This window comes from Hermetia illucens, chromosome 1, assembly GCF_905115235.1.
Source record: "Hermetia illucens chromosome 1, iHerIll2.2.curated.20191125, whole genome shotgun sequence".
Lineage (NCBI taxonomy): Eukaryota > Metazoa > Arthropoda > Insecta > Diptera > Stratiomyidae > Hermetia > Hermetia illucens.
In genome coordinates, this window is record NC_051849.1 from 91751405 (window position 1) to 91895583 (window position 144179).

Consider the following 144179-nt stretch of genomic DNA (forward strand, 5'->3'; position numbering starts at 1 on the left):
GACGAAACCGCAGTCTAACATGCAAAAATTTTTGAATTTTCTGATATTTTTTTTTATTATTAATTCTTTTTTATCCCGGAAGCAATGCTTCTTACCTCCCGCTGTGGTAATTAAAACCATATCTTTTAGTTCAAAATCAGTCAAATTACATTGAACATTCTTGCTGTTTTACACAAAACCTTAACAATGAGACCAGCTTTGCAAACTACTAGTGGGGATCTTTCACTGCATGCAAGGCGATTCATAATTCCTAAATTCGTATCAATAGGAGCAACCGTTTCCAAGAAAAGGGGGGTAAAGACGGACAGCCAGGTAGACGTACGAACAGACAGAAAGACAGACAAAGAGGCAGTAAACCGATTTTAACAAGGTTTTGTTTCACACAAAACTTGTGCAAGATGAGCGTGCGAAAGCCTACCAAAAATACTCTACTGACAAAAGTCATGGAGAAAAGGCGACGGCGCTGGGCGAAAGAAAAGCGAAACTGGGTCCGGACGGCTGGAAAGGAGTATTTTTTCTGATGATGATAAGACGGGAAGTCCCTCAAGATCAGACAGTCACGGCAGACTATTATAAATTTCTTTTGACCACCAAGTTGCGCCAAGTGAAAACGGCTGGAAAGGAACGTCAATGAAATTTTACTGCATCATGGGGAGACCCCATTTCTCTAATATTGTAGACTAAAGAAGACAGGATTCAAGTTGCAAAACCGGAAGCTCGGCGCTTCAGGTATGAAAGGTTTTGTTTGTTTCTTCTGTGAGTATATTTGTGTGCAGAACTATCTCACTTGTACGCAGCCCAATATATATGTATGCATTTAGCATGTCAGACTACTCACTTTAGTGTGATATTCAGTTGCAGTAAATTTAAATGGTAAAGTCAATTTTGAACTACTGTAACTTTGTTAGTAATGATATAATTTTGATCAAACTTGGGGACAACATGCTCTATATTATTTTCTATACTACTACTTTTATAACTTTAGGATAAACTTAAGGGGGGTATTTACTCAATTTCCCCAAAAATATAATATACTATTTTTAACTTAATTTTAGCAGATATCGATTTGGAGAGTATTTTGGGGCGTGGATACCATAGAGAGGCAGCTTTATGATTTTTTTGGTTGGGTAGTTTCTGAGAATGGACCCACTAAAAAAATCATCAATTTCCACCCCTCCCACTCCCCGCCTTTCTAACAAATGTCAAAACTAAGATCAGCTTCGAAAAGTACTATATTCGGTGAAAAAAATTTACCCACTCCTTTTGCATGTATCTGGACCCCCTTTAAGTTCAACGTAAAAGGATATCACTCACTCAATGTCTGGGCATTCACAGTTCCTATTGTCTCACCAAATTTCGTGTCAATCGGTATAGCCGTTTCTGAGAAAAGTGCGCGGCAGACAGACAGACATTGAACCGATTTTAATAAGGTTTTGTTTTACAAACAAAACCTTAAAAAGGTACTTTAGACATCATGGATGGCGGCAACACCCTTTATGTACCTAGCACATTCAGTGTGAGCTAAGCCGATAAAACTCGCTTATGAACGTTTTACTCCAAATTTTTTAGTATTTAAAACTTCAACGCGTTTTCGAAGTCGGTGCCCCTCATAACTCCAAAACTACTGCACCTATCCTTTTTGAATTGTGAACGCTATTTCTGTAATTAGTTTACAACATAACTCTGCAGATTTTTTTTTTCAAAATTGATATTATTTTTTATTTCGTGATAATAAATAAGCCGATTTTTTGCGCGTTTTTGCGAAAAGCGAAAAATTGAATTTTCGGAAAATCCTCCCGCGCGTTATCTAGGGAAAGCGTTAATCAAACGAAAGAAGTTTGATTTTTTGATTTGAGAGGATCTAGCAATCCTACTTTTTCTGAAATGCTTCCGAATAATTGCTGTCATGCCTTATTTCTTAATATTTCTTCATGAAAATTTTACATAATATTCTTCGAATGCCATACCTTAATGTACCATCGGTTTTAAGAAATAGATTTTAACTTTAACTTAAATTCCAATACACCTAAAAGAATATAACCACGTAGGATGTCAAATGATAGGTCTCGAGATATGATTTCCAAAGAAGATATTAGTTTTAACATTGGTCACTAATAGAAGAAATGCAGGAGTCCGAAAAAGGCCCCATACTTCAAGGACCCGTTCTCAGAAATTACACAACCGAAACATCTGGAAAAAATTATGGTGATCTATGCACATGGAATCTGAGCTCCAAAATTTTCTCCGTTACGATATCTGCTCCGATAAAGTTAATAATAGTAAATTATAATTTTTTGAAAATTAACTACAAACCCTCTTTGAGTTCATCCTAGATCCATAAAATTTTGCAGTATTATAGTTTTTAATAGGAAGCAGCATTCTAATTTAGTGTAAATCCTACCATGAATAACGTTATGATAGGTCAAAGTTACCTCTGTCACCTCAAATTATTATTCTCTAAGATAAAATGTCAGTACCACATGGAATTGAATGTGGTGTACCCAACGTATATACCATTTATTGTAATTTTCAAGGTTTTGCTGAAAACAAAACAACAAAAATCGGTTTGCTGCCTGTTTGTCCATCTGTGTGTCTGTTCGGTAGGAAGGTTGGAATTATAAATCGCCACGAATACGGTTAATTTCATTGCTGCACGTTGAATTTGAGGGGAGGGGCTAATGTTTTTAATTTTTTTTTGCATTTTCTGTATTTGGTTTGATGAATGAAGAACTTTTCAAGTATATTGTGTGAAAATTTAAGATGATTCGGAGCAAAACTAAGGAAGATACAGCGGATTGAGCAACCCGTCATATATGACTCAACGCGGACTCGCGGTTTGAATGGCAAAAGGCTGCAGCTGCTATTGCATTGGATTCCTTCGAACATACGTATAGTGCTCTTCCCAAGGATATTTTGATCTGAGCAAAGATGCCCTCCTGAAGCGATGTATCGCAGGTTTTGAACAGAACAACAAAGAGAGAACCAACTTATTTGGAAAATCTCAAATTGCAGCTTATGTGGCCGCCCGTGCCTTGAATGAAAGTTCTCATACTCTACTAACCTTCATGAAAAGTGTGAGAATCAGTAGTGGACTAGGCGAACATAAATGGGCACGAAAAGCCGAGCGGAGCGGGGAGGTAAAAAGCAGATTAAAGAAGGCAGGATTCGACGTAGACGGGAGCAAAAAGATGCTTTCGACATGATGGATGATAGCAACATCCCTTATGGACCAAGCATCGATAATTCAAATGTGAGTACCATATGGATTTGTGTACCTAAATATTTTTACATAAATATTCAGCAAAACCTTTTATACATGAAGTGTCGGGCTTGCGATTTCCCCATCGTAGCAGATAATATTTTCAAGCAACATGTATCTACGATTCTTTTTCCGTTGTATGAAGAAAAATGCAAAAAATATTTTCGGCGTTGGGTGAACATAAGAGTAAGAATTTGGAAATACGAGAAAAAAACTTTTAGCTACTTACAAAGGGTCCATCTATGCAGACACAAAACCTTGAATACCTGCGCCCTTTAGCTTGCGACTTCCCGACTTGGTCTTCAGGTAGGCTCGGAATAACTGCTTGACACTTCTGAAATCTGACATCTACCAAGACACCAACTATAAATTAATAATAATAATACCAACATCTCAGAGCCAATCCGTACTCATCTTCCAAGGGGATTCATTAAGGTCCCTTTGGTTTTGTATGGCACTGAACATCCTTCTGTGGCTACTGAATGATGCAAAAGGGCATGGTTTTCCAATGTAACATGGCCTACAGGCTAAGTGCGAGCTGAAACACTTTATGTATATCGAGCTGTATGCTGATACTGGAGACTACCTTAGAAATCTGTTGTGAATAGTAAGCATGTTTAGCTGTAATATTCGGATGGAATTTGGGTTAGACAAGTTTAGAGTTCAAGCCATGCGCAAAGGTCATCACGAGCCGCATGCCACACATAGAATTGGTAACCTCCACATCCAAGCTATGACCGAGAGAGACTTTTCCAAGTACCTGGGAAATCTGCAAGGAACTCATGCTCGAGTTGGTGATCTCAAGGATGCTCTGTTGTCCGTATTCCTGCGACGTGTAAAGCCGGTACTGAAATCGCATCTCTCGAGGAAGAATAAAATAAACACATTAAATGTATTCGCTATTCCTCCATTGGTTTATGCATTTGGAATATGGTCGTAGACGAAAATCGGTCTGGAAAACGTCCAGCGGCGGATACGGACTACTATTTCCCAATTTCGAACGCATCATCCAAACTCTGCCGTAAAGCGGAAGAACCTGCCTCGGGACATCGAAGGTAGGGGCGTGGTTGACGTGTCGGCACAACATCACCGCCAAGTCGACCCGCTACGCGCTTATTTTTATAAGAAAGAGCAGGCGAGCCTCTTGGAATTATCGACACTCTCTCATTAACCCAGCATTGGCCATCACCACTAGCGCGACGTCATCTTTTAAGTAGGTAGGATCGTCCGAGCCTAAATGCTTCACACTTAGTACTAGTATTAGGTAAAATTCGGCATCTGCCGAGATTGTAACAACTTGGAAATAATCAATTTGGAATTCAGGTTCTTTCCTTGGTGCCTCATCTCCGGCGAAATGAATCCGGTTTCCACTGTATGAGTGCTTTATATTAACAATCGGTAAAAGATGATAGTAATCGTTTCAACATAAGTCTCCGTCAGCTTCAATTTGGTATATATTTTGCTAACTCTTTTGACGCACTTACCGTTACGTTGCATATAAATTTAACTTTACTATGATTAATATTAAATAAAACTCGGCGTATATAAGTTCATTTTCTAAATGGTCATTTATTTCATAATTATTTACTCTTTAGAATAATAATTATCAATATTATTGTTTTGCATTACTACTTGTACTAATGAATATATTCAAGTACATACTGTATCCTTATAATTACTATATTGTATAAGTTACACTGTTATTATCTCTCTTCTGTTTCATCATTAATATAAATAAATGATTTAAATTCAATAAACTTATAGGAAACAAGCGCCTCCAAAACAGTGAATCTGCGTAAGGTCTTCACAAGTAAAATATAATACATATGTATCAACAAAGTTGTAATTCAAACGGAACAACTTCATTCTTCATTGTTTTCGTTTTAATTTTAATTCAAAGTGATTTCCATTGACATTCCTAGCATTCTTTTGCCTAGTTGGGACTACATAATCAGAATAAAGCCGTTCATTTGATGTAAACATATCCACATCTACACAAGCCTAAATAATTTTTCTTACTCTCGCATGGTTTATATCTAGAGGATGCTAAAATTTATATTGTTTTTTTTAAATACCGTTCCTTATAAATGTTTAACATAAATATTTATAGGTAATTATATCTATAACTGTCTAATTTTCCTAAGTTTAATAGCATCGTATATGAATATATGCTTATCGGTTATATTTACATGAAAATTTCAACTAATTCCAAGGAGAAATTCCACCAAAAAAGCTAATTTGGAAAATAAGTTGGGTATATGCCGTTAAACAATCTATCAAAAATGAAAGGGGCAAGCAGACTTTACACTTTACCTAGCAATCTACATAATTTGAAACGAAATGGAGTAATTACTAAAGACTTATATAAACGTTTAAGTATGTTTCACATATTATATTGCAACTATAAAGTTTTCCGTATCAATAATATTCATATCCCTTCGTTATTGAAATCCCTTTTCTTATTTTAAATTTTGGTTGCCATTTCCATACTAAGGGTGCCAGATGTGTGTTCGTATTATTTCTAAATGAGTACGAAAGAGTTTATAAACGTTGGTCTATATCACCTAGTTATTGATATAATCTTTATATCGTCAGAATAATTACAAAGACCTATAGCTTTCTAACCATCGTAACTATAACGTAAGTATACATCTGCATCTGCAGAATTGGCGCAAGCTAGACTATGCTAGGTCAATTTTCGGGACCCCATACCTAATGATTTCAATTTTCTGGCCGTATCTGCTTCGAGTGGACAATGATCCGCCTAACGCAATGCAGAGTGCGAAATTAAGACAAGAAAACTCGTCTCCCTTCTGGAAAGTGAGTGACACCTTTATACTTTTGTTGACAAAAAGCGGCGGGGCTAAGAAGACTAATAGCAGGAAGGATTATAATGCAACCGGCTCAACCAAGGGCGAATAGATAAGAGTTGGTGCAGTTGTGTCATAACGTTATAAATTGGTTTATAGTCATATCAAAGGCTTCAAACGATCTCAATATAGAAACAACAAGCAACTTATTAAACCGAATACAAACACGTGCTCGGCACTTTACGCTCGACTCTTTGAATGTTCAATCGATTATGGAAATCCAGTGCAATCAAGTTAGGCCCGTCTACGCCTATATTAACGATTTCGATGTAATCATCTTAAACATCGAATAATTTAATAATCAATGTCTGCAGAGGCAATGGAACACCTCCTTAAATTCAACTTTCTTCTGCCGGCAGGAAGAGCGACCCTGACAAGCTGCATTAGGGGTTGACTTTCAATATCATTTCGACACTAGACTTATAGCCAGTAGATATGCATACTCTATTCGTGTAGAAATCACAGCCTAAAGTCAAACAACTTTAGCTCCCTTGGAAGTTGGCGCAGTGGGGGTGGTAGGCGAGAAAGTTACTCAAGGCTCTTTTCCTGTAATCTTCCTTGGCAGCGGATAGCTCCCCCGAATCACAACAGTTTCAATTTTACATCTGGCTGTTACTTTAAATATTTTATCAGGCCATCAGGCCTTCGATGAATTTTTTATTCCTACATTTTTCTTAACACCAAATCGTTTTTTTTCGGTCTTTGAACAAAGCAGATACGGCAGAGCAGATAGGAAGGTGTCATTATTGAGATGTGAAGCTGCAAAGCAATAACATCACATCACGGGAGTAGATAGAAAGAAGGAAGCTTTAGACACCGATTTTGTGATTTTCACATTTTCTAGAATTCTAGTGGGAATACGTTGCTTTTTCAGGCGGTTTTCCCATTTGTTTGGTCCACTGAACAAAAAGTCTTACGAAAGTGAGCCAGTGCAAGGGAGAGGAAGAATAGGCAAACGGGCCATAGACAATATGTGTCCAAAGAAAAGGAAGAGAGACATGAGGACCAGTTTGAAAGGGGTAAAGGGTACACCTGCTGTACATCAATGGAGAATGCCAAACTGGAGAGGCAGAATCGATTCAATTTGCATTTATCGATTGATGTCCCGCCTTGATGTACATTACCTTCGCAATCCTTCCACTCCTGCACAAACAAGTGTCAACTTCTAGAAGAATGTTCACGAGAAACAGCAGAAAGTGGGTAGGCGTCATATTTCATAAAACAAAGAATGCTATCAACGGGATTTTAGACTACACTGGAAGCCCAGATTAGATTCAGAACTAACTCAATTCATTCTCAATGAATGTCAAACCGTGAAATGAAATTTTGCATATCCACCTGTCCCGAGGGGATTTCTGTACGACAAAGGATTAGTTAGCCTCTTGCATACGCTTCGGATTACTATTAACAACTTATAAACTAGTTTGGCTTAGACTTAGAGGAAGGTATAAAGAGATTACTGGGCACATAACAGAGAGTAGTGTTTGTTTGTGTTGACGCAATAGTTCGAATCAACAATACTGCAATCCTTGCCTGAGAACGGGGGAGTATTTAAATTTTCGACAGCACGAAATTAATCCAGTGATTATGTTGTCGTTGCGCTGATTACCGGTGCACTGGTGGTGGTGCTGACCACTGATGCACTGGTGGTGGTTGAGGCCACCGATGTCTGGGAAATAGATGTTACCGTCGAAGAAGCTGTTGTTGACGCGGTTGTCGACAGTCCAGACGACGGAGAAGTCAAAGGTGATATGAAAGACATTGAGGAAGTGGTTGAAGGTGACGTTGTTGAGGGTACATTTTTCGCTATAGTCGAACGTTCCCCCGCAGCAGCAGCCGCTCTCATGTTTAAACTGGCAGCGACCTGTTCAATGTTGAAATTCTTTTTGGATGTGAGAAGCTTAGAAGCATCGGACGAGGCGCTAGAAGTTGTGGAAACCGCAGGACTAGAACTTTTTGCCAAGGAACTCGTGAAGGTTGATGGTGAAACCGTGGCGCTCGTTGAAGGTGAAGCTGGCTGAGGTTTCGTTTCAAAGTTCGAGGACAGTCCCGTCGGTTTGGGTTCGTTCAAGCCCGCAGAAATTCCACTTGTTAGCGTATTAGAAGTTGACGTAGTTGTTTTAGAAGTCGTTGTCGATGTTTTCGATATGCTCGTCAACATAGGAACTTGTTGATTTCGTAATGTCAGAGCCGAAGGATTGGGGATGTTGCGAACAGATGCATTTTGTTGGCGAACCGCGATGGCTGGCTGCCTGACTTTACTTATCTCATTTAGCTTCGGCACAGCCAGAGTAGACAGAGGTTTCTGATTTTTAATCGCAATTTTTTCACGCGAAGTTGCTGATTCTGAAAGCATTTTCAAATTTTGTAGGTTTGTGCTGTTAAGTCCTATAGCGGGTATTGGCGACATTATGCTGGTGTGCGTATCATTCGAGGATGCCTCAGATTTGGCACTCGCCTGTGTAGTTGAAGAAGATGTCGTAACTGAAACTGTAGACAAAATGGTCGTTGAATTGGGAATTGTGCTAGTGGGAGTTGTAGATGTTGGAGAAATCTGCGCCATTTGCTGCTTTATCTTGTTCAAAGCGGCTTCAATGTTGTTCGCGGCTGAATTTTGTGCAACCGATGACTGGCTTTGATTGGGTGAGATTGGAGTTAGTGGTGGCGAGTTTTTATCATGCGAAGGGCTGCGAGATGACTTTCCGGAGAGATCTAATACCCCAGTTGTATCACAAACGCTTGTCACTTTCGAGCTGGTCACTTTTTTGGATGTCTCCTGATCAACGTCGATTACTTTTTGCTCTAATTTGCTGACTCCATTGACAGAGGTTTTAGATGCAGTTGACTCCATTGCTGGCTTTGTAATGTTATTGATTGAGAGTAAGGCCTGTTGTTGTATTGGCGCCGAAACTGTAGTCACCGTTGATTTCAGTGGGTTTATCTGATTTGTCGAACGCTTAATCTTCACCAGCGGAATTGTGGGAGGCAGCGGTCGTGTAGTTTTGGGCGGAGTAGGTTTAATTGTGTTGTTGTTAGTGACTGTCGGTTTCTGTTGATCAATTGGAGGAATGTTTGACTGAATTCGAACAATTTCGAGAGCAGGCTTCTGCTGCTGAGCGGAGTGTGAGAGAGGAGGTGTTAGCTGCTGCGGAGTAATTGTCAAACCTGTTGACGATTGCACTATGCTTCCTGCACTAGTGTCCGGCATTTTCGTAACACTGATAGAAGAAGGAGGTAATGTTATGAGAGTCGGTTTCTTCGCTTGAATTTCATGAGTGTAAGTATTAGCCATTGGTGAAGTATAGTAAGGTGGCTGCTGGGGCTTCTGTGTAGGATTTGTAACCACGGCAATTGATGAATTTCGTGGTTGAGCTTTAATACCGTTGCCCGTAGGTGTAGTCGCGGCTGCTGCAGGGCTATTCGAAAGCTTATTCAACGGAGGAGTGTACGGTGTCTTTCTGATGAATTTTTCCTGGTCTACCTTTTGTTGCTTTGCCATGGACGAAGGGTTTCCATCTAAACTCGCAGACCTTTTCAATTGCAGTTGTCGATTAGCAGCGCTTGCTATTGTGCAAATCGGTGAAAGTTTCGGTGAATTAGGCGAGTTTGGTTTTCGTGGTGCGTTCGGAACAGCAAAAGGTGTTGTCGTTCGCGCAACAGGAGTGAGTCTATTGCCACTTAGGTTGGTGTTCTCGCTTACTGGTAAGCTTGAGCGTGATTGGTGCATGACTGAATTTTTCACCGTCCCTAATGGTTGCAATGCCATAGGAGCTGTTTTAAATAAGCTTGGCGGTAATGGAGGAGAGGCATGTAGTTTTGTGTCTTGAATGCTTTGTATTTTAGTTAATTGCAGTTTCGGAGTTAGAACTGATGTAACTGGAGCTGGTGTTGAATTCGTAACCGTTGACGACCTCGGTGAAGCTGGCTTTGAAATTGGAATTGTTACTGTTGGCGTGACCGACTTTTGTGTCGATGATTTTTGTGCGACTGCCTCTTTAGCTGTCTTTCCATCTTTTGTCGGCTGCACGTCGGGAATTGTTTTGATAGCGCTTGCAATGTTCTTTGACCCGTTTGAAGGCGTTTTGAGGGTGATGGGTATGTTTACCATAGGCTTAGAGTTGGTTGGTGGTTTCTGCAATTCTTTATTCATTGCATTACTGATCGTAGATGAACTAGTCGCTGAACTGGATGCTTCTGTGACAACTGGAGAGGTAATTACAACCTCATCACTACTAGAACTGGCTTTTCTCTCGGCCCTATAAGATTTTGGATTACCAGTTATTTTAACTTTCAATTTTAGGCTTTCTTCCGCAGCAGGAGAAGATATCTCAGCATGAAGTCTCCTTTTCTTGCTACTCGATTCTTTCGATTCTTTGGAATGTTTTGCCTTTTTGCGCTTCTTGTGGCTTGATATTGGAGCATCTGTATTGAATACAAATCCAGATTCTGCAGCAGATGGCGGAGATGATGCCGAGGAAGATGACACTGACGAGCTTGGCGAATTACCTGGACCAATTTTCAACTTAATGTCCTTTTTCTCTTCGCTGGGCTGATTGATTGGTTTTAAACCAATGTGCTTTGCATAAGTAGTTAAGTCCACATGTTCTACAGGACGATCGTCGGAACTCAACTTTCGTACTTTTGCAGTAGGTGAAGTTTTAGCAACAGTTATTTTCAGCTTGGGTAGCAGAGACTCATCAAGGCTTGTGCTCTGCTTCAGTTGGACAGTATGGCTGTTCTTCTTGCTCGCTGATTTCAGTTGCGCCAGCGATAGATTTTCTGAACTATCGTCTGAGGAGTTCGAAGATCTATGACCACTTTGCGGAATACTGACAAAAATGTCACATTTCGGCGTAGCTGCCTTTGAAGTTTCCTTCGGAGTCGATTTAGATTTGTGTTGTTTCGTAGTAGTCGTATTCGTACCGGTAGTATAATCGTTCATGTAACGTACATCGTTACTTCTCAAACTTTTGAAATCACTCGATGGTGTTGCTTCAGGTGTCTTTGGAGACGAACTTCGCTTGGGTTTATTTTTCCCAGATTTGACTTTGATGTCCGTTTTTCGGGCAATAATAGTCACTTTGACAGATTCCTTCGGTGGTTCAGCTTGTAAATGTTTTTCTTTTTCCTTCTTGTGTTTACTCGAGACACTGTTGTTATTGTTGTTGTTATGGTTAAGATTCTGCAATTCGTCATTGATTTTTGGCTTCAAAATAGTGTATGTAGTTCTTGAATTCTTGTAAGAATTATCATCGTCATCCTCATCATCATAGTCTTTTACTGGCTTAGTTTTCTCATTTTTGACATTGATAAGAGTTGAAATTGAAGATCCAGTTTGCTTTTTTGAGTGTTCTTTTGACGTACCGTTTGATGAATGTTCTTTGAAACGTACCGTTTTATTATGGCTTGTCTGTTCCTTACTTTTTATTAAATGCTTAGCCTCTATGTTTTCTTCTATTATAGCTACAACACTATCTGTATTAATTGTTACCTGTTCCGCCTTATTGCACAGATTATGAACTAATATTCGATAGAAAAGTCGCATCGGACTGTCCTGTAAGAGAGAAACAATACATTAGATGGAAGAAATTCTGACATAATATGAAGATAGACAGATTCTGCACTATTGATTGATATGTTTAAAACAAGCTTAATTATACATGTTAGAGAAGACCGAAACTGCAGGAAGATGAAGACTTTATGAAGACTTGATAAAGACGCTGTCGATACAACCATTCCCTAATAAAACTATCGCTTACTTCTAGAGCCTTATTTTCTCCATTAAAACTAACATTAGGTTACCACGAATAAAATAATATTGCAATATATTCATTCATATTATTGATTCATTAACATAGATAACTAAGACTTCCGGAAAGTCATATATGCAAAAGAGTTCAAATATCTGTCCTTTCAATGAAAAAAAGCTCAGGGCCTATCATATGTCATATAGTCTAAGAGCCGCATTTACCGAGAAGGGCCATTTGGTATACTAGAAAGTGCTATTCCTACAGTAACTGTTATCCATGAAGATCGAAGATGGGCCGGGTGACAAAGTATTTTCAGCATTTCGTTTGGCCAATTGCAATGAGTTTTTTATGCAATGGAAACAGCTGCTGTTGCGAGATTTTTGTTCGGAGTGTGTGGAGGCCGATTCGCCGAAAGCACAATTTAAGTTGTTTCTTTGTTCTTGGTTCAGGATTGCGATATTGAATGAAATGGCGTAACGGTTTCGAATTGATTTGGTCATTGAAGAATTTGAGGGAATCGAGCTTGGGAGGCGATAGGGTGTTTTCCTTATTTTTGGTTCTTTTGATTTGGCATCGTGTTATTTATAGTTTGGACCACAAATCAAAAGCTTAGTGTTAGTGAAATTTAAGTGAGTTTCGTTTCCCAGTATGAACTCGGAGAGCGTGTTTTGATAGAATTGAATCTGCGGTCAGCCCCAAGTTCAGTAGCCTGCTCCAGAGTTAGGGGGCCAAGGCATTATCGTCAGACTATTCGAGGTGATTAGCCCGTCGTCGGCCTGCAAATAGGATATGTGCACGGTTTCATTATTCTCTCTAGCTTTCGTATTTATTTATCCGATTGAAGTTGTTACATTCTCGGAACGGGTAAAGGACCGTAAGACCGAGGTGTGTCTTCTTCCACCGATATCTGCTTTACACATTTGGAATGGAGCAAACTTCATATAAACAACGTAGATAGATGACATAAAATTACGTGTAGTTTAAAGGGGGCTCCCTATACATGCAAATAGGGATATAAAATGTTTTTTCATCGAATATAGTCTATATAGTCTATGTGAGATATCAAATGAAAAGTCTGGATGATCTTCGAAACAAACTATTTTTTCAAAGTTCGCGAATAAAGAAGCAAACTATGCACACTTAAAAGAGACAGGACCCATTTTCGGAAACAACTCAAAGCAAAAATTTGAAAAAGATCAGGGTGATGCACCTATACGAAATCTAGGCCTCAAAGTGTGTCCCATTCCGATATCTACTCAAAAGAACTTAATAATGGTATGATACCAACTTTTTGAAGTTTCGTGGAAAATCCATCTTAAGTTCGTTCCAGGAGTACCAACCAAACCAACAGCATAGATGACAGTATCGCACATACCCATGTCAAGTTTGATGGAAATCCGCCTATTAGTATTAAAGTTATAGCAGTTCAAGCTTATAAATTTCGTGCGAATTTACTGCATCCTAAGCCATGCAAATAAGATGCTGACGTCATAATTAACGAGAATAATTGACATTCGAGTGAAATATTTAAATTCCATTCACAAAGAATCCACTTTTCCCTGGCTCTCTTTTGTATCTGTTGTAGGTTGTCTTCCTCACATTTGTTAATATAATAATATTGAACTACTAGTGTGAAGCGTATGAGGTTGACTATTATCAATACAGTGCTTTCCAGATCAAATTATTTGTGTAAATGGCTTTTTGAAAAGTAGAGGACAATCGAATTTTTAACTATCTACACTCGAAACTGTCATGTACTCATCATTCCTGACATAGAGAAACACGAAACCTTTTATACCTGAAACGTCTAGCTTTCGGTTCCCGATTTGTTTTCATCTATATTTCTTTTTCTCGTCATAATTTTTTTTGTTGCATCTATTTTTATTTTGTTGTTTTGTTGTTGGCGCAACAATCCATATTGGATCAGGGCCTTGAAGTGTGTCAGAGCACTTCATTTGATTTGTTATCTAGCATTGATTTACATTACCTACGCCAATGAATCAAAGCTAATTCTTTAATTTGAAGATTCCTCCTCTATTTTTATGTCCTGACGACCCCAATAAAAGGTAAGAATCCCAGAGGATGCGCCTCTTGAAGACCTGGGGCAAGGGGAAAAATGATTGAAAATGCAATTCGTCGACGATCTTCCATCTCAATCCCGGCTCTCGGGTCTCGAGTTTTATGGTTTTATGTAGGATGGAGTCGGTATTTTTTTTATTTATAGTTTCAACTTCACGTTCCCTCTAGGTTATCGCGATATCCCCTTTTTAAGGTTTTGTGTAAACACAAAACCTTATTAAAATCGGTTTACTGTCTGTCTGTCTGTCTGTCTGTCCGTCACACGCATTTTTCTCGGAGACTGTTATAGCGATTGACACCAAATTTGGTAGAAAGGTGGGAACTGTGAACGCTCACGCATACAGTGAATTACATCCTTTTACGTCGAATTTAAGGGGGGGTCCCCATACATGCAAAAGGAGGGTGTAAAATTTTTTTTCATCAAATATAGTCATGTGGGGTATCAAATTAAAGGTCTCGATTAGTACTTTTCAAAGCCGATCTTGGTTTTGACATTCGTTGGAAGGGTGGGGAGCGCGGGGGGTTGAAAGTGATCACTTCTTTAAGGGGGCCATTCTCAGAAACTACCAAACCGAAAAATCTGAAAAAAATCAGGAGGCTGCCACTATATGGTGCCTGGGCTCCGAAATACCTTCCATGCCGATATCTATTTAAATAAAGTTAATAATAGTATATTACTACAATTTTTTGTAATTGGTTAGAAACCCCCCTTAAGTTCATCCTAGAACAATGAAATTTTGCAGTGATATAGGTTAGAATATAGAGCATGATCTTACCAAGTTTGGTAGAAATCGCACTATTACTAACAAAGTTACAATACCTCAAATTTGGTGCTTCTTTGAAAATTGAAGACTATGAATGTTAATATCTCCCGAAAGTGGATACTCTCACATAATATATGAATATATTACGTGTTACGTACTAAGAAATACACAAAACCTTTCGTACCTGAAGCGTCCAGCTTCCGGTTTCCCGACTTGTTTCTGCTATTTCCGGTTCTGATGCCGTCGTTGAAATTACATGTGAAGTTTCACATAATGACCCGAAATGCTTAAAAGGCCCTCTATATTTCGCAGCACGTCTCGACGCCAAACTTTGGTGGACCTCCAGTATTTGCGGGCGGACAATTTTTGAGACAACTCCTTTAGGTCTAATCAGCCTAACCAGGATTGTTTTTTTACCATCGCTCAAGCCCCTTGTACGCAGAGTGGTAGTTAGCTGGTGAAAGGTTCCGTTGCGGTTCTCCGTTTCGGGCTGATTCAAGTTAAATCGCATTCGAGGAGGGCAATCAGACTCGAGTCTGCAAGGACTTATTTGAAGTGGCTTCGGCCACGAAGCCTCACCGGAGGTTATCTGGTACCATGGGAACCGGGACGGCCTTCTGAGAGCATCTGCTCCAGGAGAATTCCTGGAAGATGTGTTCTCGACCCGGTTATTTGCGGTTGGCCCCCTAGTAGGAATTTCATGGTGGTTGTGGTTATTCCTACATCGTGGAGTTGCGCTGTACAACCCCGGTGCCGTACCCCTTAGTTGCGGCAGAGGTGTTAGATAGGCCTCACATCCACTGATATGAATGCTGAGCCTGTACTCAGTATAAACCAGTACCGCTGTGCTTGCATGGCGGGGGTCTGATTGTGGTCCCAAAATCAATCCGTGTCCGAAGAGGACCGTGGGATTATGCCTACACGGCAGGTACTCACATTAAACCCCCAGGACTTTTATCGCTCAAGCCCCGTCTTTGCAGAAGTAAAATGAAACTATCTTCGGGTGCGAAGTTTATTTCAAACAACATTATAATTAAAATTTGAATAGAAACTATTCAAACTGTCAGCTCCAGGTGGTTACCTACCCATGGTACGACTGATTGAGTGTACAACTACTCAATCAGCCAGCACATGACTTCCAGTTAGTCGGCTTATGTAATTCATAAAAGACAACATGACTACAAATTATTTAAGTGATTTTATTCGCAGTATTACGGAGAGGCAGTCCCTCAACAAGTTTACTCGTAGTGCTGAACGAATCAAGCAGTTCGAATATTTTCCTGATTTAAAGTTTGTTTTATTACTAAGAATCAATTTGACAGTTTCATAGAAAACAAAAAATTAGCTTTAGATATTTTTTCTTCAAATTTATACATTTAACTCAATTTTCCATAGTCCATTGTGGCTACGATTTAGTCAATCAAATACCTTTTTTGTAAGCGACATTTCAGAGCAAAGTAGCTTAGCATATTTGTGCAAAAAAGTATCCATATCTTATTTGCGAAACGTACATATTTCAAAAATGAAAAAAAAGGCGTTTGTATTCTCGATCGAACTCACATACCGGAGCGACTAAAATAATTTACCACCGCCTTAACTATCTGTGTCTACAGAACTATAAGACATAATCCAGCATTGGCATTAGAATATCGTTCGCCATATGACATTATGCAAATGTTATGAATCAAGATTCAACTAAGAAGCTAAAACTACAATCATTATGCAATCGCACGATGCTCAATCTTTCTTAACAGTTTCGCCGGTCCATTAGCGATTCAGTCCAGATAGCAGTCACATTAGCATCTGAAACTTCATAAAGCCATTTCCCCCTTCTCGGCATGTGGATACTGGCGACCGATTATGTCATTTGAATATTTCAAATAAGCAACGGCACTAAACTCTGATATAACTCTTCTCGTCTTTAACTATAAATGGAACAATCAGTTGTGACTGTAAACATCGTGAAAAGGAGAATAGGTTAAATAATTTCGACGATTTTCAAATGAGGCATTAAGATGATTGTTCGTACGTAGCCCAACTATGGACCTAACTCCCACACCACTACAGCTCTTCCTGGCAAACGAGCGCGGGACATGGTGCTCTTGAACCTATCGAAATCCAAATGACAGTCGTTAATTCTATTCTATTCGTTATTACTTGGCATTCAATTATTCAGAATGTTGTGCATTGAGTGGGAAAGACTGTAACGAGGGTTTTTGTTGAAGTGAAGACGATGGTAATGATGACCGATGAGTAGACAAAACGATTCATTTTTTTGCATAAAAAGGAGCAGAAACCTAGAAATATGAAGCAAAGCAAAAGTATTATTGATCTAAGCAACCTGATAGGCTCCCGTGTTTTGCGTAGTTCAAATTGTTTACGAGGCAGTTGTAAGTTATGATGGCGACTAAAGAGCCTGAACTTGGCATTAGTTGTGCTGTAGAAGTCTTGGTAGCAATTTAGAAAATTTAGTTATCAAATTTAATATACAGTTCTCGCTGTCTCAGTTATCTACATAAATGTATGATATATGCACCATTTTGAATTGAAAATGTCAGTAATCTTGACTTTCGATTAATTTTAATTTGCTTCGGGAATTTTCTACAAATTCTCTTTATTCAAGTCAAACTGCGACAGCTATTCAGAAAACGGTTCTCCCCCTGATTTTGATGTTTTTCATTTTTTTGATTTTATGCAGATCATTGTCCTGATAAAGTGAACCTTTTCAAAAACTCCTTTTGATAAGGTTATTAGTGTTCTCCTTGTGTGAGTTTAATGCGGAATTTCATTAACACTCGCTTAATTCAGGTTCAGAAGACCTTCCAATCCAAAAGAGCACCGAAAAGGTTAACCTTGGGGGATTGAATGAAAGAAGTAATCTGAAATAGTGTGGCTAATATCCTCAACTCATGCAAGAAAGCGGCCCTCAAGGAACTAAGGAAAACACAAAAATCATCAAGAGCTGGCAAACTACCACATCTAGATTTAAAAATGATTAGCAGAGAAAAAGCTCCTTTAATATTTATTCATAACGAAAAATTTCGGAAAGTTCGAACCATTTCCACCTACAAAAAATGGTGCTTCTTCATCCAATGATCTACACAGTTCTCTCAATACCCCTCAGAGCATATATATTTATAAAGAATATATCGTCGACACCAAAATTCAAGAACGACTTCGAAAAATCGGTCATCGCGGAAGCCTTATGAAGAAAAAAGCGAAACCCCAAAAAGTCCGGGCTCTGACATCCCTCGTCAAACACATCGAAACGAAGAAAAGAATAGAGAAACTGACTCAACGGCTTCGTCAAAACTCAAAACACTGACGAAAGGGTTGAAAACGGACATCGTGTCATTGAGAAGTTTACATAAAACGAAGGCCAACATAGTACAAACTAAAAAACGGGTTTCGGTACTTTGAGGAGACCACACGGGAAAAGCGTAAACGATCAGGAAAACTTAAAGAAAGAGCACATTTCTAAAGTGGATGGATAATGATATAGGAAGGATATAGCATTACATGACACAACGTTTGCAGCAATAGTAGGATGTGGCTGGAAACAGATTGAATCATGACACGGGTAATAGTCAAGCGAAGCTACTCAAAGATGTGATAAATGAAACACCTGGCAATAATCACTTGGCAGCTACCTAACATACAAGATAAAAATGCGCGTCAAGTATTCCCCGAACTCCGATTTCTTGATTTCCCTTGTTTACCTATCTGAAACTGATATTTTCTATGGAAGGCTGCCTAATACGTGCATCCTATTGGTTATAGATAATCACTCCTTTTCCTTACAGGTCCAGTCACTAAAGCTAAGCAAGTCGGGAAACCGGAAGCTGGGCGCTTCAGGTATGAAAGGTTTTGTTTGCTTCTTCTGTGAGTATATTTGAGTGTAACACTATTGTACGTAGCCCGTTAAGAATATGCATTTAGCATGTCAGATTTAGTACTTCGGGTTGCAAATTTATACGGTAAAGACAACTTGGAGCTACTGTAACTTTGTTACTAATAGTATGATTTTGATTAAACTTGGAGATAATATGCTTCATATTATATTTTATACTACTACCACTTTTTATAACTGTGAGATAAACTTAAGGGGGGTTTTACTCAATTTTCGCAAAAATATGGTAATATACTATTATTAACTTAATTTGAACAGATATCGATATGGAGAGTATTTTGAGGCCTGGGCACCGTATAGAGGCAGCTTCATGATTTTTTTCAGATTTTTCGGTTGGGTAGTTTCTGAGAATGGGTCCGTTAAAGAAATCATCATTTTCAACCCCTCCCACTCCCCGCCTTTTTAGCAAATCTCAAAACTAAGACCGGCTTCGAAAAGTACTAATCGAGACCTTTCATTTGATACCCCACATGACTATATTTGGTGAAAAATTGTACACCCCCCTTTTACATGTATACATGTGCAAACAAAACCTTAAAAATCATAGATTAACAATAATAATATTTGGCGCGACAATCCAAACCAAATCAGGGCATTGAAGTGTGTTAGAGCAGTTCATTCAAGACCGTGACGGTACACTGCAAGATTACAGTACCTTACAGGAGGCAATGTTGTCAGCATTGCGCTCCATGAGATTATTATCCGCATCTTTCACATGAGGTCCTTCAATTCTAGTTATAATGCATTCCAGGGAAACTGATATATTCTATGAAAAAAATGCACAGCTCGTTCAATCTTAGCGTTTTTTCTCAAATTGCCTGATCATACTCAAAACCTTGTCCAAGAAAATGAACAAACACCTCTATCAGCAGAAAAAAGAAAGCTGCTTATAATAGCAATAATCAAAAGAAAGATAATAATTACAACAACAACGAAGTAAAACATGTATGAGTGTTTCCGGGCACGCGGTTCCGTTTGCAAGTAGCTGGTAGATGATGATCTATATGGATTTCAAGTGTCACTTAAATGCACTACTGAAATTATGTCTTGTGGTATAGTAAACTCAGACGAAAAAACCAAATTTGACCTACTGTCACTCTGCCATTAATAATAAGACTTCCCCCAAACTTTCCAGTATTATGTTTGATGTTATGATGTAGATTCCCAGTCAATTTGAAACATTTATTAATGTACTATTATTAGCTTTATTTGAACAAATATTAGAATAGGATGTACTTTGAGGCCTATATTTTATTTATGAGAATTAACTATAAACGATATCAACTAAAATCTGGACAATATTAATTTGAAGATGGCTTAATGGTTAAAGCATTAAGCTGTTCGAACCGAATCGGTTCGTAGGTAGGAAAACCCCGGACGAGCGCACGTTCCTAGTGTACTATAATAGAATAGAAATAAAGTATTCTAATACGCTTTGACGGCGCGATGGTTAAGTGGGTAGAGCGTTAGCCTCCCAATATTTGGGTTCGAATCGCAGTCATGTGAGTCTGTGTTCGTCTTGTATCTGTATCGCTGCTGTGAGCTTATCATTTGCACAGGAAACAGGAAACACTAAACTAATACGCTTGGAAGAGCAAATAATGGAACATATAACAATAATAAATTTACGAAAAGAGAGGAGGAAGAATATCCGGGCCCTTTTGAAATTACAAAATTATTTCAAATTAACCCTTCGGAGTTTCAAGAAATCGATTTTTTTGTACTACATGCTTCGAATCTTGAAATACACTTTCCTTTGTAGGTAAATGAAACCTGAAAGATAGCCACTGCGGGGCTTTTTAAGCGCATTAGCGGTACATTCACACTCCGTCCTTTCAGTTCCAATTCCAAATCTAAATCTTTCCTAGAAAGATTAACCCTCAAATTATCATCAAGCCATAAACAAATCCCAGACGAAAGAGAAAGAGTTTAACTACTTAAACCTTAAATTTCTCCAATCACGTTTACACTGTTAATTATCCTTACACGGGATTTATCTTTTTAATTTTATAGTAGAGCTTCTACCAGCAATATTTTTCATAGTATCTGATCGATTTTTTTAAGACCATTTGGATTTTTTACAAGTTTGAAAATTTGAAAAATGTGATTCTGAAAAAACATAGCTAACGTAAAACTAATTAAAAACACAGGGACTAACGGTTTCGTCCAGGACAGAAGCAACTCATCAGACGCTGCCTCACCATTGCCCTGGGAGCAGTGTGACCGAAAGTGTCAACAGGTGGAAATCACAAAAACCGCCAATAGTTTGAACCTAAGCTAGACTAAAGCTAGATTATTGTTTGGGATATGAGGGATCCTAAGTCACATCCACTTCATGTTGGACCGGACCACCGTATCGGACCGGAGAGCAACTTACTCCCCCGCTTTTTGGTCCACCGACCCCTTGTTTGGGACATTCAGCATTCAAAAACAGTGACCAACGATTTCGTCCAAGGCAGAAAAAACTTATCATGACCATGATCCAGGATTTATTCTTGCCTGAATTTGAACTGGAAGACGTCTGGTTTTAGCAAGAATTATCATGGACTTTTTGAAAGCAAACTTTCCCGGACACCTTATCTCTTTAAAGGAAATTTGAACTGGCCAGTGCGCTCTCCTGGTTTGAGCTTTGCGATTTCTTTCTATGAAGATACCTCAAATCTAAAGTTTAAAATGACCTCTCTATTGGCAATCTAGGTATCTGTTGCGCTACATTCTGCGCATATATGTACATTTCCCTTAGAAAAGGACAAACCTATAGTCATAGGGAACAGCACATTGAACTGAATTTTTCTTAAAAGTAGTTGCGGACACTAATGATTAGCTTTAATATTCTCACATTCATTGCATTAAATTCAACACCATGGAAAGCGAGAGCTTACCATAATTCAACGGAAATCATTTTGAGAAAAAATGACCTAACTACTTCCAGTGGTCCCAGCAATATGCTCAAACAATAGAAATCTTCTGGCGTCGACCGGCAGATAACTCTTAAAATTTCACGTAAATTGTATTTGGTTCCGATTACACTCCAGAATAGACAGGCAAAAAATATAAATTATTGCAGTTTTCCGAGCATTTCAACTTTTAGGCGGCATGAAACTTCAACTTAAAATTAGAAAGTGAACGGATGGAATTTAATACCCTATAATATCTTTTATTGCTTTTCATGTGAATTTTCGTCTATTTTTAGCTTTCCTTACATAATTCAGCACTTTATGCCAATGATCATGGCAATGTTTGCGTAGGAGTGGAGACTTGGAAATTGAAGCGATTTGAAGTCATGGCGGAATTGAAGCTTTTCTGATGTAGTTAACAAGACAACACTTACCCTTTTCCATGAATAGCAATATCCAATATCCATTAAGCTAAAATCATCTGGCAATATCTCGTCATCGTAGATAATTTCAATATCAACGCGTAGGTTTTCCATGTCAATATTGAATTTGGACGATATGAGCCTTTGCAAATGATGCACTGTCACTGCTGCCGGGCATTGAAGGTACCGTACTGGCGGTATTTGGTCCTTCCTGAAACTCGCTAGCGAATCAGGATGGTATTCCAGAGAAAGACTGTTAGAGAGGGGGGAAAGAATAGGATTTCAAAAATTTAAATGCGTCATGAATTTTTGGCTATTTTAAATGCGAAAAGTACCAAGAATTATTTATTTCAACTGATGTTATAGATTGGTAATAAAGAATGTTCAGAACCTACCTAATTGGTTCGACTGGAGAAAAGAAATCTTCCTCTGAATCTTGGTTCACAGCCTCATCTTTGCCATCGGAAGAACCCCATTGTAATTGGCGTTCAATTTCATTATGATATAGTCCAGGGACAAGTTTATATACAAGTGTCTTAAGTTGTTCGTCAAGCCTGGGAAAATCAGAAAGGGAAAATATTGGAGCATTACATTTCGCGGGTCCCTTTCAATGAAATTTATGCTGTATGTCATTCAAATATTGCGAATTTTTTCAGCACTTTGGAAAATTAAGCTTACCTGAGGTTCGATAAACTCAGAGGTTTTCCACATTTTGACTTTGGACAATGCTTTGAAGTTTTGCAGTGTCGTAAAATGCATGAACGGCAAACTGTAAATGAAAAATGAAAATGCGATTATATAGTTTATCATTTTCCTTAATATCTAAATGGTGAATTGCGGTAGCCGCCGATCTATCTATATGTATAATCATAATGCAGTTGCGAGAAATGTTTATCGTCCAAAATGACTATAAAATCTATAACTGTCAATTTCAATCCAAGTTTAATATATCATTCAATTTTATTAATGCCGAATGGCATACAAACGCCTACGGCAATGATAGTGGAAGAGATCAAATCAATTGACCTTGTCGTGGCGCTTTGACTGCTTAAACTCGAAACCTATCTTCAAAATCAATACAAAGACGTTACTAAGAGTTCCGTGATTGTTCCGACATGTCGTGCATAAATTCTACACCTTCAAAATCGAGTCCTATTGTCTCTAGAGTGAAACGACAGCGAGGAGTAGGTTCCACTATTGTTTACATGCATACATACGTACGTGATACGTGAAAACACACAGGCACACATTGTCCAAATTCAGAATAATCATTATCACGAAGATAAATGCCAACTACATCAGCAAAAAAGCTAATCCGACTAAAGTCAAAGACGTAGCAGTGAGCTCCTAACAAGATAGAAGATAAATCTTGATGAAATGTCTAGAATAACATAATCGGCAAGAGAATGTAGTGAACATTTGCTCTGGGAGTCTAGGTACGTTTCGGGGAAAAGAATCCAAGCGAAAGAAGGCATTAGCATTAAATTAGCAAAGAATGGCAAATAGGCGAATAAATGTTTGGCAGAGCATGAAGTGGCCGAAACCAGAATAGAAATAAAAAGAGAAATCTCAGATTCGCTCATGGGAATTATAGTGAAATTCAAATAGCATGGTGGGAACATAAAAAATGGAAATGTTGCAAATTTTGCTTTATTTTAAACAATATCTTGTCTTCGATACCAGTTTTCTGTTTGATAATAAAGATTAAACTTTATGTTACATAATAGATAGCACAGTTTTGTTAGAAAAAAATATACATGCATACTCGTATGCATATTATGTATGGAGAACAGGTTGCCAACCTTTATCTAAAACCTTAGAAGTATTTGGTATGCAGGATTTTATCATTATGTAAGAATTTTTGAGCACAGTTTTCTAGTCTACATCTAGCCAGTAATGCATTTACTTTTAAGCATAGATGCAAGGTATGCCACATAACTATATTCGAAGCACAAACAAATATTCAATATTCGTCCCCATGTTTGAACCCTGGTTTCGTTCAAGGACGTTAGTTTTTAACTTTGAACTTGTTGCACTTCTGTAGGTTCCTCATTTGCAAAGCGTTAATTGTGTTGATAATTAAGCAAAGTGTGTTCCCACCAACAATGTGGAAACTATCGGACAATTCATAAAGTCTGATAAATAAACACAGTTTTCTCCTTCCTATGCAGAACATCATCATCAACGGCGCAACAACCGGTATCCGGTCTAGGCCTGCCTTAATAAGGAACTCCAGACATCCCGGTTTTGCGCCGAGGTCCACCAATTCGATATCCCTAAAAGCTGTCTGGTGTCCTGGCCCACGCCATCGCTCCATCTTAGGCAGGGTTTGCCTCGTCTTCTTTTCCTACCATAGATATTGCCCTTATAGACTTTCCGGGTGGGATCATCTTCATCCATACGGATTAAGTGACCCGCCCACCGTAACCTATTGAGCCGGATTTTATCCACAACCGTACGGTCATGATATCGCTCATAGATTTCGTCATTGTGTAGGCTACGGAATCGTCCATCCTCATGTAGGGGGCCAAAAATTCTTCGGAGGATTCTTCTCTCGAACGCGGCCAAGAGTTCGCAATTTTTCTTGCTAAGAACCCAAGTTTCCGAGGAATACATGAGGACTGGCAAGATCATAGTCTTGTACAGAAAGAGCTTTGACTCTATGGTGAGACGTTTCAAGCGGAACAGTCTTTGTAAGCTGAAATAGGCTCTGTTGGCTGACAACAACCGTGCGCGGATTTCATCATCGTAGTTGTTATCGGTTTCGACCCTAGATAGGAGAAATTGTCAACGGCCTCAAAGTTGTATTCTCCTATCCTTATTCTTGTTCGTGTTTGTGTTTGACCAGTGCGGTTTGATGTTATGCAGAACAGCAGAAATTTAAAAGTAATGCCGAAAATTACATTAATCTTAGGAATGCTACACAACACAAACGCAAATAAGTTCGTTTTATACTTTATCTTATCTTGAAAAAAAGCTGCAGCAAGCCCGTTAGCAAGATTCAGACATGCCCATGTGAATTGTTCTACTTTACTAAAATTACAGTTCATTACTATTATATAAATGGCCTTCTCTGGTATTTCAACGCATCTCCAATTTTTCCTTTTTACGCTGCATTGTAGTTAGAATGTCTACATCACATACAGGAAGCGGAAATTTCAGCGGAAGGTGCGGATAAGCTGATAATCTCAATAAGACCCACACTGGACGCAGCAAACTCTTCGGTTATTGGCGGTTTTTCAGCACAAATATGAAGGTTAATCAAATTAGCTTGCAGCGTGCAAAAGCCTCTTCTTTTCTACTATTGTTCTAATGTCTAATGCCAGAACTACCCTTACCTCTTTCTAGTACAAGAGCCACGGGTTCGATTAAACAAATTCTGTGGTGTTGGACGGACTAGTAAAGGATCTAGGATTTTCTACGATGAGTAGGCTTGACGAGAAGGAGTGGAAGGAAGGAGGGTAGATTCCCCCCGCCCATAGTTTTTTAAAAGGCCGAATATAAAAATGCGTGCTTATGTCCTCACATCCGTGCCCAAGACCTAGCAGTATGCATTTTACTATACAATACAAACGGTAAGAGTTTAAAGGTCATAGTGTCCTCTGTGAACCTATCCTTCCTAATTTAGTTGGCTCCTCTGGCGATAAAAAATCAATTGGAAACACTGAGTCGCACACTTTTACAGTGCTTTCAAGAGGCTTGTCTTATTACCTGAGGCAAACGCGGTAAGACGATTGCTTCCAAATTGTGCCTGTAAAATCAATAAGAATAAAGTCGGGTTAATACGTGGTGAATATAAGAGGCTCGAAAGTAATTCGAATTAGAGCGAAAGAGACGAGGGACAAATTTAGCGGTGTCTGCAAACATTTCAATACGATAATGTTCTAACCGGAATTAGAACAGTTCGAGAGCAATGGTTACCAGTAAGAAAACTTCAAAATAACTGGCAAGGATAGCATGAATCCAACAATACTAAAAGCGGCAATAGAGCACCTAGAATGACTTCTAGCTCTAGGCTACACACCCACTTCTTGGCAGAAAGTTAGGACAGTCTTCTTACCGAAGCCTGGGAAAGATGACTATTCTAACCCAAGAAACTTCATATATGTAGATCAGATTAACATTCTTGCTGAGATTGGAAAGATTGATTGAGCTTCGCATTCGCGAGAAGACGCTAAGGTCACGTGGAAAGTCTTGTGAGTCCTTGGTTTTCAAGACAGAGATCGGAACTCTAAAAGGTGCATATGCGATAAAGAATTCGTGCAGAAATGAAAGGGATTTTGACGATATAGCTCTTTAAAAACTTTGCGATGCCAGCAGAGAACATGATGCCGATGATACTCGAATTATTTATGTAACTCTGTGATACGCTAACACAGAGATTGCTGTGTGCTGAAGTAGATGCTGATCACCACATTGCGATGAATGAGCAACGAAAGGGTGGTGCTGAGGTATGCGATAGCCACTTCTGCGGAGTATGTTGATCCCAGTCACTACTAATTGCACTGCAACATCTGCCAATCCACAATCAAGTTTATTCGAATGATTTGGTTGTGCTAGCTCTTGGTTGAAATCTCGGTATAGAAATGCAGGCACGGGTTTCAGTAAGTCCAAATAAAATCGCGATATTATTTACAAAAGGACCAAACTGAATGATATTTGACTTCCAGAGATGAGAAGAATAACTTTTCAACTCCGAAAAAATAAAATATCTGGGGGTTGTTTCAATAAGAAGCTTCTTTGGAATAAACATGTAGAAGCAAAGATGAAACGAGCTTATACAGCCTATGGACTGAGCAAATGAATATTTACCTCGTCATGGAGACCGAAGCGCCATGTAGTATTGTGAATACGTTACTAGCATTAGGCCGATATTCGTTTATGCATCCATAGTGTGGCGGGTTAAGGTGAAACAAAAGCTACCTCGACTACAAAGAACTGAGGCTGGGGATAACCGATGCCGCGGCCCTAAAAGTTCTGAAAGTTAAATTCAAGTCTAAGAGGAACTGAACGTTGACACATTCTGCCACTCTTATGGTTGAGTTCCAAATCGTTTAAAAAATGTTCGAGATGTCGAGGAAAAGTTCGAGATTTACTTTCTCTATAAGTTCTACGAATCTTGTAAGTTGGACCTGACACATTTGTGCTTCCACAATAACAGTTTACAAAAGCCCTCTGCCAGGAATGTATAAGAAAGCGTCCGATTTTGATGACTGTGTTTGTTTCTTTCATATTTTCGGATTGAAGCGTTACGCCTCTCGAAGTCTTTAGACAATTTGAAAACTGAATAGCTCTTACGACCCTTTCAGAGCTATTCCCTTTTATAGTTAACAATCAAGTACGAGTTGCCTTTTGAAGTTTTCTCTTTAGCTAGATGCATAAATGCGAGGGGCTGCTTGGGGTCGGACTTTTCTCGGAGGATGAATGAATGAAAAGGGGCATTAATAGAGGAGCCCAAACAATTTTTACCCCTCACCCAATTTCCCTGTATAATTTTCATCAGGGTTCAGTTTTTTCTTCATGTCCCTGATCGTGGTTAATTACCAATATTAGGGCTGCAAAAGTAGCATTGCAACAAAATAGTCGTTTTGTAATTTTCTGGATGTTCTGAATATAGTAGCTTCTATCCTCATAGAACACAGTTTTTTTTGTAATCTTTTCCTAGTGATCCAAAAACTGCGGAAAAATTCACCTACTACTTCAATATTCGTTGAAGTATAAATCCAATTTGTGTTCGTCAGACGACATTAAATACGTCCGGCGTCTGCTAGAACGTTATAATCGACACCTCGGACCGGTAAAAGTTTTAATTTTACTGTTGTTGTCTCCTTTCTCCATACTCGCTTCGCGTAAACCGCATTAAGGGGCCAATTTCTGAATTGGTTGGACACTTTCGTTACCACGATTTCTTCCCATTTATAAAGGATTTGCATTGGTGTGAGTTGATGTATATACTTTCATGCCATTCAAAAAATGAAATTTTCGTAAGCCGAGATCTGGCTAAATTTACCTGACACCATACATATTAGCCAATAACCACTTCAAAATGCAAACCCGGATAAAAAACCAAATCTAAATATAGATCAGGTCCCATCTAGAGTAATACGCTTAACTTAACTTTCTTCCAATATTTTGATAACATTTGAGAAGAAAAAACCTGCCGAAATCATCTTTTCCTCCTCCACCTAGGATTCTGTCGTTCGTTTTGTTACCCTCACTCCCTTTCACCATCTGTGGAGGCTTTAATCTTCCTATGCTCTCCTGGCCTACTACTCCCGGTCTTCCTTCCCTCCTTAATAACTCCACCCACCCCTTTATCCTTTTTCATGAACATCTGAGTCGCCCTCCAATTTAACATTTCTAGAAACCACTTAGATCGCACTTTTAATTTTGTCCTCGCTAACCTTCCTGTGCGTTACCTTTCCCAGTCTGCTGTCTTATGTGGCCCTGATGCCAATCATCCTGCTCTCCAGTTTGATGTCCAGATATCTCGACTCTACTCCAATTTATATTTCGTAAGGCGCACTTCGAGTCTGAACTTAACCCTGACCTCAATCAACTGAGTTCCCCTCCTCCCTCCATTAAGGTGTGACCAAGAACTCAAAACTTTCTATACCACTCTATCTGATCTTCCTCCCTGTTACGTCCCTTCCTCTCCTAAGTGCTTGCGCTCTTATCCGATCTGATTCATCACTGAAGTCCAGAAAAAAATCGTTAGAAACATATTGCGCGCAGAAAATTCAAACCTTTCTGGTCTCTCATTCGCAACTCCCGCAGTTCCGTCCATTAAATTCTCTGGCTCCTCATCCTGGCGATCGTACTTTTGCCGAGCATTACCAATTCACCCCTCCCCTCATGTTCCAAATGTTGGAAAGATATATCAACGACTGGTTGTCCACCACGTAATAAATGCGCAACACGGCTTTGTTTAGCTTAGGCCCGCTGCCCCCAACCTGCTCAACCTTGCCAACTTTATTACTATATGTCTAAAGCCCCTAAGTCACAAAATACTTTGGTCCAAACTCTGGTCTCTAAGGGTTCTCATACCACTTCTTTCATGGCTTGTCTCTCACTTTTCGAATCGATCCTGCCGCGTCTCCTCCGGCGTCCCACAGGGATCTATTGTGGCTACTGTATTTTTTTATTAATGACCTTCCCCCTTCCTCCCTTGTCCCTACGTGCTCTACGCCAACGACCCTAAGCGGTTTTCTGCTATATCGACGCCTATGAACTGTGTTTCCCTTGAATCAACCACTATGGTTCGTTGGTGCTCTCCTAATGGTTTGATGCTAAACTTTAACGCTACTCGCCTCATCATACCACAACTTCACTCAAGACCTCGGAGCCACTTTCAACAATAAGCTTCGCTTCGACACCCATTGCCTCGAAGCCACCAATCGAGAAGCAAAATCGTCAGGCTTTATATTTCACGCCTTCTCTGATTTTGACTCCATCCAACCCTTTTTAGCTTCCTTCAATTCCCTCGTGAGGTGTACCCTCGAGTGTTGCTTCACGATCTGTTCACGTTTCCATAACTGTGATTGCTCTTGAAAAGGTGCAGCATAAATTCACTCGTTCCCACTTTTTTAAGAAAAACTTCCCTCGTGTGGACTATCTCTCCCGCCTCCACTTTCTTAACCTACGTTTCCTACCACAGCATAGACTCTATCTGGATTGATACACAATTTTTTAAAACTTCCTCCATCCTACGTCTTATAATACACGGAACGCAGACATTTGCAACGTGCCCTTCATGGAGCTTGAAGCCTACTCTCTTTCCCCGATTCCTAGACTTTATCAAAGTTATAACGCACAACAGCTTGGTCCTTTAAATTCCTCTTCTTTAAGTAGTTTTGAGCATAGGTTAAGATTCTTGCTTTCTCCTCCTCCTGAGGGCAATAGGGTGTTCGTTAATAAATAAATAAATAATGGATCAGCCTTTCGTCGTCGCATAAAACAGCGTTTTACGGTTGTAGTCTATGGTGGAGATGTTGGATAAAACTTATGCAGCTACTTCTTTACCTGGATAGGTATGTCGTTGTTATAGAGGTATAACAGTGATGGGAAAAGTTATATCGATGTCTATAAAGAGATTGATTTAATTCTTAGCAGTGTTGATCTCAGTGGGGCCACATATTTTTGGGCAGACCTAAGATTTAATTTAATAGTAGGAAATTCTGCCAGAAGAAAAACCTGCCTAGCGGAGGGTTATTTAGCAATCATCATTATCCACACTCAACACTCATATGTTTGCCAAAAAAATCGATAATAGAGATGCATTATTTGATAGAATAGAACATCTTACGTTGACGCGAGGATCACTACCAATTCAAATCGTTTCGCCGTCATTCTTTCAAATAGGTGCGAACTGATGCCACTTCACTTGAAGGATCGATAATTGAACAGGGTTCAGAAATGTCTGGCCACCTCATTAATCCCTGTACTGTGATGGTACCAATGCAATAGCGACATCGAAGGGGAATAATTGGAGAGAAAGATAAACAATGAAAGTCTGGCTCTGGAATCAAGTTGCCATCTCGAAAAGGTGATTTAAGTCTCAGTGTTTTGCCAGCTACTGGTTAGTTATTTGCTCAAACCCATACGTATTCCCTAATTGTGTATGCTGGGACTTCTTAGTGAAAATTATCACCGATGACACCACCGAAATACTTAACTTTGGAATGACGACGTCTTCATTACGGTGCGTGAGCAGAAGTTCTTCGTAGATAAAATGCTATCCAACTTTTGAAATTTATAGGCATGAGGACCACTGCTCAAGGGAAATGATTATTACTGAAAACAAGGGCGACAGGGGAGAGTCTATGGTCTCAAGCATTGGTTGCAGCAATTGTTTCCAAATTAAATTGTATTTTATTGATCTTTCTATTCAAGGTTATTAATAAAATCATGCCTTTAGAGCGTTTAAGTAAAGTTGTTGAAAGGAAACAGTGAAAGAGGGTTTAATTAATAAATAAATAAAAATACCTAAGAGAGTAAGTATAAATATAACGATTTTGGATTTCTTGCCTCATCCAAACCTAAGCACTGAGGAAGACAACAAATAGTCACCTTATTTGCAAAAAGTAAATTTCTAGTAAAGCTAGAAATGGAAACGGTTTTTGATTTTATATTTATGAAAATTATGTTTTTTTCTTTTTAAGTTCCTAACCCCAATTGCGTGAGTGGCTTCAAAAAGGCCCAAATTTCTGATAACGTTGGATGAGTTCAGGTAAGTTTTTACAAAGCGATAGAGTTGATTAATAAATTTTTGCAACAGAAAACTGGAAACTATGTCACTGTCTTTTTATGTTGTTCGCTTATAAATTGCTAATGAAAATTCATTTCGATGCACAAAGGAGTGGCATCATAAGCTAACTTGCACGTTAAGGCAAGAACAAGGAGTTCAAATCGATACATTATTAGAGAATCCGACAAAAGGTCGCTCTATTGCCTCGATTCCTAATTATCAGAAAATTAACAAGCAAATAGTCTTGAAATAGCAAATGAGATAATTCGGATGTTTGTTAGCTACTTATAGGTACTTACACCAATGTCCGCAGTGGTCACTAGTAGTTGCGTTAATCAAATAGCCACTGCACAAGGAGCACGAGATCAGATCGTTGAATTCCTTGACTTTAAGTCGGCGTCTTATCGTTGCTGGCCTTGTTGTCATCGCGGTTGCTCTGCTGTTGTTGCTCGCGACAATTCCTCTTGTCGGCGTATTTGTTGCTGTTCCAACGGACGCGACTGTTGTTATAGATGTTGTTGCTGAGGCAGAAGTTACCACCATGGGTTCCGCTGTAGCCGGGCTGGTCGCTGTTGTAGCGTTTGCAACTGCTACAACATCGGAAGCCGCGGTAGCAGCTAATGTTATCATGGTGGCGGAGCCTCTTCTACTGCTTGCCTCCTGGTTTTTCTGATGATGCCTACCAGAACCAGTTGCTGATGCTGAAGCTGGGACCGTTCCTTGCGCTGCTGTTGATAGCACGCTACTTAACGACATGGCCCGTGAACCGGGCTGCAGATACCAGATAGGTAATCAGCATAAATTACCTGTAAAACAGGGAAAGAACAAAATGAAATAGCAGAATATAAAGATTTAGGGGAGTTTGCAGTTTCATAATACAATGTATGCTTATTAAACAATTTGGCTGGATCGAAAAATTAAATAGCACATGAGACTAGGCACTAAATGTCCAATCAAAGCCGATGAAGTACCTGTGCGTAGTGTACATATATCAATTCCAAAACTGAATCTAAGTCAGATTTTTTTAAGAAATAGTCATAGGAAATATTAAGGGACAAATATGTCTCGTCTCCTCTACAATAAATGGTTACAACATCAAATCAGGATTGGTATCTACAAATGGGGATTTTTGCTTTGCTGACTGCATTAAGTACGTACAAGTACGCGAACATCATACTCGAAGCCTGGGTAGACTTTTTGTGCCTTTGTGTCTTTCGGCACTCAACTTCTTTGGTCGTCAATGAGACTTGCGGATACTATGCTTGATCTCTTTGGCTGACTCAAAATATCTGAAGCCAAGTTGCCAAGGTGAGTGATTTATGAGTGAAACGTTTAATTATTGCGACAGTTGAGATGAATTCGATTCAAGATTTACAAGCAGATCGCTGTTGATAGCAATTTGCACTTTCCGCGGTTTCTCGGGACCAGTTTTCGCTTACAAGCTTTTTTGCTCTGGTGGCAGAGTTTGCGTTTGAATCGCTGATAAGACGGAAAATTATTGTAGTAGTAATTTGAATTAATTACTTTATTTGCATGTTATTACGCTTATCATGTACATCGAAACCATTACTAGATGCTTGTCGTATACTAGCCAGTGGCGAGAATTTTTCTAGATAATTTGTCTGGAATCGGAGCGTGAAGAATATACGATCTTCAAGGTCAGATATTAGATGGTATCTTCCGATATTTTGATGATCAAATATTAACATATAACAAATATTGAATAATTCACACCCTGGTAATTGAAACTGGTGCCTGGTACCCATGATTTCTTCCGGAGTAACTTATTCCAAAGCCTTCAAATCTACATAATGCTCAAACAGACTAGCATTTCTTCGGCAGCTTCTCTTCCTGAGTATATTCGGCTCTGATTTCCACAATTTACCTTTAAAAATGTTTAACCTTTCAAACTGATAAATTTTAATTGTTTTATCAATTCACTAATTCACAATTTAATTCGAATATTTCCTTTCTAATAGTGACTGCAGTAAAGTTATTTTCATAAATTTATAAACAGAACTCATACAAACATTATAAATTGTGCTAAACTGTCACTGACATCATATTAGGGCTTCCAGAGTTGCAAGAAAATAGAATTCGTAAGCAAAGTAACTTCTATGTTTCCCCAGGGTATGGCCTATTTGATATAAGAACAGTTCAGACGAATAATCAAGAGGGACTTAATAGTTGACAATCTGTTCAAATAATCAATATTTACATTTCCCTTCGATTAAGTGTATATTGGTATTGATATCTGAAGCAGTTACCCTGCTAACTGCTCTTTCGAGCCCTTGAAACTCTTTTTAAAGCATCTTTGTCGAACTTTTATTTCTTATGATACTATTTGTTGGCAATACAAGTATAATCAACTGAAGGCTAGCTAAACTGAAAATATGAAATTATATGCACAAACATATCCCTATATGTAGTGTATTTACATGTTCTCACTAAGTATTGTCTAACAGTGAACGGTAGCAAGGTAAAATGAGGTCTTTGGCTTAGCTCGACGACCGAAGTGATGTCCGCTCTTAACCCCAATTTGCTAAATGATTTGTCCTCGAACCTCACCCGTGCGTTTCAATTTGACGGCATTTGCGAGCGGAGATCTCCTCAATGGTTCAACATTTGATATCGGTTCCATAAGCAAAAGCTGCATAAACCACAAGTTCACTTTGACCATAACGTCAAACGTGTACGTACACTTGTAAAGAAAAGCTTGGGTCCAGCAAAACATGTGTACATATGTATATACGTATAATATGACGACTGCGCGTGTGAATTCTAACAAAAACTAAGTCTTGAAATTTTGCACAGCAATAGCCTCGAAAGCAACGTAGCCGCAAATAGAAGATAAAAAAATCTCTAAGCAGAGCAACGAGGAAATCATCTCCACGTTACTCAGTACATCTGCATATCCAAAAAAAGTTTAAATTGTCGAAATGTTATTGAGCATCTAGTTCCGTAAAAAGGTGGACAAGATGTATTTCCACGCATTATCAACAACGAATTTGACTGATGATAAACAATTGATTCGGCGATCATGTATTCATCATAATATGATACGAACACATATATAACTACTACATATAAGCATATTTTGCTATACGTATAGCGCTAGCCACAAAATATCTATATGCAAATTTAGATAGATAAAGCAGGCGTCAGAGAAAACGCGTGCCGGCAGCAAAACGCGAAACATTTTTGGCGCCCGATGGACTGCATGCAAAATTGAAAAAATGGGCAACGCAAAAAGCCCACAAGGAAATTTGGCAATGTTTTAAGCAACAGAGAGCTGCGAGCGCTCACATCTTTTATGGACCCATAATTAATTAAGATTGTGAAAAATCCCGACACAACAAACATGAATTTTCTTAGGAAGTTTATCATAACAGCCAAATGCATGTATTCAAAACATAAAAGTATTCCAAAGACACCAATTATTTATTTAAAAAAATTTACCCCGGAAGGCATATTTCAAATCATAGTAGTAGTAGGGGAACTATTTTGGACTTTTTAATAAAAACTGAACTGCACACCCGGAAACCGAAATGATCATATCGAATGCTGTAATTTAGATTAGTTCCAAAGTTTCTCTGGGATTTGAAACTTTACTCAACAAATTTTCTTCTTGGAACTCCTTTGCGGAAACTGCGGAAATGTTTCCTTCACACCGTGCTCATACTCAAATAAGTCGGGAAACCAGAAGCTAGACGCTTGAGGTATGAAAGGTTTTGTGTATTTCTTTTATAAAGAGATTTGAGTGTGCATTTGTCCCATTAGTATGTAGCACGTAATATATGCATATATTTTGTGAAAATATCCACTTTCAAATGGTATTGACATTCATAGTCTTGAATTTGCAGAGAAGCGACAGCTTTACCTTAGTATAACTAATAGTGCGATTTTCATGCTGTAGCCTATTTTCCTGCAAAATTTCGTGATTCTAGGGTGAACTTAAGGGGGGTCTTCCCATCAATTACTGAAAATTATAGTAATGTATTATTATTAACTTCATTTGAACAGGTATCGGTATGGAGGGTATTTCGGAGTCTAGGCACCATACAGTGGCAGCCCCCTGATTTTTTTGATTTTTCGGTTGACTAGTTTCTGAGAATGGGTTCGTTAAAAAAATGATCCCTTTCAACCCCTCGCACTCCCCACCTTTCCAACAAATGTCAAAACTAAGGCCGGCTTCGAAAAGTACTAACCGAGACCTTTAATTTGATACCCCACATGACTATATTTGATGAAAAAAAGTCTACACCCCCTTTTGAATGTATGGAGACCCCCCTCCCTTAAATTCGACATAAAAAGATGTAACTCACTATATGCGTGAGCGTTCACAGTTCCCACCTTTCTACCAAATTCGGTATCAATGCTACAACCGTCTCCAAGAAAAATGCGTCTGACGAACAGACAGTCAACCGATTTTAATAAGGTTTTGTGTTTACACAAAACCTTAAAAATTGAATGGGTGATAAAACTCATCGCCCAGTGTATGCACAATAGTATTCTATTTGAATTCTATTGAATAATTGAATTGATGCCATCCCTAGAAATAAGAATTTTTGTATGATAGGAGGACTGCGGTTAAAAGGTTTACCGCAAATGTTTGTTACAATTTTTTGTATAATTTCGATATTGTATGACGAAAAAAGTGGATACTAAATTAAAATAAGTCGAAAATGGGAAGCTCAACATTTCAGGTTGCAAAGTTTTATTTATTTCTTGTGTGGGCATATTTCAATGCAGAACTATCCCATTTGTACGTAACCTGTATATTTAGCATGTCAGACTACTCACTTTTGTGTGAAATTGATATTTATGATAATTTTCAGAATTTTCGATTGGTTTTTTCTGAAAATGGTTCTGTTAAGAAATTGTCACTTTCCAGCCCTTGTACTCCCCGCCTTTAGAACAATTTCGGAAAGTACTAATCAAGATTTTTCATTTGATACCCAACATGACTATATTCGTTGAAGGAAAATGTGCATCTCCCTTTAAGGGGGTCATCCCGTGTGAAGGCCGTTTTTTTCGTTTTTAAGAATTTTTTTGTGAAGAACTGGATAAAGATACAAATTCGAATTTTTCATTATTATTTCATTATTAATATCTTGAGCATGCGTAATGATTTATACACCCATCGCCAAAAAAAGGTGTTTTTCTACTGCCACGCTAGAGCGCGCTGTGATCATCTTAAAGAAAGTAACCAGCATTTTAACGTGCAGACTTAACTACAGTCCGCAAACCAGGATTATTAAAAATATCAAAAGCTAAATTTTTGGCGCCGTGTTAAAATCTTTTTTTATGAATTTTGGTGTTTTTTTAAGGTTTCTTTAATGAATAAAAGAAAAACTACTGAATGAATCGCAATTATCCTAGTTTGCGGATCGTAGGAATATGCTCTGAATAAGTCATGAAAATTTCAGAAAATTTGGTTGGATAGGCTTTGGGCTCTGGTGGCAGCAGATTTTCAATATGCAGTTTCGAGGAAAACGCATTTACCAAGTAGAATGTGATTTTTAGCCATAAAATCTTCAGTGACTATTAATCTGCTATACCTAATCCATAAACCTTAGATTTCTTCAAAAAGCACATGTACAGCCTTCGTTTCAATTTTTGTTCTTTTAACGAAGTCATCGGATCGACATAGATCTGGCAGGTGACTTATTACGTGTTTAACCCTATAATTTCCAAACGACTCCGAATATCAAAAAATCACTTTGCCCATATATTCTACGCTATATCTGGATACAATTGATGCCAAAAAAAATCGATCCCGCGGATCCGACACACGGGATGACCCCCTTAAACTCAATGTAGAAAAACGCAACTCACTGCATGAGGGGGCGTTCACAGTTTCCACCTTCCCACCAAATTTTCTGTCAATCGGTACAATCATTTTTGAGAAAAGTGCGTGTGATATTTAGACAGGCAGACAAAGAAACCGACAGGCAGGCAGAAATACAGACATTGAATCGATTTTAATAAGGTTTTATTTTCAAACCAAATCATAAAAATATCCCGTATATACTTTCTGATTATACACACAAAAGAACAAAACTGGTTGACCAGAAAGACAAGAGGCGCATAGGCGTGAAAACGGCTTTATTAGCACATGGACCAAAAGTTCGAAGAGCGATATCGGTGAAGAGAAAGGCAGGGAAGAGGCGAAAACCATTTACTAAGAAAAACCAAAAAAGATGGAGATGGATGGAAGTTGCTGCTTGAAGAAAGGAAGTCAGAGATATTATGTGTAACAGTGGTCTGATGGCCCCCTGTATATAATAAGGTACCAACTTGAATAAAGTGATCCATGGCCCATCTTTCTGTTTTTTTTATTGCAGAGAATGAAGAGCAAAACGGATTAACCTTTTCAAATAGGTCGTCTTTCTGACTGCCTATGCGATGAAACATGCATACTCCTAGTGTTGAAAATTTTCTTCACTTTTATTATTATTCGAAAAAACACCGAACGCGTCTTCGTCATTTGCCAAACGGATTTGGCGGAAGTAAGGCATTTTAAAATTGCGAATACAGGTAACTGAATAGTATAATAAAACCAAGTTTTATTTCCAAAATTTAGATACAAGAAAATGGGTCGTAGGAAATGTCAAAATAGTGAAGAAATTACAACTATTAGAATTCTTAAGGGGTTAGACCACTGTAGAAATTTAAAACCAGTTGGAATGCCAGAAACTAGACGTTTTAGGCAGAAAGATTTCATGTTCTTTTTGTATGAAAAACTTTGTATGCATATTTTTCCATTCGTACAAAGCTAAAAATTGGGAATATTCCTTTGTACATTTCTAAACTCCAAATTATGTATATGTGCATATTAAAAACATCAATATTGCGCCCATCCTAAACAAACAAACATTGCCTATTAGCACATACTGATACATTGCAATTAATCGAAAATATCTGCAAATTTCCGTTTTCCTCAGTACACAAATATATATGTACGTAAATTAAACACCGCTGGTATTAGCGTAGATACATATCCATCTACCCGCAAACTTCACTACTAAATACATATATATATGTCTGTCTCGAGTAGTTTGTGCCGATGCACAAAGAACTAAAAAATAAAAGCAATTAAAATAAGTTCACTTTATATGATGATGACGTCACACACTTCTTATGTTGGATTTATGGGCAATCGTCCATAAAAGCTAACGCAAAATTATGCCACTTGTATAGAAAGGAACGCGCAGACCATTTTCTCATTTTTCGAATAAATCGGATGTGACGGACAAACAGACACAAAACCATAAAATTCGTCCCTTTTGATTGTTTTTTGAAAAAATGACCTAATAATTCTTCAACTAAAAAGTTCAGTTCAATTACATATTTAATGACATTTCAGATATGTCAAAATTCACTGTCCTGTATCAATTGTTTTTTTCATAAACTCAACCATTTGTAATATTATTTTAACCAAAAAAATACTATACGATGGGATTAAACGTCCTATGTTGAGTTTTCTTCCTTTATCCCTGAGCACTATATTTTTAACTTTGTTTTGACTGTTGAATAAAGAGAGCTGGACGCTGAGCTGAGCAAAGGGGCTTTAGGAAGCTCTGTGGTTAGAGGATCAAAAGGGAAGGGATAATATCTACCATGTGAAGATCCAAGAGAAGAATTACCCATTACATTTATGGAACTCTCTCCCTCTATTTCAAATAAACTCTGACAATGTTTGCATGTATTTAAAATCAATATTAATATTATTTTCTTGTACCTTCAGTTAGAAATAGAAACTATAGCTTAACGTTATCTGAAAGGTAGAATACCCGGGATTCTGCTGGAAATATCCCAGAGAGATGGGAGAAGCAAGATAGCAAAAAAAAAACATTCGCTAGTGGTGGTTTTAAAATTTACCATTCCGGAAAATTTGTTGTTTTGCGTGAAAGCTACATTTGCCAAACTCGATATAAAAGTAAAGGGCATTACCCACCCACTTAATCGTAAAAGATTTCCAGGGGATAAAGAATGCCCGAATATTGAATACTGAAGAGAAAGGCACGGTACAAATAGAGGGTCAAAATGCAACTTTAACCTGCCGCACTATATATACTGGCTATTCATTTTTAAAATCGAATATGACTTTCATATTCTTCCCACAATTTTTTTGAATGTAATACATTCAAAAAAATTGTGATAGCTGATACATGTGAAGAGATATATTTTTTTATTTTAGCTAGTACTTTTCGGTTGCTTTTGGCACTAACTAGGATATATAGTAGCGGGGGATCGAAATGAAATGAAAAGTTCTGTCGGTTTTTTCTTTAAATTTGAAGCTTTATTGTGAAAAATTGGTTATACATTCATTGTTCAAAGTATTGCCCATCGCTAGCCACAACTTTCTTCCATCTTTCAGACAATTCATAGATACCATCGCGCCAAAAATTGGCCTGCTTGGCCGCTATCCACTCATCGAGCCATTTTTTTAGTTCGTCGTAATTGGAGAAGTGCTGGTCAGCCAAGCCATGCTGCATCGACCGGAACAAATGGTAATCAGAAGGAGCAATGTCTGGAGAGTACAGCGGGTGGGGTAGGACTTCCCATTTCAACGTTTCTAGATATGTTTTACGGGCTGTGCAACATGTGGACGAGCATTGTCATGTTGCAAAATAACTTTATCATGCCTTTGCTGGTATTGCGGCCGTTTTTTCTTGAGTTCGCGGCTCAAACGCATCATTTGACGTCGGTAGAGTTTGCCCGTGACCGTTTTGTTCGGTTTGAGCAGCTCATAGTATACCACACCCAGCTGGTCCCACCATATACACAGTATGATCTTCTCACCATGAATATTCGCTTTGGCCGTCGATGATGAGGCATGGCCGGGGTATCCCCATGTTGCCCGACGCTTGGGATTATCGTAATGGATCCACTTTTCATCGCCAGTAACTATTCGATGCAGAAAACCCTTCCTTTCTCGTCGTTGGAGCAGATGTTCGCACGTGAAAAAACGGCGTTCGACGTCTCTTGGCTTCAGTTCATATGGAACCCAATTTCCGACCTTTCGGATCATTCCCGTTGCTTTTAAACGGTTGGAAATGGCTTGCTGAGTGACTCCAAGTGTTTTTCCAAGTTCTTCTTCCGTTTGCGATGGATCTTGGTCGAGCAATGCCTCTAATTCTTCATCTTCAAAAATTGTTCTCCGTCCGGCGCGCTCTTCATCTTCCAAGTCAAAATTGCCACTTTTAAACCGTCCAAACCACCTCTGACACGTTCGTTCAGATAGAGCATGGTCACCAAAAACTTCCACCAAAATGCGATGACTTTCAGTTACTTTTTTCTTCATATTGAAATAATGAAGTAGAACTCCCCGCAAAAACACATTATTTGGTACAAAATTGGCCATTTTCGTTGATGAAAAAAGTATTGTTGTTTACACTTCAATTAAATAATTTATACTGACGTTTGTGCCTATTGACAGTAGCTTTCCGATGAATGTTTGGAAATGTGGATCAATGGAATAAAAAACAAGCTACGCCATCTATTGTGAAAACCGACAGAACTTATTTGTAGGCCAAATAATAAAATATATAAATATCAATAACAAAGTCTTTCGTTTTCTTTCTTTCTTAAATACCCCTGCACTCTTTGAAATCCCCAAATGGTCAGAATGCTACTTGTAAATATTAGAGTCCACGATTAAATTTATTATATTAGGCTCCTCGCTTCGAACCAAAGATTTATTTTTTCCATTGCATGTAGCATATTGGAATACTACCTAATTGCATTCAGCTTAAATTTCCAACTGGAGAGCTCCCACACATTTTTTGGCAAACCTGAATTTGATTTTACAATTTTTTCGCACTAATATAATCTTCACAGTAAGAACCACATCTGTTGCTGATACTTAGCTTTGGCATACTTGGGGAAACGGGCAATGAAGTTGATGGACAACAACAAGATGTAGTCATATGCGAATTATTAAATGTATGCATGTACTCAGATAAATCGACATGTCGCTCAACTAAATGTGTATTTGGCGATGCGTGATATTCCGATTCCAATATTTATTTTCAGTTTTTTTTCCAATTCTATCACCATTTACAAAAAGAGTTCCTTATAGAAAAGAATTTGAGTTCTTTTCTAGCATTCACGAAGTGCTCCTTTTGCAGTGACTTTTTGGCCGCCTGTTTGTTTATCGCGTAATTTTTTACCAATCGATGTATTTAGAATATATAAGAAAAGGTATGCCAAACCTTTCTCGTTTTGTAGATTGGTTTGATTGAGAATTTCTTTAGGACTTCGCTCTCCAATATGCGCAAATGGAACAAAAGATCTTCTTCGTTGTCCCTAATATGACGCACTAGCTGGTCGGGATATGAGTGCGCTGAACTAGGCAAGTTGCACTACGCGGAAACTGACTAATGGCGAGCTTGGATGAACTAAGATAATTGACATTGTCTAGTGCTATCTATAGGCATATTTGTATAAACTTAAGCAGTTAGCATTGTCCAGTATTTAGATGAATTCAAATGGAGTCCAATTGAGAAAGCTATGCTTATCAGTCTGTGAATTATTTCATATTAACTTGTTCAGCTTTAGATGATGAATTGTTCACTCTCTTAAAACTTCTTATTGGCAAACAAGTGTTGGATCCAAGCCATCTCCGAAGATCATCAAGAGCCAAACGCCAGAAGTAGCGCTGATAAACCCCACATCTAGCTAGGAATTTTACAAGAAACCCATACAGCAGGACATCCTTCGAAACACCAATTCGAAGTCGGTTCACTACGCGATCATTTTAATAGCAAAGAGCAGACTAGTCTTTTGCGTTCAGCTGTTTAATAGGCTGATTATCTTGAAAGATCGATCTTTCAATCCTCTAAGTGGTGTGAAATGGAACCAGGAGCGGATCGATGAGAAAAAGTGGAATTGTTTCTGGTAGCCGTTCATCGATCCCCATTTGTCGGATACTGTATACTCGGAGTCTCTTTGTTGTGACGGGAGGAGGGAGTTACGTGCCCGATCCAAGACGACGCCACCTTGTTCATCTGATTCTAACTGTACACTAAAGGGGACAAAAACTCTACTTTAGAGGGTGGTATAGGATATGTAGCGGCCCTGACAATGTGAAACTATTATTTTAGGAAGGTCAATACGAGCGAATAGCCGAGTGGTTAGAGCACAAGGCTATCATACGGAAGGTCGCGGTTCAAATCTCACTGGTGGCAGTAGAATTTGAATCGTGATTTGACGTCGGATACCAGTCGACTCAGCTGTGAATGAGTACCTGAGTCAAATCAGGGTAATAATCTCGGGCGAGCGCAATGCTGACCACATTGCCTCCTACAGTGTACTGGAGTGTACCGTTAAAGTCTTGAATGAAGTGCTCTAACACACTTCAAGGCCCTGATCCAATTGGATTGTTGCGCCAACGATTATTATTATTATTAATACGAGCGAATGTCAAGCCTAGCGAAAAACGTATCATCCTAATCCGACAATCCAAAAGCAAGGTTTGGGATAAGAATTGACTTTCCAAAAGTTTACAGTAGGAGATCGAAGCGTTCCAAAACGGTACGGAAGTATTATAAAATGTAACCGAGGAATGGATATGGTATTAATGAACTATCAGAAGGTGTGAAGAATAGAACCAAACCTTTTTCGAAAAATTAACTGTGGATATTGAGGAACAAAATTTTAAAGGAATAACAAAATGTACAGCATTCGGCTATGTTAGACGTCATCTTGCTTGAGACAATGCGTGAAAATTTGATTGGGATCTATTTCAACAGGAATATGAAGGAGAAAAATTCTAGTTCGTTCGCATATTGCAGAGAGGGTATATAAGAAAAACAAGTCGGGAAGCCAGAAGTTGGACGCGTCATGTGTAAATCGTTTTGTGTATTTCTTTGTACCTAGCTCGTAATATACAGGGTGCGGCAGCATAACTTCCTTTTTTCAAAACTCAATAAAAACTATTGTATGCATCGGAAAATATTTATTTATTTTTTATAATGTAGGTACATGTCTATGTTTTTATTTACATTGTTTTGAAGATCAAATCTGTTAGGTGATGTCCCCCATTCTCCATACATTGCGTAAACCGATTTCTGGCGTTTGTCATGACTCTTGTTAGCATAGTAAGTGTTATGTTGCCAATTTCTTCTTGGATGTTGGTCTTCAAATCTTGTAGGGTTCTTGGACGGTTCACATAAACACGGGATTTCAAAAAACCCCATAGAAAAAAATCACAAGAGGACAGATCGGGAGAGCGTGCCGGCCATTCCAAATCGCCTCTAATTGAGATAAGGCGCTCTGGAAAGTGTTCCCTCAAAACAGTCATCGATGCTCTTGAAGTGTGTGCTGTTGCACCGTCTTGTTGGAACCAAGTGTCCCCAAATCCAAATTTTCTAGTCGTGGGGAAAAAAAAATTCTGTAGCATGTTTACATACCGGTCCGAATTCACTGTCACTGTAACCTCATTTTCCTCAAAAAACCAGGGACCAATAATTCCAGCTGAGGAAATTGCACACCACACTGTGACTTCGGGTGAATGCAAAGGCTTTTCATGCAATTCTCGAGGGTTGGTGTCAGCCCAGTAGCGCATGTTTTGTTTGTTAACCGACCCATACAAATGAAAATGGGCTTCATCGCTAAAAAAAACAATAGCACCCTCAGGAACGACATCAAGAAGAAGCTCACACGCGTTCATCCGAGAATTGAAGTCACGTTCTGAAAGTTCCTGCACTATCGCCATCTTATAGGGATGAAAATGAAGATCATCACGAAGAATTCTTCTCACAGAACGATCGGATCGGATGAACATATGGAAAGTACAAAGGAGGCCTTTTGTTTGACACCCCATTTGTCCAAATTCGCTGAAAAATTCGACTTTACCTGAGATAGCATAAACGAAATGGTTTGTTTTAAGGAGTTTTGTTCAACTCTATGAAACCTGTTCATTTTTGATAGTTTTTTCTTCCATATTCATACCATGACCGTTTCTGTGATTCAATTTGAATATTTGTAAAATGCTTTATAGACGAACTAGTTTCAAGTTTTCAAATTTGATGGTTAATCAGTTCCAAGGAGAACAAGAACGAAATTTTATAGCCAAGTTTGTTTACCTTAGTAACAAAGCCAATAGTAACGTTAAATATGTAATATCTTGTTCACGAAATAATGATATGGGCTCATCAACTCTCAAATGCAGAGATCTTTGTAGAGCATTCTCCCATCGCGGTCACCAGCGGCTAATTAAAACCACTATATACAGTATTTGACTTGACGTTCTAATTGCCTTTAACTATGTCCATTTTAAATGATTTTGCCGGAATAAGCATCAATTGAGAACAATAGTATACAACTTTACATAGGTCCACAGACAGTCATTGACTTGGCATAAGCACTCAATTGTCATTAAAATATTTCACAGCATACCTACTATCGTGTCTCTACTTTGAAGCTGCGTTAACCTTAAAATGTCACTTCTCAATAATTTACAGTGCTTGCACACACAAATGATCCACCACAAAAGGTAGAGGCCATGAACATAAACTGCTCCAAGATAGTTTCTACAAGCATCGACACGGGCGGGAAACTCTGCCTTTGTTGGGTTGGTGACGGAAAGAAGGCCAACATGAAAGTTGTAGCCACATTTGCTATTCATTGCATTCGAGTAACAAACAAAAATTCTCTGACACTCTCCTTTGGCTCTCATCGTAACTCTAGAAAAATTTGATAAGAAAATTTTATCTACTGGCGAAAGTAGATAGACATTTGAATGCAGCATCCTTAATTAGGACCTATAGAGAGTAGATTAAACGCCACACAGATCTTTTCAAAGGAATTTTAAAAAACGGGCGCTGTTTCTTCACCTTCGATTTCAATTCTGTGAGTATCAAATTAATAAGTGAATGTGAATTTCTAGATCAATATCAATGCGCCAACATTCACTCACGATCTCTGAGTTTTTGTAAGATAAATGCAGCTCTAGACGTTGTTCGTTGCTGCTTCCATTACTGCTTCCCTCTATTTCCGAAAATCCATAGCATCGAAATCATGTACCATACGTTGTCGGAATCACTCAAGCGTTTCTGCACGCTTGAAATTTCTCAAGACATCGCACCGAACTTCTCCAGCAGATCTACAGCCTCAATATAAAGACAATAAGTAAAGCAAAAATGAAACGGTGAAATAAATCGTTAAAGAAAATAACGATAACCTCAGGTATAGAGACAATGGGATACGATAGTGCTCACTGCACCAATATGATGATAGTCTGAAACAAGCAGCCCCAAGACTCGAGATTCAAACGTGGAAAGATGAAGATTGAAGAGAAATATCTTCACATTTGAAAAGTAGATAAAAGACGAAGTAGAGACGCATAGAAAGTCTGCACTATCTGAACTCACTAGTAGCCTCCGCTTTTGAGTCTACTCGTTGAAAGGCAATTCTTCATTCTTTCGTATCTTCAGTATCTAAGAGGATGCAAAGAAAAGCGCCACGCTAATGTGTTGTTTGAAAACAACTGTGGGAAGAGAAAAACGCTGAGACCGCGGAAGGAAAAAAGATGCCATGTCATTTAGCGGTCAACCGAAGAAGTGAAGAAAGACAAGTAGACAGAGAAGATATTACTGATAAGGTCATACTGAGTGCCGTCCGAGAAGAGTTTCTTTGGTATTGGCAAAATGTGAATCATGAACGTTACACTGCTTCAATGGCCTGTGCGGTTTACATTTTGAAAAACAATATGGAAACGTTAAATCACTAGACTTAGAAACTGACCTGCACTTTCCCTTAAATGAACGGATGAGATTAATACAACAATTTATATTAATACCCTAAAAACGTTTCATGTGACGCTTAACAAAAGCCTTGCGGAGTTTAGAGGCAATCGCATGCCAATAAGTGAATAGTCCACGTCATACTAAACCAATATATAGTAATTCATTCCAATATCAGCTGCACGCTCGATTGATTTTAGCTAAGCAATCAAAACAAGGGTCCAGTTCTATCCTAAACACACTGGGCATACACTAAGTAAGATATGCACGTACATATCCATAATGAGTAACTAACACATGATATTAATTAATGTGAGATTCAATCTAACTATTAATCTTCTTTAGATTCCCGTCAGCGAACACCATCTCCGGTAGCAATAGTCTGAGAAAGGCTGGAAAAATAATGGCTTAAGGCACTTGTAATGCATCAGATAAAATCTCCCGCTCAACTTTTTGTGGCAGGGCCAAAAGGCAACAGGATTGTGTAATCAGTATCAGTGGTAGGACGCTTTTGATCCGAGCTCGTGTAGATTAAAAGTTGTAAATGTTGATTAAACGGATTTCTTCGTAGAGGAATAATATTTAAAATGATCAACATGATGTGTTTGCCGTTTTTTGAATTTTCAATATACATAGAAATTATATTGAGTGTGCCATATATGTACACTCTAATGAAATCTGCTACCTTTGCAATAGTCACATGAAGATGCGTACTGATAAGCTCATTTAAAGTTAACGATTAACAAGCATATATTATATTATTACCCAAATTATAATTAAATTTCGGAAGACTCATTTTAGAAAGTGGACTGGAAACACAATCGCCATATCGTGAGCCTTGGAGAACATTTTACCGAGACAGTGGATCGCACTTATGTATTTGACCCTAACTTTGTAACAAAATTTTAACGTGCAGCACCACGTACTTCCAAAAGTTTTAATCTTTTTTTAACCGAATTTTCAGATTTGAGCTTAAATGTTAGTCTTCTGTTTACTCTAAATTACGCATCGTTTCTGATTCCGAGTAATATGTGTGTATGCATATTAAATGGAAATATAACACTAAATTACCAGTTTCGAGTTTACAATAGACTAGAAGGTAGCAACATAAATCGAATTTGAAAGGAAATAAAACAGATAAGGAACTTGATTAGATCACGTACTAAAAAACTGGATTTAGAAATATCGAAGGCATCGAAGAATTAACCAAAAAACTAGTTGGAGGGAATCAATCACTCATTGCAGAAAGGCAAAAAACTCAACGTCACTATGAAACTTTGGTTTTGAAAAGCATTTGCTGCTGAATTTTACGAATTTGGTGTATAATTAGACCAAACATAAAATATGGTTGCCGTACCCTCATGTGGAGGGGGAGCGTGGGTTCTATTGCATAGCATAACCCGCACAGCAGTCATCAATGTATGATCTATCGACTGCCACTTTCAACGTCTTCTCATCATATATATATATATATCAACATAGAGAAAAAATTGGCGGAGATTGGTATTAAAATAGTTGCATTTCCAGATTTGGATAAAACAGTAAAAGCAGATTCAGTTTGTTATAATAATATATCGAGCAACATAAAGTCCGTTGCATCATCGACATTTTTTTTTATCGAGGACTTCGATGTTCTGCCCGACAGTTTGCTTCCTTTTTCAAGTACAGAGCCATTTGGCTCGGCGAGAGAGCAAACTCAATCGAAGTATTCCAGACAACTTTCGACAAAACTCAGACGACTTATGATGAAGAAAGGCAAACTTAAAAGTTCTAATTAAAGACTTGAGTGAATAAATGTGTTATGCAAAAAAATTTAAATTTAAAACAGAAAAATTGAAATCGATTTGTTTTTATCCAGATTTTTTTCATTTTCTGTGTCTAGTTTGAAAGATTTTATTACTACTAAGATATTGTCAGCAATATTACATGTAATTGAATGCACATTTTCCTTCTACTAAACTAAGTAGAGATGCGCAAAATACCACCTTAGCAGGTGGTGGCCGTGCCACACTAGCTATGAAACTGTTATAGAAGTTGCGGCTTTAGAGGCTATGTATACGTTGTAAAGTAAATAACAACTAGCGAAAAAAAGTCGTTTGATTATTTACATTATAATTCAATCGCTATAAGCACGGCAGGAATACACTTAGCTGGACCTAGAAGTAAACACCGGCTCTGCCCTACATGGAACTTTTCATTGGCATTTGAGAGAAACAACTTTCAAAAATCAGAACTTCATTTTTAAACTGTCGCCGTCTTCTGCTGGAATCTTCTTTTCGAATGAGTTTTGTTCTGATGACAAAGGCGCTTGTATCAATTACAGGCAGTAATCCCTTTACCCAGCCAGGCTAGTACGAAGCCAGAAATTATTTCCACTGTTCGTTCACATTGCCATGCCAATGAGATGATTATTCTACAACTACGAAGCTACCATGTCGCTAATGTGCATAATAATTGTTTCTTCGTACCAGTTTTTTGAGAATTAAGGAACAATCAAGCCATTTCTGAACTTCATTAACTGGTAAGTGCTCATAGAAGAGGGTGTAACTAAAAAATCATCAACGGCTACTGGCGGCAAAACCGCGTTGAACCTAACTACTTAAGAAAAGCATACCTCCAACAAAGGAACACTTCTTTGCACACGATGGTGCTTTTAAAATTGGGGTTAATTAACCAAAACACTATGTTAAAAAGCATAGAAAATCTGTAACCCCTATCATATCGCCCCCTCCGCGCACAACAAATGTTGCCCCAAAAAAATTGTTGTAGAGTATATTTATATTCATTTCTTTGACACATACTCTAATAAAAGCTACAAAGTTTCCTTTGCACAGAAGCAGTCTTTATAATGACTCAATAATTAACGAGTCCATAAAATCCGTTACTACCTAATAAGAATGCACCCAGCCCTTCCGTGGTGGTACACAAAGGAGAAACTAAGATGCATCTAATCGTATCAATTCAATGTGAATATTTACCCACACTCACAGGCATAGAACTAAATTCAGAAGATTTTTAGTATCTGGAATAGTTTTAACAGATGGTTCGGCCTTAATGCAATTCAGAGCAGTTTAACGACCTCAGGTTGGAAACTTGGCAAACTCAGCGAATGTTGCGCCATGTGCACACTTTCAACCAAAATTCCGTTAATCGTTTTTACTTTTCCAGCTAATTCGTTGTATGATAGTAAAATTATTAAAATCTGAATTGGCAAACTATTGAAAAGCCACGAGACTCGAATTGATAGTTTTCTAGACCGTTAGAAAACTTGATTTCTAGATTTGAGCGCATTCAGATGCATTCCCAAGCATGTACGAATCTACATTTTTCGTTAAGATCACTAAACATCTCAAGTCAATGCAGTTTGTCTATTGCTTAGAATTATGGCTTGAGATTGAATGCAACCCACAGTCGTAGCTACCAATTTAATGCCATTACGCCCGTAGTTTCTGTTGGCAAGAACATCGGGCTTCTTGCGAACACTTCGAAGCCTCTGCACCGTGGGCTCGGATTTGAGAAGCAGTTATAAATAAATGAAAACGACGATACGCTCCTCTGGTTCCCTTAATGATTTTCCCTTCTTTTCTGCTTTCCATGTGATCGCCGAGTTCGCCTCTACTCCATGCTCCTCCAGTCACAGTTGATTCCAACGCAATGTTTTTTCGTCGTGGGAAAGAAGAGGAAAATTACACCTATGAGTGTTTTGCTTTTTGATTGCACACGTAAACGCAAACGTATCGTGCAAGATACCGCCAGCAGAAAAGGCAAAGGCATTAGGTAAAAGCAAAATAGAAAAATAAAACGGAAAGCAACTAATGCGGCAACGACGACGCTAAGAATAAAAACAGCATCAAGTCTGCCAAAGAAATGGAGAAAAGATTTGTGTGGAGTTCAAGAGGTTTGCGATTCGAATCTGAAATGCGAACATTTGTTCGTTAGGAAAGAATTATTCGTTTTGTATGACGATGAGCTTAGATGACGACCATGATGATGATGAAGATGATTCGGGATTTCTGTTTCCCCCTGTCATTGAAATAAATGGCAATGTTGGCATGGAATTTGAAACCAAGGCATTAGCAAATGCAATTTCTTTTTATCTAGAAGAGATCATAATTGGGAAATGGTTGTTTACCTTTACCAAAGATATTGTTGACATCTGTTGTTGGCGCAATGCTGCCCGATTAATTTTCCAATCGTTCTTATATTATCTATAACAACATATAGTACTTCATTCGATTGACGGATTCATAAGGAACCGTAGCAATTAGAGTGAGTCGATATCATGGTGGTAAATAAGTGCCCGAGATACTTCTTTTGATATCATCCTGCTTAATATGTTTGCCCTAACTTAGTAATTTTAGAGGAAACTTCTCTTGAGGATCTTGAAGTCTCCTTGTAAACATTTCTCTCAAATATCCCTACAGGAGTGAATTTAAATTGGACTATCTTGGAGGCCATCGTACTGGCCCATAACGGCCTATCAATCGTTCATCGTATTCTCCGTTAAGAAATTATAGGGAAATACCCCATCCTGATGAAGCCACATCCTATTCTTTCTGCTAAGTGGCACACTTTCTAATAAATCGTGCAGGACCTCCAGCAAAAAGAGATTTATACCCTTCACCTGTCAATCCGTTTGGAAGAATAAAAGGACTTGTAAGTTGGTCTCCAATAATTTCTGCTCTGCTTTTAAATTCAATCAGTCTCGATAATATTCTTGACGAATCAATACACATCTAACTGCTGTGACAATAAAAAGTCCGTTTATGTGTGCAGTTTTAGTGAAGTTAGGATTTTTCTTAATTCGCCCTTGCACCCAAACGCAATGTACTCCACATTGACTTGAAAAGGTATGAATAAACTTCTTAGGTTTTATTGTTGAAATTGCTTCCGAGTTATGCTTGCCTCAGGTTACGATGACTTTAGTAAGTTACAGTAACACTTAGAATAATAATAATCGTTGGCACAACAATCCATATTGTGTTAGAGCACTTCATTCAAGACCGTAACTGTACACTACAGTATACTGTAGGAGGCAATGTGGTCAGTATTGCGCTCGCCCAAGATTATTACCCTGATTCACAGCTGAGTCTACTGGTATCCGACGTCAAATCACAATACAAATTCCACTGTCACCAGTGAGATTTGAACCGCGACCTTCCGTACGGCAACCTTATGCTCTAACCACTCAGCTACCCGCACACTTAGAATGGTAGCCTAATTATTATAACTGGTAATTTTTGTCTACTAACTTTTTCAGCTGCTAACCCCGAACCCCTGGTGACTAAAACACATGTGGATCATCCAAAATTTGATCCGTTTTTACCTACTTTAGGCCTAAGTTCCTCGTTTTGTTCGAAAATTAATACATAGTGTACGATAAAATTCAACTTACTTTATTTATACAAATTGACATTTATATTTCAGAGTAGCTAACTAACTTCCGCGTTTTTGCGATTTTAGTGTTTTAAAGACGATTTTTGAAATTTTTTGTTTGCAAAACAAAACCTTATTAAAGTCGATTCAATGTCTGTCTGTCTATCTGTCTGTCATACGCACTTTTCCCAGAAACGTTTTCACCGAATACAGCCATTAGTAGCCAGTCTTAATTTTGACATTCTTCGGAAAGGGGAGTCGAAAGTGATGACTTCTTCAACGGACCCACTCTAAAAAACTAGCCAACCGAAAAATCTGAAAAAAATCGTAAAGCTGCCTATACACAGTGTCCAGGCCCCAAAATACTCTCCATAAGGATATGAGCTCAAATTAAGTTAATAATAATATATTATATTACCAAGTTTTTCGGAGAAAATTTACTAGAAACCCCCCTTATGTTTATCCTAGGATTATAACAGCAATATAGATTATAGTATGAAGCATGCTATCTCCAATTTTTATCTAAATCGTACTATTACTGATAAAGTTACAGTAGCTCAAAGTTGTCTTTACCGCGTAAATTTGCTGCAACCCGAAGTACTAAATATCAATATCACACTAAAGTGTAGTAGTTTATAGTTTGACACGATAAAATCCATATACATTACGGGCTACGTGCAAATGGGATAGTTCTGGACTCAAATATACTCACATAAAGAACAAACAAAACCTTTTATACCTGAAGCGCTGAGGTTCCGGTTTCCCCGACTTGTTGTAAATTGAAATGACTAAGTTACCTAAAGGGTTAAGAAATCGAAAAAAAAATCACTTCATATTTGTCGTTTAGAATTACATAGAGAATCACCTAACATACCGCTTCTCTGGTTGTTTTGAAACACCCTGTGTACACTGCGAGCTTATAATGGTAGAAATTTTAATAGTGGATAATAACACTTGTTTGAGCAAAATTGGTCCATGGGCACTCTATATTTTACCGTTACAGAGTTATAGCGTTTTTCACAATTAGCGTGAAAAATGTTGACCTTACCAAAAAATCCCAATTTCCCACTCCCTGAATCATTCAATCTCAGATTTCATACCATTTTCGGAAACTATATAAAATTAAAATTTAAACTGCGATGGAAAATTAATACGAGATTTTTTTCGGAAGGTCAAGCTTTTCGACACTATTCGCGAAGAACCTATAACTCTGTAACGGTAAAAGATAGAACATCCATTCCCTGGACCAATTTTCCTCATACATGGTACTATCCACCATTAAAATTTGTACCACCATCATAGGGTCACCGTTTATATAAATGAGACCATCGTATATCCAAGAAATTTTACATAAATGATGAACAAAACCTTTCATACCTAAAAAGCTGGGCTTCTTGTTTCCCGGCTTGCTTTAATTTTCAATCGGATTTATACATGATAGTTAACATATTCCCGAAATTTCTCTGATTTCAGATGTCAGAAAATAATTTTTAAAATTATTTCAAATCCGACTTCCCAAAACACCATTTAATCGGCACAGGCAAGGTGACGTCACATTGACAAAGTTCTCACTCGCTGGTATCAAACAATCGGTTTTATTGCAAAAAAATAACTAACCGACCTCAGTTGAGTGTAACATGAAAAAGTAGAACAAGCTGAGAAAGGCAAATCATTATTTCTACAAAGTAGGTCCGACGACTCAAATAGGTAACCGATAGTAGACCTCTAGAACTTCCAATTATCAACGCTGCCAACTGTCTTATCGTTAGGCCGACAAATATTCCAACATATAAGAACCACCCACATGGGGCGCATATTTGGGATTGTTGAATTTTATTTGTAGATAAATTGCACGTTACCTTTGTATTTACACAATTTTGAAGCGAACATTTTTTTACGAACCTGACTAAAATGCAAACAAATTGAAGAAAAAGATTTACTGCGAAACTCTTCTTGCTACCCTTGAAAAGCTATGTACGTAATTAAAAATAGATATATGGTTACATTGAAATGATCGTTACAACAGAATGATCTTGTATATCCCAGGAATGTATGTACAACGAGCTTATTTGATTCAAAGTTTGCATCTTTTTTCTTTCATTGGAAGACGTACGTCAAAACATTACCCAGGATGCTTAATGTTTTTGAGATTTTACGCATGGCCGGATAATTGTAAATAAGTTTAAAGTACATACAGTTTGCCCGGTCTATCACCAGCCAGCAAGAGTTTATAATATGATCGATGGGACTTATGAACTAATTTATAAAATTTTCAAACACATCCGCATCCAAAATTAGAGTTTAATTGATAAGGCACTGTAAGAATAATTAAGAATCTATGTATTTCTTCAGAAAGCTTAATTTATAAAAATTTCATTCCATAAATTGCTCGGGATCATCTTCTACATTGGCGACAATAAATATGAAAAATTAATCATCACAAATGATTTTGCACGCCATTTTTCGACATCAATGTTTGGAATAAGGAGGGTCGAAAATATCAACCAATTGCTGCAGACGTTAGCTAAACCCAGAAGGGCTTTGCTATATGTACATCGTCACACACATAAAACGATAACATTGTTTTAGTGGAATGGAAATCACACTAGTTCGAAACTTTGGTTCTTTGATATGTATGCAACCAGGAATGCAATCCTTTAGTAATTTAGTACAATAAAAGCCATTTATCAAAAATTATTTTTTTATTGAAATCAATAAAATTTAGATTTCTGAAACATATTTAAATGCTTTTGAATATGGTTTCTCCACTGATAATAACTAACTTCAATTTCTATTGAAAGGTTTAAAAATTAGATATTTTCCTTATACCGGTAAGGGTTGAAAACTTTCAGCAGTGTCCAAATAACAAGCTTACATGAATTTTTACAAGAAGTTATATATAAAAGTTTAGATATTTAGAATGAACACATTGAAAGGCATCTATTTTAATCTAAATACCCTCGAGAGTCAAGATTCGTTTTTTCTTCATAGCTAAGCTTTAAGAAAGAGACATTTTACTCCTTATATCTGTAATTTTTAATCCTTAAATTCCAAACGATCAATACCAAATATAAAAGATAAATTTTTGAAAAGAACTAATTGAGGCCTTGCATTTAATGTGGAAGCCCATCCTCACCTACTCGTAATCATGGGGTGGCCATCGCAGAATCTCAAGAAAAGTTGCAGATATTGCTCAAGTTCACCAAATAGTACTAGACGACCATTGAATTAAGGTTCAGCAGAGACTATGATGATGCCCAAAGAACGTGTCTGCCACATATTGAATCAAGATTAGGAATGACAAGTTACCATGTTTGCTCATTTCGGACCAAAACGTACTGCATGAAATATTTGCAATGCCTACACACCTAGACGGAAGAAATAAAGATTTTAATGCCCATTGATTGATGGAGATAGCACTTTAGCCATTCTACTCCAAAAGCAAAAGAACAATCAAATCCACGGAATACAGAAAGGGTTTTGGCCCAAAAAGCCAAAGGATGTTCCTTCGTGCAGACAAAATCACGGAAATTGTTTTCCAGCACAGACATGGGGTAGTATTAATGGATTACTATGAAGAATTGAAAACGATTACTGGAGCATGCAATGCAACACTGTGTGAAAAGACAGAAGATAGAAGTTACGGAAAAACGGCATTTGCAAACCAAAAATGTTGTTCCAACAAAGCGCCGTCTCCCATCTTACCGCTTGCCATTGCAAAAAACTACGAATTACGCTTTGAATTGAATTGTCTTTTTTTCCTACGTAAACATTACATTCGGACGCCAAAAATGACTTTAGAGAAAAAGAGCATCAGTGGCGCAAAAACCAATATTCGGTCTTAACAACAAAGTCTAGACACCCCGATCTTGCGCCGACGCTCCATTTGAGGCAGGGTTTGCAGTCCTCATATATGCATTTTTTTTCATCAAATATAGTCATCAAATGAAAGGTCTCGGTTAGTACTTTTCGAAGCCAGTTAACGGACCCATTCTCAGAAACAACTTAACCGAAAAATATGAAAAAAATTAAGAGGCTGCCACTGTATGGTGCTTAGGCCCCAAAATACCCTCCATATCGATACCTGTTCATTGGCAGGAAAAACCCCCTTAAGTTCATCCTAGAATGCAGTCAAAAAACAATGAATCAATCATTATGAAATCATAACTTTGGATTTTTATAGAATTACGAAGAGTCTTGACTAACATTTGGGATGATTTCACATTTTTAAGGACGTTTTTTTTATTAAAAATTGTCAAATTGTTACCATTTTCAGTGAACTAATGTCGCGTAATTTTGGCATTTTTGGCTCAAATTTTTCGAAAAAGAAAAACTCGAAAATTCGGAATAAGATGTCTAAATTTGATTGAAATTGAAATAGTATACAAAAATACATGAAAATAAAGCTTCTAATATGGTTTCCCTCTAAATAAAATTTCTTAGTACTTTTTAAAAATCTAGCAAAAGACATTAACAGTTGATTAGATACAAATCGAGTTCTCATAATTATTTATTTCTTTTTTTCAGTTATTCCGTTTTGATAGTTTTCGAGAATTGATTTTATTTCGCGTTTATTATTATCAGCGAACATTGAATAGATATTCTCATATTGGCACCGCAACATTGATGTACATCAGAAGTTTGCATCTTTCGTCAAGCATATAGCATCGGTAAATATACTTTAAAAAAGTTGCGATTCACATTGTAGTAAAACTTGTCCGACTGATAGAAGTCACAATGACAAAAAGGGAGTTCCAAGCCACAACACAACAGAGCTAGGATGACCTGAGTCTTGTGTTATTCAACCTCACTTCCTTAAGTTAAACGCGAGTTATACCATTAATTGGCCATAAGATGATTCAAAATCACACTCCTGCCGGATATGCCAATAGTTCCTTTGATCATTTTGGATTAAACTGTTTCTAAATGGCAGGCTAATAATTGGCGTTTATAAGATTGTTTTCCACAAAAGAACTGATATTACACTCAAAAAGCTTGCTAGCTATAAATTTGCTAATATGGAGAGTATTGGCTTTCTATTAAACCTGGCATTGAAGTTTTCTACCCAATACTAATGTGTGCAGCGATATTGACGCGGGCACTACTAATTATTTTTGGCGTGAAAATATAGAAATCCTTTTATTGAAACTCGCTGCTGTGAAGTAAGCACACGTTTATATAGGGTGTCACAGCAAAACCCAACACCATCTTTCTCAAAATTTGTCTCATCCAAACTACGAACTGTCAATTAACCTTTGCTCTTTTATTTCCCATGCATTGTCTGCCGCGTCAAAGCCACCCAGTCTAATTAAGATTTCCATTAGTATTCCCAACTTCAAATATTCAACATCCTGCTATCATAAATCTTCCAATTTCCACACTCCGACTGCTCACATGATTACGTACATGACACTATTACAGCCAATGTTTAATAATGTTCAGTTTTCCCGTTGAAATACAACCCTATTCTTACTGGCGCATCACCTACCGTGAAAACATTGAAAAAAAAACTCCAGATCCAGTCAAAACAGATTGACGACATATTGTGGCTCATTTAATTAGTTTTCCGTTCGTCGTTCACCAAACTAAAAATATCGGAAAAAACCACCCGTGCCACCCTAGCGAAGGCATATCTACGCTCTGTAGGAAAATTCCTGGCAAGGATATGCCTTGAACAGCCGGGATTTTCGTTCACTAAATTTGTGAAGCACTTTTTAAGGTGAATGTAGGCTGGTAACGAAAATGTTTTGCAAATATTTACATAAAAATGTTGCAAATGTGAAAAAAAATTAAATTCTATTTGTAATTGCAGTGAAATATATTAACATATCGTTCCAACAGCAATCATTGTCTAATGTAATGTAATGTACTCGTAATGCCCTGAAAATAGTGCACAATTGGCTCACAGTTATTTATGGCAGAAATTTGATAAGAACAATTAGGGAAAAAAATCATTTGCAATGTTTCTCTCCCCTTAACCGAGCCACTTTTCCAGTCTTGGTTATTTTTACTTCTGATCAATCTAGACCTGCGTAACCTAAATAGTTGACTCAGTTTACTCTTCACTCTCTATTCATACACACTATGGAGTTTGGTCGCTCATCTCCCCAGGGAACTGTCCATAAATCCGACATGCATATTGGATGAGCCATTCAAACAAAAGGGATGACGCCATCCGCTTGTTCTCGTAGAACATCGGAACACTATGAGCAATATAAATGTGATTCCCAGTCCCTGTTACAATACCCATCCGTGGGTAGACGTAGACAAGAGCATTGATAAACCTTGAATGGAAAATAGGAAATGCGGATAAGGTTAAGGATAAGTTCCCTAATCGAATTATTTCTCTAAGGGAACCCTTTAAATGATATGGGCTCACTTGAAAATCTGTCGGATGGTGGCCAAACGAAGATCCAGGGGACGAGGATATACGAGTATTGGCATATGCTTTAACTAATTTGGACGAAGTGGATTATTATTGCTCGTACCTTTATAGAGTGAGGTGTGGACGAAACTTGTAATAAATGTATTGCATTTATTTATTCTATCAGTGAATTTCCAGAAATTGCAAACAGTTTCCAAATGAAAATAAATTAAACCTAAAGAATACTAAATACAAACGTTCATTTGAGCACTGAACTAAAATGAGATTAGCAAAATGCTCCCAAAAACATAAACATCCAAAACGGAATAGACGAATCATTCAAAATGATTGATTTTTGTTTACGCTGAAATTCAGGCGAGCTGTAAACTCACATTTTTTATTTCCCCGACAGAAGCCTCTTTGAATCGTACATTTGATCGTTAGAAGTTGTACTGATGACATCACTGCATAAACTTAATTTTTCGGGTGGGTTGCGAATTATTTTTTTTCAGTTACTGGGAATTATATTTGAAGATATTACGGAATTGGTGAGATGGCATTATGTAAAAAATTCAGAGTACGTAGGATGTTTGAATAAGGTAGTAAGCGCAATTCAGGATGTTTGACTTTAGGAAACTTGTGGGCAACAGTACTTATAAGTCAAGTAAAGTTCATGTGTAGACACTAGCATACTTTCATAGACAAAATATCGTAATAAGTCCGCAGATGTTATTTATGACCATACGCGAAATTTTTTGCATATTTCAAACTTCCGGAATTTCAGAAGAGCGAAGCTAAGAACTATAATATTTATAATACTTATGCGGGCCTTCACGGGTGGTCTTTTTTATAATAATTTTTTTTTGAATATCATCAAGTGAAGATTATACGGGCCTTGGGTCAAAATGTTGCGAACCCCTCTAGTATCCCTTTTTACCTTGAAATTTATATTCCGGGCCGTCAAGGAAACTCCTGGTCCGGGGAAATTTCGACTCCCTTCTTATCAGGCATGTCAGTGGGAGAGTGGAGAGATAAGAAAAGTGCGTCCTTTTCCCAGAGTCCCTAACACACCTATAAAATGCCACCGAGATCTGAACAATATTTTCGGAAGTTCTCCCGTTTGTAGTTTTCTAATTTTTGTAACAATCGAATTAGGTGGAAATTAGACCACACAAGATCATGAAGACATTTCACATGAGGCTGCATATCAAAACCGGTACCTGCACAACAAATAGGACCTGATTTGATTCTAACTATTTGCAATGACCGTGCAGCGTAAACAGTAAAGTGAGACTCAAGTAACCAGCCAATCTAGGTCCCAAACTCCGTTTTTGGATTGTGTAGTGATGTCAGCGCGCTTGAAGACTACCACCTACCTAACTTGGGTTAACATTGCTATAAGGACCTAGTAGTATTGACCATTCAAGTTTGGCTCTCTCATTGCTGCAATTTTGAATATTCGGAGCTAGCGGCAAACGATAGATGAGGAATTCACGAGGGATAACGTCCTCAACAAAAACTTACACCTAACTTCAAATGACATTGAGCACCACATTGATACAAGCCAACTTTCAAAACGCTTCCTTATAATTCTGTAAGTGGCTGAATAACAACAAAACCCAAATAAAAAGTGTAGAGTGCAATACCACAACAATAATATCTATATTTGTGATAATGGTTAGTAATGGACAAAGCAAATAAACAACAAAAGAATAAGAAGTTTATCTTACTCACTCGAAATTATAAAACAATATATACAAAGCAATATATTAATGACAGAAAGGCTACAATATCAGTCAACTGCCTCGTGCTTCATTAATATCATAATTAACCCGCACTGACGAATTAGAAAAAATGTCAAATTGTGGGATGAATACCTGCAATAGCCAGTCCAAAGACTTTATTTAGTATATTGTCGAAGCCAGGTGCTTTGTTATCTCCAGACAAATCGAAGTAGATAATAATTCGTAGCGGACCAGAAACAAATGAGAGAAAGTTTCTTCCCAATTGGTCCGGTCTGTCACCAAATGACTGGCGGCTTTAATACTGAAACAAACAACATGCGGCACTACAATATACTTGACAATCACGGAACAAAGCTTCTTGCTGCAGTAAGAGTGAAAAATGGTGAAAGTTTATCTCAAATAAGTACGTAAGTGCAGTTTCGCCGAAAACACCCTAAAAGAGAAACGTTTGCATACTCTTTTCCCAGCTAATAACCGCTAACCTATTATATTAGCCTGGGTTTATCCCTGTCGCGGATGGTAATCTTGAGGGAGGGTTACCTAACTGACCTATAATTCAGGCTTTCCCTATTGCATACTTTCCCTGGGAAAGGAGGCAAAAAGGATAAGAAATAACTATTCACTCATTAGTCGGGTCCAACAATGCCTTCAAATATTGCAACATGAATAATTCTGTGAACTCTTTATAGAATGATGCTGAAAATTATGAGTGACAAGATTATTGTCGCCTTTTCAAAACCAGCTAACATAGCGGTATGCAAACAAGTGTCACGGATACTCCCCTGGAGTTGTATTTTGCTAGAAACCGATTACAATTCATCCCCTTTTCTTAGCAAAATATAATTGCAACCTCGTGTTTAACAGAGCTTGAATTGAAATAATCTAGCTAGCAAGTCCGACTGATAATAAATGGCTCCCAAATTGGGACGTCAGAACCTTTGATCACTCGAAAGTTGGGGCATAACAAAGTATTCTATATTGACTCAAAAATTCGTATTTCCTTTGTCGAATACAGACGATAATTAGCTCCTCACAGCATTTTGTTCCACGAATACATGTTCATTTCTTTAAGCAATTTCCACCAATATGTATTGACATCGCACGTTTTTCTGCATAGGTTAGCTCTGCCAATCTGCCACCTACTCCTCCTTTCCACATACTCCACATCGTCAGGTGGAATAATAGCACTTGCCTATATATACAATATGCTAGTAAAAGACACACCTGAGGTATCTGTTCAAAGAGGTCTAAAAAAACGAACAACGGCACAGTGCACATCGAGGAGCATGTAAGCTACTTCTACTCATAATCAATTTGTCGCTAACAATAGTGGTTTTTTGTAAGTCCTGCAGTTCCGAAAGTAAATGCTGTGCTACCGTTCGGAACCCAGTTCTGCAATCTAGGCAAGTACTTTCTTGTCTGTTGCGAAGACATTCAGCCTCCCCCGGCATTTACAGTTCTAATATGCATACATCGTTTTCACAAACCCTTATTTGGGGCACATCGACCATGCATACGCGTCATCCCTCTCGGTTTTCGGTAATATACTTTCAGGATTGTTTTAGAAAGCATGTAAATAATCGTCCGATTACATCATCATCAACGGCGCAACAACCGGTATCCGGTCTAGGCCTGTCTTAATAAGGAACTCCAGAAATCACGATTTTGCGCCAAGGTCCACCAATTCGATATCCTTAAAAGCTGTCTGGCGTCCTGACCTACGCCATCGCTCCATTTTGGGCAGGGCCTGCCCCATCTTCTTTTTCTACCATAGATATTGCCTTTATAGACTTTCCGGACTGGCAAAATCATTGTCGTGTACAGTAAGAGCGTTGACCCTATGGTGAGACGTTTCGAACGGGACAGTTTTTGTAAGCTGAAATGGGCTCTGTTGGCTGCCAACAACCGTACGCGGATTTCATCATCGTAGCTGTTATCGGTTGTGATTTTCGACCCTAGATAGGATAAATTATCAAATTCTCCAATTACACTGAAGAAAAAAGCGACACTCGGCGTCCCTTAACTGCAAATCATAAGGAGCACCATTTCTTTACTTTTGAATAATTCATGAAGCATGCAATCGCGGGGAGGAGGGACTCCTAATGGTGAAGAAAGCTCGACGTATATTTGGCACGAATCTTCCCCAGGTAATTCTTTCAATTCATCGTACGATCTATTGAAATGCATGCCAACAGGCTTTGCAAAATAGTGGAGAGTATCTGAAAGAGGGTTAGCTTCGGTACAGACCAAGCTTTCAGGTGATCCAGCATCGATGACGGCGGCAAATCGACACAAATTGTAATATGGGAATGGATTTGTCACATTTTAATACTACCTACAAAAAAGTAGAGACTAAATTCTGTTACAAAGAACATCAGAACTCGTGGACCCAGTACTATGATCCCCAGTATGGCAATAGAAAATCCCCCTTTTTAATTTTGCCAGGTCGTATTTTACATTTTCCACCTGTTCTTTTATTCATATCGATGTTTCCACTTTAAAAAAAAAAAATTATAAAAGCTAAGCTGTATAGACATTCACGCTACTTCGACTCTTCATATATACAGTTTATAGCGGTACATTCTCGTATATACAGGCTACCCCACAATTTAAATAGCATATATGTACACATATTTAGAAGTATGAACCACAGAAGATTTTATAGAAGCAGCTGCTCAAAGGAGATCAGAGCGTCAAAGAGCGTAAAACATCACCTCTCTATCTCTACGCAACTAATTTTAAAATTTTGCTTTTCGTTCTAAAACTTCCAAAAATATTTTTTAAACCATATTTTCCTTCAAATTAAGAAAACAATTTTTTTGAGACAATCAAAACTTTTAAATAGAAAGACTCCTAATGAAAACTATTAAAACAGAAAATACTTGACAACACATTTATGTATATCAAGGTAAAAGAAACTCATCTATAATAGAAAAGTCTCCGCTCGGTAAAATAGTCACAGCCAATATAAATTTTGAGATCAACATTCTATTTAAAAATTGGTTCTTTTGCACTGGTGCCTTGCTATATTGGCAGGCCAAGCAAGGTGGCAAAAGGGAACGTCGACTACACAATTAGGAATGACGTTTCCCTACTGAGTTTTTACAATAGCCTGGAAAAGTAAATGACGAAGTGGTGAGCGATTTTCTGTGTGTTAATTTCCAACACACGCAGGAAATGAAACCAAAATCATAAAATGTTACTTAACTTAAAATTGGTTGAGAGAAAACACCCTTATTTGACCGCTAGTACTTTTTTTGGAGGTAAAAATGTATAGGAGATTAGATATTGTCTTCTATTGATAGTCTAGTCTAAAATTGATAGACTAATAGCTTACTCCAAATTACAATTTTTACTTTTTAGTGTAGATATATATTTCGAGAGCAACTTACCCCCTTCATCAGTACAAAGCTACTCTTTGTACTAAGGAAGGGGGTAAGTTATCTACACTGAAAAACAAAAATTGTAGTTTGAAGTAAGCTACTGCTCTATCGAAAATGTATAGTTATATTATTATTTAAATTTCCCTCTATTTTCCTATTTTTTAAAACTGTTGATATTTTTGGAACTGCACCTTATCATATCGATTTATTTCGTTACTTCATTTAATAATTGCCACTCACTACCCAAATACCTATGGAGAAGTCTGAAATGGATCTATAAAACAGCGAATACAAATACAAAGTAAATACAATTTAAAATTAAGTAAATACATTTTCGAAACAAAGAAATAAATTTCCTGATCCTGAAAAAAAAAAATATATTTTCTGATCAAATAAATGAATTTCCATATCGAATAAATAAAATTCCGGATAGAATCTAGATTTCCAGATGAATAATTATAATTCCTAATCAGATATATACCTAACTAACGCAACTTCCTAATGACTAATGAGCTATCCCTACCATATTTTCAAAAGAAAGGCATACCCATAAATAGAATTAAATCCTTGTCTCCTTTTTTCGCGCTTTTATGTTGTCAGTTGGTCATATCTTCTCCATACATTACTTACGCTGAGTACGCGGGTACTCAAATAAAATACTCTATCACGGTGAAAATAAGTGATAATTATAATCCGAATGGGATTTCAGTTCGGGATCAGGGTAAAATAATAATTTTCCAAATTATTTTATTATTTTCTTGTAACCACATTGCAAATTCTAGATTCAGTTTGGAGTCGAGTCATCCAGCTCTAGCGAAAGTCCTGATAGAGAAAATGGAAGCCTGCAATTCAGTAGCCGCGGTCAGAACAGCACTCCTGCATTAAACAGCAAACTTGCTGTTACAGCAAAATACGTTTTGAATAGAAACAACTCTTAATCTCATTATACGAAGATGGAAAAACTATTTAGGAAGTAACATCAGCAGCCAGAGTTCGGGGTCGGCGTCAACAGTTATTTAGAGTTGTTTTGATAATCAGGAAACCGGAAGCTGGGCGCTTCAGGTATGAAAGGTTTTGTTTGCAGAACTATAGTACGTAGATTGTTACGTATACGCATTTAGCATGTCAGACTGCTCACTTTAGTGTGATATTGATGATTGCAGTAAATTTACACAGTAAAGGCAATTTTGAGCTACTATAACTTTGTTAGTAGTAGTATGATTTTGATCAAACTTGGGGGATAACATGCTTCATATTGTATTCTATACTACTACAACACACTTCTATAACTCTAGGATAAACTTAAGGGGGGTATTGCTCAATTTCCCCAAAAATAATTTAATATACTTTTGTTAACTTAAATTGAGCAGATGTCGATATGGAGAGTATTTTGAGGTCTGGACACCATATAGATGCAGCTTCTTGATTTTCAGATTTTTCGGTTGGGTGGTTTCTGAGAATGAGTCCGTTAAAGAAACCATCACTTCCTACCCCTTCCACTCCCCGCCTTTCTAACAAACTAACTAAGACCGGCTCCGAAAAGTACTAGTCGAGACCTTTCTTTCGATATCCAACATGGCTATATTCGGTGAAAAAAATGTTTACACCCCCCTTTGCATGTATGGGGACCCCCCCCCCTGCTTAATCTCAACGTTGAAGGATATCACTCACTGCATGTCTGGGCGTTCACAGTTCCCGCCTTCTCACCAAATTTCATGTCAATCGATAAAGCCGTTTCTGAGAAATGTGCGTGTGACAGACAGACATTAAACCGATTTAATAAGGTTTTGTTTTGCACACAAAAATGATTGTGTTGCAAACAAAAACACGCGGAGGATGTTGGCTATTGAAACTGACTGATGATATCCAGGAAAACATCAAAAAGAAGAATTTCGGGAGCACTCTAGATGGTATCCGACGTGTGGGGCCGATATAAACAAGATTTGTATTAATAAAGGTTTGCACAAGTTGAAAATAGCACTAAAGTTGGCGTAATTCAAGCAAAATGGGTTGTCCATTTTCGAAAAGAATACGCCGTCGAAATTTTCAGATGTCAACAGCGGCAAAAAATTATTTTCATCGACGAATACGGTTTCGCAAACACGCCAAACCAAGGGAATTTTGCAGCGAGGTGGTTTAAATTTACTTTTTTTGCCACCATGCTCCGCAATGTCAAACCCCATTGAAAAAATATCTTCAAAGGTTAAGGGGCATGTACTTCAAACATTGGCAGATATTCGTCGAAATTTCGTTCTCACAAACATAATTGGAGAAGGAGTACAAATGATGTACTTGATATGATTATATTGCTTCTTGCTTCTGCTGCAGGTAGATCTGTTGAGAGGGGGTAAATGGGTAATAAGGGGGCCCGCATAATTTTTACTTCAGGCCCGTATAATTTTCACCTCGGGCCCTGTTTTCCGGCGAAATTTTGACCCCGGGCGCGAAATTTCTCTCTACGGCCCTGGTTGCAGGACAAGAATTCTACTAACTGATATGGCCTGTAACCTTTATTAATTTATGTATATGATTGGAATTTTATTTATTCATCTAGAAATGAACATATTTATTGGACCCGGAACATTATTTATTTGATACAGGAATTCATTTATTTGATCGAAAAACACATATTTTGTCGGGAAATTTATTTCCTTGCCTCGGAAAAATATTTACTTGACCGTTATATAATAGCGTCGGCCAAATAAATGAACAGCATAATTGTATTTTACATGTAACTTATCTTCACATATTAGTATTACCACAACGTAAACCTACTGACTACCGACCGACAAATTTTCCGCCATATAAGAATCACCCACATTGGGCGCATATTTTGAATTGTTGAATTTTCTTTGTAAATTACACATTATTTTTGTAGTTTCATAATTTTGAAGCAAACATTTTTTTACCAACCTAGCTAAAATGACAGACAGGCTGAACGAAAAGACTCACTGCGAAACTCTTTTAAAAGCCTTGACTTTTGCTTTTTATGTCCAATGATATGTAATTTTCTTTTGGTTTATCACTTCCAAACTGGTACTTGTAATCGGGTGTAGTGCGCTTGTTGACAATATATTCACTTTTACGGCGTCATCATTTTAATTGGTGCAAATTATCTCCAGGGGGTGTGTAAAGGCTAATTCCTTTTTATTAGAAAATGTGAATCCCCTCAAACCGAAACTAATCGAATCTGAAAAATCAATTTAGGAGGTAAAATGTGGTTTCTCCACTTCACTTTGAACCAACATCCCACGGAAGCACACTGAGTCTCATAAACATACAATGCCTTCTACCCATGTCAAATTGTATTCAGCCAGAAAATCAAACAATACCGGTCGAACCTGCATTCCCGATTTTATGGGTTTACAGCATCTCCAAGTGAGTCAATAAACTTGTCAATAAAAATATTATTAGACGGTCAAATACACATCGAGTAGAGCATTACATTTTAATTATTTTATGGGATCGTTAATATACTGCGTCCCAACATCCCAAGCACCACCGTTCTCTGATTATGACCTATTCATTATAAGTCAGCGGCTACAGCCATACATACATGCATGGAAGTGCGCACACACTCCGGCAGTCACTCCGAAAGACCATTTCCATCATTATCATATGAACGCGATGCTAAAAGCCCAAACAAAAAAGGAGACCGTGATGCAAAGGCGATGTGTGCTTTACTTGCCAATAATCCGCTGTAAACAAATATTACATAATCCAAGCAACAAAAAGTTGTGTTGAAAAAAATTCAGAGGTAAACAAACAAGAAGAGTTGCGGTTATCAGTTGATGTGGGCAAGAGGGACAGAAGACATCATTAGTCGTGAAAGCATGGATTAGTGAGGAAGAGAGCCACACAATTATAAAACAACAATAAAAACAGAAAAAGAGGAAAACAACTGACGGCATTCAAGTTGGCATTCACTTCCAAATGACAAATTTAAACGAGCGCACTACCCGAAAACAAATTCGTCGATAGTGAAGGCAGAGGAGCGAGTAGGACAGTGTCAGCAGAGGCTTCACGGGAGGAAACAAGATGGCGTCCGCAGAAGAATTCGAGAGCTGTCAGGGCTCTCGCTCTCCGCTCAACACTATCGCGCCACACCGCAAACAACGCGCTACACCTAACCTCCTAAGCAGCCCCGTTTTCACCTTGTTTTGCCGCCGTTTCTTTGCGCCTCTCTCTCACCCACACCGCCGCGCCGCACCGTAATGTCGCATCATCCCATGCACACGTGTCAGCTGTTTGTCAGATAAGTTTGATTGAAATCTATACAATATTTGATTATTCCAAGTATGTTGTGCGCGCCGAGTGAACATATGCACGTATGATGTAGTTCGTGCGGTGTATAGGTGTGACAATTAATATACAAAGCGCGCCGCAGACGGACGCTACTGTACACAGTCAACTTCAGATGGTGTGGGAGAGCCGGCTTGGCACGAGCTACAAGAATTTTCTTAGAACCGAATGGGAGCATGACGTGAACGAGCGACGCGACGCTCGCGATGACAATGAGGAAGTGAAGTAGCGGAGCCGCTCAAGGAAGTTAAATTTTAATTGACAGTAGCCGACAAGGAATGCCAGCGTAAGTGCGGGGGGCAATCGAATTTTCTGGGAGTACGGTGGTCGGAGGCGCCTTGAATTGCGTTGGCTTTAATATGTAGGTTGCTCTGGGGTGAGTAATTTGTATTTTGGTTATTAAAGCAAACATTTCTGAAGGTTGAACCCTGGTGACCATAACCAACATTTTTAATGTAGCTCAACTACCGGAGTACCTGGGAACTTGGTCCTCATATTTGCTCCTCTATTTTTCTGTGTTCTTTATACATTATTTGGTGTTATTATTTTAAAAGCGCATTTAAGCATCTATTTCTCTACGAAATTGCTTGCAACCAGAGAAAGAAAAGGCTCCCAAACTTGGTATGAAATATTTTGATTAGTCCCCGACTATTGACACAAGAGTTAGGCTCTAGCTATAGCCTTGTAGAAAAATTTTCCAACACGTTATAAAAGGTAAGCTTAACCTATGAATCAAAGTACGTAAATTTCCATATGCAACGATTCCAAAGAAAAACAAAAAAGAAAACATTTTTTCCGGACAGGAATTCCTGTCAAAAAATCGTAAACGCTTTTATCACCATTCATGTATTCAATTCTTTTCCTCTTAGATCAGATTTTAATTTTTAAATCCACCATGCTGGTATCAAGCTCAGGCCAAGAAGGGGTTTGAGGAAATGTGCTTTGTACTATACTCAGTAAACCAAAAATAAAATGCTGATTAGAGAAAGGATAAAAAAAGTATAGTTGGAGTTACTCCACTATGTTAAATCCTACATTATCTCCCTTTGGGACAGATCCCGCGACAAGCCAACCAAGAAATTGCAAAGAAGAAAAGATTTTACTTTATAAAAAAATAATCTGAAAAGGTCACAGCACACAGGAATATAATGGAGGTAACCAATTTCTGTAAAGACACAATCCTTATCCGGAGATTTGAAAAAGAAACATTATCATGAAGTAATAGCACACCTCAAGGAATCTTTCCTCGTCGCTTTACTGTAATGCTCCGGCGCAACCGCCGTAGTAATTCTCTGTCATAAACCGCATTTACAACTGTATTAGCTATAGTTTTCTGGTCCTCACGGCAGATCTCTTGTTATAATTTCTTCAGTTTTTACTTAACAATCACTCAACACGATATTCTCCAAAAATTAAGTATTTTCTGTGGTAGTCACTGTTATACAAGGGAAATAATAGTGGCCCTTTCTTCTATTTGTTTTGACGTAACACTACCTACAGTCAGGAATATTAGAACTTCGACTTTAGCCATTATTAAAAACGACTCGATTACGAAGTGCTCTCAAAGGTAAAGTAGCCAACGCAATAAGTGGAAACCTCTCACACTACATTCTGACGCCACTATTATTTATTATGTGCGGCTAAAAATTCATACACCCGTCAATGTATATTGAGCGCAACGCTGCTTTGTCCTTTTTCTCCAAATCCAGAGATATTTGACCGATGTCTGACTTGGCTAGCGAAATACTGATACTCCTTCACCTGAATCGGGATTTTGCAGTTACTATCCTACCAGAAACCGACTCCCAGATAAAGAGAGCTTGCCTTGCGATAGTCGCCAGCAAGAGCCCGACATCAAATTCGTCTCTAGGATTTCAAGGATGCAAACAGCAGCGCCACAAGAGGGAGAGGAGTACTTTCCACCCTCCGCCATTGCTGGAAACCTCTCTCAAGTTGAAGAAGTCTTGACGCCTTGATATCGTTGTGGAGGAACAACGCGCACATTCCAGCTTTCCTTAGGCAGAAGTCGCAGCCGTGAAACCTTTTAGTTGCCTTTTAAGGCAAGTACGTGTCCGGATAGCTGAGCGATTAGAGCACTAGGCTGTCGTACGGAAGGTCGCGGTTCAAATCTCACTGGTGGCAGTGGGATTTGTATCGTAATTTAACGTCGGATACCAGTCGACTCAGCTGTAAATGAGTACCTGAGTGAAATCAAGCTAATAATCTCGAACGAGCGCAATACTAACCTCATTGCCTCTTGTAATGTACCGTTACCGTCTTGAATGAAGTGCCCTAACACACTTCAAGGCCCTGATCTAATTGGAACGAGCCCTAGTTTCTTGTAGAAAATATACAGAGCGGCTACTAGTCAGAATAATATATATGTCTGTAGACTTTTTTTTTCATTATTCCTTCGCCGATTTACAACATTTGCGTTTCTCACAGAATAAACCTAGTTGAGTAATCGACTTGAATTTGGTTGAGTATCAGCGCCAACATAAACGAGTCTCCAGTGGCATTTCCTCTGGCATCGTCGCATGCAACACATATGCTACTAATTTTTCTGACTAAAAAATAGACGACTTGCGGTTTCGCCCAGGCCAGAGGCAACTCATCAGTCATTGCCTCTGCCCTTCGAGCAGCGTAAGCAAAGTGGGTACTGGAGGTTGCATTGCCCCTCCCCCTTTTTTTAAAAAAAGAAATTAGTCAGTCTCGTCCGACTAGGCCCTGAACTTATCGGCGCTTTTTAACAGGAATATAATTCATACCCATGGCGTGTTATGAATTTATATGTGTACAAGGGGCCAAAAACAACACCATCAACCACTTCGGCCACACTGTTCCTAGTGTAGAAGGAGCGTATGATTAGTTGCTTCTTCCCTAAACGAAACCGCAAGTCATTTTTTATTTTTTAAATTTGGGCTTTTGTTCAGAACAAAGGGGTCCGTGGACCAATAAGCGAGAGAGAAAAATTCTTTCCAATTGGGCCGGTCCGCAATTAAGAGGATTGTGAACTCAGGACTCCCTCATATTCTTAAAAAAAAATCTGACTAGATATTCCTCCGAAGACTGCCACAGTGGCTTCTTAAATCCCTAAAATCCTCCCTCGTTATGAAATGCAAACTGTCAAGCTTTAATGGCGGCTAGTCAAGTGAGAAACCTAAAGGTACAAATTTATAGTAAGGATAGACTCAAACTATTTATCCGTTGTTAAGGTTTTAACGAGAAGCCCCGGTAAGTGAACCAGTATAGCTGTGTAAAATCTAAGAATTATTCTAACGACTTTTTTTTTTGATAATATTCTTCGTTGATCTATTGACCTTCCGGAACGAACTTGTAATGCACCACACCAAAAATATCAAAAAAGTGATCACCATTTTCACTTTTAAGCGATTTTTGCGTTTTTTCATTGTATTCGCCGCATTTGTGGGAACAAATGAGCTTATGGGCTTGCTTCATTCTCATAGAACCCTATTTTATCACCAGTTACAATGCATTTCATGAAAGCGGCATTTGAGATCCCCATGGAGACCAAATTCTGGTCTTTAGAATGAATCTTTCGGAAGCATATCCTATACATAATTTGTGGATAACAATCAGATCGAATCTCAAGCTGGAATAATGATTTTTCAAGTCCAACTTCCTTCACTTTTTAGGATTATGTGGTAAAGAGAACTTTATTAAATTCGTTTTACTGTCTGTTTGTCCTTCTCACGGACTTACGAGGCTCCAAAACAGTTCCTACTGTTAGCATGTCCATGGGCAACAGCTTGATTTCCCAATATGAATAATAGTGGTTGTGTTTACGGTTCTTTCGTTCAGTTTGTTGCTTCATGCACAGCAAAAAGTTTTCCATTTCAATGCCACTGGCTCAACATCAAATATAACCAGGACAAAGATTCAAGGTCCAAATTTATCGGTTTCACGAAGTTCCCGAGAACAGTATCGCATGAAGGATATTTCTAACTTTACCGTCAATTCGTTATAAGTAACAAATCAAATGATCTCGGGAATCCGCTTCTACCGTCCCCATCCCACACTGTTTGCTTGCGAGAACAGTTGTAACATCGTCGTTTTTCTTGTTCATATTTAAATTTAATTGCACCTCATCTTGATTTCTCATTTTTGTAGGTTTCATGGACTATGTTCCGGCTTTTCAACTGCTGAGATTTTATGTAAAGGATCTCTTATAGCAATTTTTAAATTTTACATGATCTTCGTAGTCTCAAATTTGGCATAATTTGCCACATTAAATTTCTTTCAGCCCCACCAGTTCAAGCTTTCTACCACTTATGTCCATTTCTTAAGGATAATTGATGCGTATGTTTCCTTTCTGTAATTCCATTTTGAGTAACAACCAAAGCTAGCATGAATTTTCCCAAACTTGCCTCAGTGCAATTAAGCAATTTTTCTTTTGGAAAGCTATTTTCTAGATGCGATGGCTTACTGGTTCGAGCGGTATCATAGCGGAAGATTGGAGTTCAATCTCACTAGTGATTACAATCTTGAATGAAGTGTATTAACACACTTCAAGGCTTAGATCCAATTGGACGATTATTATTATGTATTACTATTTTCTAGGTTTTTGCTAGACTCTATCAATAAGATGTTGTTACTTACCTGATGCAGTTAGTATGGACTATGTGGATACCCAACACTCCTTATATGGAGAAGTGAGCACTATACACACGTCCTACTTCAGCCAAGGTTTATTAAGTCTTAGCTGAAGCTACTCTACAACAATCACACTAACCAAAGCTAAATTCATCAACTCCCAGTCTTTCTTATTGTAATTAAATTATTACAGCTAATGAATACAATGCAAGCCCAACAATGTAAAAAATTAAAGTTTTATATTTCAGCCAGGCATTCTACTTACAATCGAGTTTAAATACAAATTAACCCAAACCTCCAATAAATTCAAATAACGCAAAAGTTGGTAGTTCTACATACAAAACTAATTCCAATCAAATCAGCACAAAATAATAAATCACAAAAAGCCATGTGAAAACTGAACAGAAAAAAAAAATAAAGCCCGAGCGTCACATGCATGCAAATGTGATGTCAATCGTGTGGCGTAGTGCGCGCGGCGCATCATAAACCGACCGGAAAATCTCGAAATCTATAATTCGCCTCTGTCGCAAAACTGGTATGTATTAGGCTGTGGCAACGACGAGGGCAACGTAGCGAAACGCACTAGCAGCCAGAAATTCCGCACTCTAACCTAATTGGATCGAGTGTAATGATGAAAGTGTGGCAAAACCTAGAATTGCAAGTCTCTCGAAAATTTTCAGACAAAAGCAACATTTGATACGTTTTAAATTTTCAGGAAAAATATTCGAAATACGGGCCGAAGTACCATTGAACCCTGTGCCTCGTAGCTAACGATGGGAGTAATAATTGAAAAAGGCGCGCAATGCCTCACACAATCAATCTAAAAGCTTTAAGTTTACCAGAGGGAGCATGGTCAGAGGGGACGACATCCAAACTTTGCTAACATCAAAAGTCAAAGCCATCTGAAGGCGCCCTCTCACCCCTTCGCCCCCCTGGCAGTGATTTTCAAGCAGAAGATAAACACCGAGCAGCATGCAACTGTTCTGTGAAAGAAACCCGGTTACTTACACATAATGGCTTGACTTTTAATCCAAATATCCAAACGGGACCGCAGTTCTTATAAAGAAGACTCCAGAATAAAGTTCAGTTCTTTTGAAACGTACTTTCACGAATACATCACAAACCACTCACACCAGCAAACGTACCCATCGGAAAAAATATCTGATTCCAAGCAATGCCCCGAACTACCCGCAGATACTGTCACGAATTGCACTCGGCTCGTTTTCGTGTATCTTTTCTAGTAGAAGGCGCGCATACCTTATTAGGCGTAGTTCCACGAACGACCACTAGAGTGCCTCGCGCTCGCAAACACTGCAACCGGCCACGACGAAATTGCGCAACATTCGCACGCACGCATACCAGTGCTCTCCTATCTACACTTGACGCCGACGGAATTCCAAAACATGTAGTCTTTCGAATGTATTTGTGGTCAGCTTACCTACACATTGCCATCCGCCGTACCACATATGAGAGGCGAGCAAGAAGAAGACACGAAAATTTTTCAAGTCGTAGCTCGTGAAATTTTCTTGTCGATTGGGTCAACGAAATTTACGATTTCATCGCAAGTGCACCAAGAAAACTCGAATTTTTATATGAAATCACGTCCACACTCACGAACTTATCGATTTTCCCGAGCACTGTTAAAATGTCGCCTCTTCTTATTAAAATCACTTAAATCTGACTTTGTATCTTATTCTCTGGGAACTGTTTCTTAAAAAACGGACCGGCGACACGCAGCCCGTCCGATCAACACGAACTCTATTCCTCGACTAACATGAAGTTGTGCAACTACATTTCCCTCAGTTTTATCGACCCCGCCTAAATAACCGCGCCTCCATGTCACGTACTCCGTGCTGATTGGCACACACCACGGTGACGTCACTCGAAGCCCGCCGAAGCCACACGAACGATGGACGACACTGTCCATTTTGTTTGTGTACCCCAACGGTAGTTGTTGTTGGACGGTGCGTTCGGTATTCGAGTGTTCGTTCGGCCGATTGGAGTGGGGCCGAGTTACCTCTCGTGCGCTATGCGCGGTAGAAAAAAAGAGAGCGTCGGTGGAATCAAGGCGCGATTTCTATACCAAACGACCCCAGCGCTCCCAGCGGGCATTGAAGTTCCGATAAGATTGTCTTTTGTTTCGTGTTTTGCGTTGGGTGTGAGAAGATCGAATTGGCAAGTTTCTGGTGTCTGAGTAAGAGGGATGGCAAACCAACCCTATTCCCGCGTTTAATAACGAGCTGTAACCCCATTCAAGGCAGATTGAAGGGCTTCGGCGAGCTACAACAACTTCCAACTTCAAACAACCTTCTTGAGACTAAATTGCGTCGCTACGTGTTCGGATTGTAGTCGGCGCTCTCCCTATTCGACATTTTTACGATTTGTTCCGTGATGCGGGGAATCTCAAAAGTTCAACGTGTTTGGCGACTTTAAGTGCGTCTCGCGCGTTTTCTTTTGGAGCGGCGCGTCTTTTTCGGCGGCTTGGCAACAACGCGTCAAGTGGTCGTAAAATTCACATTTCCCTCTTTGAATGATTCGATAGTAAAATTTTTTATTGTGTATTTTTAGACGATAATGCAGAAATTATTGGGGAGCCAGTCTGGCATTAAACGCATCGGTTAATCGAGGAAAGACGTTTCTTGGCTGCTTAAGGTTAGAATTTTGTATTTATCAAACAGGTTTACCACGAAGTTGTATCCAATAATGAAATTGTTAATAGCAGGTCCGGCTTACATGGCCATTACCCAAATACAGGATCACCGTAAATCTCCTATTGAACGCTAAAATGCTTCTGTTACATATGCCTAATTGAGCGGCTTAACCGTGGGAGTTAGCTACGGTTGATCCCTTAAATATAGCATTATATCTACCGCATTTAGTTTGGAAATAGCTTTCAAACAAATTATCACTAATCTTTTTAAAATTACAAATAGCAAGATACTGCAAATAAAGCTTTGAAGAACAACTGAAGTGAGCAACGTTTCACGCTTATAAACCCACATTGGGCGCATTACGCACAAAGTGAAGTAAGGTTGAATTATTATGAAAAACTCTTGAAGAAATAAAGAAATTAATACGAATAAAATGAAATTCATTCGATAGTTAGACGTAAACCCGTAAAGTGTATCTTTTAAAAACCTTTGGGCGTATCTGACTTATGGTGTCAATTTTGGAGCCACACGCTACAAAAAAAAACAAATGCTGCAGTGATCTGTCCTCACGCCAAAGCCCTTTGGCCTATCGAATACGGGTTGTGATTGGTTTCTGGAACGGGCGTACGTTCGTCGACAACGGTAAAGAAGGCCCCCAGAATATTCACTTTCGCAACTCGATCGAGAATTTTAACAATATAAGCTGGACACTCTGAGCCTAAGCAAAGTGAGATGGTGGAATTTTAGAGTACTCCTCTCTCTTTTGCCACACTTATGCTAATGTGCTTTTGTACTCTTGGAAGCAACGTGGTGGCAGACACGAATCCGTTGTCGGGTTGTTTATGACGGCTACTGCAATTATGATAGATTTCTTACTGCAAGATTCCAGTTATGGAAGATAAGGAGCATCGGAAATATATAGTGATATGCACTAACAGAGACTTCTGATATACTGGAGAAGGCTGCTTTCTCCGAGCAATTGATCTCAGTTCAGGAGAGGCCAAGGTAGGTTTTTTCAACATTCTATTCACATATTTGGAATGGATGGGGAAACATTTTCTTGGCGATGTCGGTGGAAGGTTTATGCATTTCTGGAGCTTTCACAGCATCGGTAGCACATTATTCGAGCACAGAGGCTGCTATAAGGTCAGTTGCGTAATGCGTCTGTAACATCACGTAGGATTAAAAAGCTGCCACCCCCTGAAATAGTTGCAATAATTCAGAAAAACATCAAGGAACACTTTGAAAGGTTCATCAGCAAACAGCAGATTGATCACATTAATATTTTACAAATCATTTTGGAATAGTGTGCGGAGCTAAGATCTTCGCTTCACCTAACCATCATTGATTTCGAGAAAGCTCTCGATACAGTAAACAGGGAATGTATTTGACATGCTCTTCACAGGCGGGGCATTGTGGAGAAACTTATAGCTATTATCAGAGCGACAGATGACGTTGAATATCATATTCTGCACCGACGTAAAATCTCGGAGGAATTTGAGGTCGAAAGCGTAGTCCGGCAGGGTTGCATCTTGCCACTGATATTATTTCTTGTTGTTATCGGTGACGTTTTTCATGCTACCTTGACGGTGAAGGTTCCAGTGGACTATGATATCTTTCTTCAAACACCTCGACTACGTGCGTGACATCTGTTTGCTCTCTTCCGAATCATAGAAGTTGGCCAAATGATGATGGATTTGGAATAGGGGCAAGTAGCGTTGGACCGAAGATAAATACCAACAAAACCAAAGGTGTAAGTTTGACGGGCTATTACACCCAAGGACCGAAAATATTAACTAATCTATCCAATCTAATATCTAAGAAGCGTGGTTTGTGACGATGGTAGCATCGAACTGGATGTTCCCCGACACACTAACAGCGTTGGATTCGCCTTCGCTGTCTTGTTTAAAATCCGGAAATGCAATTATTTTAACACCAAAGTCAAGGATGAAGTGCTCTAACACACTTCAAGGCCCTGATCCAAAGAACTTAGTCAGCGCATAGCTCTGCCACCTGTAGGCTATGAAATCGGAAGGTGGAAATGGCAGTGGATTGGTCAGATATTAGAGAGGGGCGATGATTGCATTGTTGGCTATGCCAGGCAGTAGAAACTACTCTCCTAAAATGGCTGACGTATGGGTCGCTCCAAGGACACTTGACGCGGAAAGTAGAGGAAGAGTACGGACGTTTGGACAAGTCGAGGAAGGAAGTGAATCACATTACAGTGAAACGCAAGCGTAGAAACTGTTGACGTGCTATACCCCACACGAGGGGAGGGGGATAACTTGCACTCATATATAAGCCATATAAGCTTCAAGTAAACTAAGGATCTAAGAATGCACAAGGAAAATATTTGTGTAGGCAATTGTACTGAGCCCGAGTTATATTCGTAACACAAAATACCTGTCACCTGTCAAATACCCTTTTGAATGATTTATGACGTTCCGCGTCGCATTTCATATTTTATTTCAGAAGGTCCTAGAAAACAGGTCTTGTATTATCAGCATACATTACTTAATTATGGAATTTTTCTGAATATCCACGAGACGCACTACTCTATTTAAGTAAATAGCTCGGGGCAATATGTTCCAATTATATCCTTAAATCGCTCGAAGTGTGTCTTCGAATCCTTATTTCATGAAGAAATTAGTTCACTTAATTAAGTCATTTAAATACGGGTTACCGGTCTCTTCGGTCTCGCGAAAACATTATTTGTTAATAGTCAGTATGCAGGATTAGAAATCGAAGAAAGAAAAGTGCTGTTAGTGAAGAACCAGCGACCAATAAATCTAAAAATGAGTGGAGATAGGGTAAAATCCCAAGTAAAAGAATTGATAAAATTATTTAGAATTTAATAAAATTTGGACATTAGATTATTCACATTCCGAAAAATGTTTGAGAATTTTTGAAAAATTTAAGCTAATAATAAAGGAGTTACGCGACCATATTCCGCTTGAGGTCGTAACTAGAGTTCTCCAGCTGCGGGCCGTGTAGCGACTTCAATTTTTATCTAAAACAAAAAAAAATTTTTATTTTTACATCACTAACTGATTTTCTCAAAATATGAATATATGAATATGTAACTGAAAATAGTCAAACTTAACAATTTTGCAATTGTTCAGTATTTCAATTTTCACCATTTTTTAAGGTTTTGTGTAAAACAACGCGGGGGTCTGAAAAGGGTCAGTTGATTCAAGGACGCGTTCTCAGAAACTGCCCAACCCAAATATTCGAAAAGAAATATAGTGGTCGATGCACATGGTGTCTCGGCCACAAAATCCTCTTCATACCGATACCTGTTTAAATAAAATTAATAATAGTATATTTCCACATTTATTATAAGTATGTTTTCCAGAAATTGAGTGGGGACCCCCTTGACTTTATCCTAGAATAATCAATGCAGTAATATAGGCTATGCCATAGAGCATAATACTACCAGTTTGGTGGAAATCGTACTTTTATTAACAAAGTTATAATAGGTCGTATTTGTCACATTGGTGCAAATTTCTTTCATTCTAAGTTTTGAATGTCAGTATCATAATAAAATGAATGGTTTGACAAACAAAGCACATAAACATTACAAGCTAGGTACAAACGAGATGTTTCATATCTGAAGCGATTAGCTTCCAATTTCCTGACTTGTTTTTCATAATCTTACCTGCGAAATTCTGTGTGACGATGAAATCATTAGTTTTAGAGTTAGAGTTTCCGCAGATGTGAAAAACGTAATTATTAGAAAAATGATATGAAAAAAAGGTAATTGAAAAATCCCCTTTCGGGTGACATTTATCACTTGATTCCGAACAAAACAGTTACAACAAATATAAATGCACTCGTACGACATAAGGAATACGCCATTTGAAAACTACGGGTGTAAGCCTATCTGCAAACCAAGAATTGGTAAATCCATTTATAAGACTATTTTTAAATAGAAAGATGTTTTGTTTCTTGCACATACCCATAAGAACAATTTTCAATAAAACACAAGAACAAATAATTTAAGACAGAAATCCGTTATTTGACAAGTTCGAACGTTTCTAACGTCCATACATGCATACCTATTTAATCACAAGAAAAATCCTATCAGTAAAAAGAAATGAAACCTTGAATCCTTGTTTTCTTATAGATTTCTGCAACATTTCTCGGAAAATAATGTTTCGAAATAAAGAACAAGTTCGAAGTAGCGAGCAGGATCTGTTTTATTTTGTTCGCTATTTTTAGAGGCAACTTTATTCGAAGGAGGCAATGAGAGTCAAGTTTACCGCTAGTTTCCCCTGAAATCAATGGTGGTAATTCGAGCTTTGTAGAGGGAAAGCCGGGTTTTTTGTTGTCTTAAAAAAAAGCGGAATGTATTAGATATTACGTGAAATTTATAAACATCCATCTGCTATGCGACTTTGATTCCTTAAAATAAGTTAAACTTTTCGTTCAAAAAAAGTAAACTCGCTTTTTTTTAAAACAACATTTGTATGTAATTTTTTCGAAACTAATTAACAAATTCGCTTGAAATTTTAAGCTCGTATTCTGTACATATGTAGCTATCACCCTTACTACAATCAACTTAAAATATAAAATTTTACAACTTCTATCCGATAAAACAGTTGATTTTGCTGATTTTTCTTAAATCTTCCGCCATTTTGTTGTTTTTGTATAAAAACAAATTAGTTGTTTTTGCATAAGCCCAAATTAGTAGGGACGATAGCCCCTTGTTTACTGATCATAAATCTTTTTGATCTTTTAGTTTCACACCATCTGACTAACTTTGTTTGAAAGCATTTTTTACAACATTATAATTAATTACTGGGAGTGTAAAATTATTAAAAGTATACTAAGTAGAGTAAGTAAGAGCATACTAATGTGATCCAATTGGAATTAAATCATTATGTACAACGTAATTCGCAAGATTAACTTGTTTTTTGAGACCAAAAGGTGGGAAACTCGAAACGTCTCACCATAGGGTCAAAGCTCCTGCTGTACAAGACTATGATCTCGCCAGTCCTCATGTATTCCTCGGAAACTTGGGTTCTTAGCAAGAAAAATTACGTACTCTTGGCCGCGTTCAAGAGAAGAACCCTCCGAAGAATTTTTGGCCCCCTACATGAGGATGGACGATTCCGTAGCCTACACAATGACGAAATCTATGAGCGATACCATGACCGTCCGGTTGTGGATAAAATCCGGCTCAATAGGTTACGGTGGGCGGGCTACTTCATCCGTATGGATGCGGATGATCCCATCCGGAAAGTCTATAAGGGCAATATCTATGGTAGAAAAAGAAGATGAGGCAGACCCTGCCTAAGATGAAGCGATGGCGTAGGTCAGGACGCCAGACAGCTTTTAGGGATATCGAATTGGTGGACCTCGGCGCAGAACCGAGATGTCTGGAGTTCCTTATTAAGGCAGGCCTAGACCGGATACCGGTTGTTGCGCCATTGATGATGATGATGAAAAGGTGGAAAAATCCCTCAAGGTAAATCTTTGCGTAAGAACTCATTTAGAGTGCAAAGAGAAACAATCAACTCGAATTGCTAGAATATTTCATGGCTGGAGAAGCGTTGCCATAAACCGCATAACGCGCGAACTTCACCTACCTGCCTAGTACACAATATTATTGGTAGCCACAGCACACAATATACATAACAAGTCGGGAAACCGGAAGCTGGACGCTTCAGGTACGAAAGGTTTTGTGTATTTCTTAGTACGTAGCACGTAATATATCAATATATCATGTGAGAGTATCCACTTTCGGGTGATATTGACATTCATAGTCTTCAATTTTCAAAGAAGCAACAAATTTGAGGCATTATAACTTTGTTAGTAATAGTGCGATTTCCACCAAACTTGCTCTATATTATAGCCTATATCACTGCAAAATTTCATGGTACTAGGATGAACTTAAGGGGGGTTTCTAACCAATTACAAAAAATTGTAGTAATATACTATTATTAACTTTATTTAAACAGATATCGGTATGGAAGGTATTTCGGAGCCCAGGCACCATATAGTGGCAGACTCCTTATTTTTTTCAGATTTTTCGGTTTGGTAGTTTCTGAGAATGGCCCCCTTAAAGAAGTGATCACTTTCAACCCCCCGCGCTCCCCACCCTTCCAACAAATGTCAAAACCCAGATCGGCTTTGAAAAGTACTAATCGAGACCTTTAATTTGATACCCCACATGACTATATTTGATGAAAAAAAATTGTACACCCCCCTTTTGCATGTATGGGGACCCCCCCTTAAATTCGACATAAAAGGATGTAATTCACTGTATGCGTGAGCGTTCACAGTTCCCATCTTTCTACCAAATTTGGTGTCAATCGCTATAACCGTCTCCGAGAAAAATGCGTGTGACGGACAGACTGACAGACAGACAGACGGATAGACAGATAGACAGACAGACAGACAGACGGTAAACCGATTTTAATAAGGTTTTGTGTTTACACAAAACCTTGAAAATGGCACAAAATACAACAACAACAGATATACAAATCTTTTGCTTTTGCTTGAATCTAAATACACTCATATAAAAGTAATATTTAATATCTTTTTGTCACATTTTTTGATAACATAGTTTTCCAGTGACACTGCCTGCGAGTCTGTGATCAAGAGAACTTCCGAAAATGATGGACCAATTTCTTTTCTCTAGTGACTAAACTTCAAATTTATCTAGATTATTATTTCCGAGTTGACACAATCTCAGCGGATGCCGGATTTTACCTAACACTAGCACCAACTGCCAAGCATTTAGGCTCGGATGATCCTACCTGCTTAAATAATTGCATAAAGGGGCGCTGGGTGGTAGGTCAGTGGGAGAATCCGTCGAGAATTCCCCCCAACATCGAGCACGTATGCAGAGTCCCGGGATATCAAGGGAAGCCGTGAGGGATTTAGGTATAATATCTGTAGATAACAATATTATGCGAACTACAAAAACCGCTCGAGACGCCAAATTTCTTTAGTTTCCCGAGTCAGTGGCTCATAGTTCACCCTCTTCTCCACATATTTCCGTTCGATGCTGCTATTATATGAGATAGCAACATCAATAATATACGCGGAGCGACCCTTCTTGTCAACTAACAGTACGTCAGGCTTGTTGTGTAGAATATGGCGATCAGTTAGAACTTGCCGGTCCCTACTATCTACTACGTTGTGGCATGTCGGGTGCTTTCGACGGTGATCCAGTCAGCATGCTGGGCGGGTAACCCCGACAGTCCCCCCAGTATTCTTTCTCTTCCGTTATCGAAAACTGTACTGTGTGAACGCTCTGTTGGGATTCGTTGAGAAATCTGAAAAAGCTCCGCTAGTTCCTTGCGTACGTTGCATTCTGACACATCTAGAGTGGCTTTCGCCATACCGTCATAACCGACTGCATACGACAGAGAGTTTCTGCTTTAGTGTGTTCAGAATTTCAACTACGGGTGCCTCACTAGAAATGGCATAGTTCCTGTAAACTCTCTGAACGTTATTCTTCACCCGTCTGCTGGCATTGCCAAAGCTGAATTGAGTCAGCCTAGCGATGTCCTGCCTTAGTGAGTCACGCAGATGTTCCAGACGAATTTTCCATGGTGGATCTCTTCGGTCACTCAAACCAATAACGCGAAAGCGAATCTTCTGATCGTACAATCTGATAGCCGTAACTGCACCACAATACACAAGTGATTGTAGTTGTAGCAGCGACACATCAGCACACAGTCGAGATGCAATGTCATCATTGATTTGAGATAGAATTCTCGAAAGTCTGGGAATACCTGGTCTATGCAGAAGATCCATTTCCAAGAATTCTATACACGTTCTTTGGAATTCGTCCCGAACCTCGGCGGAGACCCCAGCTGGACGGTGGAGAAGAGTACTTAAGCGAGTATTGAAACTATTGCTTACGGTACGGCGTGGTGCTGTTAATGCCGCCACCTCTGCCTCCATCGAATCTTGGTCACCAGTGTCCGCGATGACTCAAGTCGAACACGCTCCCTGATGATAGCCGGGACTGTGTCGCTGCAAGTAATGAAGCGGTACTGGTCTGTGACTCGCTACACAGTCACCAAGTCAGACGACTACAACCATTATCCGTACCGGACCTTAAAATTCCCCTTCCTCTAATTTTTGGTAGTGAATTTTGTACCTAACTGCCAGGTATGGTGACAGCTTCCTCAGTGAGTAATCTGCAAGACTGAAAATTTTCTGCACTTTCCTCACCGACCCCTTGAGACGCTGCGGTGGTGTACAGCCATTCAGACTGAAGCTATCCATCAATCCTCCTTTCACAACCGAGCTTGGGACCTGCCGCGGCGGAGTTATTATTATGTTATCATAGATGGTATATTTCCTTAAGACTGAGATAATTAAGTGTGAATATTCACAAGACCGAAGTTACGAAATATGAATGTCGGGAATGCTATACAAAATCAGGAAGTCCATTTACTTGCTTCGCATCTTTATACTGCAATGTCTTATAGGAAAGGAATTCTGCAACGGTGTTATCACTGAGAAACTTCGGCTACCAAGATTGTAGGAATTGGTTTCGCATTCACAAAACGTTTTGGGTTCCACTTTTTTACTGCTTACTATTTTTTGTATAATATCATAATCCATAATCAACTCTGTCATAGTTCTACCCCCACGAAATTGATGATCGCATAGGGTCTTTGTTGTTGTTGTTAATTCGTTTGATTCTCAGAAATGCAACTCCAGACCATCCATTCGTTTTTGCTGTTTTAGATCAAATTACAATGGCTCCTACATGAACATAATATGCATAACCGTTATTACAATACTGAAATTGAAACAATTCTGCTGGAATTCTTTCAAAATTTTTGTTTCAACGATGTTATTTTAACAAAGATAAACTGAATCCGAGTTCAACATCTTGTTGTTCTCTGACGAATTCCTCTTTGCTGACCAATTCATTCCATAAAGTAGATACTAATATTTTGCGGTTACGAATGGTGACAGCATGCAGTGGATGATTAAGTTATAACATTCATCCCTCCCTTTAAGTGTACCAATTATATACAATAGACTTACACAATTTCCACGATTTATGTTAGGAGGGCGCTCCCATGTGTAAATGTCTTATGGATTTTAATCTGAATTCGGATTAATGATTATTTGACGACATTAGTGTGCAATTTTGCTTACTACGATGATTGACTTTCCGGTTTCTTGTTTCAAACTTCAACATAAAAAAATTTAAGGAATCTTTCGTTTGAAAGTTACGGTTGCAACTACATGCACATATGGTAGCAACCAAATTCTTATAAGATTGATGACAATAGCTTCTTATTTTTCTGAATTGACTTCTAATCTCAAAATGATCCATCATCATCAACGGCGCAACAACCGGTATCTGGTCTAGGCCTGCCTTAATAAGGAACTCCAGACATCCCGGTTTTACGCCGAGGTCCACCAATTCGATATCCCTAAAAGCCGTCTGACGATCTGACCTTCGCCATCGTCTCGTCTTCTTTTTCTACCATAGATATTGCCCTTATAGACTTTCTGGGTGGGATCATCCGCATCCATACGGATTAAGTGACCCGCCCACCGTACCCAATTGAGCCGGATTTTATCCACAACTGGACGGTCATGGTATCGCTCATAGATTTCGTCATTGTGTAGACTACGGAATCGTCCATCCTCATGTAGGGGGCCAAAAATTCTTCGGAGGATTCTTCTCTCGAACGCGGCCAAGAGTTCGCAATTTTTCTTGCTAAGAACCCAAGTTTCCGAGGAATACATGAGGACTGGCAAGATCATAGTCTTGTACAGTAAGAGCTTTGACTCTATGGTGAGAAGTTTTGAGCGGAACAGTCGTTGTAAGCTGAAATAGGCTCTGTTGGCTGACAACAACCGTGCGCGGATTTCATCATCGTAGCTGTTATCGGTTGTGATTTTCGACCCTAGATAGGAGAAATTGTCAACGGTCTCAAAGTTGTACTCTCCTATCCTTATTCTTCTTCGTGTTTGACCAGTGCGGTTTGATGTTGTTGGTTGATTTGTCTTCGGCGCTGACGTTGCCACCATATATTTTGTCTTGCCTTCATTGATGTGCAGCCCAAGATCTCGCGCCGATTACCGCCTGCTCGATCTGGATGAAGGCGGTTTGTACGTCTCGGGTGGTTCTTCCCATGATGTCGATATCGTCAGCATAGGCCAGTAGTTGGGTGGACTTGAAGAGGATCGTGCTTCTTGCATTTACCTCAGCATCACCGATCACTTTCTCAAGGGCCAGGTTAAAGAGGACGAATGATAAGGCATCCCTTTGTCGTAGACCGTTGTTGATGTTGAATGGTCTTGAGAGTGATCCTGCTGCTTTTATCTGGCCTCGCACATTGGTCAGGGTCAACCTAGTCAGTCATATTAATTTCGTCGGGATTATTTCCCTTTTTATGTATGAGACAGATAATGCCTCGTTGCCAATCGTCAGGCATTGATTCGCTGCCCCACACCTTGAGCACAAGTTCATCAACTTGGTGTAACTGGTCGCCTCCATATTTAACCAATTCGGTTGTAATTACATCGGCTCCTGGCGACTTATGATTTTTTAGCCGATGAATTGCACGGATTGTTTCTTCTATACTTGGTGGTGGCAGTATTTGTCCGTAGTCTTCAGTTGGTGTGATTTCCAATTCGCTGACGTTCTGGTTGTTAAGTAGTACTCAACCCATCGCTCCAATATGCCCATTCTGTCGGAAATCAGGTTTCACTCTTTGTCTCGGCAGGATGAACATCGAGGTGCGTAATGTTTCATCCTGCTGACTTGTTAGAAAAAACTTCGGCGTCTGGTGCGGTTGCTCCTTGTACTTTTCGAGCTCCTTTTGCCGTCTGTGAAGTCGCTTCTCCGCTCGCTGGAGTTCGTGATAAGTCTTTGCACGTGCCCGCGCATTTCGAGGATGCAACATTACTCGGTATGCATCATTCTTCCGTTCCGTTGCTAGCTTACATTCATCTTCGAACCAGCCGTTCCCACTCCTTTTGCGGCTGGGGTCAAGTATGTTTGTGGCCGTATCGATGATAACGTTATTCTTCTTGAAAATGATTCCTTTTTATTAAAGTTTTCACTGGAAGCGACATGCTTGTTTGTCTGTGACACAAATTTGTTCGAAAACCGTTGAATCTACCTAATTGACAATTCTTCTTGGATGTCGGACCTGGGTCGAGCGACCGTGCCTTCCAATTTCAGAAATCGAGCAGCATGTAACTTGCATTGTCTGTTTCAGAATTTTTCTGATGATCATTTCATTTCCACCTTGCCTTTTAGTAGGCACTTAGGAATTCTTCTGTCGTCTATACACACTACATGGCCTGCCCATTGGAACTTTCCAATCTTGTTATAAATTGCGGTTTCTGGTTCGTCATATAATAGGTACAATTTCCTGTTCGCCAGCCGCAGTCTATCCTCGCTGGGTCTAAGATCCCCCGAGGACTCGACTGCAGTAATACAGGACAGTCCAAATCAAAATTTTATATGTTGTGAATTTTGTTTTCTTGTCTACATTTTCAAGGTTTTGTGTGAAACATAACGTTAATAAAATCGATTCAATGTCTATCTGTCCGTATATTCGTCGTCTGTCTTTCCATCCATCCATCTGTCCGTCTGTTTTACGAGATTTTCTCTGGCTGCAGCTATGGTCACGAAATTTGATAAGAATCTGTGGTCTGTGAACCGCTTTTCAAGCAACGAATGGCATCATTTTGTGTTGGTTTTGAAGGGGCTCCTCATATATGCAAAAGAGTGGATTAACATCTTTTTTTACAGAATATCTGGGGTATCAAATGGAAGGGTCCAATTAGTACTTATTGAAAATGATCTTATTTCTGATTTTGGGTGAAACACGGGGGAGTCAGAACTCGAAAAGTGTAACAGGTCTTTTTTTGGGAACCAATGTAACCCAAAAATCTGAAAAAATCATAGTGATGCAGCTATACAAAATCCAGGTGTCAAAATCACTCTCCTAAAATAAAGCATATCACTATACAGGGTGTCCCGTTTATGATGGTACAAATTTAAATGGTAGATAGTACCACTTGTTTGAGAAGAAATGTTCCATGCAATGGCACTGGGTCTTTCTTGATATGTAGCAAATTTACTTAAAGGGGTCATCCCGTATGTCGGATCCGCGAAATTGAATTTTTTTTTGGCATCAATTGTATCTAGATATAGTGTAGAATATATGAGCAAAGTGATTTTTTGATACTCGTAGTCCTTCGGAAATTATAGTGTTAAACAGGTAAAATATCACATGCCAAATTTGTGTTGATCGTCGTAATAAAGCGCGTATTTATCGGTCTGAATGACGTTCGAATGACGTCGCTAAAAGGACAAGAATTTAAGCCAAGGCTGTACATGTGTTTCCTGAAGAAACCTAAGGTTTATCGACTAGTTATAGCAGATTAATGATCAGTTAGGATTTTATGCCTAAAAATCACATTCTACTTTTTAAGTGCGTTTTTCACGAAACTGCATATTGAAAATCTGCTGCCACTACAGCAAAACATCTATCAAACGAAATTCTTTGAAATTTTCACGACTTATTCAGAACATATTTCTACGGTCCGCAAATTAGGATAATTGCGATTCATTCAGTAGTTTTCTTTATTGATTAAAGAAGCCGTGAAAACACACCAAAATTCACAAAAAAGTTTAACACGGCACCAAAAATTTAGTTTTTAATATTTTATTAATAATCCGACTTTGAGGACCGTAGTTAAGCCTGCACGGAAAAACGCGGTTTACTTTTTTCTTTAACACGAGCGTAGCTCTCTCTAGCGTGGCAGCAGAAAAACACCTTTTTTTTAGATGGGTGTATTGCTCTGTATTTTAATAATGAACTATGTTATCGGGCTGAAAAAACTATTACGCATGCTCAAGCTATTAAGAAAAATATGGTGAAAAATTCGTATTTGTATCTTGAACCAGTTCTTTACAAAAAATTCTAAAAAAAGCGAAAAAAAACGGCCTTCACACGGGATGACCCTCTTAAATATGGTAGTTCTAGTGTTTTGGTGCATCAATTGTTCGCATTTAAAACTACCATATTTAACTCTAGAACCTTACTGTGGGGTTACCTAAATCCTGCTCAATATTGCCGAACCTGGCATTTCTAAACTATTACCGCTGAGGTGGGGCTCTTTTTTGCATTAGAAGGGATGCTTTACAGAGATAGGAATTTCAAACACCTTCATACCTGTTCTAGAAGTATAGTGTGTAGTGTGTAAGCGTAACTCCACTAGTTTTGTCGGTTTTTGTGATTGTTAGTATATATTTATCTTCCGGTTCTTTGCAACATTTATCACTATAAATCAATGAATTACGAATGAAAAAACTATAGAACACATTTTTATATCATTCTTGACTTATTTTTATCAGCATAAAAAACTGGAAACGAGATCGAGGACTAGGCATGTGGCGGAAATTCGTCATATGCTCGAGGCCGGTGATGTGGATGAGGAAATAGTCAATGATGAATCGACTGATCCTGAATCAGATAATGAAGAGGAATTGGAAGGCTCGGAGGCAGATTGCTTTGACGCAGTTGATGAGGCCAATAGTGATGACGTGGTCGTTAAAGAAGAAACCGACTAGGAGTGATGACGCAGGAGCAATAGTGGAAACAGAATGGAGCAGAAGAACACAAGCAAAGTTTAGCAGAGAGAAATAATGTCTGTACGGGAAAAACTGGTATAAATGGTCCCTTGCAACCACTGCATCTCGACCACGCAGTATAACACGTAGGCTACCGACCCACAGTTCATGTGGCTTTGGAGTTGCTGCCAGTGTTCTGAGCGGGGGGCGGGAAGTATGATTTCTACCTAACAATAATCAACGAAAAAGCATTTTGTAATACGCAAGAAAAATTTGATTTTTTTGTAATTTCTTTAATAATTTTCACTAATGACGGAAATCACTTCTATGGTGCAATCGAACAAAACTCTCAAAGACCGTTTTTGAAAAGAAGTTTGTGTTTGAAATTATCAGCATTTGAAATTTCAACCTAATTAAAACAGTTTGAAAAGCCGGCGCCATGTTGTGTAATGTTCCAACTTGAGCCAAGAAGCTTCAGTAGCCTGGCAACCAGCAGCTACTCATAAAAATATAAAATTGTCAAAATGAATTTCCCGCGTGAAATGTCAAGGAGGACGATGAACGCAGTAAGCTTTTTTGGCTATTCCGAAAGGAGATTTTCGGAAAGATGCTGTCATCATCCGACGGAATCCAGTCTTTTTGGAATCAGGTTCAAATTGTGAGGATCATTTCAATGTGTGTTAACTCCAATCTTAATTGATAATATACGATTGCATTAGAATTTTGTGTCACTATTATTCAAATTCAAATCAAGTCACAAGAGTAGAGATATTGCAGAATATTCAACCAGCCCAGTGGAAATCCATTTTTTTCGGCTTGTGAATCTTTCGTAAACGTACGTTTTCGCCGTCCAGGTAAAAATGTCAGAATTTGCTACATAGCTTGTTACCATTGCTTTCGAAAAGTAAAGTAAATTGGAGGATTGTCCATTCACGCATTAATTTCCCACATTGCTGCTGTCCTGATTGATTACTTGAAAAGTAACAAGTAACAAACACTAAACCGGATGCTTTCACGTAAATAAGATTCAAATTGCTCGCTCGATGTCGTCACATGAAGTGTCAACCAATCACCGCGTTTTCTTTTCCACCTTGTGAGAATTCAATTTCTAAACCATTATAATTAACAAATAAGAGTTCCGAATCGGTTTTCTTAAACGATATGGTAATTGAACAGCTCAAACTACTATTTTGGCGTAAAAAACCTATAGTCATTTTCTAACGCGGGGAATCTATTGCAGAAGAATTTATTATTTCTGAGATGAAAACTTTGTTTGAAATCATTTCACATGTTACCATTCGGTTCTTCAGATTGTAATGATAAAAATGAAAAAAAAAAAATTTACGACAAAAATTCAGTAATTAATGACACTTGTCCTCATTAACATCGCGTCGTAGGAAATGCTGACTTCTCGATAATAGTCCAAATCGAGGGCTTGCAAAAATCATCATAATCGTGGAATTTTTGATGCGCATTTTTGTCTGTTTACTTTATACCTTCAACTTAATAATAATAATCGACTATAAACAATTTTCAAAAACGTGCGAGAAAAATTTCAGTAATTTGTTATCAATTTTTTCGAAAATTGCAAAATTTTTTTTAATGCATTCAATCGCACTTTTCTCCGTTGAAACTTTCTCTAAAATCATTTTTAATTTATTCATTCAATTTCTCAGATTCTGGCGAACAAAATAAAAAATATAGACAACAATCTTTTAACCAAAAAAATTCTGTTAATGGCATCGTTCCAAAATCGTGGGGTTTGTGTAGGATATTTGTTTTTCCAGGATAATGTAGGGTCCTAAGGTTAAATGAATTTGCTTCATATCAAAACCACTTTTTCCCTAAATTTTCCATAATTAACCCCATCATTTTTACATGTCATTGGAAAACTAACATAATGAGGCAACTTTTATCAACTTTGCAGGTTTGTAAAATTAAAGGTACCGTTATAATAATGCACATTGCAATTGAAATAAAAAAATTCATTTTGAAATTTTTCTAAAATTTTATCAGTTATGTTTGCAATTGAAATTTTATGCTGTTTCCGATAATGGTATCAAATTTGAGATTAAGGAGACGTGAAGGGTTTAATTTTTGTAAAAAAAATTTTTATTATTATTGATTTTGGTTGAACATACATTTGAAAATATATGGTAAGAATATGAAAGTCATAGTTTGAGGACTATAGTTAAGTCGATTTTAAAAATGGGTAGCTAGTGTATATAGAGCGGCAGGTCAAAGTCACATGTTGAGCCTCTTACTTCTTGTAGCATGCCTTTCTCTTCAACACGTCTGCTTTATATGGTTATGTTTCTTATTCTCGTTTTGTTAACATATTGTATAAATAAAAGTAAACACTGTGGAAACTGGTTTTGCAGTTTATGATTCGGATTGTACTGAAAAGTCACTACTGTAATAAATTTTTAAACGCGTTTTTCAAAATAAAGGGCTAGAATGAAGGATTACAAAGAAAATACTCTACCATTCGCTTTGAAATTTTAATATGTTAATGTACACATTCAAAGGAGATGGAGATAAGTGCTAAATATTTTGATTTACATCAGGTTATTTTTTGGCGAAATTTTTTGATTGCGGTTCATTCTATAGAGAATTTCATACTGATTAAAACCCCATTTTTCCGACGTCACAGTGGCCCAAAATCACCCACGCCGACAAATTTTGACATTTTATTAAAAAAATTGCCTGGAAAATTTTATAAATCATTTTTTTTTTAAACTTTAACATTATGATAATATATATGCAAAATGTCATCATGTCATGAGCAATCGTGATTTTTCTGGGAAGGTCAAGCTTTTTGACAGTACTCACGAAAAACGCTATAACTCTGTAACGGTAAAAATAGAGTGCCCATTCCATGGACCAATTTTCCTCAAACAAGTGGCACTATCCACCATTAAAATTTGTACCATCATAAACGGGATACTCTGTATTTTAGAAATTTACCCGAAAATCCTATTTAAGTTAAAGTCATAAATGCAGTACAGCCGCGTGCTCGTAGCAAATCGCAGCCATTTTTAAGGTTTTGTGTGAAACAAAACCTTATTAGAATCGAGACGGTGTCTGTCTGTCCGTCTGTCCGTCTGTCTGTCTGTCTGTCTGTCTGTCTGTCTGTCTGTCTGTCTGTCTGTCTGTCACACCCGATTTATTCGGAAACGGCTGGACCGATTGTCACGAAAATTGGGGAGAGTATGTAATCTGGTGATCCCTTTACATGCAGTAAGTGGCGCCATCTTATGTTAAGTTTAAGGGGGGCTCCCCATACTTGTGAATGGAGGGTGCAAATTTTTTTTTCACAGAATGTAGCCATGTAGGGTATCAAATCAAAGGTCTCAATTAGTACTTTTCGAATCTGGTTCAATATTTGATATTAGATGAAACATAGGGGAGTGAGGGTTCAAAATATGACCCACAAAAAGTGTAACAGGTCTCGTTCTCAGAACCTATCCAACCGAAAAATCTGAAAAAAATCACAGTAGTGCATCTCTACGAAATCTAGGCCTCAAAATATATCCGGTTCCGATATCTGCACAAATAAAGTTAATAATAGTATATTTCCACATTTTAGAAATTTACCCGGCACCCCCCCTTATGTTCATCCCAGAAGTACAAAATTTGGCATGCGTGTAACGAAGAACATAATGCACAGTTTGGTCAAGTTTGAAGAAAATCCAACGATTATTAACAAAATTATAGGGGGTGAAACTTTACAATTTTTTGTGAATTTCGTGCACTCTACAACTTGCATGACGTCATCATCACATATCAATTCGTCAATACCACAACGAAATGAGTTCTTATGAATTGGGTCCCAGAGAATTATTTTGTTTTAGTTTTTTAGTTATTTGTCAGCCAGACATGTGTGTATGTAGGTATATAATATATGCGTGCTAATGAACTTTGCGGGTAGTGCCTAATTCAAATATGATAGATATAAGAAGTAAATCGGAAATATGGGTACGATCAATTTATATACGTGCATATATGTGTACAGTATTCGGTAATAGGCAGTTTGTTTGTTTAGGGTGAGCGTGATATCTATGGCTGTAATATGTACGTATATCTCGTAGTTTGGAAAAATATGAAGGATTATGTTGGATTTGTAGCTATATACGGACAGAAAAATGTGCGTTGAAGTTTCTCACATAAGATGAACACAAAACCTTTATACCCGAAGCGCGAGCTTCCGGTATTCCGACTTGTTTCATTTTAAAATCATTTATTTAAAAACTAGTGACTTACATTAAATACATAGCGTTTGTTTCTTATTACTAGCCTAAATGTAGCTTATGTGTCATAATTAAAAAAAAAAACCCGTGGCTGACATTACTTTTTACGGTGTATTTACTTTACACATAGATCTTGACAATTCATGATTAAAAAAACTGGACATATATTTAAAAAAAACTGCGCCTGCACCTAGAGCGCGAGAAGGCTTATTTACTTACTTATTCTAACTTAGTCTAATCTAATAAATAATACTTAAATCTAATTCTTATAACTAATGTTTTTATAGCGCTCACAATTTCGCGCTTAACCTCTGTGCACCCCTACCAGGCAAGGAGTGTCGAAGAGAGAGACAATGGCGGGTTTTAATGCAGAGCTCACAATTTGGCATGGCCTTAAGATGTGGCCAATGTGGTGGAGTTACCCTCCAGATAAAGTTGCCTCATGAGTGGATTGGGGTGATTCTCCGTTCTTTCGAAGAATCTTTCTAACAGGTTGAGAGCGAACTCTCGAAGAGGTTTAACTTTTGCTCGCCTGTACACTTCGTCGTTGCGGCCGCACTTCTTGGTTTTCCAATTGTACGACAAGCCAACGCAGTGTCTCAAAATTTTGCGCTCGAAGGACTCGCACTTCTTCATAGCTTTGGTCGAGCAAGAGATCCATGTAGGGGCTCCGTAGCAAAGAATCGGGCTTATGAGGACTTTGTATAGGGTCAGTTTAGATTTAGTGCAAAGTCCTACTCTTTTACGAAGAATAGAGTAGATTTTACTTAGTGCACCGCGTGCTCTGCTGAGAGCAAGATTAAGGTGGGGGTCGAATCGTAGGTGTTCATGAAATAGCATTCCCAGGTATTTCATTTGTTGTGAACTATTTACTACGGTATTCCCGATGCGTAGCTTTAAGCGTTTAGCTTTTCTGTGGATAGATCTAGATCCCAAGTATCTGGATTTTCTCCGAAGAGTAATAACCTGTGTTTTAGCCTCGTTGATTTTTATCCCCCAGGTCTGGTAGTACTTGCAGAGATCTGTTAAGTATTTCTCTATAGCATTAGCTGCCTTACCGGGTCGGAGGCTCGACGAGAAGATAAGCGTGTCGTCAGCGAACTGCAATAGTTTTGTGCCGCTCTCTGGGATTGGAGCTTCGGCCGTGAAAGTGTTGTAGAGTGTAGGTCCTGAAATGGATCCCTGCGGTACTTCATTTCTCACGCTGACGTAAAAATGCCTATCTTCGAAGAAACTTATTATAAGTCTGATCACCGGGATAGGGAAATCAAGGCTGATTCATTTAAAGATAAGTCCGTTGACCCACACGGAATGCTTTTTCGAGGTTTAGTGCACACACTACTGTGGGCTTGTTATTGACGTTAAGTCTGCTACTCACTGAATCGTGAAGGTAGCTTAGTGCGTGTTGGTGTGCTTTGTCCGGAACCCGAATTGATGGTTCGGAATAATGTTTTTCCGATCGCAATGTTGGACTAATCCCACTGTCCATACTTTTTCGAAGAGCTTGCCCAAGTTGGAGAGGAGAGAGACGGGCCTGAAGTTTTGTGGTTCGTGGGAGCCGCCTTTTTTTTAATGGCGATTATCTTTGCTACTTTCCAAGTAGTGGGAAAGTAACCATTATTGATGCAGTTGTTGAAGACTGCAAGAAGGAACTTCATTGATGCCCTAGGGAAATATTTGCTATGTCATCTGGTCCAGTTGATTTTTTGCCGTTAAGGCTTTTAGTGATGGCTGCGAGCTGTGATAAGCTCAAAAAGGTTTTTGGGTCATTTGGTTTGCAGGATGAGTTAAAGGTGGAGAAGGTAGTTAGTTTGAGTGAATGCTCATGAAGAAAGTCTTTGATTGTCGTGTCTACAGTCGAACTGACGGCTCGGTTGTTACTAGGTGAAGGAGAGTTTAGTTGATTTAGGAAAGACTCCGCGAGTATTTGAGCTTTCCTAGCGTCACTGCCGATGTTTTCATTGTTCTTGGTAAGAACGAAGTTTTTGGATCTGTTGCGGCCTGTCAGCCTATATATATATGTACAAACATATTTTCTTTGTCCGTTAGGTTTTGCGAGACAGTGATTTTTTTCAGGTTTAGCTGTGGTGCTAATTCTGCCCTGAATTTATCCCAGTTATCGCAGCCATGTGCTCGCAATCACGTTGCCGCCCACCAATGCACTGCATCACATACACGGCACTAACACCAACTTTTATGCGTGGAATTTTGCACGCGCAACTCCCGCCGCGGTTTAACGTCTGCATGACTTTTCCGTCGCCATAAAGTTTCAAACAATGCGCTGGATGTTGAATCTCCTGTGTATAGTCCTCTTGTTTCCCACAAAAGATGAACACAAAACGTTTAGACCTTTGCAAGTAAGCATGTGTCGATGGAACACTTCGTAGCATCAGTATTTTCGTGCGGACCTTTACGGCCAATTTCCATAACTTTTTAAGCTCCCCTCTTGGTCGCCTCCAGCTACAGAAACCCACCATCCACGTACAGTTTAGCCTGTCTTTTACGCCGGAAGAACCCTCATTGCACCCGCCTACCAGTTGAACTGAATGCACCATCCACGTACCGGCAGCCGCAAAATCATTAGTTCAACTCTGGATATGGAAGGCGTTGAGATGAGAATTTGAAATACTTTTTGGTGTGTCGAAAATGCTCACCAGCGATGAAGATGCCCATAAAATTCCCGCTCATTGCCTTAACAAACATAAAATCTTCGCTCACAGCCTAAACAAACATATCTGGCCCATTAATCGAATCATTTTCCATTCGATCACCGGCCGCTAAGCAATCGACACGGACAGACCAAATGCATCCCATCTACAATACATTCGCCGGTCAAATGCAGACACTTCATGGGTAACTGACAGGTCGACGTTAACGTGGATGGCGGGCTTCTAGGATGGTATTTTGACCATCGACCAATCATATTACGTCATTGCAGTCTCGTTATCCTACTTGTGTTTTAAGATAAAAAAACGCTCATACCTCTATATTTAACTAAAATTCTTATATAAACATATATATTTCTAATATTTCCGACGTTCCTAGATTAATCCTCATAATCATGATAATCACGACGAAGCTACAACATCTAGATATGAAGGTCCATATCATTTCATTCATCATTTCATCTGTTTATGTATTTGGATATTGTTGTAAAGAATTTTCACTTTTATATTCTCAGAATTGGCAACTGTACCTCATGTTTATGTTTTTTTAATGTTCGAACTTCCAACTCGTTCTATTCAAATATTGTCAGTTTTTACAAATTACTTCATGGAAAGCGACCAAATATCTGAAAAATGTCATGTAAGGCGTAGAATGCCAATAATAATATTCAAGCAAAATTAGACCATACACTCCAAAGCACTGGGACATTCTTACTGATCAACAACGTTGCTCGTTCCTTGGAAAACTTCGTGATCCCTTTCCATTGGATTCCCGTCCTATAAAAAGGTCCTTTACTTGACATAAAACCATAAAACATATTGAAGTTCCAAACCTTTCGGTAGCCAATAATATCACCATCTTACCCACACACCATGACTTCCTTTTTATCCTTTTTCAGTTTCGCACTCAAAAAGTTTTGCGCTGACAAGATCAGTGGCTGAATGAATTCTGCACTGCGGAAGAACTCGAATGATGGGTGCCCTGCAGTCGATGTGTTTTTACTCTTCTGATACTTATTTTGTTTTATTGTGGGTCGATAAATTTCCATGGAGGATAATACAATGAGAAGGAACAAAAGCCTTTCAACAAAGAAAGGCGTGTCCCTTTGACGGTAGTTGTTGGTTTGCTACCTGTTGCCCTCGACAGCTATGATTTCAATATATCATGGATTTGTGGGTGCGGTATGCGAAGAAGAATGGAATGCTGCAAATCTTCATTGGCAATGCTTGCGGGGCGTACTCGGCAAAGAGCAATTCAATGAAATACTTCTTTTAAAAACTCGCTCAATTGTGGTATCAGCCGAAAATGTAGGTATCAGCTGATATAATATCAGCGATCATTTAGATAAGTTCGATCTTACCAAATATGCATGAATACGATCGAGGTTCAGATCACCATGCTCGGATGCGTACATATATACATGCATCTATGCCTTTGTTTGATGTGAGTTGTCATTGTGCAGGGATTGGAAATGTTAAAAGCACGGTGCGTCAACGTCGTGCACATTCCAAAAAGATTTCCTCATTATCATCTGCACACATCCAAACGTCCGCCTGCATTTTTATCAGCATACGTAACCGCTTGTACCGGGGCTCATTGCTTACTTTAGGACAGGCGTCTTTCAACCGTTGGGTTTGGTTTGACTGCATTTTTCAAAACGTGTTCCCATTTCTAATTTATGTGCCTTAATGCCACCTGTAGATACTTTGGTTTGAACTTAATTATCAGCCGGCGCAAAATAAGACACGAATGGATTACAAGATGTTACTTATATTATTTTTGTATGTATAAATTTGATTTAATTTTTATTGCAAAGAATTGGAGTCATCATTCAGCCATGTGTTGTCACCTTAGAACCACTGAAAGCTATACTCTAACAATTTGTAGTAAATAATAAAGATTTTCTATAAACTTATATATAATTCCACAAAATGTAACGAATGGTCGTTACAATACAAATACACAGTTACAGGTTGCAAACCTTTAAACTGGTTTTCGTTTAGAAGAGCATTTCAGCGACAAATGTGTAAATGCGTAAATTTCTAAGAATTGGTGTCTGATGGGTTGGTGGTTGGAATGCTAAGCTGTGGCAATGGAAGGTAGTGGTTCAGATCTCCCTGGTGACAGAAGGATTTGTATCGTAACTGGATGTTGGATACTTGAGTCAAATAAAGATAATAGTCACGGGCGAGTGCAATGCTGATCACATTTTCTCCTACAGAGTACCGAAGTCCTATAGTTTTCCGTTTCGATCTTGAATGAAGCGCTCTAACACGCTTGCAAACCGAGATACAATTGGATTGTCGGGCCAGTTTTATTGTTATTATTTCTAAGAACGTACGTAACGCAGAACTAATCCACAATTAAAAAGGTGAACTAAATCTAAGTTATTTGGTTGTTAATTTGGCATTCACATCATTGTTCATCCAATCTTATTCCAATAATCCTTGAAAATTCCAATAAGCAAACTCAAATGCAAGGAATGATTGTATGACTGTTGTATTTGTACATTACATATCTAAAAACTTTGCGCACAATTTTTCAAGGCCCAGTATGCATACGTAAGACTTATTCACTTTAATATAATACTTTCTATCATGTCTAGAGAATACTAAACTCTTTTCACGTGTGGTTTTGATTAACTATAATTTTCGTCATCATCATCAACGGATCAACGATGGGTATCCGGTGCGGGTCTTCCTTAAACAAGAACTCCAGACATCCCGGTTTCGCGCCGAGGTCCACCAATTCGATATCCTTAAAAGCTGTCTGGCGTCCTTGCCTACGTCATCTCTCCATCTCATGCAAGGTCTACCTCGTCTTCTTTTTCTACCGTAGATATCGTCCTTATAGACTTTTCAGGTTGGATCATCCTCATCCATACAGATTATGTGACCCACCCAACGCAACCTAATGAGCCGGATTTTATCCAGAACCAGACGTTCATAGATTTCGTCGTTATGAATGCTACGGAATCGCCAAAAATCCTTGGAGGATTCTTCTCTCAAAATTACACTTTCTGAACGCGCTTAATGGGACTTGGTGGGCCCTTCAACCGTCACAAAAATGGAGGACAGATTTTTCCAATACCCAGAAACCACATTGATCTGAACAACACCATGAACTTCAGACTTATCTCCTTAACAAACACTTTCGTCAAAAATCGTAATGTATGGACAAGGAAAGGCTTTCAGCCTTCCTAGAAACAAACATGTCGAGAAACCGGTAGCCAAAGGTATGAAAGGTTCTGTGTACTTTTTTTCTAAAGGTATTTGAGTGTGCATGTCCCATTAGAATCTAGCGCGTAATATATGCATTTATTATGCGAAAACATCCACTTTCAAGTGATATTGACATCCAAAGTCTTGAATTTGCAAAGAAGCGACAGCTTTGACCTATTATAACTTTGTTATTAATAGCGCAGTTTCCACCGAACTTGGTAAGTTCATGCTATATATTAAAGCCTACGTTGCGGCAATTTCGTGGTACTAGAATGAACTTAAAGAGGGTTTCGCAGTTAATTAGTAAAAACTAAAAAATTTCAACAGATATCTGTATGTAGGATATTTCAGAGCCTAGTAACCGTTTATTGATTTGATTATTTGATTATTTTTCAGATTTTTCGGTTGGGAAGTTTCTGGGTCCGTTAAAGAAATGATCACTTTTAACCCCTGAACTCCTCATCGTTCCAAAAAATGTCAAAACTACCTATATTTCACACTTCCTGCTCGATCTGGATGAAGGCAGTTTGTACGTCTCGGGTTATTTTTCCTATGATGTCGACATCATGAGCATAGGCCAGTAGTTGGGTGGTCTTAAAGAGGGTGGCGCTTCTCGCATTTACCTCAGCATCACGGATCACTTTTCCAGGGCCAGGTCTTAGACCGTTGTTGATGTCGAATGGTTTCGAGGCTGATCCGGTTGTGTTTATCTGGCCTTGGATATTTGTCAGGTTCAGTGTAGTCATCCTTTTCAATTTCGTCGGGATGTCGAATTCCCTCATGGTCGTGAACAGCTTCATCCTGGTTATGGTGCAGCTGATCGCCATATTGCAACAGTTTTTCCATCCCTTGTTGCACAGAGAAAATCTGATCTGTTGCTGATTTGCCTGGAGTGATATGCGTCAATGACGTTCAGGGTGAATATCTTGTATATAATACTCAACAACGTGATACCTCTATAATTGCTAGACTGCGTGATTTATGGAACAGATAATGCCTCGTTGTTAGTGGTCACGGCATTAATTTGGTGACCCACACCTTGAGCATAAATTGATGAACTACTTCGTGTAATTGGTCGCCTCTATCTTTAACCAATTCGGCTGTAATTCCATCAATTCCTGGCGACTTATGATTTGTAAGCCGATGAATTGTACGGACTGTTCCTTCTATACTTGGTGGTAGCAGTATTTGCCCGTCGACTTCTATTGGCGGGACGTTCTACTCGCCGATGTTCTGGTTGTTGAACAGTTCATCAACATACTCAACCCATCGCTCTAATATGCCCATTCTGCCGGAAATTAGATTTGCCTCTTTGTCTCGACAGGATGAGCATCGAGGTGTATTAGGTTTCATCCTGCTGACTTGAGGGCAAAACTTGCGCGCCTGATACGGTTGCTTCCTGTACTTTACAAGTTCACAGACCTGTTGGTTCTCCCAGGCTCCCTTTTTCCGTCTGTGAAGTCGCTTCTCTCCGTTCTTCAAGGCTGAGAGGTGGTGGCGTTCGTTCAACACGTGGTCAATTTGTTTGAAAGTGATTTCCCCTGGAGAGGCCCACGTTTTTTTTGTGGACCGCTTTCCGCGCAAACCAGGTACTTCTAACAACCATTTCGTGTGACACTTCTAACTGAATAATCCGCAATCCGTTATCATTGGTATCCTTATATATAGCCGTTCGATTATATTTTGAAAGCCGATAACAGCATGTTTGATTTTTTGGCTGACCAAGAACCCTATTCCGAGCACATGGTTTACTGGATGGCCACTATAATATATGGTGTAGTGGCTCTTCTCCAGGAAACGGATCCTCGCCGAGTGCATCTCTTGCAACGCTGCTACATCAATCCTATATTGAGATAGCGTATCGCCTAGCTGCTGGGCAGTATTCAATCTGTACAATGAGTGCACGTTTCATGAGAAAATGCAATGTTCTTTCGTTATCGTTGGAGGGTTTGTCGTCGTGTTGTCAATTCAGTCCAAGACTCCTTTCGTGGCTTCGTTACAAGTTGTTTTCTGTGTAAGGTTGTTAGTCCTACTCAACCCCCAACTTCGAGGACCAGTTGGTACAATTTGTCATGTTTTTAGGCGCAGGAGACTCGCCTTCATCTTTAAGATTTCCCAATTTTGATTTATGGCCCTAAAAGGAGAAATTTCTAACGATTTCAAAGTCATACTCCGTATTGCTGTTGTTTGTTTTATTGTAGTGCTGATATCCGACGACAAAACGTCCGACACTTTCTCGATCTGAATGAAGGCAGTTCGGACATCTTGGCTTGCTCTTCCCATCGTTCAGGATACGCCAGCAGTTGGGAGGTCTTGAAAAGGCTGGAGTCAGGATAAAACGAAAATGACTGTACTACTTTTATCTGACCTAGCCGTCGCTCAAGGTAAACCTATTCCATCTTCCTTATTTTGTTGATTCCGAATTCTCCATGGCATATTAAGTTTTACTCTGGCTATGCTATCGCAAGCATCTTTAATATGGCGGTAAGTATTTCCTTAACGAAGCATAGTAAGTCCGCCACGATTAGTCACCATCGTTCCGCATTCGGAGAAATGTGTTTAGTTCTCTTCAGAGATTCCCGAGAACCCTGTACTCCCTCTTTATTGTTCTGCACCATGTAATCTTAGGACGCCTCATTCGTCAGTCTTTCTGGGGTGCTGAGTTCCACTGTATGACGCAGGCATATCGTCCTTTCTTAAAGTGTGAACTATCCGCTATAACTTACGCCCTCTAATCCGCTGCTCAGGTCATCGTTCCAGATTTGCTCAGTCCATAGTATACAGATGACACGGTGGAGACAGGTGTTTGCGAGAGCTCGGAGTTTTTGAATAACAGTGGTGGTTACAGTGTTACTCTTATATAACCTTCCCCGATAGAACATGGTACGGAACAAGCTGAAATAGGTGTTGGCGTTGGGGTATCTGTATTTCCAAAAACGACGAAATAGCGAAGGCGGATCTAGTGCAGTTAATGCGTCGTATGACGTCGAGATCAGTGCCATCAATGGCAGAAACAATGCTACCAAGATTGTCGACAAATCTTCTTGCCTACTATTCCAAATCTAAAGCCATTTGGCAAAAGCAAACAGATGTTATCAGAGTAGTTGAAGGAAAGATGTCCGGGCAGAGCAGTGAAGAACGTCACCGATTGTAAAAAGGAATAGCATCTGCGATAGAATGTAACCTTGCCGCAAACCGTTTTAAACTTCAAATTCCCCCGAAATTTTACTTCGGCGTTCTTCATCTGCCATAAAGGAGAGATAGACTTCGCACTATATATATTCGTCTCATCTGCCAGGATGTCAATCGGCATCATTCCAGAGACGGCGAATGCTGCATCATCTGAGACAGTCCTGGATGCCGGGCACACTTTTAGGGCTGTTTTTCTGTAGGCTGAACTCAGTTTGTTAGCGTTAGATTCCCCAAACTGGAGCTGCATAGAACAGGATCGAACTCACTACCCTAGCTATAAGCAATCTGGAAGCTTGCCGTGGCCCTCCCACGTTCGGCATCATTCCTGCCAAGGCCACACTCGCAGTGGATGCTTTGTCATAGACATACTACACGTGTGGCTTATAGCTAAGTTTCACATCTATCATCACTCCCAAGTATTTGATCGCAGGCTTAGATAGATTCCCAATTTGAATACTGGCAAAAATTTCTTTTACGGCGCTTGGTCATGAGGACCGCTTCCGTTTTTTCCTCCGAAAGTGTCAGACCAGAACTCTCTAGCCAACTCTTAACAGCACTGATCGCTTCGCATGAGTATAACTCAGCATCTTCGAAATGCTTTGCGACAACAACCAGTGCTATATCATCGGCGTAGCCCACCACCGTGGCTTCCTCCGTAAGGGGAAGATTAAGAACATCGTTGTACATGATGTTCCACAGCAGTTGGCCCAGTACGGAGCCCTGTGGGACACCCGCGGAGACAAAGTACTCCTGGGGTCCGTCATCGGTGTCATACCAAAGCCTCCGTTCTTGTAAATAGCTGTTGACAATAGCTACAAGATAAGCGGGAATACCAATCTTCGCCAGAGATTCCCGTATTAGGTTCCAATTGGCCGAATTGAATGCATTTCTCACGTCCAGGGTCACTACTATGCAATATTTGCTAGTACTGCCCTTTTCGTGGATTGCATCTTCGGCCAAGCCAGTAACCATTTTGATGGCATCGATGGTTGATCTGGATTTACGGAACCCATGCTGCCGATCTGAGAGACCTTCCTGGCTCTCAACAACCGGGAGTAATCTATTATAGATTACTTGTTCTACAGCCAACAGTGTCCAAAAGACAAATAGGTCTGCAGGAGGTTGGCTCACCTGGAGGTTTGCCAGCCTTAGGCAGTAGCACCAGCTTCTGTCGTTTCCATGATGCAGGAAGTATCCCCTCGGACATGCACGCTTCGAACACCTCAGCGAACATGTCCGGTCTAGATTTCACGGCATGCTTAAGGGCCTTATTCGGCCCACGGCTGTCTGTCTGTCTGTCTGTCTGTCACTTTTCTCAGAAACGGCTACACCGATTGGCACGAAATTTGGTGAGAAGGCGGGAGCCCCAGACATGCAGTGACTGATATCCCATACATGCAAAAGGGGGGTGCAAATTTTTTTTTCACCGAATATAGTCATGTGGGGTATCAATTTAAAGGTCCCGGTTAGTACTTTTTGAAGCGGGTCTTAGTTTTGACATTTGTTGGAAAGGTGGGGAGTGAGTTGAAAATAATCATTTCTTTAAGGGGGCATTCTCAGAAACTACCTAACCGAAAAATCTGAAAAAAATCAGGAGGCTGCCACTATATGGTGCCGATATCTGTCCAAATAAAGTTAAAAATAGTATATTACTATATTTTTTTATAATTGGCTGGAAACCCCTCCTTAAGTTCATCCTAGCACCACGAAATTGCTGTGATCTAGGCCATAATGTAGAGCTTAATCCTACCACGTTTGGTGGAAATCGCTCTATTACTAACAAAGTTATAATACGTCAAAGTTGTTGTTTCTTTGAAAATTGAAGACAATTAATGTCAATATCACCCGAAAGTGGATACTCTTACATAATATATAGATATATTAGGTGCTACGTGCTAAGGAATACACAAAACCTTTTGCTCCTGAAACGTCCAGCTTCCGGTTTCCTGACTTGTTTTTAATAAGAATGCATTTCTTCTTCATTAACTAACACTTTCCGCTGATATGTTAGCTAAATAGAGAAAAAAATCAAATCTTTTAAATTGAAATAATTTCAGTAAAATAGAGAGCAAATCTTCAGAAAATGCGATTAAACACAGTCGTAAAAGAGCAAAAAGAAAGAAACATAAAAATTAATTCAGGAAGTTGGTTAAGAAAGAAAAATATAATGATAGCAATCGTTGGCGCAACGATCGAATTGGATTTGGCATTTACGAAAGGAAGTAGCAGACAAAATGCTCCTTACTGATGATTTATCAGAGGGTAAACGCGAGATTCTACGTTTGGGGTCAAGGAACCGTTGAAAGAATAACCACCGTATAGATCGGGCACCTCCATTTTGACAGCTCAGCCTCATTTGGTCCTTTTCTCCATCAAGAAAACAAGTCGGGAAACCAGAAGCTGGACGCTTCAGGCATGAAAAGTTTTGTGTGGTTGTTCTATAAAAATATATGAGTGAACTTTTGATCAATTTGCAGCTAGCACGTAATGTATATGCATGTATTATATCAGAATATTCACTTTAGCGAGATACTGACATTCAAGGTCTGAGAATTTACACTGAAGCGACAATTTTCATCTAATATAACTTTGGATTGTTGCGCCAATGATTGCTATTATTATAACTTTGTTAATAATAGTTCGATGTGTACCAGACTTGTTTGGATCATGTTTTCTATTATTGCCTATATCATTCATCATCATCATCAACGGCGCAACAACCGGTATCCGGTCTAGGCCTGCCTTAATAAGGAACTCCAGACATCCCGGTTTTTCGACGAGGTCCACCAATTCGATCTCCATAAAAGCTGTCTGGCGTCCTGACCTACGCCATCGCTCCATCTTAGACAGGGTCTGCCTCGTCTTCTTTTTCTACCATAGATATTGCCCTTATAGACTTTCCGGGCTGGATTATCCTCATCCATACGGATTACGTGACCCGCCCACCGTAGCCTATTGAGCCGGAATTTATCCACAACCGGACGGTCATGATATAGCTCATAGATTTCGTCGGTATGTAGGCTACGGAATCGTCCATCCTCATGTAGGGGGCCAAAAATTCTTCGGAGGATTCTACTCTCGAACGCGGCCAAGAGTTCGCAATTCTTCTTCCTGAGAATCTGAGGTCCTGAGTCTCTGAGGAATACATGAGGACTGGCAAGATCATTGTCTTGTACAGTAAGAGCTTTGACCCTATGGTGGAACGTGTCGAGCGGAACAGTTTTTGTAAGCTGAAATAGGCTCTGTTGGCTGACAACCGTTGCTATTATCGGTTGTGATTTCCGACCCTAGATAGGAGAAATTATCAACGGTCTCAAAATTTTATTCTCCAATCCTTATTCTTCTTCGTGTTTGACCAGTGCGGTTTGATTTTGTTGGTTGATTCGTCTTCGGTGCTGACGTTGCCACCATATATTTCGTCTTGCCTTCATTGATGTGCAGCCCAAGATCTCGCCACGATCGCCTGCTCGATCTGGATGAAGGCAGTTTGTACGTCTCGGGTGGTTCTTCCCATGATGTCGATATCGTCAGCATAGGCCAGTAGTTGGGTGGACTTAAAGAGGATCGTACCTCTTGCATCTACCTCAGCATTACGGATCACTTTCTCCAGGGCCAGGTTAAAGAGGACACATGATAGGGCATCCCCTTGTCGAAGACCATTGTTGATGTCGAATGGTCTTGAGAGTGATCCTGCTGCTTTTATCTGACCTCGCACATTGGTCAGGGTCAGCCTAGTCAGTCTTATTAATTTCGTCGGGATACCGAATTCTCTCATGGCCGTGTACTTAGCGGCATTAAAGTCGATGAACAGATGGTGTAACTGTTGTCCACATTCCAACAGTTTTCCCATCATTTGCCGCAGAGAGAAAATCTGATCTGTTGCTGATTTGCCTGGAGTGAAGCCTCTTTGGTATGGGCCAATGATGTTCTGGGCGTATGGGGCTATCCGGCCTAGCAAGACAGCGGAGAATATCTTATAGATGGTACTCAGCAACGTGATACCTCTATAATTGCTGCACTGTGTGATATTTCCCTTTTTATGTATGAGACAGATAATGCTTCGTTGCCAATCGTCAGGCATTGATTCGCTGTCCCACACCTTGAGAACAAGTTGATGAACCATTTGGTGTAACTGGTCGCCTCCATATCTAACCAATTCGGCTGGAATTCCATCGACTCCTGGCGACTTATGATTTTTTAGCCGATGAATTGCACGGACTGTTTCTCCTAAACTTGGTGGTGGCAGTATATGTCCGTCGTCTTCAATTGGCGGGACCTCCAATTCGCCGATGTTCTAGTTGTTCAATAGTTCATCAAAGTACTCATCCCATCGCTCCAATATGTCCATTCTGTCGGAAATCAGATCTCCCTCTTTGTCTTGGCAGGATGAGCATCGACGTGTATCAGGCTTTACCCTGCTGACTTGTTTTTAAAACTTCCGCGCCTGGTGCGGTTGCTTCCTGTACTTTCCTAGTTTACAGACTTGTTGGTTCTCCAGGCTTCCGTTTTCCGTCTGTGAAGTCGCTTTTCCGCTCGACGGAGTTCGTGATAAGTCTCTGCGTGTGCCCACGTTCTATGAGAATGCAGCATTACTCGGTATGCAGCATTCTTCCGTTCCTTTGCTAGCTTACATTCATCGCCAAACCAGCCGTTCCGACTTTTTTTGCGGCTGGTGCCAAGCATCTTTGTGGCCGTATATGCGATAACGTTCTTCAGGTGATTGTGAAGATCATTTGTTGATGCTTCATCTCCAGGTCCTCTGTTAACCGCGGTTATTGCGGCATCCATTTCCCTCTTATAGGTGTCGCGGAGGGTTGTGTTGTGGATGGCTTCAGTGTTCACTCCCACCTGATTGTCAGAGGGGATTCTAGGTGGTATTGTTATTCGAGTTCGGAGCATGATGCCAACGAGATAGTGATCCGAGTCTATATTGACCCCCCTATATGTTCTGACTTTCATCAAGGCTGAGAGGTGGCGGCGTTCGATCAACACGTGGTCAATTTGGTTGAAAGTGGTCCCGTCTGGAGAGGCCCATGTATGTTTGTGGACCGCTTTCCGCGCAAACCAGGTACTTCCAACAACCATTTCGTGTGACCCTGCTAATTGAATAATCCGCAGTCCGTTATCATTTTGTTTTTTCGTGTAAGCTATGGGAGCCAACGTATCGCCTGAATACGGGCTCCTTCCCTACTTGGCTGTTAAAATCCCCAAGTATGATTTTGATATCATATCTGGGACAGACTTCGAGGGTTCGTTCTACTGCCTCGTAGAAGGTACCCTTCTCTGACTCTGCAGTCTCCTCTGTAGGGGTGTGAACGTTAATGAGGCTTATATTTCTAAACTTGCATCGCAGGCGCAGAGTGCATAGCCGTTCGCTTATGTTTTTAAAGCCGATAACAGCAGGTTTCATTTATTGGTTGACTAGGAAACCTACTCCGAGCACATGGTTTACTGGATGACCGCTATAATATATGGTGTAGTGGCTCTTCTCCAGGAAACCGGTCCCTGTCCATCACATCTCTTGTAACGCTGTTATATCAGCCCTATATTGGGACAGGGTATCGGCTAGCTGCTCATCAGCTTTATCTCTGTACAGGGAGCGCACGTTCCATGAGAAAATGCGCAAATCGTTAATCCGTTGTCGTTGCCGGGTTCGTTGTTGTAAAGCCCATCATGTCCGAGACTCCTTTCGTGGCTTCGTAACATCGGTTTTCCGTGTAGGGTTGTCAGCCCTACCCAACCCCCAAATTGGAGGACCAGTTGGTACAGTTTGTCCAGTTTTTAGACGCGGGAGACTCGCCTTCATCCTTCTCCGTCTGCAGCTTTCGTTACGAATGAGCTCCCAGCGGTCACCACGTGGAGGTGGAGATAGGATTTGGTAGTAGAACTGTTGGTGTTGGTTCAGCAGGCATTTCCCAGATTTTATGCTCCATCGTGGGTACCAATCCATGTTTCGCGCTGGGACCTATACTATCCTTTGACCACCCTATATCATTGCAATTTTATAATTCTAAGAGGAGCTTAAGGGGTAGGGTTTTACAGTCAATAACAAAAATTTAAAGTAATATACTATTATTAATTCTATAGGAATAGATATCGGAATGGAGGGTATTCCGGAGCCTAGCCACCGCAGAGTGGCAGCTTCGTGATTTTTTTCAGATCTTCGGTTGGGTAGGTTATGGGAATCAATACTTGAAAGAAATGACCACTTTTCAGTCCCCGCCCTTCCCCTATTCCATTAAGTATCAGAACTGACACCTACTTTGAAAGCACTGATCGAGAGCTTTCACTTGGTACTCCACATAATTATATTTGGTGACAAACAGTTTTACATCCACATTTTGCATATATGGAGACCTAAACACACTTAAGTTCCCCGTCGGACGATGAAACTCACTTATGCAGTGAGTTTACAGTTCGCACCTCCCCACCAAATTTGGTGTTAATCGGTACAACTGTTTCTGAGGAATGTTCAGGCGACAGACAGACAGTCAGTAAATTGATTTGAATAAGGTTTTCGTTTCACACAAGACCCTAAACAAGGACAAAGAAGTTATTAAAATGATCTAAAGGAAAGATTTTCATTCCACATAATAGTATAGAAGACACTTTGCAGAAACTCGTGCAACAATATCTTCCAGACCATAGCCGCAAATCTCCATATTTGCGCAGAGGCACCGAAAAGGTAATTACTTAGAGACTTAGAGTCGTGTCTAAGTCCCAAGCCAAAAACAAAAATGGTTAACTTTTGTGATATTCTACCGAATGAATGTGGTATGCAAGACAAAATCTAGAAGATAAAGTCAAGAGCAGGTAGGTTCTCACCGGAAGCCTGATGTCATCTCCATCCAACAAACCAAAAAGAAGTTTGGTACTATAATAGGCTATATTCCACAGGTTTATTATTGTGAAACCTAACGAATGTTCAACCCACGTTGGGTGCCATTTGGAAAAAGCGTAGAAGCTGGGCAGTGGTGGTAAACTACGAGGGAAGAGTTATCCCAAAACACTGAAAATTTGCGACAATTGACCGCGCTCCACTATCTTACTCAGAATGTGTGTGTGTGTGAGTTTTTGAGCTGTCCTCCAGGTTTGAAATGACTGCAAGTGGACTGGTGGGTTGGATAACAAAGAAAAATAAAACAAAAAGCTAACTCCCGGCATATTGTGTAGTAACATAAAAATTCCCAGGTGATATTGACTGCATGTGATGTAAGTTGACACCCAGGACTGGTACAATCCCACGTGTCCGAAACTCTTGACAACTTAGCAGCTGTTTGGCGTTTGACCCGAAAATTTACACCAAATTGCTAACGTATTTAGCGGTACTGACAACCACGGATGATAATTAAAAGAGCAGTGTCGAGCAAGAGAGAGCATACGAGTTGTGCGGTTACATGAATGAGCGCGGAAAACAAAAAAGCTAAGGCTTCAAAGAAAAAGTTGAAGCCAAAAGAAGAAGCAATGAAATTAAATCAAAAGTGTTATATGCTTTTCTTTGCTTCCGTAAGGAAATTTATTAACTCCTTGTAGTGAAGAATCTACCTCCTTGGACCGGGAGATTACCTGGGAATGAGTGTTCGAATTTTCCAGCATATATTTCTTGACCGTGGTGAGTCGATGAGCGATTTCATTGAGGATGCCCCCGCAGTGCGGAGAGCACCACGAAAGGGTTACTTGCTCAAAGTTAGCGCTCTATAGGGCTTGGTTATTGTTTTGGACTAGGAACTGCACCGGAGTTTTGGAGACAAGAAGGACGCAGGCATGGAAAGCGTCGGTGATTAAGGCAAGTTTCCTAACCTCTTTTTGATGTGCTAAAGTGATGGATAAGATGCAGCGATGGTGTAGGTCAGGAAGCCAGACAGCATTTAGGGATATCGAATTGGTGAACCTTGGCACAAAACTGGGATGTCTGGAGTTCCTTAGTAAGGCAGGCCTAGACGGGATACCGGTTATTGCACCGTTGATGATGATGATGATGAAAGTGATGGCTTGAAGAATGGCAAATAATTCGACTGTTAAGGTTCAGGTGCGGAGACGTGCAGGTGCATGAAGTTTGCAGTCGAGGATGGGCATCGTCAGTTGCAAAAGGGGTCAAGCGTGGAGCTCACTTGCCCTAGTTGTCGCCCATTTGGGGGAATTGGGGTCAATCTCGTAATTGGTTTGAATGAGTAATTTCAGAAATGGGTTGGGTGGAACATTCGCCTTCAGCGCATCAAAGAAGGTTTGAGAGTTTATTATAGACTTTTGAGAGCCCATTTTATGGCATTCGGATTTCCCTTTACCGTTAGGAAAGTGTTTGGGCATTTCGATTTGAGTCTAATAAGTTTCTTAGCCGCCAGTAGCAGTTTTCTCTTCTTAGGCATCGGTTCACTCACCAAAGCAAAAGCCATATGGTGTAGGGTATTTCTACCAAGACCCAAACAAATTTTGAACTGTGTAGCAGCTAAAGATTTGAGCTTTGAATCGATGTATTATGGGGCACGCAAGATGGAAGTCGCTGCGTAGTCAATAATGCATCTAAGGACGCTTCTATAGATCCTTAGACTCTGCCTTGGTGAAAGACCTCCTGACCAGCTAAAGACGAATCTGAGTGCACCGGCGGCGTTTCTGACCTTGCAGGACACGTCATCCGTGCAATCCTTGAGGGCGAGGGAACTGCTGATGATTCTGCTTAGGATGGAGTTAACATGCTCAAGAACGGTGATGTTGACTCTGAGATTTAGAGGCTTGATGCGAGATTTTTTAAAGGATATGGTTCTTCATTTGTCCAGATTGAGGGGTAATCTTAACCTCGCACATTCACTGGAGAAATTGTGTGCTTGTCTTCTTAGGAGCGAAGTAGTCTCCAATTCAGTACGGCCAGTCACTAAAGGTTTTTTCCTGGATGGCAAAGTCAAACTTTTCATAGGCATTCTTTATGTCGAAAGAGACGACTTTTACATAAAGGCCCTTGTGCTTGGCCACGAAGATGTTGAGAAGGCTGTCATTGATGCAAGAGACAGTGGATAAGTCCTTTCGGTAAGCATAGGAGTTGGGTGGCGACAGCTGTCGGCTCTCAAGTAAGGCTATCTGCCTGTCCTTGACGATGGAATTAACAATTTTTTGCGAACAGAGAAATGAGGGAAGTTGGTCTGAAGCGGTTTAAGATGTTTAGATCTCTACCCTTTTTGGGATAGGGATTATTTTAATGACGGACCAGTCCTTCGGGGGTTTGAGACCAAGCCAGCAATGGTTGAGGCATGCATGTATGATTCATTAAAGTTTATCAACGGATACAGTTCTATCATTTTTCTCTTGAATATCAGTTTAAAGGGGATTGGCAGCAAACTGATTTTTTAAGATTCCATTTTAGATGTAACCTTAAAAATGCTCGATAATGAACTCCAAAAATTGGAATTACAACAATGGAGCCAATAGAAAAAGGGCTGAGAAAATCGACTCTCTTTCAGGGATAAGTTTTGACTCATTCCATATGTAATGCACCACCCAAGTTCGTTGAGAAAGATGGGTGGTTCCGAAGGCCCTTTTCATGGACTGGAATAGAGACACTCTAACAAAATTAGATTAACTTCGAGGGGACAAAATTTCACCCGAGTCGGATTCTCATCGGGCTGCCCTCACTACGGCACTGTTACTATTGCCCGAACAAACGCAAACAAAAAAGTCTGTGACGTCGTTAGTCACTGTAACGGTTGCTACGCTTTGTGCGATCGTCTCTCGCAGTTCTTTTGCACCGTATACCTTGCATGTTTTGAACGAAAGATATTCATTTGGTGCCTATGACCTAAAGAAACCGCCATGCCCTGAAAATAATGATAAAATAATTCCTTAGCACCTGGTGCGTAATCCCTTCTTAACTGGTCAATATAGTAGTATTTGTTACCGGAATGAATTGAATGGAACAGGAAAAGGTTGGGACAAGTGCCCATACTTGCAGTATATTATAGTATATTGAAGCTATGTAACTAAAATCCATTATTAGCAATGTTGCAGATGTTTTTCATCGCCAGTAACCTAACCTTATTTAACTTCTGAACGGGATTTGAATGGAGTTTGAGTAGAAAAATTAACGATTGATAATGATGGAAAGACTGGAATTCGCAGTCGTTAATAATTGACAATAATAACTTTTAATGTGGGAGAAAGTTAGTGAAACGCGGTTTTGGTTCGTGTTTTGCAAGACAAAACCTGTCCTGTTTTTCATGTAGTTAACTTTACAGAAATTCATTAATGGAGAATAAAATAACCGATAATGGGAGTGAATATTAAAAAAATATTTATATATGCGCCAAAGCATTTCTTTACATTACTAGTCGCGCCCTTCTATCAAAAGGCTCGGAATAAACCGTATTTCCTTTGATTAAACAGATATGTACATATATCTATTTTACATCTTGAAATCGTTTTAATTAAATGTAAAGAAAGATATAGAATGAACCAAAAATACAGTAGAATCCATTAATCGCCTATAAAACCTAGCGTGTATTAAATCAACGTCGGATTTTCTTCAATTTATATTTTTATTTTCACCAATTTCTGTTGAATGAATTGTTTATAGGCGCTGAAATCGCGTCGCTTATCGTCTAGTCAGAGCAATGTTTTATGCCCTGCACGGGGATGTTTCTGGTGGTATCAATGTTTACATAGATTTGACTGAATGGTTTGCTGAAATTCAATTGATAACCTTAACGTAGAGAAATCAACTGAGTAGCCCGAAAAAATGAGGTGCCAAGCCAAGGTTGAATTTCGCGCTACTTTTTCAATGATTAAATTCTTTCTTACTCCGGACAATTAAGCTGCTTATAAAACATACTTACCACCTCTGTTTATATAATACAATGACAGGCATGATTTTATGTCCAGTTTATGGGGCATAACACCAAAAAAGGAGTGCAATAATTTTTTTCTCCAAATGCAGCACTTTGGGTATCAAATGAAAGGTCACCAATAATTACTTAGGAAACAGTTCTTAAATTTGGCATTGGTTTGGAGGTAGGGGAGTGATGGATTTTTGCCGACGTGATTCTTTTCATCTCAGTCCGGTTTGCTTCTTCAGGGCAGATCTGAAATTAATGCTCAGCGTTTGTGTACTCAAACCTACATTCGATGCGTTCCCTAATTAGTTAAATTATAATATACCATAAGGAATTTATGGGATAACCTCTGTTGATATTGTTTGGATGATTTTTTATCTCAATGGCCTCATTATATTTTCGGGGGTAATTGAGGCAGGATCTGGGTCCTGTTGACGGAGCATTGATGGCCTAATACCAATTTTTGCTTCGCTAGGGCTGACTCTTTAAAGTGGTTGTGTTGTATCGTCCTAACGGTCTCCCCTATGTTGACTTTTCCGCAAGAGCAAGGAATTTTATAAACCCCTGGTGTGTGAAGTGACCGCATTTTGTCCTTCGGAGTTTTTAGCATTTACCCTACTTTGGTCGGGGGCTTGAAGTTGGTGCGGATTCTGTTTCTCCTAAGCATTCTTCTGATTCGCTCCACCGTGCCTTTTATGTAGACTAATGTCGCAGCTATTTTTGGTTGGACTTCGCTCTGTGAGTCCGAGTTCTCCATTAAATCCATACACAATAAGGCCTACCAGGATGTATAAATGGAACCACACCGAACCACATTCTTACATATCGAATATACAAAACCTCTGAAACGATTTCCAACCAGTCCAGTGTTATTTTTGATTTCCTCTGGGCATTTTGAATGGACGGCTTACTCAAATCCACACAACATCTCGATGAGATAGTCACCTTCGTTCGCGTCAGAGTCCTTTGACCTTCGACCGTAGACAACTTAATAAGGCAGGCACCTGCATGGACGGGCCAACCATTCTATGGAATCTGAAGTGGGTCCATGGCAACTACAAAGTAAAAAAAAAACAAAAAAGGTTGACTGAGGAAACTGTACTCGATGAAGTTATCACGAATGGAACAGTCCACGGTACTCAAACTCTTGAAAAATTGTTTAAACCTAACCATGAAAAGCGGCATCTGGGAGAATACTTAGTACCAGACGCCAGGTTGAAACGCTTGGAAATAGAGAATATATTACAGTTCCTGTTGGTAATAGGTTTAAACGACATACTATCGTTTAAAGGTCCACTACAACCAGTAAAAAGCCACGATAGTTCTTTTATAGTCTAAGAGCTGGCTACATGAAAATCTACATAAATTGTTGCACAACAGATTTTTATTTAGATTTAGCCGGACAGTCAGAAGGTTTACTGGAAAACTACCACAGAATATAATTAAAGGGACATCATTCAAAGGACATACAAGCACAAGCATACGTAATTTCAGTAAAAACCTCTCCTAATGTTTAACAATGGAGGGAGGTTACTTCAAACACTTCCCAATAAAAAAAATTAAATTAAAACACTTAGAACAGAACAACTTTTAATGTTCATTCATCAAAGTGTCCCTTTGAAAATAATTTTCTTTCTCTCAAAAATCAGTACTTTTTTTCATTTTTATTATGCATATTTCCAAGCCTGCAACTGCCCCTAATTGCGAAATTAGGATGCAAAGATGTTAACAAAATTTTACTATGATGCAACGGAGATTGAATTTTTGTAAAAAAAATTGTTACATTGTATATGTTAAAATTCGAGGAAAATTGGGTTAAACTTACAAATAAATTGGGTAAAACAAATTTCTACAAGTCATACTACCCAATTATATCCCAGAGTGCAGAGTGGACGATCCGACGCCTATTACAATGCTCTAGCTATTGTAGTTTTTGAGTTACTATGATTTTAGTGGTATAAAAACGGCGACTTTTTTATAAATGGCTGTGGCAGCCAAAGGGTTATCAGATCGGAATAAATTTAATTTCTTTACGAAAATTTTACAGGTTTGATAGCCCGCCCATGTCTTATTCTTCCAATAGCTGCCCGGCTATTGCTTAACCGACAGCAATCCAACTATTTGCAGGTAAAATTTATCGGGCAGCGGCTCATGTAGCCAGCTCTCCGTCTACTAGGACTTAGTGCGACGTCCCTTGACAATCTTGTCAATAAGTTTGTAATTCCGGTAATGTGTTTGCCATTAATAATTGGAAATATTAGATGATCAGTTCATTCGTTTTGTTTTCAATGTGCCTGCCTTCTTTGACTAGTATTTTAACTTCATCAAAAATGATCTTTCTCATTTAGATAGTGATGAGCCAGCGCTTTTTTAGGCCCATTGTTGTTTTTTAAATATGATTTGTATCTGACGTCCCTATTCTTTAAAAATTGTTTTGTTGTTCTGACATACGCCGTTGGTTTCTCCTTCACATGGAATCTTGTAAACCACATTGATCCCGGGTCTTTCAACTTTGAGAAGTCTATCCCTTCCCACGTTACACGGAGTTATTCAGCTATCTTTAAAACACCCATATTACTTAGTCGGTTGCGAGGTAGTCCTTGTGTACTGTCTTCCTTGTGGTCTTTTCGGACGTGTTGGTTAGTGCTTTCGATCGATAAAGTCAAACCGGCATCATAGAGAAATGGTACCAGGATGTTTCCATCCGAAAACAAAAGCAAGTTGTTAGGAATTCTAATGTAAAAAGGGCTTTCCGAAAAAAATTTTAAGGGCCTGATATCGAAACACCTAACCAACATGTGCGAAGCGACCGAAACTTTAATTAATGTATACTACTTACGTTCAAAAAGTAAATGAATCTTAAACAGAAATTTTGGTTTCAAAACACGTTTGCAAAAATAGCAAGCTTGGAGAGACCAACTGTTATCCAAGAAGTTAACGCTATAGCATTAGGAAAGAAATACATTACCCTTACACCATCTTCCGACATAAAATTCAGCTCACCACGCCAAGGATAACATTGTTCAGTAAAAACAAAATTCTTTTTCGAAAATTCCGATTTTCCAAATTCAGCCATAAATATGAACTCATAAGTTTTTAAACTAAAAAGATACTTATGTTATGCAAACTGTTCTGAACCAATCTATGAATATTGGCTATGCCATTCAAGCATTTTTACTACTTTATTTGTTTGGAGCCCCCAAAAAAAGGGTTTTTCAAGATTCAGGTGTAAGAAAAAATTTGTTATTCACATTTTTTTAAAAAATGGCTGTAGGACCGTGCAATCAAACCAAGATGTTTTGCAAGTCGTCCGCGACGAGCAGTAGAACTTCCTAGGAGTTTAGAATTTTCTTTCGCAAAATGACGGAGCTTAGAAAAAAATTAGCTTTTTCGACGAGAAAAATTGACTTTAAAAAATTATTTAAAAAAATTTTTCTTTGTTAATTGCTAAAATAGTGTGTACTTCATTAGATAATCAAATGAAGAAGTTACAATTGAATTTTCTCGATGATCGGATGACCATCTTCCAGTTCTACTACTCGCCGATTTTGAAAACGTGGTTTCGAGAAAAGCGCATTTGAAATTTAAAAACGATACAACTTTTCCAAATGGTAACAATATGGTTAGTATTTTTTTTTTAATTTCACTATGCTGTCCTAGCATGATAAAACTGTCCTTCCACAACCATATTTTGCTCTTATATTTCTTTTCTGCATGCTGTAATATTGCGCCCAGACTCTTCGCCATATTGAAAAATGGTGTTTTGTCGCTTAAATAAGGTTTTCTTGTTAGGAGTTACTTCAGAGAAACTAATTTTAAAAATATTTCTATGTTGTTTTTATACAGCATTGCTATTTATTAGAAATATGGGGATGTTTTAGCGTATTTTAAGCAAATGAAAAAAGTCAGCAATATAAAAAATTCCTAATAGATATAATCCTTCAAATTATTATCCACGAGGAGGTTCAAACCTTTCAATTCTCGTGGATGCTGAAGTTTTCCGATAGTAGATGATTTACTTTTAGTAGTACCTTTATTTTGGTAAATGCGGCGAAAGTTAGATTCAGCGCTGGACTCTCTATCAGGGGCAGATTCGAAAACAGCGCCCTTTCATCAGCGTTAAACACGTGGTCCGAAAACAACGACATTCATAATCGTAAAATGGAACTAAACTCTCAAAACAGATTATTCAAATTGAAATTATAAAAGACATATTGTTAAAACTGCTTGTTCAAATTATCTGTATTTTCTGATTTAGGGAGGTTTTCCCATGTGATTATTTTTATTTGAACCCTCTTTGTTTTTTAACCTTAAAAAAATATGTATTCTTTTCTATATTTTTATACGTTATTATTGGGGCCTGCAATCATGTTACGATATTTTCGACTTACAAATTTGATAATCGTTTGTTTCTCTCTCGTTTTGATTATTCTAAAATGAAAGGGGAGAACACCTCCATTTCGAGTAATCTGGAAACAAAAATTCCAAGGTTTTCTTATTCTACCAGGTGCACTGAAAAATTTGTAGGCTAACACACAGATGGCGTTACTAGTATTAAATTCGTATGATTTTTAGTTAACTTTAACCGTCAAAAGATATGTGTGTAAACTTGACAGCTGTCATACTATTAGTTTCTGGGATAGAACATTTTGTGTGAAGCAACTTTTGTTAGTTTGAAGAAAATGGATAAAAGAGAATTCATGTGTTAATAAAGCATTGCTTTTTGGTAAAAACAAATCCTTTTGAAGCCAAAGCTAGGCTTCATAAACATTATTCGGACTTTGCACCGGGAAAATCAACTGCTCTTAATTGTTGCGTAGTTTGTTTAAACGAGGCGAAATGAGCACTGAGGATGATGCACGCAGTGAAGTTGATAAAGATAGCAGAGGCTCTGCAGATATCAATGTTTGGGTCACAATCGACCAAAGGTCGCCCCCATAAAATCTCGCTTAATGGATCGATATGAGATAATGAACGAACCATGGCTCCATTATTTCATAACAGAATGAAAACGACTAGACTGCATGTGTTGAACGGACTCCAAAACGTTCAAAGCCGCAACGGTCGACTGGCAAGGTTATGACATCAGTGTTTTAAGGTATGCATGGTATATATTGATCAACTATCTTGAGACGGGACAAACGTGGCTATTACATAGCTTTACTGGAACGTTTGAAGGATGAAATCGCGGAAAAATGGCCCTATTTGAAAGAAAAAAAAGTGCTGCTTCATCAAGAGAAATCATCGTGTCACAAATCAACGAAAACGATCTGTATCCACCGTATTCTCCAGATCTGACCCCAAGTCCTCTCAGACCTTAAGAGCATGCACCCTAGAAAGTTAGTGTCGATGAAGAGGTAACCCTCAAAACTGAGGCCTATTTTGACGCTAACGACAAATCGTACAATAAAAATGATATCAAAAAATTGTATGACCGCTATAATCATCGTATCGTCCTGGAAGGCATCTTTATTAAATAACAAAATCAAATTTTATCAAAACAAAATTTTTTTTTATGTTAGCATATATATATTTGCCTCTATCATCCACACATAATTTAGTTTTGTTTCGTTTTATTTGTTTTTTTTTTTTTCAAACAAATTCATCTTAAGCGGAAACGTTACCAATAAATTGAAATCATTCAAACCGGACAACTTGCGTTTGTGTTTTATATGCACTGTGAAAACCTTTACCAAATCATCAATTTGATTCAGTTTGTAAAGTAGGAGATGCTCGCAGAGACTTTTCGTTGCCTTTTACAACAAATGGAAGAAGTGTTCTTAAGTTTACTCTTTACTCAAAATCTTTTTGTTGAAACATTTCTTCAGAAAAATTGCGCTTATCAATTGAGTGAATAGAGTAAATAAATGACTATAAAGTTAACGCAGCGAATTAGGTGCGGCTAAGTCAAATGGAAGTCAACCCAAAATAGCTTCCTATCAATAAATAAACGGGAAGTACACTAGCGCACTGATAACAACCCCATAAATACTTTCACAAAGTAATCATGAATAGTAGATGCAACTGTAGAACGGATCGCCTTCGTAATACCATATATAGCTTTTCGATAACGGATATGCTTACAAACAGAAGTTTGTTGTCGCGGGAAACAAACAGAAGTTCTTTTCCGCGACTTATCAGCTAACTCACGTTTTCTTATCGCCAAGCTGCTTGCGCACTGCAAACATAGTGTGATAGGCACCGCTTTCTGTGACTTCTATCACTGAGAAGATGCAAAGTAACAATCCACACCTAATGAATACACGTGATTCATAACATGTTATTATAGCGAAGGTATGATTTATTAAAATGGAATTGTCGGCTTTGAAGGTACTGGGCGGTGCGTATCTTGTGCGGCATTGGAGCTAATTGATAATTTAGAGATTAAGTTATCATGTCCAAACTGTTGGTTAAATTAGATGAATGGTTAGCAGATACTTATCGATATTAATTGCATTTTCATTTATTTACTGAGAAATTAAGACAAAACTACCCAAGGTCAAACAAAAGTGTAGCATTAAGTGGAGGATAAAACCGGTAGAACTAACAACCGAACCTCGATTAAAGGATCCCATGTTCCGTTGTAAGATATACTATATATTAATCCTTAGCAGAGACTGGGTGTTGGCAATTATATTGTAACATCTTAGCAAACCAAGTATCAACAAATTGCCGATAATCTCTTGAAAAATGTGTGGAACTCCTGTAAAAAATCAAATCAACGAGAAATTGGATGGGGCGATGTTAAGGGGTTATATACCGTTCTGATGGCCGCAGAAACAAAAAAAAAAAAATTGCATTTCCAAATTTACAACTTGCATATTCTTTAAGTACATTATCTCAAAAACATTCTCACTAAATTTCATAACGATCGGAGCATTAGTTTAGAAGTTATGGCTATTTATAACACTGCTCCAGCGTAGCTGCATAAGCTTTTGACCCTGTTAATGACACTGTTTGTTTTTACAGCAGCAAAAGGGGCTATAATGGCTTATAGCCAGCATCAAATGAAAATAAAGAAGTTAATTTTTAAAATCAAAAACACAAACTTCAAACGTTAAACGCGTTTATCTCAGAATCTTGATTTGGGTTAGGAGGTAATTTGTTAGCCAAAGTTTTAAAATGAAAGATTGTCTTGGAAGATATTTTTCCGTTTCATTGGCTAAAAGTATCTAAGTCCCCCCCCCCCTTCTTCAGTGTTATTATCTTGTCCTTATTACCTATAATAACACTAAAGAAGCCAATAAAACGGAAAAATATCTTCCAAGGCAATCTCTCATCTCAGAATCTTGTGTCTGTAAAAGTGCTTCTGAGGTGGACACGATTGCATCCATCCAATCAACACTAAATTTTTACCACTTATTTGTTACAATAATAACTAGGCGGTCAAAGGGCAACATAGGTCCCAGGGCGAAACATGGGTTGGTACGCTATTACCAAACCGTATCTCCACCTCCAAATGTGGTTGCTGGGAGTTCTTTCTTAATGAAAAACTGCAGAAGGAGAAGGATGAAAGCGAGTCTCCCGCGCCTAAAAACGGGACAAATTGTACTAACTGGTCCTCCAGGTTGGAGGTTGGGTTGGCCTGACAACCCTACACGGATCGATGTTACAAAGCTACAGAAGGACCCTCAGACAGGATGGAATTTAGAACGACGAACCAGGCAACGACAACGGAATAACGATTTGCGCATTTTCTCATGGAAAGTTCGCTCCCTGTACAGACCGAATGCTGCTAGCCGATACCCTATCCCAATATAGGGCTGATGTAACAGCGTTGCAGAAGATGCGTTGGACAGGGACCGGTTTCCTGGAGAAGACCTACTACACTACATATTATAGTGGCCATCCAGTAAACCATGTGCTTAGATTAGGTTTCTTAGTCAGCCAAAAAATGAAACCTCCAGTTATCGGTTTTGAAAATATAAATCTATGCACTCTGCGTTTGCGAGGCAAGTTTAGTAATATAAGCCTCATAGATGTTCACGCCCCTACAGAGGTGACTGCAGAGTCGGAGAAGCCTGTCCCAAGTGTGATATCAAAATCATACTTGGAGGTTTCAACAGTCAAGTAGGAACAGAACTCATATTCAGGCGATACGTTGGTTCCCATAGTTTAGCATAGGAACACCTATTATGATAACGGACTGCGGATTATTCAGTTAGCAGTATAGCACGAAATGGTTGGTGAAAGTACCTGGTGTACGCGGAAAGCGGTCCACAAACATACATGGGCCTTTCCAGACGGAACCACTTTCAATCAAGTTGACCACATGCTAATCGAACGCCGCCATCTTTCAGCCTCAATGAATGTCAGAACATGTGGGGGCCAATATAGACTCGGATCATTATCTCGTTGACATGGTCCTCAGAACTCAAATTACAACACACAACCCTCTGACAATTAGGTGGAATTGAATACTGAAGCCATTCACAACACAATCCTCCGTAACACCTCTAAGGAAATTGATGCTGCAATAACCTGGGGATCCCGCCAACTGAAGATGATGAGTCGCCAGAAGCCGGATTGGTTAAATATGGAGGCGATCAACTACACCACGCGGTTCATCAACTTATCCTCACAGCACGGAACCTCGAGATAATGCCTGGCGACTGGCAACGAGACATTATCTCTCCCAGTTATAAACAAGTCGGAATACCGGGAGCTCGCACTTCGGGTATAAAGGTTTTGTGTTCATCTTATGTAAGAAACTTCAACGCACATTTTTCTATCCGTATTTAGCTACAAATCCAACATATTCCTCCATATTTTTCCAACCTACAAAGCATATGATCGTACCTATATTTCCGATTTACTTCATGCATAAAAGCATACTTACGAGTATGTACATATATAACACATACATATATTAAATACGGTTGGTTATATATCTACTTGAATTAGACACTACCCACAAATTTCATTAGCACGCATATATAATATACCTATATACACACATCTCTGTTTGGAGTAATTGATATTCATATACAAATGACCAAAAAACCAAAACAAAATAATTCTTTGCGACCCCATTCATATGAACTTACTTTGTTGTCGTATTGACGAATTGATATGGGATGATGACGCCACATTGTAGAATGCACGAAATTCATAAAAAATGGCAAAATATCACCCCCTATAACTTTGTTAATAATAGTTGGATTTCCTTCAAACTTGATCAAATTGTGTACTATGTTATCCCCTACACCCATGCCAAATTTTGTATTTCTGGGATATAAGGAGGGTTTCCGGGTAAATTTCTAAAATGTAGAAATATACTATTATTAACTTTATTTGTGCATATATCGAATGTATTTTGAGGCCTAGATCTCGTAGAGATGCATCATTGTGATTTTTTTCGGATTTTTCGGTTGGATAAGTTCTGAGAGCGAGACCTGTTACCCTTTTTGATGGTCATATTTTGACCCCTCACTCCCCTATGTTTCATCCAATATCAAATATGGAACCAGTATCGAAAAGTACCAAGTGAGCCCTTTCGTTTGATATCCAACATGGCCACATTGTGTGAAAAAAATGCACCCCTTAAACTTAATACAAAATGGCGCCACTTTTGTATGTAAAGAGAACACCTGATCACACACTCTTACCAATTTTGGGTCTAGCCGTTTCCGAATAAATCGGGTGTGACAGACAGACAGACAGACGGACAAATAGACGACAGACAGAACCACCACCATGGAAGACGAGAGAAGGAGGAAACTTACAGTGCAGGGGCTTGGAACTCCATAGCGGCGGTCTTTGGGAGTGGAGAAGTTGACTCCCGTTCGTCGATATGCCTCGACCGCAGTGCCTCGGTGATGGATAATTTGGCCACCTTGGGATACAATGTTACAAGTGACTTGAATCTGGAAAAGGAGGTGTTCAAGCGGAGTACGACCTTACCGAGAACACCAGTATCAAGACCAAACAAAGATGAACTGAAGGCAGATTGTTGAACGACAACAACCGTGATAACACCCACCGCATATGTTCAAGATGCGCGGCAGCAGGAGGTACTCCAGGAACAAGGAAGGGATCCATTCAAAAAGAGCTCGTCAACTTTGATATCTCCACCAATGCCAAAGCCGATGAAGGACAAAGTACAGGCAAGGCCAATAAACGCCAGAAGTGAAGGAGCGTATAAAAGGAGTAACCCTGCCGGGGCTTAGAGGGACCAGAGTTCCGATCCGGAGGAATTACCCTTCATCCAGCTTGGGGCAAAAATAGTTGAGCTGTCCGAGTTAATCAAGGACAAGTACAACGTGCACCAAGCCATAAAGAATATGGTGAGGGCTATTAGAGTCCTCTATAATAGATCGCAGATGGAGGAAATGAATAATAAGAATACGCCGAACCCCGTTGTGCCAACAGTGTCACAAGCGACCCAAGTGACACCTAACCACACTACCATCGAATCACGGCGAAATAAACGAGTACGTGAAAAAGAAGTGGATCCTCTAAATAATCAGCAGGCGCCTAAGAAAAAAAAGGCGGACAGGACATTCTGAAAACGAGTACCAACAGCTCAGAAGGAGGAAAGCGTACAGCAAATGTAGAAAACTCGACCAGCGTTGCGAAGCCCAAGACGACTAAAGTTACCAACAAAAAAGCGAAACGAAAAGCAAAAGTGCGAACTCGTCCAGACGCGATTGTTATCTCCAATAAGGGCAATCTGTTCTACGCGGAGATACTAAAAAAGGTTAAAGCTGATCCGGACCTAAAAGATCTGAGCGGAAATGTGAACAGAATCCGAAGAACCAAGAAAGGGGATCTCATGTTCGAGCTGAAAAGATCCAGCGTAGGCAAAACTGATGACTTTCGCACTCAAGTCCAAAATTCACTTAGAGAGAATGCCGCAGTGCGTGCCCAAAAGCATGAGATCTATATACAATGTAAGGATCTCGATGAAGTGACATCGAAAGAAGAAATTTGTACAGCTCTGAAGGAGCAATTCAAGTTGAAAGAACTTACAGAGGAGTCTGTTGTGGACGACAGCGCAGATGTTGTTAGCTGCCGGAAGGGTTCGGATTGGATGGGTTGTCTGCCGTTTAACAGAACAAACTTCACTAAAGAGGTGCTTTAAATACCTGATGTTTGGATACTTCGCGAAGGTATGCACCAGCAGCATTGATCGATCCGATCGATGCAGAAGGTGTGGGGGAGAAAGGCCATATTGCCAGAGAGTGCAATAGGGACCCCAAATGCCTATTATGCGAAGCAAAACAGGGACAGGATAACGGGCATATTGCCGGAAGTGGCAAATGTCCGGAATTTAGGAAGGCGCTCAGTGCAATAAGAAAATGAGGTTTATTCAAATAAACTTGAATCATTGCTGGGTCGGTCAGGATTTACTTGAGCAGACCACGTTCGAATCTGAGATGGAAGTTGCCATCATAAGTGAACCGTATAGAAACCGTTACGTTACATATGGGTCACAGATTCGACTGAGGGAGCGGCGATATGGGCTTGCGGTCGACAGACCATACAATGTACAGCAAGTCAGGCAGCCAGTGGCTTTGTGTGGCCGAAAATAAGTGATGTATATGTATACAGCTGCTACGCCCCACCAAGTTTGACACTGTCTGAATTCAAGCAAATGCTTGATAATCTTGTTCTCGACGCAAAGGGACGAAGTCCAAAGGTGATTGCTGATGATTTCAATGCTTGGACCCTAGAGTGGGCTAGCAGAGAATTAAATGTTAAAAGTTTATTAGAAGCTTTTGCGCAGATGGACATAGCTTTGACTAACAAAGGTGCTGTAAACACCTTTCAGAAAGCTTGGTCAGGCTCGGTTGTAGACCTGACCTTTTTCAGCCCTGCGCTGGCACGTGGTATGTTCTGGGGCGTCAGTGAACGCTACACCCACAGCGATCACCAGGCAATCTTCTTTGAGACATGTGTCGAGCCACAGGGTAAAGAGCTATCACGCCGGAAACCGAAAAAGATTTCAGGCTGATCTGCAAAATCTTTGGATGAGCAGACCTTCATAGAGGTGTGGTTAGATCAACCTGATCAACCTGCCGTCCATCTGGCTTAATGCATCGCAAAGCATGTGACGCGTCCATGCCTAGGAGGTGCTCATTCCCCCATAGAAGACCAAACTACTGGTGGAATGATGAACTGACCGGCCTTCGATCATCCTGCCACCAAGCCAGAAGAACGGCTCAGAGAGCGGTAGGTAGAGTCGATCCTCAATCTCGCCATCTATCGAAGCAAGAGGAAATGCTTCAAGGAGCTCTGCTCAGAAGCGGACGTAAACCCGTGGGGGAGTGCTTATAGAATCATGATGGGACGATTCAGAGGCCGTTCATCTCCGCAGATCACGTGTCCCACCCTCTTGCTGAAAATCATCCAGGGGTTATTCCCCCAGCAAAAGGAGAGCACAGACACATTCCAACCGCCTCTGAATGTGACGGAAATTCCGCTGGAGATCTGCGGAATAGGAAGGAATAAGGCATTAATTAAGCTTGCCGTGAAGTCCAGACCGGACATGTTCGCTGAGTTGTTCGAAGCGTGCATATCCGAGAGAATATTTCCAGCGGTATGGAAGCGGCAGAAGTTGGTACTTCTGCCTAAGCCTGGTAAACCGCCAGATGAACCATCCTCATACCGATCCATGTGTCTTTTGGACACTGTGGGGAAAATGTTGGACCGGGTAATCTATAATCCGTCCATCTTCTGACGCCAACAAATTGGTTACTGGCTTGGCCGAAAATGCAATCCACGAAAAGGGTAGTACCAGCAAATATTGCGTGGTAGTAACCCTGGACGTGAAAAATGCATTCAATTCGGCCAATTGGAATCTAATACGCAAATCCCTAGCGAAGTTTGTTATTCGCACCTATCTCGCTACTATGGTCGATAGTTATTTAACTGAAAGGAGGCTCTGGTATGACACTGATGATGGACCCCAGGAGTACGTCATTTCCGCGGGTGTCCCGCAGGGCTCCGTATTGGGCCTACTACTGTGGCACATCATGTACAACGATGTACTTAATCTTCCCCTTCCGGAGGAAGCCACAGTGGTGGGTTACGCTGACGACATAGCACTGGTTGTTATCGCAAAGCATCTCGAAGATGCTGAGTTATTCTCAAGCGAGGCAATCAGTGCTGTCAAAAGTTGGCTAGAGAGCTCAGGTCTGACACTGGTGGAGGAGAAAACAGAAGCGGTCCTCATCACGAAGCGCCGGAAGATAAACTACGTCTGTATAAGAATCGTGAATCATATCATGACTTTCAAGCCAACCATTAAATACTTGGGGGTGGTGATAGACAGGAAGCTCAGCTATAAGCAACACGTGCAGTATGTTTGCGATAGATCGTCCACTGTTAGTATGGCCCTGGCGACGATGATGTCGAACGTGGGAGGGCCACGGCATACTTCAAGATTGCTTATAGCCAGGGTGGTGACCTCAATCATGCTCTATGCGACCCCAGTTTGGAGCGAGGCGTTGCAGATGTCAGTTAACACTTGCAAACTGAGTGCAATATACAGGAGGACAGCCTTGAGGGTATGCTCTGCCTTCAGGACTGTCTCAGATGATGCAGCATTCGTCATCACTAGAATGATGCCGATTGACATCTTGGCAGAAGAGATGGCGAATATATGCAATGCGAAGTCAATCTCTTCCTTATTACAGACGAAGAACGCTCAGAGGGAGAGATCCATACATAGATGGCAAGAGTGGTGGGAACGCTCGGGAAAGGGTCGGTGGACTCACAGGCTCATTCCTGCCATCAGTTTCTTATGGGGCATGTAGGATACCGGCAATACCTGCACAGGTTTAAATTGGAGACTTCACCCGACTATCCAAATTGCGATGGAGTCCCAGAGGACCCACAGCATGTATTCTGCCACTGTCCGAGATAAGTGGAAGAAAGAAGGAAACTAGAGGGCAATCTAGGAGAGGTGCTGGTACCAGAAAATCTGGTGCCGAAAATGCTAGCACATCAAGAAAATTGGGATGCGGTCAACTCCATGATCGCATCTATCCGAACCAAACTGCGAAAGGCAGAGTAGAGGAGAAAAGTGCGGTCGCGTGCGCCGCGTATAGAAGAAAGGTGACTAAGCTAGAATGAGCTGACTCCGCCCCGTGATGTAATACCGTATGGTGCACAGTAGATCTAATATAGGCCCCTTAAAAATGACCTTACTAAAATGACCCCACTTGCGAATGTGCTTGCAGAAGCTATCTGTACACATCAGAGACGCTAAACAAGGAAAAGGCATAATCTTCGTCAAATCGTATTGGTAAGAGAGAGATCGGTGAGCTTTTGCTATTCTGGTATTACGGCGTGTTCACCCATATAGCAAAAAGTTGTTTCACGTATTCACTTATACATAAGCAAAAACTTGCCAATCTCATCAATACATTGGCAAGTCCGGGCGGTATGTCAAACACAGCTGATCGGATTTTCGTTACATCTCGCTCATGCTCAAGGGCAAAACAATTTGAAATCGTGTGTACTCGCACTGATTTCCCCCCTTGAGGAGCAAGGGGGAGTGTGGTAGCTGTCTAGTATCTAACTGTGGTATGGTGGTTCCGCGGGGCAGGGAGGGAGTCGGGGGTGGTTTTAGTGGGTAAAAATCCCACACGCTGGTATGTCCAGACCAGTGTCTTTTGAAGATTTCCACCTCCTGAAGAAAAAGACCGACAGACGGATAGACAGTAAACCAATTTTAATAAGGTTTTGTGTTTACACAAAGCAATGAAAGCAACGTTTGCAATGCCGGAGTCAGTACTGCTTTTATTGGAGTCAACACACAGGCGAATTGAACCTTCTGTTCATCTAAACATGGGTGATGATGTCATGATGTCTTTAGAAGGTACCTTGGCATTTAATGAGAGGGAGGCTTCTTACCTCCCTTTGATTGAATTGAATACCAGTACTGTGTGAAAGTGTACCATTGGTATGCCTGCTAAATTTTGGTGAGAATCTAGCAGTCAGTCAGGGGATGAGAATAAGCCTTTTCGGATGACATAACTTCAGTATACAGCCCCCTTAACTGGCCAGTTTTGCATCTTTCAAATTTATTGTCGTTACGATTAGGTTGCCAGGAAGCGTGTACATATTTCGAAAACCTATCGTTTAATCTGCTTCAATTCACATTAGAGTGGGGCAGTTAACGCAATGAATGTAGGAGTTCATAATTGGCTGCAGGCAAATCATCTCCCCAGCTACTCACTGATACGCCTGGAATACTCAGATCATGGTGATTGCTTCCTCCTCCTTCTAAACTTGATTTGTGTCGGCTTCTGGTGGCAGTACCCAAATGAAAAATGTTACGTGTTATTTTTAATTACATTTTAATCGATAGAGATTAAGATTCTCGGAAAAATAATTAAAATTCTCCTTCCATTAAATGGACGACTTGGATACTAAATATCAATTGAAAAAAACATACTTATTCCATTTCGAAGTGGAAAACTCGAAATAAATTCGTTTTAACTCGGCAATGCTTACCGGAGTAGATACACATCATCATAATAAATAGATAAAAATCTGAAACGTCACAAGCTAACCCTGGCGGCATAGCATTCAGACTTTTGGTGGATGAGTGTCATCTTCCAAACTTTTGACGCTGACGGTGATCAAAAAAGAAAGGAAGCAGAAACGATGAAATCCTGAAGAAACTTTCTACAGAAAGTTTTCTCCGCATTGAATAAGTCTACCCACAGCCAACGTAGAACAGTTATCGGGAATCTGTTGCGTATTCCCTTAGAGCCAAAAACGCACATGCGCTTAACCGTCAACTTTCCGAACGCGAGCTCTACTTGCAATTTTTTTATTCAAATACTTTGTTCGCCTCCGAGTTGTCTTGAGTTCTTACAGACGAAGCAGTCATCCGGGCAGCTTCTCGCCTGCTTCCAGCTCCCTCTTCCCCTAGCCAACTCTGGTTTTCCCATACTCGGCAACTGCTGATCTGGAATATGTTGCCTTTGTTGCTTTGTCATATGTAAGCTGTGTGTGCAGAAAAAGTATATACACACGTACTTATATATAAGCTGTTATGCATGTAGCTTGGCTTGCACGTTAGATATGTAATTGCCTGGATTGGATTATTTGAGATTGTTATTTAAGAGTCATTCGAATGACGTCAGAGGGAGATACTGCTATGGGAGTAGGTATGGTGACATTGGAGGAGGGAAAGCGATGCAAACACGTGAGTGACGCGCATTAATTTCCATATCCAACGAGAAGGCAAGCAACATTGTCACGCCGGACGGGAACGGCGACAATAAAAGGGGATCTCGAATTCGAACGAGGGACGAGAAATCAAATTAGAAATATATTTCCCTTGAGTTACGACATATTTGCATGCTACTGCAGCAAAGGATGTGGACATGGAGACATTCGAATTAACATTTGGAGACTCCGACAGCCAAGCGGGCTCGGCCGGCATGCAAACGGGGAACACGTTGCAGGACATGTGACTGGTTCGACATGGGGGACGAGGGAACGGGGCTTACGATCATAAATGTAGCCTGCCACTTTTTGAAGAAACGTCCCATTAATAAATCAATCGGCGGAATTCAAAGTGCAAATATTTGAATTAAATGCGTGTTCTCTGGCAATAATCTTCACGTTATGAAAATAATGCGACTTGTCTGGCTTCTTTCATCAGTTATGCAATCACTTTTATTCGAAGTGGGACGTCGAAAGTCAGTTCAATTCCGAAGCTATTCGCGACGAAATAGGCAAATCCAAAATAGAATAACTCACAAAAACGAATCATAATTACAATCGAATCTCTCTAAGTCGAATTATTTATTATCTAACTCAAACTTTCCGGCCTTTCTTTGGCGTTCCCAACAAGTATTTTTTCACAACTTTTGGAGAAATCGCAGGATAGATTTCGCGGTGCAAATCAGAAACCTTTCCAAGTTCATGGTGTACATACAAAAACTAACATGCGTCATAGAAATTTCAACGCATGATTTTCACCCTTGGGCCGAACTGTATGGGGTACGAAATTTATGCATAGTGTCTATTTAGACTGGTTTTACGCAATATACCTACCATACATATACGGCCTCCATTTAAATTTTTACGAAAATACAACTGAGAAAAGTGCTGAAAAAACCTATTGTTAAATTGCGAATTCACCTTAGTACTTTATCTCCCATTTGGGCAGATAAGGACCGAAGGTTTGGAAATGCCGCTTCTAGTGGAAGTGTTCAAAGGAAATTGATAGAGCTGAATGGTTCAAGCGAACCAATATTGAACGAAAAGGTCCTAACATTCGCAAAAAAACTTTCGTCCTTCTTTCAGAGCCGGCGAAGGTTAACTACAGCGATTCAAAAACAGGCATTGGATCTAAGAAAAAATATTATATATGCCGAGCAAGTGCAGCAATCAAGAAGCGTAGATGACTTCCACTGCTGAAGACATACACGAGAACAGCCTTTTTTGCAAGTGCTTACCAAACAGGAGTTTAGTGCTAAAAGGAGATATTAAATGACGAAAAGCATAGCAAAGAAAGGTGATTAGAGCCATCGTGGACGGGTAAAGCAAGAGGGAGAGGGAGAAGTAACAGTTGGACGAAAAGTTTGTAGACTAACGCAAAGATGGCGTTACTAGTATTAAATTCATATTATTTTTAGATAACTCTAAACTTTGAAAAACACGTGTACAAATTTGATACCTGTCGGACTATTAGTTTATGGGATAGAAAATTTTGAGTGAAGCAACTTTTGTTAGTTTGAAGAAAATGGATAAAAAGAAAAGGCTTGGCTCGATAAACATTATTTGGACTTTGTACCAGGCAAATCAACCGTTGAAAAGTGGTTTGCTAAGTTTAAACAAGACGAAATGAGCATCGAGTGAATGCCCCAAAGAGACTGTTTGAATGTATGCATCTGCGAAAGCTCATGGACCAAATTTACACCGAGTTGACGATTCTGAGCAGTGTTTGGACTTCTTCCTTAAAAAAAAAAATCCATGTGAAAATGGACAAAACATACCTCCATTATTTCACACCAGAATCTAAACGATCGCCAACCTTTTACTTTACTGCAGAATTCTTTTATTTTTTGCAAATTTGTATATTTCGGCGACTACTTGTTGCCTTCCACCGTGCTGGATTTTGAATTGGGAAAGAAATTCAGATTCGTTCTTTTATACTCACTCTCCTAGGTATCCCACTCCTTGTCACTCAACGCGCCAATGAGACAGATATTATAATTTTGCCCACAAATGCGCCTTCTGATGAATTTAAAGAGTCAGGCGTAAACGTTGCCTTGATGAGAACTTCATCCTTCAGTGTTCTATAACACTATGTTTATTTGGCTCTGAGATGAAAAATTGATTGTGTTCAACGGCCCTTAGTCCACTTAATCTCATAAGAAACCAATTTGCAGTTCTTGACAGAAGCAGAAGCGGTTAACGCACCGACACTTCAATTACTGGTTCAGGCTACAGCGAAAGAGAAATTTAACCATCTTTTGCAAAGATATCTGGTATTTTACTTTTCTGTACCCCACAGTGACCAGATCATCATCATCATCAACGGCGCGACAACTGGTATACGGTCTAGGCTTCAGACATCTTGGCTTTGCGCTGAAGTCAATCAATTCGATGTACATAAGAACTGTCTGCCATCGCGCCATCTCATGCAGGGTCTGCTTCACCTTCCTTTTCTACCATAAATATTGCCCTTATAGAGTTTTCAGTCAGGATCATCCTCATCCATACGGATTAAGTGACCCGTCCACCAACACCTATTGATTTTATCCACTACCTTACGACCATGGTGTCGTTCATAGCTCTCGTCGTTATGTAGGCTACGGAATTGTCCATCCTCATGTAGGGGGCAAAAATTCTTCGGAGAATTCTTCTCTCAAAAGCGGTCACAAGTTCGCAATTTTTCTTGCTTAGAACCCTAGTATCCGAGGAATACATAAGGACTGGTAAGATGATAGTTGTGTACAGTAAGAGCTTTGACCCTATGATGAGACGCTTCGAGCGGAACAGTTTTTATAAGCTGAAATAGGCTCCATTGGCTGCCAACAACCGTGCGTAGAATTCATCGTCGTAGCTATTCTCGGTTGTGATTTTCGATCCTAGATAGGAGAAATTGTCAACGGTCTCAAAGTCGTAGTCTCCTATCTTCATTGTTTTCCCTTGACCAGCGCGATTTGATGTTGTTGGTTCTTTTTTTCTTGGTGCTCACGTTGCACCATATATTTCATCTTGCCTTCATTGATGTCGAGCCCAAGATCTCGCGCCGACTGCACGATCTAATGAAGGCAGTTAGTGCGTTTCGAGTTGTCCTTCCCATGATGTCGATATCGTCAGCGTAGGCCAGTAGTTGGGTTGACTTGAAGAGGACGGTGCCTCTACCATTTACCTCAACATCACGGATAACTTTCTCCAGGGCCAGGGTTTAAGGGGACGTATGATATGGACCGCTACGGATATCGAATGGTCTCGAGAGTGATCCCGCTACTTTTACCTAACCTCGCTCATTGGTTAGATTCAGCCTATTGAGTCTTATAAATTTCGTCGGGATACCGATATCTCTCATGGCGTGTACAGTTTTACCCTGACTATGCTATTATAGGCGGCTTTAAAGTCGATGAAAAGATGGTGAAACTGATGTCCATATTCCAACAGTTTTTTCATCGCTTGCCGCACACAAAAAATCTGATCAGTTGTTGATTTGCCTGGAGTGAAGCCTCTGGTACAGGCCGATGATTTTCTGGGCATATGGGCCTATCCGACCTAATAAGATAGCGGAGTATATCAGCGAGGTGATACCTCTATAATTGCTGTACTGTGTGATATTTCCCTTTTATATATGGGACAAATAATGCATCGTTGTCAATCGTCAGGCATTAATTCGCCGTCCCATACCATGAGCATAAATTAATGAACCGTTTGATGTAATCGGTTGCCTCCATATTTAACCATTTCGGCTGTAATTCCATTGGCTCCTGGCGACATATGGTTTTTAAGCCGATGAATTGCACGGACTGTTTCTTCTATACTTGGTGGTGGTCGTTCTTATCTGTCGCCTTGACTTAGCGGGACCTCAAACTCGTCGATATTCTGATTGTTGAGCAATTCATCAAAATACTGAAATAATCTCTCCAATGTGCCCATTCTTTCGGAAATCAGATTTCCCTTTTTGTCTCGGCAGGATGCGCATCGTGGTGTGTAAGGCTTCATCCTGCTGACCTGTTTGTAACACTTCAGCGTCTGGTGCGGTTCACAGACCTACTGGTGTCCTCAGGCTTCCTTTTTCCGTCTGTGAAGTGGTTTCTCCGTTCAACGGAGTTCGAGGACCCATGTCCTTTGACAGTGCAACATTGCGGCATTCTTTCATTCCATTATTAGCTTAAACTCATCGTTGAACCAGCCGTGCTGACCTTCTTTGCGACTGGGAGTAAGTATGTTTGTGCCCCTATTAATGGTAATGTTCTTCAGGTGATTGTGAAGATCATTTGTTGATGCTTCATCTCCAGGATCTCTGTTGACTGCGGTTATTGCGGCATCCATTTTCCTCTTATAGGTGTTGTGGAGGGCTGTGCTGTGGATGGCTTCAGTGTTAATTCTCACCCGAATATCAGAAGGGATCCTAGTTATTCGAACCCGGAGCACCATACCAATGAGATGGTGATCCGCGTCTTGGCTCCCTATATGTTCTGACATTCATCAAGGCTAAGAGGTGGCGGCGTTCGATCAACAGGTGGTCACTGTGGTTGAAAGTGATTTCGCCAGGAGAGACCTACGTTTGCTTGCGAACCGCTTTCTGCACAACCCAGGTACTTCCAACATCCATTTCGCGCGACGCTACTAATTGAATAATCCGTAGTCCGATATCATTGGTATTCTGGTAGCTATGGTGCCAACGTATCGCCTGAATACAAGCTCCGTCCTTATTTGGCTGTTAAAATCCCCAAGTATGATTTTAATATGATACTTGGGACAGGCTTCGGGGATTCTTTCTACTGTCTCGTAGAAGGGATTTTTTTCCGACTGTGCAGTCTCCTCTGTAGGGGCGTGAACGTCTATGAGGCTTATATTTCTAAATTTGCCTCGCAATGCATAGCCGTTCGCTTATATTTTCAAAACCGATAACAACAGGTTTCATTTTTTGGCTGACTAAGAAACCATTGGTATTCTGGATAGCTGAGTGGTTAGAGCGCAAGGCTGTCGTACGGAAGGTCGCGGTTCAAATCTCACTGGTGGCAGTGGAATTTGTATCGTGATTTGACGTCGGATACCAGTCGACTCAGCTGTGAATGAGTACCTGAGTCAAATCAGGGTAATAATCTCGGGCGAGCGCAATGCTGACCACATTGCCTCCTAGTGTACCGTTACGGTCTTGAATGAAGTGCTCTAACACGCTTCAAGGCCCTGATCCAACATGGATTGTTGCGCCAACGATTATTATTATTTAAGAAACCTAATCTGAGTACATAGTTTACTGGATGGCCGCTATAATATATTGTGTAGCGACTCTTCTCCATGAAACCGGTCCCTGTCCAACGCATCTCTATATTGGAGGGAGCGCACGTTCCATGAGAAAATGCGCAAATCGTTATTCTTTTGTGGTTACCGGGTTCGTCGTTGTGTTATCAGTCCAGTCCGAGGCTCCTGTTGTAGTAACTTCAGTTTTCGTGTAGGGTTGTCAGCCCTACCCAACCCCCAACCTGCAGGACCTTTTTAGGTGCGGGAAACAAATCTTTCATCCTTCTCCGTCTTCTCTGTTTATGTTTCCCAGGTTTTGTGCTCCATCGTCATAAATCCATGTTTATTTATGACCTTTTATTTTAGAGGATTCGATCTTAAAAATGATTTTAGAGAAAGACTGAAAGAAAATCGGAGAGGAAGCAGTTACACTCGGGTGCTGTTCGAAAGGAGAAACGAGCAGAACATGAAAAACAAGTTTATTTATTATTATAGCAGTGACGAAAGAGGCATACTTTTTTAAACAGGTGATTTGTCAAGCAAAACATTTGTGGATAGTGAGAATTTATCTTATATAAGTGTATGACTATAGTTTACTCCTTTGTGTAATGTAGGATGTCCACGCAGTCTCTTCCTATTCATTGCTATATTTTATCCTTTCTCCCATTCGATTTTCAATAAGGCTGCACTTCAGTTTTAGTATCATCTTTTTTCATGTGGTATAAGTCTTACGCTTACATCATCAAAGAGAAATATAAACATTTATGGCGATCGGGATTCGAACCCAGTGCTACGAACTGGTTAATTTGCTTCACCGCTTCTTTCCTCTGTGTCAAAATCAATTTTCACTATCCACATCTTAAAGCTAATTTTCACGAGGAGTATTTAAATATATAATACAACCGCGCGAGTAGTAAAATTACTCAATCAAGTCTCAAAACCCATTGGAGAGAGGAGGTAAAAATTACTATATTCTGGCTGTTTAACCCCTGGGTGTCTCAGGGAGTAGGTGGGCAAACTTCACCCTCTTCTTCCCCCTTGTTCTTCAACTCTTTAAAAGTTCTGAAATGATCTTTGTGTAGAAAAACCATAGCATTCAATGCAACGAAATGCCTAGACAGAAGACGAGGTGCCCTTATAATCCGCATGAACCTTTTCCAAGGGTATGACTCCATTAACTACTCCTTACTTACTTACTTTTCAAACTGTCCCAACTAAGTTTCGAATATCTTATAATAAAGTTCGGTAGAGTTCTATTTTTAATTCAACTTTTCGTCAACGCTCTTCGATTCTCTTCGGTTTTGGTGACGCCAAGCGCTATTTCAAAATGACATTCTGTTCTCTATTTGCAATAACACAGTAGATATTTGGCCATTTGGACCTTCCATAACTAATCAAAAGTAGTTAATCCTCAGTCGGGACTCTGTAATCGTAAACTTTCGATGCTTGAGTTATGCTCTTCAAGTTTCTGATTTCATGTCCACGTGCTTGTTCATAAGAACAGCTGAGCTCTTGAAAGCGAAGATAGTGTAGAGTTGGCGGGAACACCATCTGCCTCTCAAGAAAGCATTATCGTTCCAAAATGGAGAAGGAAAGGCATTACCGCATAATGTTCAAATTGTCATCCAATCCTGATTTTGTCCCATACCGCGAAGATTTTTGAATGCGTTTTGGACAACTGTGTTGGCAACATAGTTCAAATAATGTGTTTTGTTATAGACACTGTCAAACAGCGTATTCCACGTCCAGTGAGACACTGCTCTTTGCTGATGGTATTTTTCTAGCGTCTCGTAGCAAAGCTTATCTCGAACAACTTCAACAACAATGGAATGTTCGCCTGAAACACGCCCTGAGACTGAATGTGAATAAAAAAATTTTTCATGAACGACCCCAACGGAGCAAGCACTATCAGCGTTATGGAATGACTTCACCTATTAGTGCAACCTGGTTGAAGTAGAGTTCCCAAACTGGTCTTCTTTGTGATCGACGTATCAATGAACGCTCAAATATAGAATTTACCGCAAATTTTGAGCTTTATAAAAACAATGAACGACGCCTCGCCATATTTCAGACAAAGATATTACTTTGGACCAGTGGCGTTACATGCCATGAATTATACCGAACGTGTAAAAATTGCGACAGAGGCGTCTTCGATGATATGGACATCTAATTTGCCCTGACGAGAAGTGACTAGCTAGGATTAGTCGAAGGAACGAAGTTGATAGGAAACGATCAAGACGTGCCGACCCTGTTTCTGGTGGAAGAAGAAGAAGTGCTACTTTGTGTCATTTTACCACTTCCCGAATGTAATTTTCCTGCATATGTCATTTTACAGATTCCCAATAATGGTGCAACCCCTTAAAAGATCTGCTGCTTTCACGTGTGCTGCCTTTCATGGCGCATAGCGTGTTCCTTCTGTCGATTGGAAAGTTGCTACGTAGACTCCTCCCTGCTGTTGATGTTACGGATAAATTTCCCTTATCCTTCCATCACCTCCTGGTTATCCACCTTTCGAGGCCGTGAGCTTTGATTTGAGACACCAAGGTTTTCTTTTACTATTCACATTTGTCCAGAGTGTTACGGCCTACCGCTTTAAGCATTCCGGGATTGCTTTTTCCCTTTGTACTGTAGTTTCGTCCACCCGTTCTGCTAAAATGCATCATCATTCTAAAAATCGAGTTACTAAACGCTACGGTTACAATATATCCTTTGTAATTCTGTTTTACTCGCTGTTTTAGAGAGCTTGCTTTTAAGTTGTTTTATCATTAAATTCTCTCTTTTTATGCTGCTATAGCGCCTCGGATAGAGACCATCTTCACACCAGCGAACTTTAAGTATGGAAAACGAATAATGAATGGTTTTTAGAACGTGCACACACTCCTCGACAACTGCATCACGGGTTTTCAGAATGTTTACTTTCTCTAACTCGAGCGAAAATTCCAGCAGTATAAACTGGGCATTCTGAACCTAAGCGAAGTGGAACGGTGGAACTCCAGAGAGTGCGGTACTGTGCTTTTGTGTTCTGCAAAGCCCAGTCCTTTGCCGGACTGCTGCTACTAACACCGGCAAGGACATATCAGCCGGTTTCAAACAGAACCTTGACTACAATATTCATGTTCAAATTAAGGAGGATGACAATTGTGCAGTGCTAGACAGCAACGGAATTTCCCGAGAATGGTTTGTATGAGTTCAAGCGAGACGCCTTAAGGGTGATTTTATGTCATTTTCCTCGGATATGTGATGACAAGGCATGGTCTTAGACATCGTAATGACAACGGCGAAGACTTTGTGGACTTCTGCAACTTCACCAACTAACTCGTCATCGGCAGTACACTATTTAAAACACAAGGCCTACACCAAGGTCAGTCGAGTTTCGACAAATCAACTAAGAACAGTGACCATTCGCAATTGAATTTAGGAACTGTCTTCAAAACAGGTACTGACATCGGCCTAAAAAATAATCATCATTTAATTGTCGCAGACATACATATTTGTCAGACCACAAATTCAATATGTGACGTCTCCACGATCACGCTGTCATCCAGCAGTTGGAAAATTTTCTTGCTCTACAAATGACACAGACACATAGGAATACTGACGAGCACTAGACCGCTGTCAAAAGTGCCTTTATCTGTGGTCCGGGCAAATTTGTTGGCGACATCGCAAATAGACGCTACAAAGCCTGACAAATTGCGGAAATGAATGATCTATGAACGTAAGAAGGTGAGAGCTGTGTTGTTGATTGCGACGGGCTCTAGCTCTGTTACCGTGGGAAAGTACGAGAAGTTCAGCATAGTGTGCACCCCGAAAAAAGGAAGTTCCTCTGAGAGATTTGCCAAGCCAACGGAACATACTTCTGCTTCAAACAGAATGAATTTATCATTGGATTTTCTGGCCTAGGACAACAACTAATAAAGAACACCGCATGCGAAAGTGGCAGTGGATATGTCACACATTAAGGGGGACGCGGCAACACCGTTGCCAGTCATGCCATGCCAGCCATGCCATGCTGTAGAAGCCACTATCGCCCTAAAACTACATGTCATAGAAAAGTGGAGGAGTAGTGCAATTCAACCGATCCTACGCAGGGCAGCGAAGGTCAAAGAAACCTATAAATCAATGCAAAAACTGCGACCAATTTGTCCCAGATATTTGTGGCTAACCATAAAGTACTACCGAATCCTAGTTGCTCCTCATCATGGCTGAAAAGTTTTAAGCTTAAAGTGAAACGGCTAACATAAGAAAAGCGGACAACAAGCTTTGCAGTCGGATCCCGAAACATCAAATCACTGAATAAATCTTACACTATCAAAGAATTCTAATAACAGACCAGATACACTGACAATTCAGGAAACTGAATGGACTGATAGTGAGAAGCCAAGGTCGGAGAAGTGCTGTATTACTACAACGATGAAGATTTAACAATAGATATAATATACCATCAAATCGTATATACGTCGAGGGTAAATCAGCCCGCTAAGCTCGGCAGTGGAAAGAGAAAGCTCTTTGTAAATGGGTGACTTAACATGGTATTTCTAGGAAGGAAAATAAAAATATAAAGAAGTTCAGGCAGCTCAGCCATTGGAGGAGTTAAGATTGTTTCCCAATATATAAGTTGAACTCATTATTATTAATGTCATAACTTAGCCAATAAATACGATGAATAAATTAACCTCTTTTGGGATAATAGCGTTACCCTGATCGAAGTGACTTTCGAAGGTAACTGCAGAAAGCAGATAAAGGTAATATACGTATATATACTGGGAAAGATGTGTCCAGTTGATATAATTGCCTCGTTTAGCAATATTCTGGAGACACACCATATTTAAGAAGGATTACATTTTGCTCTACTGTATTTTTCCAAAACTTTAATCTGTTCCATCCAAGTTTAGTTTATCATTGTGTACTTATATCTCTAATTTTACAAAGAGAACGAAAGGTGAACTTGGTTTCGAAATATGTGACATTTTTCACATATTCGCTCACCCTCTCAGTGTCCCACCAGATAGGCCTTTCATTGGTCCCATTTTCATCAAAGTTCACATCGACACTTTGCAGACAAGTAGGCAAATATTGAAGTCGTAAATGCCCCGAATAATGGAGAAAAGTAGTGTATGTATGTATGCAGATTCAAGTGATATGTCAACCGTTTCATAATTACGTAACTCTCGGATAAACACCCCACGTTGGGCGCCACATAATTCGATTCGTAAGCGGCTAGAGCTGTATATCTTAATTCAGTCGCACTGAATGGGATTTGGTTTTTTGATATTATAATAATCGAATGTCGTCGAAATTATCACCGATCGCAAGCAGCGTTACTTATTTCTGTAATCGCGCCTTAGCCAACCTTCGCGCAGAGTTATGCTAAATTGTAATATCTATCAGCAGAAAGAATTTTCTCGCATCGACATATTAAGATATTCGAGTGCGTTCAGATTGGGAAACGTGGATTTTTCACTTTAGGCTAGGCAGCTCGCATAGCTTGTCGACTTTTATGCACTCTTGATAGATTTATGACGTGAATGTGAGCAAGCCGCTTAGCTTGAGTAAGTGGACCAGTACAGACAGCGTCTAATAAACCAAACCGACTGAACAACATCAGACACTTCAACTGACTCACGCCACTTATGTCATGTTTCCTATTCGATAGGTCGTTTGCCATGTTAGCCCGCTGCTCTTGCAGCAACGTTTGTTTGTCACGTTTTTTTGTTGCACCATATCATGATAATGTTTCGGTGGGTCGTCGTGTCGTCTTGAGGTTTTCACATCTAGGGACCGTTTTGCAGTCGTGAAGTCACTGATGTGGAACAATATAATAGATGAGATAAGAGTTCCTCGCATTATCGCAGACGGTAAAATGGAGTTTAAAGTATTTTGTTTTGTTGCTTTTGTTTGAACAGCTTGTGCCTTTATTACATTCAAGCCATAGATGAGAGATGGTGTTCCACGTTTAATAAACAATGCTAATAAGGTCTGTTTTTCTATTAATAGCGAGTTAAATTACAAAATGTTGAAGATTTTTGTTGTGTCTTCAATTATGGCGCTCTGAAAGTAGTTTCGAAAGTGGAAAACGAACAGATGTATACTTCATTTATTAATTTTCGTCCGAAATATAATATTATTGATGAGTTCGACCATTTCTGTACAGTCAGATTGTGCAAGTAAGGAAGATGCCACTACTCAATGATGAAACAGGACCCGGCTTATACCAATGTTAACTCTATTATATACTCATGCATATTTATTTCGTGTTTTCATCCTTCTATAGTAATTGACGAACCGTGAATTGAATCAAATGTTTATTAAGGTTTCCGACAATGTCCACAATATTCGTGGTGACAGCTATTCATGTAAAGTTGCAGTAATTCTATGCTGTTTGCATGCGGAAGAATGGTGCATACCGAGTAATGTTGCATTCTCAAAGGACGCGGGCACGCGCAGAGACTTATCACGAACTCCGGCGAGCGGAGAAGCTACTTCACAGACGGAAAAAGGAAGTCTGGGAGAACCAACAAGTCTGTGAACTAGAAAAGTACAGGGAGCAATCGCACCAGAAGTCCAAGTTTTACCAACAGATCAGCAGGATGAAATCTTATACACCTCGATGCTCATCCTGCCGAGACAAAGAGGGAAATCTGATTTCCGACAGAATGGGCATATTGGAGCGATGGGTTGAGTACTTTGATGAACTGCTGAGGAACCAGAACATCGGCGAGTTGGAGGTGCCGCCAACTGAAAACGACAGACAAATACTGCCACCACCAAGTATAGAAGAAACAGTCCGTGCAATTCATCGGCTAAAAAATCATAAGTCGCCAGGAGCCAATAGAATTACACCCGAATTGGTTAAATATGGAGGCGATCAGCTACACCAAGTGGTTCATCAACTTGTTCTCAAGGTATGGGACAGTGAATCAATGCCTGATGATTGGCAACGAGGCATTATCTGTCCCAGACATAAAAACGGAGAAATCACACAGTGCACCAATTATGAAGGTATCACGTTGCTGAGTACCATCTATAAGATATTCTCCGCTATCTTACTAGATCGAATAGCCCCATGTGCCCATATCAAAGAGGCTTCACTCCAGGCAAATCAACAACTGATCAGGTTTTGTCTGTGCGGCAAGCGATGAAAAAGCGGCCATGAGAAAATCGGGTATCGCGACGAAATTGATAAAACTGACTAGGCTGACTCAGACCAATGTGCGAGGCCAAATAAAGCTGCAGGATCACTCTCAAGACCTTTCGATATCCATAACCGTCTAAGGCAAGGGGATACCCTATCATGCGTCCTCTTTAACCTGGCCGTGGAAAAATTGATCCGTGATACTGAGGCAAATGCAAGGGGTACGATCCTCTTTAAGTCCACCCAACTACTGGCTTACGCTGATGATATAGACGTCATGGAAAAAACCACCCGAGACGTACAAACTGCCTGCATCCAGATCGAGCAGTCGGCGTGAGATCTTGGGCTACACATCAATGAAGGCAAGGCAAAATATATGGTAGCAACGTCAGCGCCAAAAACCAACTAACCAACAATATCAAACCGCACTGGTCAAACGGGAAGAATAAACATAGGAGAATACAACTTTGAGACCGTTGATAATTTCTCCTATCTAGGGTCGAAAATCGCCCGAAAGTCTTACCATAGCGTTAAAGCTTTTACTCTATAAGGCTATGATCTTGCTAGTCTTCATGTATTCCTTGGGGCCTTGGGTTTTTAGTAAGAAAAATTGTGAACTCTTTGCCGCGTTTGAGAGAAGAATCCTTCTGAAAATTATTGGTCCCCTACAGGAGGATGGGTGATACCGTAGTCTACATTACCACGAAATCTATGATCGATACCATCACCATCAGGTGGGCGGGTCACTTAATCCGTATGTACGAAAAGTCAATAACGACAATATCTATGGTAGAAAAAGAAGATGAGGCAGACCCTGCCTGAGATGGAACGATGGCGTAAGTCAGGATGCCAGACCGCTTTTAGGGATATCGAATTGGAGGACTTCGGCTGTATGGAGTTCCTTATTAAGGCGCTGATAATTCGTTCAGTTCGATGTGGATAGAATTTACACTTCCTAGATATACAAATTCGTCAACACCTTCGAAGTTTGAGGATAGATGTAATGGCCTATTCAACTCTTCCACGTCCGCCAGACAGGGCAGCATGAGGAATGTCACCAGTAACAGGAAGAAGTTGTTAATCCGATAGAATTCATTGAGTCTCCCACAATTTCTTATCTCACTAAAAGTCAACTCAAAATCTTCCAAGTCACTCCACTCCACTCCACTCCACTCCACACCAAAGCTTATCTGGAATAGCATAATGACCTTGTTCGAAACTTGTAATGTGCTTTCGTTTCCTGAAGGATTTCCAGAGAAGATTAACTGTCTTGCACCACATAGCTATGAAGTATATGAATTATATGAAGAAAGATGATACAGTTCACTAAATCAGCACATTTCCTCAAGCCAAGTCTTGTTGTCTTGGCATGAGCAATTACAACACGGAAAAGTGTGAGTGACAAAATGTCACAAAATGCGGCAGATTAGGCCGGTCTTGTGGGGTCTTGTGACATGGACATTCTCAGGACCTTGGTAAATTGCTCCGAGATACACAAATATGGCTGCATGCTAACTATTGGTACCCTTAATGGGAAGACGAAGGAAATCTCAAGACCCTTTCGCAACAGTATTTGTGTTCTACAAGAAACGAAAAAGCGGGGGAGGGAGGGCCAATACTTCCGACATACAACGCAGACAATGTAAAAATAGCTATAAACTTCTGTATTTTAGTAGAGAATTTCCCAGATGTCGTTAAAGAATTTGCGCAACTGGTGACCAGCTAATGAAACTCTTTACTATATCAGATGGTCGGCCGATTTATTTTTCGCATATGCACCACAGACAGGTCGACTGAAAGCCGAAAAAGATTTCTTCTGGCAACTACTTAGCACAGAGAACTCTAAAATGCTTGCTGGTCACTATATCATCACTATGGTTGATCTTGACGGTCATGTGGGCGAAATGGCCAATTAGCATGGCAAGCGTATAATCAATTTTTCGAATACTCATGACATTGCACCTGTTAACGCATGATTTATCAAACGATTGTCTCATCTTCCTACATGTTATAGTGGGAGCAGTAACCGTCGTGGTGACCATGCCTAGTAAGCGGTTTATCAACCGAGATACTTGACTTTCGAATGAAGATGCTCATATGAAGGTAGAAGAAACACTTCAACACAAGTTTCTTGTCGACAAAACGTTGGCCAAATTTTGTAAATTTACCTGCTGTTACTTAAACGGTTCATTAAAAAAGTATTTACAATGAACTGGAAACTTCGGCCACAAGTGAGATGTGTATCGACCTGTGGAAAGCTGGAACCACCACACACAGGATATCGAACACTTCTGTTACGTTAATGGCAACGATAGTCTGTCCACCAATTGACAAGCAGACAGATCACGGAAATATTCTGAGCAGAGTTCAAATGAAGCATTTGTTCGACCTCCGCTTCCACCAGTACTACCAACATTTGGGGACATTCTACAGTCTATGGCTCTGAGTCTATGGCACTTCGCGGAAATGGAGATGAAAATCATACGTTGGACCAATGACATAACACGCAATAATCACATCGATTGCAGAAAAATTGCGAGGATGGCGTCTTGGATGGTATGATCACGTAATTCGCGGTAACGAGAATTTACTTATGAAAAATTAGTATAAACATTGAAGTCGATTAAGAAATACCAAAAAACCGCCCGAAACAAGGTTGATTGATTCATTTTGTAGCCTACTTTATATAGAATTAGAGGTGTAATTTCAATTTTCGAAAGAAGTTATCATAAAGTAACTATTTTTATTTTTGCCGTTTTCGTATTTTTTTTTTTGGGGTAGAGAAAAAAACTTTAACAAAAATAAAATAATAATAAAATAATTTGATCTGGAAATCACTGTGTTGATGGCAGGCAACCTCATCTTATTTACACTAGGAGTTCGATATTATTGACAAATGTGAAGAAGACAAGCTACAATAGATGCCAACAAGTCGGGAAACTGGAAGCTGGATGCTTCAGGTATGAAAGGTTTTGTGTATTTCTTATATAAAGACATTTGACATTTGTCCCATTAGTACGCAGCACGTAACATATGCATTACTTAAAATTGTAGTAATATTCTATTGTTTACTTTATTGGACCAGATATCGGTATGGAGGGTATTTCGGAGCCTAGGCACCATATTGTGGTAGCCTCCTGATTTTTTTGCATATTTTTCAGTTTGGTAGTTTCTGAGAATGGGTCCGTTAAAGAAATAACCACTTCCTACCCCCACACTCCCCACCTTTCCAACAAATATCAAAATTAAGCTATGTTTCGGGATCTACTAATCTAGATCTTTCATTTGATACCCCACATGATTATATTTGGTAAGAAAAAATTTACATGTATGTATAAATTCGACGTATGTAAAAGGATGTAACTCACTGTCACTTCGCGAGCAGTCACAGTTCCAATCTTTCCACCAAATTCAGTGTCAATAGCAATAACTGTCTCAGAGGCAAATGGGTGTGACAGACAAGTAGACAGTAACCCATTCTAATAACTTAAAAACGGTTGGGGAGTTCCATAAGG

At 39.5% G+C, this 144179-nt stretch overlaps 1 protein-coding gene and 1 long non-coding RNA gene across 3 annotated transcripts; one reads left to right on the forward strand and one right to left on the reverse strand.

Moving 5' to 3' along the window:
- Positions 1–6282: 6282 nt before the first annotated feature.
- On the reverse strand, positions 6283–73513 carry LOC119652874 (protein suppressor 2 of zeste). Its single transcript, XM_038057239.1, has 6 exons — positions 72744–73513; positions 31498–32004; positions 22630–22720; positions 22347–22505; positions 21964–22204; positions 6283–11683 (listed from the first exon to the last, which is right to left on the reverse strand). Exons 2-6 carry the CDS (start codon positions 31952–31954, stop codon positions 7715–7717), a joined length of 4917 nt encoding a protein of 1638 aa, XP_037913167.1. The 5' UTR covers positions 31955–32004; positions 72744–73513; the 3' UTR covers positions 6283–7714.
- A 394-nt stretch (positions 73514–73907) lies between these two features.
- Positions 73908–74780, forward strand: LOC119652882. Of its 2 annotated transcripts, none has more exons than XR_005249611.1 (3): positions 73908–74237; positions 74304–74387; positions 74455–74780. It is a non-coding gene; the product is annotated as an uncharacterized LOC119652882 (long non-coding RNA). The 2 variants fall into 2 exon arrangements; XR_005249609.1 differs by having other exon boundaries at positions 74458–74780.
- Positions 74781–144179: the final 69399 nt, after the last annotated feature.

Coding starts and splice junctions, on each gene's coding strand:
- LOC119652874 (XM_038057239.1), bottom strand. CDS start 31,954: ATGTCGTTAAGTAGCGTGCTATCAACAGCAGCGCAAGGAACGGTCCCA. Junction 22,205..22,346: donor TCTCCAGTCGAACCAATTAG/GTAGGTTCTGAA, acceptor CCTCTCTAACAG/TCTTTCTCTGGAATACCATC. Junction 11,684..21,963: donor ATTGCTATTCATGGAAAAGG/GTAAGTGTTGTC, acceptor TCTCTCTTACAG/GACAGTCCGATGCGACTTTT.